The sequence below is a fragment of the Dermacentor variabilis genome, chromosome 5 (assembly GCF_050947875.1).
Source record: "Dermacentor variabilis isolate Ectoservices chromosome 5, ASM5094787v1, whole genome shotgun sequence".
NCBI classification, from domain to species: domain Eukaryota; kingdom Metazoa; phylum Arthropoda; class Arachnida; order Ixodida; family Ixodidae; genus Dermacentor; species Dermacentor variabilis.
This window is the reverse complement of record NC_134572.1, coordinates 170,834,769-170,978,947: the sequence shown is the minus strand read 5'-3', so window position 1 is coordinate 170,978,947 and position 144,179 is coordinate 170,834,769.

Below are 144,179 nucleotides of genomic sequence, written 5' to 3'. Positions count from 1 at the left end.
AGCGGCCACCTTTATTTCAGAGGCGCGACGACGACCGCGTCCAATCACGTGACCGAGGTAGACAACCTCGGCCTGTGCTAACTGGCACTTGGGAGCCTTGACTGTCAAGCCCGCTTGGCGCAGGCGGGTTAGCACTGCCCGCAAGTGTGCCATATGCTCAGACCAGGATGCGGAGAATATCGCTACGTCGTCTAAATACGGTAAAGCGAATTCCTCCTGTCCCCGTAACACTTTGTCCATGAGGCTTGAAAAGCAGTATGGCGCCTTCTTCAAACCAAAACTCAAAACTTTAGGACGGAATGTTCCCATTGGTGAAATAAACGCCGCATACCTACTTAGCCTCTTCTGTAAGTGGAACCTGCCAATAACCCCTGACAAGATCTAGGGTGGAAATAAACTGAGTGCTACTAACTTTCTCAAGGCGCTCCTTGATGTTAGGGATCGGATAAATTTGATCCTTAGTGATGGAATTAAGCCTGCGGTAGTCTACCCAAGGACGAGGTTCCTTGCCCGGTACCTCAACTTATATGAAAGGGGAGGTATAATCACTCTTACCCGCTTCAATAACACCAAGCTGTAGCATTTTCTTTACCTCAGCCTCCATAATATCGCGCTGGCGGGGTGACACCCGGTACGCCTTGGATCGTACTGGCTCGGGGGAGGTAAGTTTTATTTCATGAGTAAGGACAGAAGTCCTACCAGGCCTCTCAGAGCACTGACCTGGAAACTCTTGTAAGAGCTGGTGTAGTTTCGTTTTCTGCTCAGGCGACAGCGGTGCTTTACTGATTAAGTCACTAATGAATTCATCGGTGTCTTCCCTGTTCGTCACTGAGCCTAGTCCCGGAAGCTCGATCGGAAGCTCGTCGGGAACGTTTACCATCATACACACCACTGCTTCCCGTTGTCTATAGGGTTTGAGCAGATTACAGTGGTAAACTTGCTGTGCTTTCCGTTTTCCTGGCAGACACACCACGTACTTAACGTCCCACAGTTTTTGAAAAACCCGTGCTGAGCCCTCCCACTGCCCGTCGAGTTTGTTTTTTAGCGATGTGCGCAATATCATTACCTCATCTCCCACTTCAAAACGACGGGCCCTGGCTGTCCGATCATAATACACCTTGGCGCTCTGCTGGGCCTTTGCCATTGCTTCACCTGACAACTCCTGTGCCCTTCTTAAGCGTTCGAGGAGCCTAAGCACGTACTCCACCACGACTGGGTCGTCGCCCATGCCTACCCACGAGTCTCGAAGCATGCGAAGCGGAGACCACAGCGAACGACCGTACACCAGCTCAGCTGGCGAAAACCTCGTAACCGCATGCGGCGCGGTCCTTAATGCAAACATCACCCTAGGCAGACACAGCTCCCAGTCAGTTTGTTCTTCAAAACACAATGCTCTGAGCACGCGCTTCATGGCGGAATGGAGCTTCTCAACGGAATTCGACTGTGGGTGGCACACTGAGCTGTGTAACAGCTTTACCCCGCACCTTTTGAGAAAGGCTGTCGTCAAAGCGCTAGTAAACACTGTGCCCTGATCTGACTGGATGTCCGCAGGAAAACGAACTAGCGCAAATATGGACAGTAGTGCATTGACTATCTCAACTGAGCTGAGTTCTTTAAGCAGCACTGCTTCAGGGAACTTTGTCGCTGGGCAGATCACAGTCAAAATGTGTCTGTACCCCGTGGTTGTTACCGGCAGAGGTCCCACTGTATCAATAACGGGCCGTCTAAATGACGCCGTAATGATAGGTACCAACTTGAGCGGCGCCTTCGATTTGTCCCCTGGTTTGCCCACCCGCTGACAGGTGTCACATGTCCTCACAAAGTGTTCTGCGTCACGAAAACACCCTGGCCAATAGTACTCTTGCAAGAGACGGTCCTTAGTCTTCTTAACTCCTAGGTGTCCAGACCACGAACCCCCATGCGACAAGCGCAACAGATCCTGACGGTAGCACTGAGGCACGAGCAGCTCATCGAACTCCACTCCCCTGCTGTCTAGATACTTCCGGTACAGGACCCCAATTCTTCCCACAAAACGAGCATTTTTCTTGGCGATACCTTCCTTGACATTGCAGCGCACGTTTTCTAGGCTGCCATCCTCTTTTTGCTCGGCTATCAAAGCCGACCGGCTGACTCTTAGCAACCTCTTAAGTTCATCTGACGCAGGCGCGATGAGCAAATCTGCAGGTAGCTCTTCTAACTTTCCCGTGTCGGGCATTTCCTCTCCAGTATCTGGTGCCTTCAACGCTAGAGGCTCAATTTTATTCAGTTCGGACGTGCTCTGAATATCAGCTTGCTGCGCCTCCGACCCTTTCTCACTGTTCTACAACGTCGGCCCCGCAACTACCGCCTTTGCAGCGAGCTCCCGAACTCTCGATCTGGTTAAGGCCCGAACGCTAGCCTCACCAAACAAAAGCCCATTCTCGCGCAGGAGGTGATCGGACCTGTTCGAAAATAGGTACGGGTACTGGGGGGGCAGCATAGATGACACTGCGGCCTCCGTCTCCAGCGCTCCGAAAGGTCCTTCAATAAGCACTTTTGCTACGGGCAGACACACGCTATGAGCTACCACGGCTTGCTTGATCCATGCGCACTCGCCCTTGATCATATCGGGTTCTACGTAAGAGGAGTGAACTACATCCATTGTAGCGGCGGCATCACGAAGCACTCGGGACTCTTTCCCGTTCACGAGGAGGTCTCGCATGTAAGGCTCGAGAAGCTTCATGTTCTCGTCAGTGCTGCATAATGATAAAAACACTTTTGTTTTTGTTTCTGGACAGTGCGCCGAAAAGTGACCCGGCTTCTCGCACGTATAACACACGCGCGCTTGCCTCGTCTCGAACCGCTTTCTGCGTTCGGCTTCGGCTGCCGCCGTCTCCTAACTTTCGGTCGGACTGCTTTGACTCGCATCCGCACTACGTGTGTCCCCCCTTGCTCTCATGGGTGTGAACTTCGACCTCTCAAACTTGGAGCCAAATTCACCCTTTTGACCGTCCTTAGCTCCGTGAGCCCCACGCGTCACAAACTCTTCTGCTAGATCATCGGCTTTAGCCACCGTACTAACGTCTGGCCTATCCAAGACCCAGTACCACACGTTCTCAGATAACCGACTATAAAACTGTTCCAGCCGGAAACACTGCAGAACTTTCTCGTGGTCTCCAAATGCTCTCTCTTCGTTGAGCCACTCCTGCATGTTTGACATAAGCCTGTAGCCAAACTCTGTATATGACTCACTTCTGCCTTTCTCATTTTCCCGAAACTTCTGACGGAACGCCTCCGCTGACAGCCTGTACTTTTTTAGCAGACTCAATTTCACTTGGTCGAAATCCTCTGCCTCCTCTCTCTTCAAGCGAGCGACTACGTCGGCCGCCTCGCCGGGTAACAAAGTGAGCAAGGGCTGTGGCCACGTTTCCCGAGAGAACCCCAGCTTCTCGCACGTTCGCTGAAAGTTAACCAGGAACAAACCAATGTCCTCTGCAAGCTTAAACGGCCACATCAGATGAGTCATTTTGAACGATACTCGTTCTCCTGCACCGTGTGCCTCACTTCCATTACAAGCGCGTTCCATCTCTATCTCGAGACGCTTCATTTCCAAAGCGTGTTGACGGTCGCGCTCCTTTTTCTCCTTTTGCTCTTTACGTCCGCGCTCGTCTTTCTCTTCTTGCTCTTTACGTTCGCGCTCGTCTTTCTCTTTTTGCTCTTTACGTTCGCGCTCCTGTCTTTTTGCCGTCTCCCTCTTCCTCAATGGGCTCAAGGCATTCCGACAGCTCATCATCCTCAGCTTCTAACTCAATAGCCCTTAGCAGTTCTGGTTTTCTGAGTTTGTCTGAGACATCCAGACCCAACTGTCTTGTAAGCTCCAGCAATTTCGGTTTGCGCAACGACTTCCAATCCATGGCTGCTCTGAATGCTGCTTTCTCTACTGCCTACTGTCTTGCCGCAAACTAATCCCGGAGCAACGACCACCTCAATTACCAGCTCTGTTTCTGACACTAACAAAAGCCTGGCAAAACTCAGAAGAAAAAAGTCGCGCACTCACCAAACCTCGCAGCCAAGAATCAGCGCAGTCGTTCCGCTGCAGGCAACCAGTCATCACACAGGGCTCGTTGCACTGCTCCCGGATGTTCGTTGTGCTGCTCAGCATACAGTCGACCGCATATCTTCTGCGCTGGGCTCCGTTGTCACGATCCCACCGCTGCCACCAATTGTTGCATCTGGGTGGCAAGCCCCAAGGGTAGCGCTGGCCCGGTGGCCTGGGGCACAGCTGGAAGCATCCGAAGGTCCTGGCAACGAATGAGTCGACTGCTAACAGAACAACTTGTTTATTATAGCATCGCAAAAGAGCGGCCGGTCAGGTCTACCGAAGTGGAGAGACGGGAGACCGCGTTACTCGACGGAACAAATCGAAGCCTCTGTCTTGGCGTCCCGGGGCAGCTGTTTTTATACTCTCGGAGGCGAGGGCAAGAAGGAACGGCTCGGGAGAGGCGCCCTTGACGGCGGCGCACGGACATGTTGAGACAAGAAGTGACGCATCCGCCGGGCCGGCGTCGGTCAGGCCTCCTCGCTTCACAGTTGGGGAGCTCCTCTCCCCTGCTTCCGCGCTTTGACAAGCGTGGGCACCAACATGCACACACACTCACGCACACACACAGAAGACACGTGGCATTAAAACATGCCTGGACGCGCTTGGCAGGAAGCGTTGCGGCAGCGCTGAACTGGCCAAAATGTCCGCCGCTGTGAGCGATGCCCCGGCATTCGTTGCATCCGCGCCGCTTATATTGCACGTCGGAGGCGAAACGTAACAATAATCTCTCATTCGTGTACAGTGCTAGAGCACCTTATTTACAAGCACATTATGGAATACCTTGAGTCTCATAAGTTAATAACTAATGTCCAGCACGGCTTCAGACGCGGGTTCAGCGCATTAACACAGCTAAGTCAATTTACACATGACATTTGTATTAACCTCGACACGTGCAACCAAAGTGACGCAATCTTCATTGACTTTTCAAAGGCATCTGATACAGTGATTCATTCGAAATTGGTGTATAAACTTGACGCCATCCTTTACTCCCCGCCTTCTCAGCTGGATCTCTAGTTTGCTTTCCGATCGATCTCAATTTGTGTCCATTACCATAGCTAATTCTACGTTGACCGAGGTGCCCCTCAGGAGTTCCACAAGGTTCCAGGCTGGGTCCCTTCCTTTTCTTGATCTTTATAAATGATTTGCCTCGTCACATCACCTCAAATATACGTTTGTATGCTGATGAATGTGTACTATACCATAAAATTTCCTGCTTTCATGATCATTTACAGCTTCAAAAATCATCTTCTAATTTTAGCTCTTGGTGCGCTACTTGGCAAATGACAAGTAACATCCGTCAAACAATTGTTATGACTTTCACTAATAAAATTACGCCTTCCACTTTTACTTACAAAGTTAATAACATTCCAATTCAAAGCGTTAGTGAATAGAAATACCTCGGTCTTGTTTTCACACCCAATATGTCTTGGTCGAAGCACATAGATATAATAACCTCAAACGCATTGAAGAAGTTAGGCTATCTGAACCGCAGATTGCCCACAGCCTCAAGGAATTTCATGATGTATAAATCGCTAATCCGGCCTATACTAGATTACGTTTCCCCTCTCTGGAATCCGCACAAACAGTGTGACATTAATCAGATTGAGGCCATCCAAAAGAAAGCGATCCGCTTTATATGCCGTAGGTACGATAGGGATTTCTCACCTTACACAGCGCTTTCATCCCTAGGCTTACAACCGCTCTCAGACCGCCGACGCACCGAATCACTGAAGTTTTTGCATTGCGTTATGACCTCCTCTTGCCGTATATCTTCAGATAACTACGTGACTCCAGCAAAACCATCCAATGCTAGAAGTCACCATCACCTAAACATCGCACCTTATTTTGCCCGCACGGACACTTTTAAATACAGTTTATTTCCCTGTGTAATCGAATACTAAAATTATTTGCCTGGTCCTACTCGTTCTCTTCCTTTAAACTTATGATTGGCGGCCATTGAATAGTTTCGGTTTCTATTGGTTTTTTTTTGTTCGTATTGCCTGTATTATTTATTATTTGTCATTGCTCTGCCTTTCAGACCCACTCCTGCAACAGCCCGATCGGGCTGCAGTATGCACAAATAAATGAATAAATAAAAGGTCTGGAATACAATGAATAGAATAAAAGATTGACCGCATTACACGTTACCCTTAGCAAATACTCAAAGAGACAGTATGGAAGACCAGGCGAAATTTCTTGTCGTACATTTTGAACACATATGCCGCTCATCGCACTACTCCGACATATTACGTGGATACAAAAAACGAAGTATAAAGACAATCATTAGAAAGAAAAAGTACAAAAGGCGAGGCCCACAATCGATCACTTTGCATAGGAGAGTTTCAGGCAGCTCTACACAACGGCAACAAATCTGCCCCAGGCTCTGAGCGCATTATCTGTGAAATGTTGAAATACTTGCCATCTGAAACACAAAAACAAACCTTCTTTTTCTCTACAATGTCATGTGGCCTTCGGGCCAGCTTTCCTCTGTTTGGGAAGAGGCCATTATAATTCCCATTTTGAAACACTGTGAGGACCCTTCTTTGGCAAACAGCTATAGGCCTATAGCGTTGACGAGTTGCCTCAGCAAACTTTTTGAGACGATAGTAAACACGCACCTGCTCCACTAACTTGAAACTAAGAACATATTAAACCCATGCCAATGTGGTTTCAAGGAAGGCATATCGACAACAGACCAGCTTGGAAACGTGCATCCGCGATGCCTTTATTCACAAGCAGCTCATCTAATTAGTATTCCTTGATATGGAGAAAACGCTTGATACTACGTCGCGCTTTGGGATTCTTGGAGATCTTTCTGCAATTGGTATTCGCGGCAACTTGCTGAGCATTATTCGCAATTACCTGTCTGGCAGTGCGTTTCGTCTTACAGTTGGTAAGTCTCAGTCTCGACCCCACACACATGAGACAGGTGTACGGCAGGGTGGTATGCTGAGCTGTACGCTTCTTATTGTAAAAATGAATTCCTTACATAGTGTCATACCTCGCACACTCTTTTACTCGGTCTATGTGGATGATGTACAGATAGGTTTCAAGTCTTGCAATCCCAGCATCTTCGAGAGACAGCTACCAGCTTGGCCTCAATAAAATCTCAAAGTGAACAGATTAAAACAGTTTTGAATAAGCTCTCAAAAAAGTACACTTGTTCTCTTCTCAAACAAGAAAGGTTTATCACCACAATCCGTTATCGACCTTAATAGGGATAGGCTATCAGTCACACTTGAACAAATTTTTTATGTATTATCTTGGACACAAAACTTAATTTCATTCCTCACTTGGAATATCTCATAGCGAAGTGCCTGAAGACTATGAACCTGCTTAATCTGCTGTCTCGAACAACATGGTGCAGGGCATGTCTGCTCATAAGTATAAGACTCTAGTACGCTCACGCCTCGACTATGGAGCCGTGGTGTACCGTTCTGCAACGAAGAGTACCCGAAAAATCCTTGAACCAGTCCACAAACTAGGCACACGCCTGGTAACGGGCGCTTTCAGGACAAGCCCTTTGGAAAACCTGTACGCCTAAGCCGACGAATGGTCCTTACACCTACCCAGAACATGCCTTAGCTTCTCGTGTTTTCTCGAGTGAAAATCAAATAACACACATCCGCGTCACTCAACTTTGCTCGAGTGCTCTTCAGCCACAGATCGCCCTAAACACCCTTCCATTCGCGCTCCTCTGTCTGTGCGCGTAGAAGAACTGCCTAATGAAACTGGCATTCCCCATTAAGAAACAGTCCTAATGACTCCCACTTCTTTTGAACTACCTTGGGAATGGCAGAAAGTCCAGTTTGATATGTCTTTTATTGCAATATCAAAACATGCGCCGGAAGCGCATATACGTTCACGCTTTTTTGAAATCTAGCCAAAGTACTGCTGCGCATAATTTTACACAGACGCTTCGAAGTCTGCCTATGGTGTAGCTTATGCAGCTCTCGAACCGTCAGTGTCAAAGTGTGGTGCATTAAGTCCGAAAACGAGCACCTTCAAAGCGGAGGCATATGCGATCCTCTCTGCTTTAAACATATAGGAAAACTGGTATAGTTAGGGCTCTCATATTCAGACTCATTTGGTGGTGTTAGTGGCATATTGAGTCTACGAAAAGACAAAAACTCTATCCTTGATGAAGTATATGACTTTCGGTGCTTAGCGTACAGGTTCAACCAAATCATTCTTCTTTGTTCGATGCTTGGCCATGGGCCCAGAGAGCAACGTCGCCGCTGACGAAAGCTTTTTGTAATGCAGACATTAGCATACGTGCAGCGTACGCAGAACTTAAGCCATTTTTACCACATGAGCTACGGAAATGTGGGCAGAGGCAGTGGGACACACTGGTATTCAACAAACTACACTTTATCAAAACAAAAATAGGGAACTTGATCTTTGAGAAAAGAACAGGACGCTAGGAAGTACTGCTTTCAATATTTAGAATTGGGCATACCTATAATGCTCACTCGTATCTTCTAAACAGAAATAACCCTCGGACATGCAGTAGGTGTGGCAATTGGCTTACAGTCCTTCGTGTTCTCGTTTGGTGCCTATTAGTAGAACAGCAGAGAAAAAAGTACTTCCCTTCCTTATACCGTCATAATATACCTCTACACCGGGCGTTCTTCTTAAGCAATGTCGGTCTATTTAATTTTTAAGCAGTAATAAAATTCTTAACAGAAACTAACACGACATAGACATGATTTGACCAAGCTTTTTAGTAGCACAGCCTATCTCCTTGGAGGCTGCAGCTGAAATGTAGTCACTTACGGAGCACATGCCTCTCTGCCTGTGCGTTGAAGGGACCTGCTGGGGCACTAGTGCTGCTATAGCTAACAAGCATTAGTAACTAATCCTTCATAACGTACTTTTGTAGCCATAGGACTAACTCGTCATTGACACTATTTTACTAGATATATATCGACACAACTGACGACACCTTGGACGACTGATAAAGGGCGTTTCTTGGCGGTGCTGCTACGCATACTCGTCGATCCCACGTGGTTACACTGGTGGAGGTGCGGGGTATTCTTCATGCTTGGCACCCCTTCGGGGAGCCGACGATCGAGCCCGGAATCACCATCGCGCATCGAAACACCGGTCCACCACTCCAGTCGTTGCCTGCTAGGCTTAGCGCCTGAGTCCAGTCCCCTGCAAGAAACTTCGAGAAATCGTTTGCCTCCTACAAATAACATGGCCACCGCAGCTCCATCGCAAGTAACACTACAGAATCCTATGGTCCCGGAGAGCTTTCATGGTGATGCCTTTGAAGACGTCCAAGATTGGCTAGACCAGTTCGAGCGCGTCGTCCAGTATAACCATAAGACCAGCTCGGCGGACAAACTCTCGAGTGTCTATTTCTATTTGAAGGACAATGCTCGTACGTGGTACGTAAACCGGGAGAGAAGCTTTGCCACGTGGGATGACTTCCGCGCACAGCTGCTGGATACCTTTTCAAGCATCGACAGGAGGGAAAATGCGCAGCGTCTCCTTGAAATCCGCGTTCAAAAGCCCAATGAGAGTGTTGCTATGTTCTCGAAAGACATGGCCCGTCTTTTCCGTAGGGCAGACCCAGGCATGCCAGAGGAAAGAAAGCTGCGATATCTCCGGCGAGGAGTGAAGGAGCAACTGTTTTCCGGCCTTTTGAGAAATCCACCGACAACAGTGGCACAGTTCACAAAAGAGGCTACAGCCATTGAACGGGCCCTGCATCAACGATACCGCCAGCATGACATGGGCAACTCGACGGCGAACACTTCCGTACTGGCTGCAAGTAACGACATGTCTCTGCGTGAAGTTGTCCGATAAGTGGTGCGAGAAGAGCTTCGGCAGCTCGGCTTTGTGGTTGCGCCTACGGAACCGACGCCAGCGTTATCTTTTGTTGCTGATGTAGTCCGGGAGGAAGTCCGGCAAGCTTTTTCAGCGCCAGACTGTGGCAACGTTCCGCGGCGCCTCACTTATGCGGAAGCTGTTCGCCGTCCACTCAACGCAACTTCAACGCCGTTGACACCCATAACTACAACACCACCTACGCCACAAATAGAGCCGACATCGTCACCCTCGTCGACTCTACCGACCCCGCCGATCATGCCAGCACAAACAACGCCGTATTTTCGACATGCGCACGCCACCCCTTGGCTCCATGGAGAGTTACCGCCGAACTACCAGCGTCGGAAAACCGATTTGTGACGCACCGTCGACCGTCGACCAGTGTGCTACCATTGTGGTGAAGCTGGACACGTCTATAGAGTTTGCCGCAAATTGAACAACTATCGCGCCATCAACCACCAAGCTTTCCTGCCAACTATGCTTATTCTCCGTACGACGGTCGACGCGCTTACAACGACGCTCCTGTGAACAGTCAGCCACCAAATACGATGACGCCCCGACCACGTTCTTCTTCTCCATCTCCGGCGCGCTACAATGCGCCGACTCGTCGCAGCTTTACCGACGTCACTAGGGGCAGATCGCCTAGCCCTCGACGGGGAAACTAGCTGCAGCGACCTCCGGGGGTGAGGTTGCCAATACTCTAACTGCTCCACATCCCCCGTTATCGACGAACGACGACGTGAAGACTACATTGACGAAAAAGACGCCCAGCACAACGACGAATACGACGAATAGAAGTACGAAAGACGTAACTGACATCGTCAGCGCCGAGCTCATCGTTTGCATTGACGGCCACGAAATAGCCGCTCTGGTTGACACTGGCTCCCATTTTTCAATCCTTAGCTTACAGGTCGCTGACAAACTGAGCAAGGTGAGGACACCATGGCACGGGCCCAACATAAGAACCGCCGGAGGTCAGTTGATGACACCTGTCGGGAAATGCACGGCCCGACTCTTAATCGCCGGTTCAACCTTCGTCGTCCCCCTCGTCATCCTTACTGAGTGTTGTAAAGAACTTATACTGGGCATCGATTTCCTACGGGAGTACGGCGCCGTGATTAACATCCGTGACAGAAGCGTCACATTTGCCACGAGTTCGGATAATGTCACCCATGAGAAGCCACAACAACCTCGCTTACGTATTGCCGCGGACGACGTCATACTTTTGCCGCGGAGTTGCTCCCTCGTACAGGTGTGCTGTGACAGCCTGCAAAGTGGGACTGGAGTGGCTGAACACATCAGTGCGCTAGCACTGAATTGCAGTGTGTCCATTGCCAGAGCACTTATCAATGTAATCGACGCAAGCGCCGAACTCTTGCTGACAAATTTTAGTAGGGAGCGCCGACACATTGTTAGAGGCACTGCTGTCGCCTATTTCGACGAAGTGACAGAAATACAAGACTGCCACTTAGCGCAGGAGTCGGCCTCTACAATCCACACAGCTGTACCTATTGTAGACGTTAATCCGACGTTAACGGCCGTTGAGCGGAACCGTCTGCTTGAGCTCATCAAGCAGTACCAGGGCTGTTTCTCCTCTGCTTCAAGAGTTGGTCAAATGCCACTTACGAAACACCGCATCATTACTGATGTCGACGCCAGACCCATCCGACGAAACCCTTATCGTGTGGCCCCAAAGGAACGCGAAGCAATACAAAAACAAGTGAAGACGATGCTAGAAGATGGAGTTATTCGACCATCTAATAGTCCGTGGGCATCACCTGTAGTTTTAGTGAAGAAGAAGGACGGTAGCCTGCGCTTCTGCGTCGACTATCGTAAGCTCAATCAGGTCACAAAGAAGGACGTTTATCCACTGCCGCGTATTGATGATTCCTTGGATAGGTTGCGAAACTCGTGCTACTTTTCCTCAATGGACTTGAAAAGCGCTTATTGGCAGATCGAAGTGGATGAGAGAGACCGTGAGAAAGCAGCCTTTGCGACGCCTGACGGACTTTATGAATTTCATGTACTTCCTTTCGGTTTGTGTTCGGCGCCAGCAACATTTCAGCGTCTAATGGACACTGTGCTCTCCGGACTCAAATGGCAAACATGCCTGGTGTACTTGGATGACGTGATTGTCTTTTCGGCAACGTTCGACGAACACTTACGAAGGCTGAAAACTGTTTTTGAAGCGATACGCTCTGCCGGTCTTACTTTGAAGCCTGAGAAGTGCCATTTTGGTTTTCATGAGCTCCAGTTCCTCGGTCACGTCGTCAGTAGCCAAGGAGCCCTACCTGATCCGGATAAAATTGCCGCCGTCGCTAATTTCCCGATTCCATCAGACAAAAATGCCGTGCGACGTTTTCTGGGACTCTGTGCATATTACCGGCGATTTATTGCGAATTTCTCGCGTATCGCATGGCCGTTAACACAGCTCACTCGAGAAGATATGCCTTTTACTTGGGGCGAAGACCAGCAGCGGGCATTGCACGAGCTCCGGCAACGCATGCAATCGCCTCCCGTATTAGCACACTTCGATGAGGAAGCCCCGACGATATTGCATACCGACGCTAGTAATGTCGGTCTAGGGGCGGTGCTAGTACAATGGCAGGGCGACAGCGCAAAGGTGATTGCTTACGCCAGTAGGACTCTATCCCGAGCCGAAGCTAACTACTCCACCACTGAAAAAGAATGCCTCGCAATGGTATGGGCAGTTCTGAAATTTCGTCCGTATTTGTATGGTCGGTCTTTCACCGTCGTTAGTGACCACCATTCCCTCTGCTGGCTCATTAATTTGAAAGATCCTTCCGGCCGGCTTGCACGCTGGAGTCTTCGACTCCAAGAGTTCGACTTTTGTTACATACAAGTCGGGAAAACGGCACGCAGACGCCGACTGCATTTCTCGGTCTCCTGTTGAGCCGGCAGCACAAGACGATGACGACACGGTTTTTCTGGGGCTCGTGGATACTGCCGATCTTTCACGCCAGCAACGGGATGACATTGAATTGCTGCCGCTTATTGATTACCTCGAAGGATGAACCAACCGCGTGCTGAGGCTCTTTGCAAGAGGGGTGGCATCATACTGCTTGCGTCGCAACGTCCTCTACAAGAAGAACTTCTCGCCTAGCGGCAGCAACTACTTACTTGTTGTTCCATCACCGCTTCGACGTGAAATCTTACACGCCTGCCACAACGAGCCGACTGCTGGGCACTTGGGCTACACTCGCACATTGGCACGGATTCGGCAGAATGACTACTGGCCGAGACTTACTGCGGTCGTTAAACGTTACGTTCAGACATGTCTGGATTGCAACGTCATAAACCGCCATCCGTCAAACCAGCCGGCTTACTGCACCCTGTTGACGTACCGGCCACACCATTTGCACAAGTAGGCATGGACTTTCTGGGCCCCTTCCCAACGTCTACTACTGGTAATAGGTGGATAATCGTTGCCACGGATTATCTCACTAGGTATGCCGAGACAAGTGCCCTGCAACGGGCAACAGCAGATGAAGTGGCACGATTTTTTCTGGAATCCATCGTTTTAGGGCATGGCGCTCCCGCAGTAGTCGTCACGGACAGAGGTACTGCGTTCATGGCCCAGTTTTTAGATATCGTTCTACGTCTAAGTGGTACCGCCCACCGGAAGACAACAGCGTATCACCCTCAAAGGAACAGACTGACAGAACGACTCAATAGGACATTGGCTGATATGATAAGCATGTACGCAGATGTAGAACATAGGAAATGGGATGAGGTTTTACCTTATGTCACCTTCGCGTACAATACGGCTCGTCAAGAGACCACTCGCAAGACGCCCTTCAGTCTCGTATACGGCCGTGAGGTTACAACAACATTAGACGCAATGCTCCCTCATGAATTTGACGACAACGAGACGGGTGCTGAAGAGATAACACACCGAGCAGAGGCAGCTAGGCAGCTTGCGCGTCTGCGAATCCACGAACAGCAGGACATTGACCCCAGACGCTACAATCTTCGGCACAAAGCCGTAACATACAACATCGGCGACAAAGTGCGGGTCTGGACACCTATTCGACAGCGTGGGCTCTCTGAAAAGCTCCTACGTAAATACTTCGGGCCCTACATAGTTCTCCGACGCATCAGTGACGTCAACTACGAAGTCGTTCCAGACAGCTCGCACTGTTCAAAGCGCCGACGGCATTTCCCCGAGGTCGTTCACGTGCTGCGTATGAAGCCGTACTATGAGGACTGCCAAGACTGCGCAGTTCTTTACCGCTGCTTTCCAAGCCTCTATCATCGGGACGATGATCTTTTCTACAGGGGGAGCAAATGACGCAACTATATTTGCCAGAACCATAATTCAGCGGGTATGCGCCAGTGGGGACGACGCTGAAGTAGCGCGGGTTTTTAGGTGAAGCGGGGGAAACGAAGAAGACGTTGTTGTTGTTCCCTTGGACGACTGATAAAGTGCGTTTCTTGGCGGTGCTGCTACGCATACTCGTCCATCCCACGTCGTTACAATATTTTGCGCCATTTAGAGCATATAGCTGAACACGTACATATATATATATATATATATATATATATACTGATGGATCGGCAACTCTCCAGTGTTCCTCTGGAGCCGTGGTCTTCCCAGCGAAAGCCACCACTATCCGTTTCAAGACATGTCACCCAACGACACCGATGGCTGCGCAACTTGCAGCGCTCCGCGCTGCACTTCGTCTAGTCAGCCAAGAACAACCTCGAAAGTGGTCAATATTCAGTGACTCGAAGGCAATACTGCAATCTTTGCTATCAGCCCTGCGGCGCGGACCACACGTACAACTGGTATTTGAGACTAGAGAAATGATCCATACCTTGACTGAGAAAGGACACCACGTGACATTTCAGTGGCTTCCAAGTCACTGCCGAGTCATAGGGAACGAACACGCCGATAACGCTGCTCGGTCGGCTCTTCAAGGGGACAAAGAGGAGCCGATACCGTTATAAAGGACAGATGCCGTTAGAAAACTTCGAATGCTCAGCCGTGACATCATGTTCTCCTTGTGGAACGCAGGAAGTTTTCAAAACAACCGACTTAACAATCTTGACTCCTCTCTACGCCTTTGCATTCCAGCAGGACTCTGCCGTCGCGAAGCTACCCTGCTTTGTCGAATATGGCTAGGGATGGCTTTCACCAAGTATTTTGCTTTCCGAATTGGATGGGCCGACGCCGCCTCCTGTGAGGACTGTGACAACGAGGACACTCCTCAACACCTTCTTTGTGTCTGTCCTCGCTATAATTTGCATAGACGATCACTCGCAATCGCGATAGCGCGCTTTCCCCGAAGACCTCTCACGGAGGAACTTATTTTAATATGCCGCCACACAAGCCATCGCAGCAAAGGGCGACGAGGGCACTGTTGCGGTTTTTGAGGGCGACAGACTTGGACAAGTGGCTGTAGCCTGAACAGATGTTTATAGTGCTGCAAGTGCTACTCTGCTGTGCGGTGGCAGTATGCGGCGACTGTGACCTACCGTGATTGTATGTCTACGCTCCTTTGTTTATCTCTACTTTGTTACCACTTTACGTCCCCATTCGCCCTCTCCCCAGCGTAGGCTAGCAAACCAGACCTACCCCTCTGGTTAAACTTCCTGCCTTTCCCCTTTCCTCTGTCTCACTCACTTTACAGCATATACTTTTAGGTCGATCTATAGCCATCTCGCATCCACCATTCGCAACTGATCTTCTCATTTCCATTCATCACCAAATGTCATGGCGCTCTTTGGCCATTTCTGGCTCTTGCACAAAAAGAAACAACATCTATCAATAACTGGCTCATACCCAAGTAAGCAAGCGAAAAATGCAATGACTCATACCTATGTTCCGTAAGTATATACATTCCGTAAGTATATGTTCGGTAAACATATACATACAGTATATGCATTCATTGAACTCATCCATACAACAAAACAATCCTCGAATGAGAGGATGCAACCTAAAGTCGACGAGAAACATCGTTGGTGCGAGTATCACCTCGCTATACGAGCGCTCGAATCCGCAGCAAAATGGTGAAAGTGATCCGAACAAGACCAATCGTGAATGCAGCGACGGGACGATTCGAGAGTGCGGATTGCCAAGTTCGCAGCAGGTATTCGTCTTCGCGTGTTGCAGGAGTGTAACTTGCTGCCGAATCATTTTTATTTGTTTATTGACTCTCGACAACTTTTGTAAAAGCTTGACGTTTTAAACAACAATTCTCCAAAGAACAAAATCCTTTTCAAGTTCAACAAATTGCATCCGAATAGATTGAACACTTATCAGATGACTGCACTTCTACGTCCACGCATATTCGAACAGGGAAATCAAAGTTGGCGCGCGGTTAAGCTTTTCTTTTTCTAGAAGGAGCACTACACACCCACACTGCAAACCTCAACACGTATAGACACCGTAGCATGTTCCTTCCGTGCAATCTTTGTCAAAGATTGGAGGTAAGGAATAAAAACAACCAGGCGTGACGAGCCACGGCGACGAGGTTTCTGATGTTCCCGTTTTCCGCGACAAGGGAGCGAGCGACGTATTTCTGTTGCTCCTTTCCCGATCCGTAAGTCACGAAGAAACCATGACAAAACTGGCGGCCAGCTTTTCCCATCGACGCCACTACCACGTTCAATCATCTGGAGCCCACCGACAGAGCCAGACGACGCCAAGGAACTGCAGCTCAAAGCCAAATGGTCAAAATAAACACAATGCTCCATTTTCATATCCACTCCCTTTCTCTGTTCGACCAGTCCTTTCATTTGTTGTTCTTTCTTTCTTTCTTTCTTTCTTTCTTTCTTCCTTTCTTCCTTTCTTTCTTTGTCTGTTTCTCTCTATATTTCGTTATTTGAGCTATTGTTGTGATAGACGCGTGTGTCTACTGCGCACGGCTATCCATTGCAATGTCTCGCAGTGGTCGAACTAGCCTTACTTCTGAGGCACTGGGCACTGAGCACTGAGTCGTAAGACAAAGTTCCACTGTCGCGGTGTTTCCATTTTGTTCTTTCACACAGTGCCTAAAACAATCTTTTCGATCTTGAGAAACGAAAGTGCGGACCTTCTTCGATGGAAGAACTGAAAGCAACCATAAACGTAAAGCTCGCAAAAACAAGATGTACACTAGAAAAACAGCGACAAGATGCATTGGTTGTATCAATAGAAATCCGAGCGTACCTTCGACGCAAGCCATCACGCCCAGAGAGGTGTCATCAAACAAAATAAAGGAATATCCTCTAACGCTCTGCTGAACCTGTCTTCAACGGGGATTTAGCCTGCCAGCTCAGAAATCCTCCGTTGATTCGGGGCCGGAGTTTTCCAGCGGCTTTAGCAGTTCGACAAGTAAAAAATTTTCAGTCGGTAGTCTGTCAGTCTTGTGGAAAGAAAGGTGCTATTATGCTAAAATTGCATATTCAATAGAGATAGTGCAAGACCGTGCAAAAGTTGCTGTATGTAGGCCAATACAAAGTTTCTTACGCAGATAAAATGACATTCTTGTAGTCAAACCACGAAATGATACAGTATATCTGAGCCCTCTTCAATCGGGCTCCCTGTTCTTAGTTGAAAATAAATTGCGGAGATTTCGTGTCCACTTCTTTTTATTTCCACTAGGCGCCAGCATAAAACCAATACAAATGCATTGCAGATACATATGCCCCGTACAATAGACCTAATGGTGCAGTGGGTTTAGATGGCAACGTGCGGGTATTCATACAGAATCCATATGATCACATAAGATATCGGGGATGTCAACCGTACGCGTTCTTTTTGTTAGTTTTTTTTTTGGGGGGGGGGGGTAATTGAAATAAGCATCCCTTTTTTCAAGGAGTTAGTTGCTTCAAAACTGTCATCTCTTCTAAAGAACGGTGCCTTTTACGTCGACTCTCATTTTTGCCAGGTTTCTAAGCTCTGGTCATTTGAATGACATTGGAAAGTAGCTATAGCGGAGATCATGGGTCGCAGACACCACAGTGAAAAGAAACTCCGAATAGCCTTGTTTCATTGGGGATTTATTGTGCTTTCTTTCTTGTCTTTCTTAAATTTTTCTTCTCTCCGTAAGCGTTTCGCACGCACCAGCGAGAAATTAGCAGCGTGCCGACCCACTTTCACCGCGTAAGCGACCTCTAATGCGGCTGGTGCTGTAACAGATATAAAGAGTGCTTTTCTCTGAAGAGACGTGCTTTTTTGTTTCGTTGCTCTTTCTAACTCATTATCTTTGCTATAGGAAGAGAACTACTTCAAGCGTCAGAAAGTAGAGAAGTGTGTTTACACCCGCGCCTTATCTGCGCCGTCCACACTCCTCATAATCACAGCTCTGCGTAGGTAATCGTCGCCATTACCAACACAGCCTCCAGGCACGAACTGTGATTCCACACAAGTGGTATGTTATGAGCACAGAGTGTGCTATGGTTCTTTGGAAAATGTTTTTGTACATCATGCTTTGTATTAACTCGTCACTGCGTTCTGCCTGATTTCGCAAATAGTCCTCCATCTAATCTTGTTACATGCAAATACACTTGCTCGCTTCGGGTACCGGCTTTGCCACTCACTGGAAAGGGAAATCTAGAGTACACGCGCGGGTAAACGAAAAACTGCCATCCAACGCGCCGCTTCCCTACGCAATACGTTAGAGGGAGCGCGTCTTTGTAACTCGGGAACTTGGGCTACCGCACTGTCTTTCACATTTCATCCGGTCCATTCTCTTTTGGCAATCACGCCGCGGTACGTGTGCCTACCACGCGTAGCGAAAGCTCCCGAGCGCATAAAGACAGCTTTTTTTTTTCCAAAAGTAGAAACCGCCATTTTACTGCCTCCCAAAGCACTCGCTCTACGAAGAAGCGCTGCACAAAAATTTGATGGCTCGAAGCTCGCTTCCCTTAGCTTGCTCTCTGAAACGGCGTGCCTAAAACCGATTGAATAAAATGGCACGAAGATGTCCGCCGGACTCCTATCAGCGCCAACGGAAGACCAAAATACGAGACGGGAGCCTTGCCAAATGGCCCGCCGTCAAATGGCTCTAGCCTTCCTTGATTACGTCCGTCGTGCCACAAATAGGATGGGCCACGCCGATTCGGAGAACGGAAGCTTTGCTTTGCTTATGTTCTTGCTTGATAATAGTTTTTATTAGCACCCAACAGTACTTGCTTATGTGGTGTCTATGAGTCGTACAAGGTTAAAAAGAGCGTGGGCAGAAATGGTAGGATATTTGATGTAATTGCAGCATCAACAGTGACAGTGGCAAGAACTTTAATATGGAATGTCCTTAGGAACTTGATTGGGACGAACCGAAGGCTCCCCAATCAAGTTGGTGGCTCCGCCCACGACGGGACAGGGATCAATAGTTAGGATTATTTTCTCTCGGCGTGCAATGCGTTTGAACGAACGAGTTCTCACCAATATATACTCATAATAATTGCCATTAAAGTCAATGCCCTACCCTTATTTAACCACCTTGTAACTTATCTTCGAAGAGCTTCTTTGTTTCTTTAGTATTATATTTTCGCCGAAATATGAATCGGCATGCACATATAGACATCTTCGTTCAAATATTCATATGGTCTTTAAATATATACCGGTATGAATATATACGGACACTTGGCATCAACGACATGCACTTATTTGTTTCATTTCGCATGTCCTTCCGAATGATCTGCCAGACACGTAGCCGTGACAACACGTTGACGCCAACATTACGATTGATTGCTTTGCACTATGGTTTCTTGCCACTAAGAATATTTGAATCTAACTGTGGTTTTAATAATTTCTGCGGCTTAATGTGCAACTCACGCTAACTGTGCGTATGGCCAAGCGTTTTTCTCATTACGTGCCGTCTAGCGCACACGCAATGCGACGTAGCTAACAAGCGCCTCGCAAAGGAAATAGAGAGGGGTCACTATAACTTCCATGTCTGAAAAAATTGTGCATACAGAAACTGAAAGGCAGCTACGACGCGAAAACTGAGCAAAATATAAAACAATACCTCACCTATAAGCTCAATACCAAGAAAATGCTGCGATATGAAATATAACGCTAAGGAAATGCAGTTATGCACCTTTATGTTCCTGATTTTGGGTATTTTAATGGCGTCAGTGATGTTAAAAGCAATTACGGACGCTTAGTGCGGCCAAAACTATGCAGACCATGACGAGGAGACATTGAAACAGCACAAAGTGATTACGCACATTGACGAGACAAGTTATAGTGCTTGTCTCTCGTAGCTAAAGGGCTTGTATGAATGCGTGAACATAAAGTTGCTCAAAGACGATATCCAATCAGTTCATTATCTTTTGCGCAGATCTTCAGTAAGCCTTTGGTTAAGCTTTTTGGCAAGGTGTGTATCCCGATGCTCCTTTGTGCGAAAGCTAACGGAGTTTGTAAAAGCGAAACGTGAAATAACAGCTCGGAGTTACGGACCGATATCAGCCTTGGTGAGATGGCATTTCTCCGCCGTTCACAAAAGGCCTAGACGTAAAATATACTGCTATGCTTTCGAGGTAAGGTATTGAGATCAGAGTAGCGGAGTGGCCACTCCGTAGTTGGGACGGTTTAGGAATCATTCCCCATTTTCAGACACTTGGAATGTAATGCGAATGTCAAACGTGGCTCCTGTCAGGCCCATGGAATGGGAATGGAACGGGAGTACAAGATCCACGAACGAAATTTGAATGGAACGGGCACGTAGTCCTCCAGCGCTAATAGTTGATCTTATACAACACTGGAAAGCAGGCAAACTCGTCGATTTGACTAAACTGGACCTGGTCAATATATTACATTTCTTAATATTTTCTATGTATGTCTCTTTCAGCATCTACCTATAAGTAACTACATATGCCGCGATAATTATAAATACCATGATGTTCTACATTTTACACTTCTGATGAACCGAAGACTATTATGCCTTACGCTCGTGAAGTGCATTTCAAGGAAACAACCTTTGTTTATAGCTCGCTTATACACGTTTTAATAATGAAGTAAATTAGGTAACACTTAGATTTAGCGAGCTCCTTAACATTTAGTTAAGGTGTTAAAGTGTCAAGAAATTATTCGATACAAAAGAGCGCACGTGATCCGCAACAAAGAGGCACAGGCCAAAAGGGCGACTCCGCAAACAGCTGCAGCCTGCTCGAGCGAACGTTGATTTGGAAGATGTACCAGGTTTATTTATTTATTTTTTGGCCATCCCCTGTCCAGTATGCAGAAGGTGCGATAACAGGCGGTCTAAGATGGCGTGCTCGAAAGTTATGCCCGTTAATGTGGCTGTAAATGTGAAACAACAAAATGCTGTGTATTTTAGCGATTCCGTCGGCTCGGAAGTCGTTTACTGCGACAGCAGAATTGCGTTCATGACCACCACGTCAATATCACTCACCGGCTTTTTCTTCAGAACCTTGCGCTCGCCCAGGCACGGCGAAACGGTGTAAGAATACTATTCACTTTGTTTAAGTTGAATGATTAATATTTATTTGCATGCCACCAGGCCCAGCAGAGATAAGAGGCCACGAGGCGATGTTTCTCCTTACGCGAATAGTTAGTGCGTATAATTAATTGTTATGTCCAAAAATACTTCAAAAAACGTCTTGTTTTTGTCGCTAGGCATACAAACGCAAGCGCAAGTAGCAAATTGTTATAAAGACAGCGTTTCATTTTACTGGAATCGAAAGAATGGAATGGAGCAGCCGAATCACTCCAGGAGGGAGACTGTTCCAGCTCTCAAAATGCGGAGAAGTTAATAGAAGTGGAATTACGCGGATCTTCACTATTTCGAATGAAGTGGAAATGGAATGGAGGGCTGCATTCGCAACTCTACGATACGCATTATTTTCATTTACACTCAACAATGAGACAAACATTATTGTTATTTTAATTAGTAATCAGTAGAGACTGGTACTTAGGCAAATGCCAGTTTTGTTCCTCACTTCAAAATGAACTCTTATAAATATATGAACATGAATTGAGTTTTAAAGAGACATTTAGAACTGTTTCTCTAATGCCTATACATGCCTATTTCTTTCGTTTGGGCTTATAAATGCTTATTTACGCATCGGCGCATACATGAAGATTATCTAGCCTTCACTTTCATTTTCGAGCGAAGTTTCTGATGCTCACGTTACCTAGTAATATTGACTGTTCTGCGCTCTGTAGGGTTCAACCGCAGTGCGCTGGCTTAATGTACGTTAGTTTTTTGCGGTCATTTAGCAGTCTGGCAACCTGGCCTGAGCTTCACAGCCATGCCGAGAAAAAAAGTACCCAAAAGGGAGTTGATTCATCAATGGACACTTCACTCACCATGCTACAGATTAGGCAGAGAGACCGCATTGTGCGAAGCATGCGATAAAAAGGTGAGCCGACGTTCTTAATATGGCGTGCGTGTTTCATTGCTGGCACCTGAAATAGTGATGTTATCCATCGCACCGCATTGGCTCACGTCTGGCGGCTTGGTAACGAACCGCTGTCATGGGATTCACTGCTGTTGTTTTTCGTTTATATTGTTCCAAGTGGTAAGAAAAGGGAGATGAGAAAAATGCAGACGACACTTCTGAGGTTGCTTACAATTGTTTTAACGTTTCTCATTCTGTTTGCTAGATTTTATAGAGTTCTCGCTTTTAATTAACCTTGAGGATATTAGGAAGGTGCGTTAGCAACATTGCAGTAGCAAGTCACAGTTCTATGTGTTGTCTCTGTTTTCTGCGTAAAGTGAAAATCCAGCGATTGTTCATCGAATGAACGATTCGACGGTTGATACTGGCAGGTGATGTTTGAAAAAAAAGCTAATGCACTGGGCCTGTTTATATGTTATGCACTAAACCTTCATTTAAACAAGGCTCGTTTCGTAGCTGCATGGTTAGATACATGGCGATGATGGCAAGAATGACCGAGGTAAGCCACGAAAAGCCTGAATAAATGCTGTTACCTGCTTAAACATTGCTTTAATGCTTACCCCCGTGGGATTTCCCGCATGGGCGCCACACGCTGTGCGGGTGAAGCGTCGAATTAGTGTTATATGCGCGGAAGCTGGCCTACTCCTGGGATTGCAGTACGTCGTCGTTGCATGACGCATGCGACAGCCAATTGCCATCAAAGAGGGAAACGACAGAGAGGTTCAAGCACTTAGATGCCAATGTTAGGATCAAACTTAGCCTGTTTATTGATGCTGGGATATTGAATATGTCCACTTTTTATTTATGAAAGCCTTCTGCATTTGCGCACATTCTTGGTGAAAGCAAGTAATGTCTGACACAGCACGAGAAGACGGAAGGTCACCTCGCAAATGTTAAGCGTGAGAAGTCCTCAAAATCCAAACAGTCGTTTTGAACCACAGCCTTCAAGCAGGATAGCCAGAACACCTCTCACACCGATTTGTGCGACGCCCTAGTCGTTGTGAACATACCGGGAGTAAAAATCGAAAATCCTTGTTGAAACGATTGCTTTGGATATATTGCGACCGCAGCTTGCCGTCTGAGTCATCATTGCGGAATAACTACATCCGGCCTATATATGTACGGAGAAACAGTAGGGAAGATTAAAGAGGTTGGCGACTTCTGTATGTGGTTTACTGTGGACAAGACAAGAGACATGAGGGTGCTTTGTCGCTCACTTTCTGTCTCAGAAGCATGTCGTAGACGAGAAGGCAAGGGCCTTCCTATCGTGCTCGAAGCCGTTGGAGAAAACAAATGGGAAGTATGTAGCATACCTTGTAAACCGCCGATCCGGATCACGAGACGCAAATAATCAGAATAAGAATGGGCTGGGGTGCGTTTGGCAGGCATTCTCAGATCGTGAACATCAGGTTGCCGTTATCCCTCAAGAGAAAAGTGTATAACAGCTGTGTCCTTGCAGTACTCAACTACGAGGTAGAAATCTGGAGGCTTACAAAAAGGGTTCTACTTAAATTGAGGACGACGCAACGAGCTATGGAAAGAAGAATGATGGGTGTAACGTTAAGGGGGATAAGAAGGGAGCAGATAGGGTGAGATAACAAACGCGACTTAATGACATCTTAGTTGAAATCAAGAAAATAAATGGGCATGGGCAGGGCACCTAATAAGGAGGGAAGGTAACCGATGGTCATTAAGTGTTACGGACTGGATTTTAAGAGAATGGAAGCGTAGCAGGTGACGCCAGCAACTTAGGTGGGCGGATGAGTTTAAGAAGTTTGCAGGGACGACATAGCCACTATTAGCACATGGCCGGGGTAGTTGGAGAAGTATGGGCGAGGCCTTTGCCGTGCAGTGGGCGTAGCCACGATGATTGTGATGATGATGACCTGGAAATTCTACACCCTCCAGCAGTCGAAGACGCCAAAGTTCTGTTGCTCTACATGGAAGCAGCAGCCTACGTGCACAAGGTGACTCATCTGCTGAAAACCTTCTACGCGCAGATGGTGCATGTCCCAGGCTAGCGCATACGCTTCACCGTGTTTGCGAAAAACTGACGAAGCACTCTGCTGAGGATAACAAGTGTGGGCCGAATTACGCCTCTCGACGCATGCTTTCAATCTCTCCCTCTCTGTTCGTTCTTTCCCTTCTTTTACGTACATTCCCTAGCTGGAAATAATCGGCGTTCATTTTCTGCCTGCGATATCGGTCTTAGGTTCATCTTGCTGCGGCCGTTTTAGGCCGGTTGGACGTAACAGTGGCGACGAGGGTTCTGCTGTCGGAGACTAGCATATGCCCACACAGGACGGCCCGGCATAAATTTAACCTACCACAGCCATGGCCCGCAGGTTACCTGTATTCGAAGACGAAACAAGATTAGTGGCAGGCGTACATAGGTAAGATGGAAGCTTACATTGAAGCTAATGATGTGAAGGATGATGTAAAAAAGAAAAGAGCCATGCTGGTAGCTGCGCTTCGAACAAAGCAAACCAATTTCGAACGAGAAAGTAGCGCCAGAGAACCTTAATGCCCCGACCTACGAAGAAGTTGTACAGGCTTTAAACAGCTACTAGGACCCCGTGCCGAATTAAATTTCTGAAAGGTTCAAGTTCTTTCATCGGTGTCAGCAACAAAGAGAATCGGTATATGCATTCACAGTGACATACGGCAGATGGCACAGAATGCTGGACAGAATGATTAGACCACATTGCGTGCGGTGTCACGTGCAAGAATGTGCAGAAGCAGCTCCTAGCACGGAACGATCTTAACTGCAAGACGCCGAGGCTCTTCCAGTTGCCGCGGAGAGCCATAAAGGCGAATCCCAAGGAATTTCTACCGACATGGAAAAGGCGGGACTACCTTGGTAGACTTACCAACATCCGTTGCTCACGAAGTCGCCGGGCGTGCGCCAGTTCAAATGTTGTGGGAAGCATGGCCACGCGACGAAGGCGTGACGACTAATCAAGATAGATGCTTGAAATGGTGCACGGCCGGGGCATTTAGCCAGAATGCTTGTGGTAAACAAACAAACAAACAAACAGGATGCTTGCAGTAACGGCACAAGTGGCAGAAACTGAAGATAGTAATAGTAGCTCATCACAATCTGGCCAGTGAGAACTAAGCGCAGCCTCATAATAACCAAATAAAAATAATTCTAGTCAGATGGCGTCAAAACGATGATGCACGTCGATACTGGCTCCCCGTTTGCGCCATTCCTAAGAGCATTTACGAGACATACTGTCATCAATGGCCGCAGCTACAAAGGTAGGAGCTCTAGCTTTCATGCTTTCTTTAAAGGCTTCTGCTCCTTGGTGTACTGACAAGGTATGATTCACATAAAGGTACAACAGTGCGATGCAGTCCGACTGTTTTAAACTGCAATGACTCCGGTGTTTGCGGTCGGGACCTGCTGAAAAAAATTAGCAGACGAACATACTCAGGTGATGAACGTGCAGCTGCAGCCTTCAGTGTCAAGACAAGTCTTGAGGGGCGTGTCCAAGCTACTTTAACAAAACGCTGACATTTTCACTGAGGGTAGTAGTCTCATCAAAGGCCCGCAAGTCCCACTGCACATCAGTTCCCATCAGTTCCCAAGTTCTTCAAAGCAAACGAAGTTCATTTGCACTTTGCGATAAAGTAGCAAAGGAGCTTGGCAGATTTGTCCTGGCAAGCATAATATCTACGGTGTCTCATTCGGAATGGGCCACGCCCAGTTTTCCGATCTTGAAAAAGGACTGAAGGGTGAGCATTTGAGGTGACTTCACGTTGTCACTAGACCCAGTGGGCCATCTCGAACAGAACCCTTTGCCTGTCATAGGAATTTTCGGAAATTTATGCGGAACAAAGAAATTCAGTATTTTAGACCTTCGCGACTCTATCAAACAGGTCCAACTCGCAGAAATTAGCCGTGATAAACGCGCAAAAATGGTTGTTCTGCGGCAATCGATTTCAGTTTGGCATCGCGTCTGCTCCGGCGATATTTCACCGGGACGTATTCCAGCGGGACCTTTTGGGACGTGAATTCATGCTCGTAACGGATCACCATTCGGTTGTTGCGCCTTCTCAGACCGGACTTCTGTCATGGCTACCACCCGAATTTAGCGATGGGCGCTTTTGCTCGAGGTGTACAAATGAAAGCTTACGTGTAAGCCTGGCCAACGGATGTTAATCTCAGATGCTCTAAGCTGCTTGCCCCAATCGTTGCAGCAGCCGGATGCAAAACATGAGATGTGACGGAAATAGTGCTTCTGATAAACCAGCCAGCGGTTTCCTGCAAAGAACTTCAAACACTCGGAGCAGCTGACAGTATTTTGCCAGTTATATGCAGTTACGTGACCAAAGTATGGCCCTCCGTCGTTCAAAGGGACAGCAGAGAAATGGCAGAATCCTGGAAAAGGCGAAATGACTTGTCCGCACAGATGTTTTCGTCCTGGTGCCATCGTGTAGGGATACCAAATGCGGCGTGTGGGAAAATGTTGGAACATGCCACACGAGTCTCACCAGGTGCGTCTACAATGAAAACAGTGGCTTGGGCTAGTTTTTGGTAGCCTGGTTTGAATCAAGACATTCGTAAGATCGCTTCAGACTGTCCAAACTGTGTGCAAGCTTTGCCCATACCCCCTGCAAGAAACCCCGTCAGTTGGCCGATTTTGCGGGAGAAGTGGTCACGGTTGCACGCAGATTACGCAGGGCCTATAGGAAAGAAGGTGCTGTTAGTAATTATCGATGCATAGAAGCCATTCCAGTATCTCGCACAACTCCTAATGCCAGTGTAGAATATATGCCAACCTTGTTCAGCCGGTTTGAATTACCCCGAACCATCGTTACGGACACTGGGATGCCATTTACACGGTCATACTTTGATCAATTTGTCCAGAAAAAAATGGAATCAAGAGTGTTCGTACCCCGCCTTACCACCCTGAAAGCAATGGGCTGGCATTACGCATCGTGAGAACTATCAAGGATGGATGGAAGAGAATGCCTGAAGTAGAGCTAGCAACTGCGCTCGCCAGAATTCTTTGTAACTACAAAAATTAATCACAGGCTTCGAGGTTTTCACCGTCCGAACTACTTCTAGGCTACCGGCTGCCTACTAGACTGTATATGCGTTGTCCTCCTAAGAGCCAGAAAATGCCGACCAATCCAGCTGCTGATTCCGCCAGTTGGCACTTTGCCCCTAGAGAGGCTGTCTACGTGCGCAACTACGGCTTAGGGGGAAAATGGACACCAGGCAACGTGAAATCAATGAGTGGAGCCTATATCGTGACTGTGGAAGCTGAGGATGGCGTCATTCGACGCCGTGTCGACCAGATGCGCAAACATTGACCGAACAAAGACCCAAGCAGAGAAGCACCGATCACAGAAGAACCATGTCGTACGACTGGAGAGGCACCGAAATACGAGGCTCACGACCTTTCTGAAAGCCCTGTTGCTGAGCTACGCAAGTCCACAAGAATCAGAATGCCAGTGGAACGATAGAGCTGCTAGGGAAAAGGAATGCTGCAGATAAGTCTGGGCCAAATGAAGCCTCTCAGCGCATGCGTTCATTTTCTCTCTCTCTTCTTTCTTTCTTCTCTCCCTTCTTTTACATATATGCCGAGCCTGAAATAAACGACGTTCTTTTGCTGCTATCTGCTACCTGCTATCGTTTCCACAATATTCGCCGTGATCTCTGCGCGTGCTTTCGAAGCAGGTGTCTGCATATACGTGCACTTGCATCCTCTTTTCATGAAGCGTACTTACATCCACCTCTATTTTCATCGGAATATTTGACCTTCCGACATGCCTCTGTTAGGGAATCACCACGGTTTTGCAGAACTAACAGTAAAACACCACTGTGCAGCTCCATTTCTTCACGCCTTAAACTAGCGATCCCGATGGGTCTTAAAATGTTTTTGATCAAGTACCTCTTTGGCTGCAAAAGCTGTAAAACACCTTTGGAAACATGCTCTTCAAATGTGTTAGAGTGTATTAAGCACGGTAGGAAGGTCTTCCACTTGGAATCCGGATAACATTTTTATGTGAGAAAATTGTCAGTGTCGCAATTAACCACCGCCATGTCACATATTCACATTTTATGAAACCAGCGCCTCGCTTGCGCTTATTGTTTGTATCTGCTTTTGTTGACAGACTGAACTGAACTGAACTGAAACTGAAACTGAAACTGAAACTGAAACTGAAACTGAAACTGAAACTGAAACTGAAACTGAAACTGAACTGACTGCAAGCGACAATGGCATTGTGCTATCGGCCAAAAAAGTTAACGGACCACGGCTTAGGTGGCCGGAGCCGCTGCGTAGCAACACCGGTGCGCTGCTATCTCGCTTCGCATAAAGTCCCTTGATCAGCTTCGCACGCGGACTACGAGTGTGCCCCGAGGGACGCCAGACTTCGCCCTTACTCTCACGTGGGGCCTCATCACACTTGATAAATTTCTAGTGCACAGTTCGGTTGCTCTGCTGCGGGCGTTTGCGACGAAGGGGACCGTGCATCGCCGGTAGTCCAGCACATGGAGCTGTCGTGCAGTAGCGGGCGGCGCCAGGACATCCAACCACGGCACTGAGATGAAACGAAGACCCGCTCTGATTCTTGATTTCCTTATATTCACCTTATATTTCATGTTAGCGCATGTCGACGGTGTCGACCACTGCTCTATTTTAGGCAACATCGCGCAAGTAGGCGCAACGGCGGCTAGGGTGACGCGCGCTCTTTCACGTCGGCGCGATATGTTAGAGAGTGGGAAGCGCGGCGCGGATGTTCGAAGCTATAGCGGCGGCGCTCTCGATGCCAAGGCAAGTAATCCAAGTCATCGCGGTCGATGCCAACTTTTTGTCCCACTGAGGACCTCTTCAAGCCATGGAATGCTTCTGTGCATAAACTTTAATGACTGACTAGTTATTCCGATTCGTCTTCCTAATTATCTCTTCCTGGGCGTACTGTTGTAAAGCTTCATAACGGTGCACCTATTGTAGTAGCTAATTAAAACATTTTTCAGAGATGTTTCTGATGTAAATATTGCCGGACAATGCCGGAAAAGCAACCTCGACAGAAAAGCCGTGCCCTCTGTAAAGCTTGGCGCTTGTAACTTTAGCGTCAGCGTGAAAGAGCGCGCGTCACCGTAGCTGCCGTGGCGACTACTTGCGTTATATTGTCTAAAATCGAGCAGCGGTGGATGCCGGCGACATGCACTTATATGAAAGATAAGGTGAATATAAACAACACAACAATCAGAACGGGTCTTCGTTCCTTCTGAGTGCCGCGCTATGATGCCCCGCTGCCGTCCGCTACTGTGCGACAGCACCAAACGCTAGACCACCACCTGCAATGCACGGTCCCCCACGTCGCAACCGTGAGCACCAGAGCAACCGAATGGCGCACTAGAAATTTATCAAGCGTGACGAGGCCCCGCGCGAGAGTAAGAGTGAAGTCTGGCGTCACTCGAGGCACTCTCGCTGTCAGCGCGCAAAGCGAGATAGCAGCGCCCTGGTGTGGCCCCGCTGCCACTCCAGCCACCTGAGCCGTGGTCCGTTTACTTTTTTGGCCGACAGTACCTGAATGTGAGCCGCGCGCTGGTTGAAGCAAGCCAGTTGGTTGTCAATATTTCTGCTCTTTTATCAGCTGTTTTTTTCGACGGCTCAGTTCAATCGTTGGGGCCTTTGTATCATTCCAAATCACTGAATTTTCCCCTTTCCTGTTGCAGATAATGGTCGCGCGTGTTCTTGTATAAAATTACTCGCTTTCTTAAGATTTATGGTGCCTATATCTACGAAGTTGAATGCCTAACGTGGGCTTTTGCCTGCATGCTTTAGCGCCTAAAATGCACATTTTGAATGTCTAACACCTCCGGCCTACAGTAATCAGTCAATCGAGCATCAACCAACATCAGTTATAGTAAACGCTATTGTAATAATTATGTACATCGAAACATTCAATCTAACTCAAAGCGATTCTGCACCCTGCACAGGCCAAGAAAGAGCCTGTAAATCGGCATGGCCTACCCAGATGCAAGCATGTGAACACACACCGCGCGTGCCCAGTTTGCAAAGACAAAGGGAGCCGCACGATCAATAATTTCCATTCGCGCGGGCACATAGCGTCGTTCCTGTTTCCAGGGCTGCGAGCGCACACGGCCTCGATACCGGCCATGCAGCACGCCTAAACTAGCGTCCCCTCGACAATAAAAACTCGCGTGCCCTCTTTGCTCGCACGACATCCTCCAGCCGCCGATCCGCGTCCCGGCCACGACCACCTGCCCTCTGTTAATCCTGCTGCCGCGGTTACCGCAACGGTATCTGCACGCGCCAATGGCGCTCGTACAAACACACACAAACGCACGATCCCGCACGCTGGTCTCCTTGATGTCACGGCCCCAGGGATTTGCCTCGAATACATATTGCTCTTGGGCATATTATTAGGCAATTATTTATGCAACTGAGTTTAAGAGCCCAGATCCCACGGCCTAGCTTCCTAAATTATTAATAATGCTTGCCGGTCTTCGGTATAGGATATGTGAATAACGCGCAGGCGGCATTGAAACTTTGCATTACCGCTGCTTCGTGGAGGCGCTTCATTATTTACCAATGTCATGCGCTCCTACCGCACGGTTACCAACTATTCACCGCAAAATATACCTAGAGTTAGCAGCAGCGTCACTGCATTACTGTGGATACGCCGTTGACTGTGGCGCACGGCAATGTACTTGGTGTTGCGTCATTAAGATCAATTCGGCGAGCAATTTCCTGTCTTATCTCTGTCTCCTAGCGCAATAGCGTTAGACGCACCATGTCGCAGCACATCCGGTGTCGGCGGCGTTGTACGTCAGAAGGAAGTACTCCCGAACCACAACCACGCAGGAGCTCGTGATGTAATTGAATTTCTCAAGAAATGGAATGCGTTGTGACCTGATGCGCGTTCAGGTTTTCTGTGTGTGTGTGTGTGTGTGTGTGTGTGTGTGTGCGTGCGCGTGTCTGTGTGTGTGTGTGTGTGTGTGTGTGTGTGCGCGTGTCTGTGTGTGTGTGTGTGCGTGCGCGTGTCTGTGTGTGTGTGTGTGTGTGTGTGTGTGTGTGTGTGTGTGCGCGTGTCTGTGTGTGTGCGTTTGTGCGTGCGCGTGTGTGTGCGTTTGTGCGTGCGCGTGTGTGTGCGCGTGCGCGTGTGTGTGCGCGCGCGTGTGTGTGCGCGCGCGTGTGTGCGTGCGCGTGCGCGTGCGCGTGTGTGTGTGTGTGTGTGTGTGTTTTGAAGGCCGCAGTGTGCAAATTGCACCTCCAAACTGTCTTACGCCGGGGTCTCTCTCGATCGTTGAGGCTCAGAGACCAGTTAGGGAGTAATACGCTAAGATTAAGCAACGACACAGAACTGCGTGACAGCCATTGCCCTTACGAAGGGTCTTCTCTTCTGTAGAACCTGTAAGCGAGTTCCAACGGCGCACCCATGCAGGTTCTGTTATTTCAAATAACTGAAAGTTGGACGCTGTCGTAAACTTGCTATAAATGCTCGACCTGACGCACCTCGCACACTATGCGCTTCTTCGTAATATGGTAGTTTTCCCTATACCTAATGCAGATCAAGCACCTTATTGCCATGCGGCGCTACACCGAAAAAGCAGCTGTCGAGAGTATGCTAATTAGGGAAGTTGATCGGTAATTAAGAGGTGGATACAGGAGGATAAAAACTGCGAGAAGGTTAATTTAGGTACGCTTTGTATAGTATACTTAACAGTTTAATGTTGATGCCATACGCTCCTGATGACAGTAAGAGCTTTAGCTTTTCAATTATTACCGTTATACCATATTCAGTGAATTGGCAGATTTACAACTTGGCAGATTGCACAGGAAAATGTGGTATAGGTAACGGAGCATCTGGTTGAGTGGTGAATACCGATGAAAACGCAGGGATAAATGCACCAGCACACTCTTATTTGGGGATCGCTATATTGACACGTGCCTGCTGCCTGGTGCCTGGTGGTGGTCTCGTGCTGACGATGCCCTCTCGGTGAGCGCATATTTCCCGCCTCATCTTTTAAGAGATTCAATAAATACAAGCATTTGTCTCGCAAACCAGATTTATTTCAAGGGAACTTTTCACGTCTCAATAATTTCTCTCGTCGTATTCGAGTGCTGATTGCCGTGTTATAGTTTGTTAACGAAGCTTCCCCTCAAGTCTAAATATTGTAAGGCAGTTTGTCGTGTGCGTATCATGGACACGCATGCTTATATCGCCTTTCCGTTTCTCTACCACGGTTGCGCTTTAAAACCACGGCGCTGCAAGTTTGCTTCAGAGACTTTCCTTTCCTTCCCTCTTCTCCGCCCTTAAACTGGCTCTCTTAACTACTTCACGCAGAGACAAAGAAACAGCGCGCGCTTTAGATCCTATAGATGAGATGAATATTTACAATTATTATTAGGATTATAATTATATTCGAGTGCTGATTGCCGTGTTATAGTTTGTTAACGAAGCTTCCCCTCAAGTCTAAATATTGTAAGGCAGTTTGTCGTGTGCATATCATGGACACGCATGCTTATATCGCCTTTCCGTTTCTCTACCACGGTTGCGCTTTAAAACCACGGCGCTGCAAGTTTGCTTCAGAGACTTTCCTTTCCTTCCCTCTTCTCCGCCCTTAAACTGGCTCTCTTAACTACTATACGCAGAGACAAAGAAACAGCGCGCGCTTTAGATCCTATAGATGAGATGAATATTTACAATTATTATTAGGGTTATAATTATATTCGAGTGCTGATTGCCGTGTTATAGTTGGTGGTTGATAGTTGAGTTATAGTTGCCGTGTTATAGTGTGATGAGATGAATACATATATATAGAAAAGCATCAGTCATAGCTCTCGAAGTATAGCCTTCTGAGCCGTTTCCTTTCTTTTTCTTTTTTTTTCTTTGAAAGGATCATATTAGGGTTATTATAATTACACCAAGGTATTTCGCCCTCGCCAGCAGTAGTACTTGAGATAGCTATTCCGGCGGCTAGCTTCCCACACTACGCGTGCCGCCCTCGCACCTGTTTAAGCTTCATATTTAAACTTTTTGTGCGCAAACAAACAGGGACGAAGAATAGGGGCAACACAAGGACGAGCGCTTTCTAACAACTGGTTTCATTTTTGAAGAACTACTTACTTAAATACCCACAGAACTGCGCGATCTAGAGAACAGAGCACGCCTACAGCGCATATGATACCCGCTGATCTGCGCGATCAAGTCAAAAGAGCAACGTCAAATATTACATATAACACTTGTGATAAAAAAAGAAGGCGTGGACAAAAGCCACCCAGTCATACTAAAAACAGCAAAGTGCATAAAAACAACCACTTTCAATAACATGCGTTAAAGATGTGATGATAGAAGCGAATTTTCTTTATCTAACAATGAAACAGAAGGATGGCTGATGCATTTTTCTTTTTGTTTTTCAATCCAGTATGCTTCCACGATTTCCCTAGCGGTTTGATTCCTATGCCTGTACAAAATGTCTGTGCTAGTAACACAAGGGGAGCAACCATGTTCTTGGCAATGCATTGCCAAATGCGTACTAGGGCGACCTTTCAGGCTAGACAAGTGCTCCCTTAACCTAGTGTTAATGCATCTCTCAGTCTGCCCTACGTACACATGACCACACGTCATAGGAATCTGGTAAACAACGTTCTTCGCGCAAGCAACAAATTGGTTCTTCCGCGGATGTTTAACAGTGCATTCTTTCTGTACATCATCCTTACTTTCGAACTTTTTTAACCTTGGAACACACACTGCCTATTTTGTTTTTTGCCGAAAATACCACTTTTACTTCATAACTACCAGCCACCTTCTTAAGTCTGTGTGAAAGGTCGTGCACATACGGAATCACTGAAACATTGGAATCTCCATCCTTCTGCCTTTGATTCTTTGTGCATTGTCCTTTATCCTTGTTAAGTTCTTTCATTAGTCTAGCACACGTCGCCAGCATCACAGCGAGCGGGTACCCAGCCTTTCTCAACCTGTCAACTTGCTCAAAAAATGCAATCCTTACAGTGTGGTGACATGACTTCAACAACGCTGACCGGAAACACGAAATGACTATTCCATTTTTCACAAGCCTGGAATGGTTTGATGCGTAGTTCATTAGCGGTTTTCCAGCTCGGGGTGAGAAAGACCAACACACATGTTCCGGTAGGAATGTTAACTTGACATCAAGAAACTGTAGCTTATTCTCTACCGGTACTTCCGAAGTAAATGTTAAGCCCTTTACCAGAGAATTGAAGGCTTCTACCACCCTATTTCTGAAAGCACCCTTGTCTAGAGGACAACCTAAAATCAAGTAGTCATCGACATATCTGTATACCTTACTTACTACACCTTCTAAATCTTTGGCCAACTCTCTGTCTATGCTTCCCAAAAAAATGCTACTTAGGATGGGAGCTACCTTTGACCCGATGCAGACACCCCTTGCCTGTATATACGTTTCACCACAGAACCCTACATGTGTATTCGCTAAATAAAAATGCAGAAGTTCAAGAAAGGATTCAACTGCCATGCCGCACGTATTGCGGAATGACACCTCGTCATTCTCATTTGTTATGCAATCTTTAACACTGCACATCAGGGGCGCTTGCGGTAAGGAATAGTAAAGATCTTGAACATCTATGCTGAATCCCCAGCTGCAGCTTGTACTATCTAATGCCAAACAATTCACAAGGCCTTCAGAGTTTTTCAATATGTACGGATCCTGCACTTCTAGGGAATTCAACATTTTTTGCAAGAACTCCGCGACCAGAACTTGCCAACACCCTCTCTCGGACACAATTGGCCTAAACGGAATTGCTTGCTTGTGGGTTTTTGCCGTAAAAAATATCTCCAATTTCATTCCTTTCGAGTTCTTTACACGTGACGCAAGCTTATCTTGGTCACATTTGTTCAATAGCTCCACCGCTTTCTTTTTAACGTTTTCTACATTCACATCACATTTCTTAAAGCACTTGTTCACCGCTAGGAAAGCTTTTTCTAAGTAACAATCATTTGGCACAACAACCAGAAAGCCTTCCTTGTCTGCTTGAATAACACGCAGATTATTCTCAACCAAATACTTAGCAGTCCTATCAACATTGGGCCTGGATCTATCGCTTACCGAAGCTTTAGCTACCACGTCCACACATTCCACCACACATCGATCTTTTTCTTTCTCTGGTACACTCCTGGCAATGTCCCTTGTAAGTGCCAACCTGTCGACGATGTCGATCCTTGGTTCCACGCAGAACTTTGGCCCCAACTTGAGAACCTGCTGATGCCGTTCTTCCACCGTTGCACCCCCTAGTATTAGAAGGCGTCCCTCTGGCACTTCCCTTTTCTTCTTCTTCGGCAATTTTCGACGAACATCGTTCCATATAGCCTCAGTCACAATATTTGCCTGTCTGCACCAGTCCCGAAAAGCCTTCACGTTAAAAAGGCCACCGGAAGCAGACGAACAGGCCACATTTAGACATTCTTTGAAATGTCTCACCTGTCTCCGGCTCTCTGATCGCAGGATCTTGATCATTCTTCTCCCGTGTCCTGCAGACGGGGGCAACCATCCGGTCACTAACAACACCTCATCAGGGCATTCCCCAAGCTTCAGGAACCAGCTTAATACCCGTGCTCTGCACTCACAGACCGCGATAATAGGCACAAGAACTGCTGGGTTGTTTAAGCTATAGTTCGGACAAGTAGAAAGAGGGCCGGAAGAACTAGAAATGAACTGAAGCATAACTGCGAGTCGGCCTAGTTGGAACATATTCATATTTAAACTTTTTGTGCGCAAACAAACAGGGACGAAGAATAGGGGCAACACAAGGACGAGCGCTTTCTAACAACTGGTTTCATTTTTGAAGAACTACTTACTTAAATACCCACAGAACTGCGCGATCTAGAGAACAGAGCACGCCTACAGCGCATATGATACCCGCTGATCTGCGCGATCAAGTCAAAAGAGCAACGTCAAATATTACATATAACACTTGTGATAAAAAAAAGAAGGCGTGGACAAAAGCCACCCAGTCATACTAAAAACAGCAAAGTGCATAAAAACAACCACTTACAATAACATGCGTTAAAGATGTGATGATAGAAGCGAATTTTCTTTATCTAACAATGAAACAGAAGGATGGCTGATGCATTTTTCTTTTTGTTTTTCAATCCAGTATGCTTCCACGATTTCCCTAGCGGTTTGATTCCTATGCCTGTACAAAATGTCTGTGCTAGTAACACAAGGGGAGCAACCATGTTCTTGGCAATGCATTGCCAAATGCGTACTAGGGCGACCTTTCAGGCTAGACAAGTGCTCCCTTAACCTAGTGTTAATGCATCTCCCAGTCTGCCCTACGTACACATGACCACACGTCATAGGAATCTGGTAAACAACGTTCTTCGCGCAAGCAACAAATTGGTTCTTCCGCGGATGTTTAACAGTGCATTCTTTCTGTACATCATCCTTACTTTCGAACTTCTTTTTAACCTTGGAACACACACTGCCTATTTTGTTTTTTGCCGAAAATACCACTTTTACTTCATAACTACCAGCCACCTTCTTAAGTCTGTGTGAAAGGTCGTGCACATACGGAATCACTGAAACATTGGAATCTCCATCCTTCTGCCTTTGATTCTTTGTGCATTGTCCTTTATCCTTGTTAAGTTCTTTCATTAGTCTAGCACACGTCGCCAGCATCATTGGCCAAACAAAGCGCTAATATTGCTCTAACCAAGTGTAAAACATTTTAAACATTTATAAAAACAACGTGTTCATGATTACACTCCTGCGAAAAATACACACCAGCAGCAAAGAAGAATACACTTCGTTGCTGCTACTGTGTATGGTTGAGCTCTGTGCCACCAGGTGGCTGCACCGTGCAGACCATTCGCATTTGCCCTTCTGCTCATCTCATGGCTCATCCCGTTACGGCAAAGTCAAGCGGCCAGACTCTGTCCCCTTGCGCTTGCGTTTTCCCTAATACCGGACTCGGGAAACGCTATTGCGTTAGTAATGTTCCGGTGCAAAGTGACACCTGAACATCGCCCCCGAGTGCTCCGTGATCGCTGCGCATGCGTGAGCTGAGAGAAGGTGAGAAAGGAGAACAACTCATTTTCGCAGGATGTGACGTCACTTTGTTGCATGTTTTTACTTTTTTGAAAGAGCGACTCTCGAGCGTAGATTAGCCATTGCCGTCGTGTCGGCTGCAAGACGTTCTGCGCGCGCTTGGCGCGCTTTTGTGCGTGTCGAAAGCGTATAACGTGCGCGATATTAGTGCGAGCGCAGTTCGACTTGAGCAATCGTGGGCTTGGACTCCGTGACATTTGCTTTGGTCATATGCGAGTTAGGGGCTCGCCGACAGGTAAACCGCCGCTGCACTTAGGTGAATACCTTGTTTTTCGTCGTCCTGAAATAAATAGCGCGTCGCTGTGATGGTGACTTCAATCGAGTGCGGCAATTGCTGCGCATTACGGGCGATTTAATTGCACAATACGTGCTGCATTATCGGTGCAGATAGAGAAAACTTATCCTGTGAACCTTACTTCCGTCAGACAGTCGGTTAGATGTTTCGCTCTTATCCAGTGCACATTTCTTGATATCCACTAGCGAACTGCTTCAAATACGAAGTGTCTATTGACCGTGCAGATGTTTTTTTTTTATTCACACAACTGGCGATGGGCAGCAGCGTTACGGCCGTGAGTTTTCCTTTCGAGCAAACCTTTTGAAATTCATCGATGTTTTCGCTCATGTTCGCGAGATAGCAAATTTTAATGTTACACGGCCGCTGCTGTATTTTTCGATTCCATGTGACCTAGATTTAAGCTGCCTCAGGTTGTATTAACGCGCGCACAGGCTTTTAGAAAAATAGTTTTCACCTGAGAAATCAATGCAGTGTGCCAGTTCTTTTGGAATGGTGCTATTTGTGAAATTGATCATATTTCCCCTAGTCATGCTCAACTACTTACTGGTCAGATGCTTGAACTTCCGAAGAAGTATTTGTAAAGTTTCCCTTCCAACTCAGCATTGTAACCAACGCTTCTCGGAAGTATGAGTGGTATTTGCCCCTGCAACACTGCCATGAGTTCAAGTTCAAATTCTGCCCGCCGACTGTCTATCCATGTGTCACTAGAAAGCAAAGAACTCATTTCTCAATTGTCGCAACATTTCTTTTTCATTCCATGTTCACGAAATTTGTTTACTTCTTTTCCTGCAGTCATTGTGGACTTGCACACATTGAAGTTTTGGATAGTTTGGCAAAAGCATTGCATAGTGGGCCTGTAGGGTTTTTTTTTTGTATTTAGCGCATTGCCCTTCTGACTGGACAAATTAAGTAACTGCATTACAAATATTTCACTTCCTTGGAATGTCTGTTCCATGTGCCTCATAACAGTACACGGTTGAATTTGGCACATGCGCCTTCATATGACCAAGTGTAGGTTTGTATTGGAATGGAAATAAGAACATGAGTGCTTCAATTGTCTTCATCACATTGCTGATGCCTTCAATGTGTGAAAATGGCTTGTAACAATATTGCTGTGTTTCATGTGAGGATATGGAATAGAATAACTTTCTTCTTTTATGCTGAAGGTATTCACCCCTTTTGCCTGTTGGGCTTCAAATCTTGTAGAATATGTGAGCAGCCTGGGGTGTGCCTGAAGAGCAATGCTAGTTTGTGCATGACCATATTGTTGCTGCTGGGAAGATGACATCTTAGGCACATTTTTTTTCATACAGTTAACATATATGTTTCCATCTTTCCCCTTGTGGCTCAATCGTAGTAGACCTGTTCGTTTTTCAGTTACTTTGTTGTTTATTTTTGTTACATATCAGTATTATGTACTATCAAGTTAGTGCGAATATAAAGCTATTTGATATTGTATTCATGGGGAATCCTAGCCGATCCCTCGTCATGGGTATGTGCCATATATCACAGGCAACAGTCATTCTAGTCTCTCTTCTTGTGGTAAAAGTATCCCAAAGCCTATTTTGTATGCTTGCAGATGAGTTGAGATTTACACATCAATGCCAGCTCACAAAGCATCTTATACGGCAGTCAGCCAGCCACTTCCGCAGATGGAGAATTCTGCAGTTTCCGAACTTACTGTTTCTGTTGTCCTTGGCAGAGATGTTGGTACACAGAGGGAATATATTGTTGGACAATAAAAATAACTTGTCATGACAAGGGCAATATATGGTATAAATTATAGTAGATTATGATCAGCATTAGCACAAGCCCTGTGGTATCTATAAAATGAGTAAAGTGCTGGTTTTCATATGCTATGGCTACTGTGTGCACTCCCTTCTTGGCAACATCACCCAGGAATGCCCACTCCAAACACTCTGTCACATGCACTTGACAGCATCTGCTTTGATCTACCTAATTGCATATCAGTAAAGATGGGTCTAGTTCACTAAAGACTGACAATGCTGCATTTGAATGGAACGAAACTGTTCTCGAAAAGTTCTTGAAACCAGTCAAGCAGGTTTTTGAGAACTTTTGATCTGGCAAAATGACAAAATGAAAGTTATTTGAAATAAGTGATGCAATGCTGATGAGGTTTGGGCATGCATTTCAAGGTGCTTGGCCTTCATTATCTCTAACCATAGTGACCCTGCCAAATTGGCAAGGATCTTGAATGAATTCTTCACTAGGCCCAACTATTTTGTTGCTGCCCTATATTGTCTCTATAGGAAGAGTGCACAACAAAAATCTTGTGGCTTCCTGTTATCATAGCACCCTATAACTTCCTTAGATGTAGGGCCCATTTGATATTCACCAATAAATACTTCCACAGGATCTAGATGATGCCTTTAAAGATGTGTCCCTCATGCTTACATGTAAAGGTGCACTGACATTAAACTCTTGGACTGAATTTTTTTATATTAATCTGGTTCCAAATGGCAGCTTTTATGACCACACCATGCCACTGAAAGCTGCGTGTGCTTTGAGCGATTCTTAGTGTGTGCTAAGACTTGCTTCACTAAATAAATTTTCTTATGACTCTTCTCAAACATCTAAATTAAAATTAATTTAATTCTAGTGTTCTATAAGTCACAACCACGATACGATTACGAGGCATGCCATAGTTGCGGACTCCGGCTCAACTTTAATCGCCTGAGGTTTTTAACATGCACCCACTCCACAGTGTGCACCAAGACAGAAAGACCAATATTGTGCTGCATAGTGGTCCTAACATGTTCAGTTTTCAATGACCTAATAATGGCATGGCTTACTCATGAACAACTGCAGCATGCATCATTTGTTTGTGACCTACCATGCAATGTTGTCACCAGATTATGGGGCCACACTGCCTTTGGCACATGTTTAAATGTTGGCGTTAAGGATATATTTGTTGCGCATAGAAGGAATTTGAAGTTTTGTAGTGTAGTTAACTGAATGACAGCTACACACGCATAAGAAAAAAATTGTGCCAGGACTACTTAAACTCTGCAGTGTTTGAGTTTCACCAATTCTTGTGATTTTGCACATTTCGGATGACTGCAGGTCATTCATTACAGCTATACCAGCTTTTGTACTTTTAGACATGCAGTTTGCCCCGGTTTTATACAGTGATCATAGATAGCCACACCAGACCATGTTGGTTGAAGAATTCAGAATTTTAGTAAAATGGGGTTGCTCCGTGTTGAGGTGCACCAGCATGTCATAGTAAATAGAAGCCAGAAGCATCAGCATTTTAAGGTATTGTGCCACACCATGTAAAGTCAAATTATTGTGCCCCCCCTTCACTCTCGCTGGCAAAACCTGCTGGTGAAGCATTGTGAGCAAGCTTTTGAGGTACGCTGCGTTCTTTCCAAAACAGCGTCCAAGGCGGCCATTTATTTTGCCTACAAGACGAAAAGTCCCTGGCCAGGAGTGCATCGAACATACGGAAATAGCTGTCAATTGTGCTGCTGAACTTCTAGAGATTTATAGTTTTGACCTCAGGTTGCAGAACACAGCAATGCTATAGCAAGCAGTGTGGTGAAAGCTGTTTCAGGGCTCTACCACGGCATAGCCAGCACTGCATGCATATACTATACACAAGCACGAGGTTTTAGCAGCAATACTTAACAGTAAATTGTATTTGTAGAACTTCACTCTGTCTTTAACACTGCCAGGCTTTAAAATACATGAAAAGAGGTCACTGTCTTTCATTTGATGTGTTTATACAGAAAAAGTGTGGGCATGGAAGGGGTTAAGGCTCCTTTGTCAAGCCAAAATGCTTCCTGGCATGATAAAGTGAAGCCTTGTGCATTTCAGTCTGCATTTGCTCACTGCACTTTCAAAAGCACAGAGAGCACAGGAAAACACACAAGCAATGGTACAGCAATTTATTTTAAACAAATGCAACTTTGTTTTACAGAAAGACCACATTCCAAAAAAGCAACCACATGCTATGCAGACAATACAGCCAACTTATGTTAATTGTACAGATGTTAACATGCCCTGCCTTTATATGTGGAAATGTTTCAAGTCTCAAAGTGTGCCCCTACTTTGTAGCTTGTCCTTGGAACAATGGATGATTCAAACAAATGCTAAATTTAGCACCATTGCCACACTGATAGAAGAAAACTACATATTAAAATGGCAACTTCTTGGAGAACAGAAAAGGGTGTATAGTAAACTTCCAATAATGTGACTCCGGTTAATTTAATTTTTTTAGTTAATTCGAACCTGGCCGACGCCCATGCATTTCTATGGGATTAAACATTCATCATTTCGATCCTAAAACTGGCATTCGCCGGATAATGCGAACTTGACCAGACCCCAATAACGACCCCTTTTAGTGGCAGCGTATGTCTCAGTAGAGCTTAGGGGACAGTGAATGCGTTAAACAAATGCCATCTCCTCTCTGAAATGCCTATTTTTGACCCACCCAAGAAAGATTTTCAAGCAGTAACAGTAGCTGACAATGTCCGATTGTGGTACTTATCTGATTCTAACGAACACGTTTTGTTTTCGAAGGACATTCAGACGAAAATTGCCTAGCTGTGCAATCGATTGCGAAACTAAAACCGTGGTTGTAACATTCATATGCTTTACCACATATCATGGCTGTAATACGGCGAAGCTTGCTTTAGAAAATCAGCTGCCATTCTAAAAAATAAGGCACGCATAGGTATCTACTTTGGTTCGGAGTTAAGTCACTTCTACTTTAGTTTTATACTATGGACAAATAGGAATTTGATGCATGTTCGTTTCAGAGGCGTGTTACTCAAGCACATGTTGCCAAATGAATCAACGGTGCTTCAGCAGGTTTTTGCATCTTAATTCGACCCGTCAGTCTCGTGAGGGTAGTATTAATGGAAGTTGATTGTATAAATTGCGTGATGAAGCACCAAGAAAGTTACCTTGCTCAGTTAGTGAAAAAGCATGGAAAAAGTGCTTCACACAACATCCACCGATGTTCTGTTGCAGATGCAAAAGCTGCCTCCCTTGTCTGGAACAGAATAAATTCCTTTCGAAGGCAAAATAAAAAACAGAAAGAGAAGTCATCAAGGCATTCCACATCCATCTTATTCAGTCTTTACAGTGTTGCTACATCACCATTTGCTTAGCCTCCTATGCGAAAAAAATTGTCGAAATTAAAATGACCTGATTCTTATGTTTTTCAACATCCAAGCAGTGTTTACTGTCAATTATTACTGCTTTCTGTAACCTCACTTGTAAATACTGTATGTTAACACTGAGCTATACAATAAGCTTAGTGAAAGTTAAAAGAGAATACTGGATGTTTATTTCTGCTTTTTTAGACATAAGAAAGGGTGCTTAAAAGCGAGCCACATTTGCAAAATGCTTGAATAAACAGCAACTACCCCGGTCATGCGCTAATTGTGGCCATGCTGTCCCTGCAAACTTCTTAATCTCATCCGCCCACCTAACTTTCTGCCGCCCCCTGCTACGCTTCCCCTCTCTTGGAATCCAGTCCATAACCCTTAATGACCATCCGTTATCTTCCCTCCTCATTACATGCCCTACCCATGCCCATTTTTCTTGATTTCAAGTAAGATATCAGTAACTCGCGTTTGTTCCCTCACCCAATCTGCTCTCATCTTATCCCCTTAACGTTACACCCATCATTCTTCTTTCCATAGCTCGATATGTCGTCCTCAGTTTAAGTAGAACCCTTTTTGTAAGCCTCCAGGTTTCTGCCACGTAGGTGAGTACTGGTAAGACACACAAGTTATACACTTTTCTCTTCAGGGATAATGGCAACCTGCTGTTCATGATCTGAGAATGCCTGCCAAACGCACCCCCAGCCCATTCTTATCCTGCTGATTATTTCGGTCTCATGATCCGGACTCGCGGTCACTGCCTGCCCTAAGTAGATGTATTCCCTTACCACTTCCAGTGCCTCGCTACCTATCGTAAACTGCTGTTCTCTTCCGAGACTGTTAAAAATTACTTTAGTTTTCTGCAGATTAATTTTCAGACCTACCATTCTGCTTTGCCTCTCTGGGCAAGTGAGCATGCATTGCAATTGGTCCCCTGAGTTACTAAGCAAGGCAATATCATCAGCGAATCGCAAGTAACTAAGGTATTCTCCATTAACTCTTATCCCCAATTCTTCCCAATCCAGGTCTCTGAATACCTCCTGTAAACAGGCTGTGAACAGCATTGGAGAGATCGTATCTTCCTGTCTGACACCCTTCTTTATTGGGATTTTGTTGCTTTCTTTATGAACGACTACGGTGGCTGTGGAGCCGCTGTAGATATCTTTCAGTATTTTTACATACAGCTCATCTACACCCGGATTCCGTAATGCCTGTATGACTGCTGAGGTTTTGACTGAATCAAACACTTTCTTGTAATCAATGAAAGCTATGTATAAGGGGTGGTATTAAAATTAGATCTTTCATCTCCTGCGATACCTTACTGGTATCCTGTCTAACGAAGTTACAACCGACTTCTATTGCACACTCCTTAATGATGCCCATAAGATTTTCGTTCATTGCTTCAACACTGAGGTTCTCTTCCTGAGTTAAAGCCCTATACCTCTTCTGTAGCTTGATCCGAAATTCCTCTATTTTCCCTCTTACCGCTAACTCATTGATCGGCTTCTTATGTACCAGTTTTTCCCTTTCCCTCCTCAAGTCTAGGCTAATTCGAGATCTTACCATCCTATGGTCACTGCAGCGCACCTTGCCGAGCACGTACACATCTTGTATGATGCCAGGGTTAGCACAGGGTATGAGGTCTATTTCATTTTTAGTCTCGCCATTAGGGCTCTTTACGTCCACTTTCGGTTATCCCGCTTGCTGAAGAAGGTATTCATTGTCCGCAAATTATTCCGTTCTGCAAACTCTACTAATCACTCTCCCCTACTATTCCTAGAACCTTTGCCATATTCCCCCACTGACTTTTCTCCAGCCTGCTTCTTGCCTACCCTGGCATTGAAGTCGCCCATCAGTATAGTGTATTTTGTTTTGACTTTACCTATCGCCAATTCAATGTCTTCATAGAAGCTTTCGACTTCCTGGTTATCATGACTAGATGTAGGGGCGTAGACCTGTATGACCTTCAATTTGTACCTCTTATTAAGTTTCACAGCAAGACCTGCCACCCTCTCGTCAATGCTACACAATTCCTGTATGTTACCAGCTATATCCTTATTAAACAGGAATCCGACTCCTAGTTCTCGTCTCTCCGCTAAGCCCTGGTGGCACAGCATGTGCCCGCTTTTTAGCACTGTATATGCTTCATTTGTCCTCCCAACCTCACTGAGCTCTATTATAACCCATTTAATGCCCACTAATTCCTCCAATAGCACTGTTAGACACTCCTCACTAGAAAACGTTCTAGCGTTAAACATTGCCAGGTTCAGATTCCAATGGTGGCCTGTCCAGATTCAGAGATTCGTAGCACGCTCTGCTGCATCACAGGTCTGACCGCCGCAATGGTCAGTTGCTTTGTAGCTGCTGGGGACTGAGGGCCGGGGTTTGATTGTTCTATTCATATAGAAGGTTGTGGCCAAGTACTGCACCAAGGTGACCAATCCTGCTCTGGTGAAGGAGTGCATTACCGGTTCTGGTCACAGGGGTCAGGCCACCAGGCCTGTTTATACAGCTGTATCAACATGTGGATTTTTTTATCCAGTGGAAAATTGCGCGGCACCGGGATTTGAACCACAGTCCTTTTCATGTGGATTTTTTTATCCAGTGGAAAATTGCGTGGCACCGGGATTTGAACCACAGTCCTTTTACACATGAGGCAGATGCTCTACCTCTACGCTATCGCATCGGGGCACAAGTAGTAAGTAATTATACAGAAAGCGTTTCATTTACTGTAATTGGAGGATTGGAGTAGATTAGTTCGACCACTCAAGGAGTGGGAATGGTTCAACTGTCAGAACTCCGACAAAAGGACTGAAATCACATAAACCACAACTCTGAAGGAATAAAGTGGGAATAGAATGGAGCGCCCCCACTCTGCAATTCTGCACAACATATTATATATATATATATATATATATATATATATATATATATATATATATATATATATATATATATATATATATATATATATATATATATATATACACGCAGTGCACAGACTGGTACCCTAGGTAGGGGCTAGGACTCGCACAAACTATAGTGTTCTCCACAAATGTGACGAGTACCAGGCCACCGAACTCCTTGCCCTGTGCACGTTGCTGTCTATTTTCATGAGCCTAGATCCTGATGCAACCACTGGTGCCACGCTGCTATTTTTAAAGGCCACCACTAGGTGAAGCGCCAGGGACCGCCCAGGCCAGGGGACATCGGCTTGGTCCGATACACAAACGACAGTAAACTTCGAATTGACACGACTACGAATTGTATTAGTAAATTCTTATCTAACTGGTACCAATTTGTAACTACTAATTAACTTTCTTCTCCGCGTTCGCTAGTAAGATCTGGTGTGCCACAAAGCTCTGTATTGGGACCAATTTTATTCCACCACAAACATGGCTCCACACAATAGTTTTGTTTGAAAACATATGTGAGTGCATATGCTTGTATTGGACAGCGAGAATAATTAAGAGTCAGGAAGCAATGTGAAATAGTACATGCAATCAAGCGTACAAAACAAAAGGAACCGGTCACTATTTAGTAATAGTTTTCCTTTGTGTGGAACAACTTCACCCTTGAAAAGTTCCTCATTCTACAAAGGTTTATATAGTGAAATATAGAAATATTTGGATGTATTTGAGTTATCACCTGGCCCAAGGAACTTCTAGTGGCAGCCTCTCTCGATCTCGCAATTCCTGGCACTGCCCAATATACAGCATACCTGACTGCTGCAGTGGTCAAGTGCTCTGCAGCTGTAGGAAACCGAGGGATAAGGGTTGATTGCACAATTTATGGCATTTCCAAATTTTTAACTTAGTACCATCTCTATACTATGTCGACACTATATGCCACTAGACCATTGCTGTGATCCAGTCATCATAATATTAATTCGTAAACACAAGCTATACAACTGCTTGAGCAAAATTTTAAACTGCGCGAGGAAGACAGGACGTCAACTGAAACATAGACGCAGACAAAGCACAGGCTTCCAACTGGTTTTATTTTGTGAAATCAAAGAATATATAAGGTACTTCAATATAGCAAAACAAGGAGCAATTGCAAATAATTCGTGCACGAGGTATTGATGAAAAATATCAAGGCCATGTATGCCTTAAGAGTGCAGGAGAGTCTTAATGTGCCCATCTAAGACTTTAATTCTTTCCTTGAGAATCTCCTCTTGCAGTGCAGGAGCTGCGACAGCAAAAGCTGCCTGCCTTATGAGGAACCGAATAAATTCCTTTCGAAGGCAAACTCAAGAACAGAAAGAGAAGTCATCAAGGCATTCCACATCGCTAAAAGGTGTGAAAACTAAGTTAGCTCACCTTCTTGATCCCTATCAGGGAAAAAAATAGAATTCTTAGATGGGCACATTGGGACTCTACTGCGCTCTTAATGCACAGGTGGCCTTGCTATTTTTTGTCACTGCCTCGTGCACAACTTCTTTGCGAATGTTCTTTGTTTTGCCATTTTGAAGAACTTTATAAACTGTTTGCCTTCACCAAATAAAGCCAGTCGGAAGTCTACACTTTGTGCATGCATCTATGTTTTTGTTCATGTCCTGTCTTCCTCGCAGAGTTTAAAATTTTGCTGAAGCTACGAGCTGACTAGCCCGAAACATGCCTTACTTCAGTGTACAGCTGGGCTTGTTGGTAAAGCTACACAATGCAGCTCAAGTGTGTGTCTGCTCTTCTGTGTTCTCATGATGTGGCTCAGCCTTGAGTGCATGTGCAGTTTCAATACTGGCTACTATGTTTTAACGACTAATATAATTTCTATCTTCAACTTCCAGCCAGACAGAGTACCTCATACTACATTCTGAACATTGCTGCAGTGTAGCAGAATTTCTGTCTAATGCATTGGCCTTTACCACCAAATGCCTGAGAAATTAAAAAAAGTTATCTAGATTACAAGCACAGTGGGGATTCATGTTACAGGAGGCATACTGCAGGTAAATGGCTACATAGTGTTAGTTCGGGTTCTTCCAAACATTGCAGTGTTGACCAATGTGTTTGTGTATGGTGAGTGATTGCATATATGACACAAGCATTGTGAGGAGAGTACGATTGCAAAGGCATGGTTTCTTTGCCTCTTTCCTAACACTTTGTGGCGGCTGCTGTTCTGACGAGTGGAAAACTTGGCTTATGCAGTATGCGCAAATGGGTTTGAGACTTTTAAGACCAATTTCCTTGAGGCAAAGTTTAGCATGGAGCCAGTTTTGTCACAAGGAAGTTATTTCTACTCACACATACTTGTTTTGTTCTTTGTTCTTTTTCCCTTTAGTTTCAGGTCCACCTAAATTATTGCCGTCATGACAGCCGTCACATATAATATGGTAGCATCAATCTTTGTATTAATCATTCGAGTATTGAAATCTAAAAGTTTGCAGCAGTGTAAAAGGACAGGAGGACAAGAGGAGAGAGGAGAAGAGAGGTTGCAGTGTAACAGAAATAGGCAAGCACTAATTGAGCGACAAGACCACTGAACACAAGAAAAGCAGATTTAGCTGAAACACAGCAGCCTGTAAGGAAGAGACGGAACATAATTCTTTGTGAAGCTTAGTCTGCATCACAGTTTTATATACCATCGGGGATCACGCACATGCCAGAGGCAAAGCATACTGTTACGGGGATGTTGGGAGTATAGAAAGACTGTATTTACAATATATATTGTCACGTGGTAGTGACGGTTGAGAAGGCAGCAAAACTATGATTAACGAAACGAGCGTTTTATTGGGCGAACTTGTGCCCTCAAAAGAGGCTACACTCAAAGAAGGATGGTAGCGGCGAACATGATCGGCGGTCATCGAAAATCTAATGAGCGGGTCAAGCGCGTCGGCTTTTATACATCTGTCGGCGAATGTTCCAAAGCAATCGCTGGAACCCGCGTGCCTTCCACAAAGTTGCACATTATCCGCGTCGCGCACACATGCAATCAGATAACACAAGTTGCGGTGAAAGACAGTGGACGGGACCATCGATAACATTCCAGAAACTTCTTTTACATGCAGGCGCGTCCTATGCGATAACATTTGTTAGGCGGCGAGAAGTGGTCGCCCGATAAAGATAAAGAAGTACACGTGTCAATATACAAGATGAGGCAAAGTAGTTAAGATGGCTGACCACCAACAGCACGCAGCAGCCAGCGTGCTGCGGTCTTCTTCCTCTCTTTTTTCATCCTTCCATAACAGGACCCCCGGGTGGTGAAGCGCCGTCTCGGCTCATGGTAGGCAAAGAATCGCGAGCGAAGTATGGCTTCAGCTGCGAAACATGCAAGACGTCAACAGGCGTCAGACTTGAGGATGCATCAAACTGAAGTGGCGAAATCTCGTAATTTACATTGTTAACTTGACTCAGGACTTCATAAGGCCCTGTGTAGTGAGAGAGCTGGGGTGAGGACCTTCTTTAAACGACTAAGCAGGCTAGCACTCATCACAGGTATGCGGGCTCCACTGTCGATGAGTGCTTGGGCAGCTATGCTGTCTATTTGAACGCCAATTACACTTCTCCTTGTGTGCATAGACAGAGGATTTGCTGCAGCATTAGGCAATGCACCTCCTCCGAGGGCTGCATTTCTTAGTTTTACGAACGGGTGCGGCCAAACACCACAGGGGACGAAAGGCGACGTGGCTGTGGCGAACGCGAAGATGGGCGACGTGTTTGCGGTGAACGAGACTGGTGTCCATGCGGCGATGGTGAGCGACTGTACCACATGTTCCTAGCAGAGTTGGCGCTGTTAGATTCGGCGGTGGGCATAACATTGCGGGCATTTTCATCAAAACGGCTCAGGCTGGTTGGCATGCGAAGTGTTAAGGGCCACGAGTTGTGAAAGTATTGGCGACATGACCAATGTGCCAGCAGGTGAAACATATCGGCTGGTCGTCCGCAGTTCTCTACTCAGTCGGGTTGCGATAACACGGAGAGAAGCGTCGGGGTGGAACAAAAATAGTAGAAGGGCGTTTGTTAGCTCTGGGATTGGCAACAGCACAGACAGAACGTAAGCCAATGTTTTCAAGTTCCTGGTGAATTATGGCTTGTAAGAAGGGGACTGAAAATGTTGTAGCATCAGGGATAGGCGAACAGAAATGCAGGCGCCATCGCATCCAGTTCACGTCAACGATTCGCACCACATCCTCCGATGGCGACGCAGGCTGCTGTGTGGGTTGATCTTCACACGTTGGCGTTGCAGCAGTAGTGGGAAGTCTGGCGAATGGTTACAAGACGCATCGGCTTTTGGCGTGCTGGAATTGTCGGCACTCTTTAATGATAACATCAACTGTAGAGAAGCTTTTGCACATGAGCAGATTAAAGGCGTCGTCAGCAACCCTTAAGCACATGCCCGACCTTCTCAGCTTCTGTCATGTCGCGATCGGGTTTGCTTTACGACAAAGTGCCAGCATGTCTTGGATGTACAAGAGATCGGACTCCGTGGGGGATTGGGCACAGGAGGCCTGTTCCTGTTTTGCATCAATTTTACGGCCGGCTGGTTTGCCAAACAACTCTGTCAACTTCTCTTTGCATTGGTCCCAGCTGGTTAGCTCCTCTTCGTGGTTTTCATACCACACATTTGCCGTGCCTCTTAGGTAGAACAACAGGTTAACTAGCACACGCGTAGGGTCCCATCTGTTGATTCCACTCCCACGTTCGTACATAGCCACCCACTTTTCAACATCGGTGCCATTGGTCCCACAGAAAGTTCCAGGATCCTTGGGTTGCGCAACCACAACCTTGGCTATGCCCAATGACAAGGTACAGCAAGATGCTACTTTACCCCCAGATGACACCTCTTATGACATTTCAAGGCAGCGAGACTGAGACTGCACTGTATTCAGTGGCACTGACAACCATGATGTAGAGGATTGACTTTCCCCCTATGTACAACACATCAGCAGAATAAGAACAAGGAAGTGCACCAAACAGGTGCATGGCACTAAACTGGACCCACTACCTGCTGTATGCAAGAGAGAGTGAGGAAGAATGAGCTTCCCGTTACTCCTGAGCACCTACCTACAACTGCTTTTATGGGCACAGCATTGAAGCTGCAATTGAGGTAATGCCTAACACCACATTAAATACAAAGCACACTACGTCAACACAGAGAAACCAAAACAATTGCACACACTTCTCACCAAAATAGACACAACACCTGCTTTGTTGCATCTGCGCTGAAACGGGTGAATCCAAACTCTGTGCCACATAACATCTGAAAAAATTAGCTGCTACGAGAGAACCTATGAGATTAATCTGGCGCGCTATGCATGCATCTTTAGCCTAATGGGTAAATAATTGGGCTGCTGCACTAAGGACCCAGATTAACAACCCACCATCAGGCACATTACTAACTATTATTGAGCCTATCTGACTGGATGTATGAAGAAGCCAGGAGACAGCTCATGATAATGCTTTGCATAAGAGACAACGAAGCTGAACCCACGTTTTCTGCCTTGTGCTTGCAATGCTCTACCAGGTGAGCTTCAACGGCAGTTGTCCCAATGTCAATTTTCTTGGATAGCTGCGCATATGTACTAAGCATAGCCGTGGGAGTGCTAGGCAGCAGTACTCACAGTTATGATGGCAGACGTGTAGTATCCTTTAAAACACCCACATACCAAAGCACATGATCTTAGAAGCTGACAACTGGCTAATAAACACTCGTTTTCTACCATGAGGCCCCTAGGCACCCGAAATCAAAACATTTGTATCTTATGAGCGAGAAAAATCAGGAGAATCATGCAGCTCAATTTTTTGTTTATAACAAGCATGTGATGGCAACAGACAATGAAGCAACAGTGACTACATAGAAAAATGGGTTAGAGCTGACGACAATCATTGGCAGCTCACACTATAGTGCTTTCTCTACAATTTATTGTCTCAAGACATCTGGCAGCAAATCCTCTGGATTCTTCTTCTACTATGTCTCTTGCAACTGAAATTTTAAATGTGTGTAACACTTAATGGCAACTTAGAACACTTAAATGGTTAACTCCATATCTTAAATTTGTGGACTAGCTTTGTCTCCTTTCTAGAACAATAACTCTCTGGTGTCATACATCACTCACACCAACTAATTCTCACTCAAACCACTACTTATTAAATCTACCTTTATATGAGCAGTACCTGCATTAGACGCAGCTGCATACCCTTTTAGCAAATGGATATACATACCACGCTCAGACTGAGCAAACCAAACAAACCAACAGCAACCAGTGCTTGTGTCCATTTGTCTTCAACAAGGCAGAGACAGGCCAGGTCTCGATAAACACAACAAATATAAGGTGCAGGCAGAGTAAATAAGCAGAAGCTGTAAAGACAGCGGTAAAGTGAAACAAATTAGACAAGCTTGCATACAGTCAGCGATCTGGGCCGAGGACAATGCACAACGTTACTGCCACAATTAGAAGCAAATGCTCCTCATGTAACAAGAAAAAACACGTTTTAGCCGTAAACAGCACGACTGCGCGGAGTTGGTTGATATTCTATAAACGGCACATACAACAATTAAAGCAGACACATTACTTGTGTCATCTGTCTTCTTGCTGTTTTTACAATATCGGGCACGGTTGCAAAGCTACGCACATGATCATTGAACGAAAACAACGGACGTGCATATAAAGCTTGGTGAGCCGATTCATACTAATATATATATGCTTAATTTTGAAAGTTCCCGTAAAAGTGATAGTAGCAGCAGCAGTAAAGTGGTTTCGTTTACCAGCTCGCTCACAACGTACGCATTGTATGATTTAACTCCACGGCTCGCAAAGGAGCTACTAAGCTTTAAGTGAGGGAAATGCGCTTTTATTATCTCACTGCAACGAATGAATGCCTCTGACGCCCATACAACGGTCAGCAGTGAGAAAGGTAATTAAATGCAGCAATGCGCTGCATGGGTAAATAAGAAGGGCACAGCGTAGTCATCCTATAGAGATGGAGAAAAATAGACTTAAGAACGCGATAAATATCATAGGACGACATCCACACTAGTTGAGTGCATGCATTTCTGGCGCGTGGAAGATGTCGCTGTTTCTTTCATTTTTTACATCGGTGCAACGCGTAGGAACTGCATTGTTGAAGGCACGAACGAATAAATTATACTGCGATCACTGCGGGACCTGCGACAACCGTTTCGTGTTCCTTTGAATTTCGACATCACATCGACCACAGCTCGAATGCGCAACCGGTTTTTTAAGTGTCACCAAGAGAACGGGTAATCGCACAACACTTACCGTTGCTCCAAGTACGTCGCGGTAGCACCAGCAGCTGGGCAACAAATGTCATCAAATCCTGGCCCACCGCAGCGTCCGCAACTTGAAGCTTCTAAGAATTCGCTAAAAACTAAAAGCGGACCACATCCATACGTAATCGCGCGAACGAGACGCAAGCCATGCCGTCTGAGTTCGAGAGTAGTTATTTCATAAAAGCAAAAACAAACAACAATGTGACGTCAAATCCGGTAAAGTCAACTTGTCCTCCTTTCTCGCCTTCTCTCAGCTAACGCATGCGCAGCGACCACGGAGCCCTCGGGGGCGATGTTCAGGTCAAAGTGACGGCCACAAACGCGCAAATCCTGGCGCCGATCGGATAGCGGCAGTCCGATGCGCAGCAGCCAGTTCGCTCGTACGCTGCCTTGCAGAGGCACACGATGTCGCAGCTTGACATATTGCCAGTCGCTACGTTTGGAGTCCACAAGGCAACAAAGTTGAATCATAGTGCTCGCGAAAAGACTGAGACCGACTCTGACCGCGGAGCTCTCTACAAAATGGAGTACGTTGTAACACAAGCAGACGACACATGCTGTGTGCCGGAAGTGCTTAAGTGTACTGAAAAATTATTCTTGTGTATCCTCTTTATGTTACTTTCTTTTCATAAGAACAAATTAACTAACATTCGAACTATTACGAAGATCATTTGTTTACCATAAAGTTGGAAAAATTGTCGATCACGTGCCCTTGTCAGCCAATCGGATAACTCGCCCCACTGACGTCGCATGGGTGATTTCGGTCATATGGGTAGGGGCGGCTTAAAATTCCGCCGAGCAGCGCGCTGCGATCGGCAGCGATGTGCATATTTAAAACCTTATAATAAATTACACGCTTTACGCGGAGCACTTAGACGTGCCAATTAATGATCAGAAGGACCTACTCTAACGACTCAATACGTTTGTAGAAAATCGTCGAAAGCGTTTCAGGGTCCCTTTAACGAAACTACCCCTCAAGTCTCAATATTCTAAGGCAGTTTGTCGTGTGCGTATCATGGCCACGCATGCTTATATCGCCTTTCCGTTTCTCTACCACGGTTGCGCTTTAAAACCACGGCGCTGCAAGTTTGCTTCAGAGACTTTCCTTTCCTTCCCTCTTCTCCACCCTTAAACTGGCTCTCTTAACTACTACACGCAGAGACAAAGAAACAGCGCGCGCTTTGGATCCTATAGATGAGATGAATATTTACTGTTATTATTAGGCTTATAATTATATTCGAGTGCTGATTGCCGTGTTATAGTTTGTTAACGAAGCTTCCCCTCAAGTCTAAATATTGTAATGCAGTTTGTCGTGTGCGTATCATGGACACGCATGCTTATATCGCCTTTCCGTTTCTCTACCACGGTTGCGCTTTAAAACCACGGCGCTGCAAGTTTGCTTCAGAGACTTTCCTTTCCTTCCCTCTTCTCCGCCCTTAAACTGGCTCTCTTAACTACTACACGCAGAGACAAAGAAACAGCGCGCGCTTTAGATCCTATAGATGAGATGAATATTTACAAGTATTATTAGGGTTATAATTATATTCGAGTGCTGATTGCCGTGTTATAGTTTGTTAACGAAGCTTCCCCTCAAGTCTAAATATTGTAAGGCAGTTTGTCGTGTGGGTATCATGGACATGCATGCTTATATCGCCTTTCCGTTTCTCTACCACGGTTCCGCTTTAAAACCACGGCACTGCAAGTTTGCTTCAGAGACTTTCCTTTCCTTCCCTCTTCTCCGCCCTTAAACTGGCTCTCTTAACTACTACACGCAGAGACAAAGAAACAGCGCGCGCTTTAGATCCTATAGATGAGATGAATATTTACAATTATTATTAGGGTTATAATTATATTCGAGTGCTGATTGCCGTGTTATAGTTGATGGTTGATAGTTGAGTTATAGTTGCCGTGTTATAGTGTGATGAGATGAATACATATATATATAGAGCGAGAGATAAAACTTTGTTATGTCCTTGATGGGGTTCAGGGGTGGCGGGGGTCGGGAGACTAACCCCCAATCCCCCCTTCCTCAGACGGCGGCCAGTCCTTGCTTTCTGGCGGCGTCTTCGGCCATCCGGACGGCCCAGAGCTACTCCTCTGGGTCCAAGCTGAGCAGCAATGTCTCCCACTGCTCGGCCGTAGTTATGCGTGTGTTAGTGTGGGAGGTGTTGGTGGGTGAGGCTTTGGGGCATTGCCAGATAATATGATCGAGGTCAGCGCGGGCCTCGCACGCTTTGCAGAGTGGAGAGTATGCATCGGGGTACATGCCGTTGTAAAGCACGGGGTTCGGAAAGGTTCGTGTCTGAAGGAGTCGCCAAGTGGTAGATTGAGACTTATTCAGTGTTTTGTGTGCTGGGGGGTAGCGCAACTGCTCCCTGCGGTAGTGCAGGAGAATTTCTCTCAACGTGACCATTCGGTCCCGCGCGTGACCGCGATGCAGAACTGAGGGCTGGTCGGGATCGGAAGACGCAGAAGAAGGATGATGCGCCCGGTGTGCGAGAGCTCGGGCGGCATCGTGGGCGGCTTTGTTTCCAGCCAGACCCGAGTGACCAGGGGCCCAGATGATCTGCACGCGGCGTTGCCTTGAGGGAGGAGTGCCAGAGAGAATCTTCTGTGCTTGGGGTGCTATCAGTCCTCTTGTGTAGTTACGAATGGCCGTTTTTGAATCGCTTATGATGCAGTGTGCATTGGTAGCCGCGTAAGCCAAGGCGATGGCCGTTTCTTCTCCTACTTCGGGTTGCGTGGTGAATATAGATGCGGCCGCGGCGAGGCGGTACTGCGAACCCGTGACTGCGACGACCGCCATGGCATTTTGGTTGGGGTATTCTGCTGCGTCGACGTAGGTTACGTCAGCGGCTTGGTCGTAGCGCTTTTGTAGTCGTTTAGCTCGTTCTGCACGTCGCTCCGGATTGTGTTCAGGGTGCATATTGCGAGGTATGGGTGGGATAACTAGTTGAGCACGAATGTTTGGAGGGATGGGTACTTTTGGTCCGAATTGGGTGGTGTAGGTTATGCCTAGGGTGCCTAGAATGTGCCTGCCCGTGGTGGAATTGGCGAGTCGTTCGTACTGGCTAATACGCTGCGCTTCAATAAGCTCGTCTATGGTGTTAGGGATGCCGAGGGCGTCCAGTTTCTCGTTAGAGGTGGTGATGGGAAGATGTAGGGCTTGTTTATAGGCCCTCTTGATCATGGTGTTGAGTTTGAGCTTGTCAGTTGCATTGAGGCTAAGGTACGGGGCGACATAGGTGATCCTGCTCAGGGCGTAGGCGGTTACCAGGCGCATAAGGTTGCTTTAAAGCATCAGTCATAGCTCTCGAAGTATAGCCTTCTGAGCCGTTTCCTTTCTTTTTCTTTTTTTTTCTTTGAAAGAAGTCCTATTCGGGTTATTATAATTACACGAAGGTATTTCGCCCTCGCCAGAAGCAGTACTTGAAATAGCTATTCCGGGGGCTAGCTTCCCACGCTATGCGTGCCGCCCTCGCACCTGTTTAAGCTTTTCCTAGACGCAAGAGCTATACTATGCCTGCGAAACCTTGAGCGATCGGAAAGCGCGTTTTCCACGCTTGGCCGGCGGAGAGGGGAGGCTTCGTTCCGGCCGCGAAGCTCTCCACATCTCAGTAAGGTGCCTGGTGGTGGTCTCGTGCTGAGATGCCCTCTCGGTGAGCGCATAATTCCCCCATCATCTTTTAAGAGATTCAATACATACAAGCATTTGTCTCGCAAACCAGATTTATTTCAAGGGAATTTTCCACGTCTCAATAATTTCTCTCGTCGTATGAGAGTGCTGATTGCCGTGCTATAGTTTGTTAACGAAGCTTCCCCTCAAGTCTAAATATTGTAAGGCAGTTTGTCGTGTGCGTATCATGGACACGCATGCTTATATCGCCTTTCCGTTTCTCTACCACGGTTGCGCTTTAAAACCACGGCGCTGCAAGTTTGCTTCAGAGACTTTCCTTTCCTTCCCTCTTCACCGCCCTTAAACTGGCTCTCTTAACTACTACACGCAGAGACAGAGAAATAGCGCGCGCTTTAGATCCTATAGATGAGATGAATATTTAAAATTATTATTAGGGTTATAATGATATTCGAGTGCTGATTGCCGTGTTATAGTTTGTTAACGAAACTACCCCTCAAGTCTAAATATTGTAAGGCAGTTTGTCGTGTGCGTATCATGGACACGCATGCTTATATCGCCTTTCCGTTTCTCTACCACGGTTGCGCTTTAAAACCACGGCGCTGCAAGTTTGCTTCAGAGACTTTCCTTTCCTTCCCTCTTCACCGCCCTTAAACTGGCTCTCTTAACTACTACACGCAGAGACAGAGAAATAGCGCGCGCTTTAGATCCTATAGATGAGATGAATATTTAAAATTATTATTAGGGTTATAATGATATTCGAGTGCTGATTGCCGTGTTATAGTTTGTTAACGAAACTACCCCTCAAGTCTAAATATTGTAAGGCAGTTTGTCGTGTGCGTGTCATGGCCACGCATGCTTATATCACCTTTACATTTCTCTACCACGATTGCGCTTTAAAGCCACGGCGCTGAAAGTTTGCTTCAGAGACTTTCCTTTCCTTCCCTCTTCTCCGCCCTTAAACTGGCTCTCTTAACTACTACACGCAGAGACAAAGAAACAGCGCGCGCTTTAGATCCTATAGATGAGATGAATATTTACAATTATTATTAGGGTTATAATTATATTCGGTTGCTGATTGCCTTGTTATAGTTGATGGTTGATAGTTGAGTTATAGTTGCCGTGTTATAGTGTGATGAGATGAATACATACATATAGAAAAGCATCAGTCATAGCTCTCGAAGTATAGCCTTCTGAGCCGTTTCCTTTCTTTTTCTTTTCTTTGAAAGAAGTCCTGTTAGGGTTATTATAATTACACGAAGGTATTTCGCCCTCGTCAGCAGCAGTATTTGAGATAGCTATTCCGGCGGCTAGCTACCCACGCTATGCGTGCCGCCCTCGCACCTGTTTAAGCTTTTCCTAGACGCTAGAGCTATACTATGCCTGCGAAACCTTGAGCGATCGGAAAGCGCGTTTTCCACGCTTGGCCGGCGGAGAGGGGAGGCTTCGTTCCGGCCGCGAAGCTCTCCCCATCTCAGTAAGGCGCCTGGTGGTGGTCTCGTGCTGACGATGCCCTCTCGGTGAGCGCATATTTCCCCCGTCATCTTTTAAAAGATTCAATACATACAAGCGTTTGTCTCGCAAACCAGATTTATTTGAAGGGAATTTTCCACGTCTCAATAATTTCTCTCGTCATATTCGAGTGCTGATTGCTGTGTTATAGTTTGTTAACGAAGCTTCCCCTCAAGTCTAAATATTGTAAGGCAGTTTGTCGTGTGCGTATCATGGACACGCATGCTTATATCGCCTTTCCGTTTCTCGACCACGGTTGCGCTTTAAAACCACGGCGCTGCAAGTTTGCTTCAGAGACTTTCCTTTCCTTCCCTCTTCTCCGCCCTTAAACTGGCTCTCTTAACTACTACACGCAGAGACAAAGAAACAGCGCGCGCTTTAGATCCTATAGATGAGATGAATATTTAAAATTATTATTAGGGTTATAATGATATTCGAGTGCTGATTGCCGTGTTATAGTTTGTTAACGAAACTACCCCTCAAGTCTAAATATTGTAAGGCAGTTTGTCGTGTGCGTATCATGGACACGCATGCTTATATCGCCTTTCCGTTTCTCTACCACGGTTGCGCTTTAAAACCACGGCGCAGTAAGTTTGCTTCAGAGACTTTCCTTAACTTCCCTCTTCTCCACCCTTAAACTGGCTCTCTTAACTACTACACGCAGAGACAAAGAAACAGCGCGCGCTTTAGATCCTATAGATGAGATGAATATTTACAATTATTATTAGAGTTATAATTATATTTGAGTGCTGATTGCCGTGTTATAGTTTGTTAACGAAGCTTCCCCTCAAGTCTAAATATTGTAAGGCAGTTTGTCGTGTGCGTATCATGGACACGCATGCTTATATCGCCTTTCCGTTTCTCTACCACGGTTGCGCTTTAAAACCACGGCGCTGCAAGTTTGCTTCAGAGACTTTCCTTTCCTTCCCTCTTCTCCACCCTTAAACTGGCTCTCTTAACTACTACACGCAGAGACAAAGAAACAGCGCGCGCTTTAGATCCTATAGATGAGGCGAATATTTACAATTATTATTAGGGTTATAATTATATTCGAGTGCTGATTGCCATGTTATAGTTTGTTAACGAAGCTTCCCCTCAAGTCTAAATATTGTAAGGCAGTTTGTCGTGTGCGTATCATGGACACGCATGCTTCTATCGCCTTTCCGTTTCTCTACCACGGTTGCGCTTTAAAACCACGGCGCTGTAAGTTTGCTTCAGAGACTTTCCTTTCCTTCCCTCTTCTCCGCCCTTAAACTGGCTCTGTTAATTACTACAGGCAGAGTCAAAGAAACAGCGCGCGCTTTAGATCCTATAGATGAGATGAATATTTACAATTATTATTAGGGTTATAATTATATTCGAGTGCTGATTGCCGTGTTATAGTTGATGGTTGATAGTTGAGTTATAGTTGCCGTGTTATAGTGTGATGAGATGAATACATATATATATAGAGCGAGAGATAAAACTTTGTTATGTCCTTGATGGGGTTCAGGGGTGGCGGGGGTCGGGAGACTAACCCCCAATCCCCCCTTCCTCAGACGGCGGCCAGTCCTTGCTTTCTGGCGGCGTCTTCGGCCATCCGGACGGCCCAGAGCTACTCCTCTGGGTCCAAGCTGAGCAGCAATGTCTCCCACTGCTCGGCCGTAGTTATGCGTCTGTTAGTGTGGGAGGTGTTGGTGGGTGAGGCTTTGGGGCATTGCCAGATAATATGATCGAGGTCAGCGCGGGCCTCGCACGCTTTGCAGAGTGGAGAGTATGCATCGGGGTACATGCCGTTGTAAAGCACGGGGTTCGGAAAGGTTCGTGTCTGAAGGAGTCGCCAAGTGGTAGATTGAGACTTATTCAGTGTTTTGTGTGCTGGGGGGTAGCGCAACTGCTCCCTGCGGTAGTGCAGGAGAATTTCTCTCAACGTGACCATTCGGTCCCGCGCGTGACCGCGATGCAGAACAGAGGGCTGGTCGGGATCGGAAGACGCAGAAGAAGGATGATGCGCCCGGTGTGCGAGAGCTCGGGCGGCATCGTGGGCGGCTTTGTTTCCAGCCAGACCCGAGTGACCAGGGGCCCAGATGATCTGCACGCGGCGTTGCCTTGAGGGAGGAGTGCCAGAGAGAATCTTCTGTGCTTGGGGTGCTATCAGTCCTCTTGTGTAGTTACGAATGGCCGTTTTTGAATCGCTTATGATGCAGTGTGCATTGGTAGCCGCGTAAGCCAAGGCGATGGCCGTTTCTTCTCCTACTTCGGGTTGCGTGGTGAATATAGATGCGGCCGCGGCGAGGCGGTACTGCGAACCCGTGACTGCGACGACCGCCATGGCATTTTGGTTGGGGTATTCTGCTGCGTCGACGTAGGTTACGTCAGCGGCTTGGTCGTAGCGCTTTTGTAGTCGTTTAGCTCGTTCTGCACGTCGCTCCGGATTGTGTTCAGGGTGCATATTGCGAGGTATGGGTGGGATAACTAGTTGAGCACGAATGTTTGGAGGGATAGGTACTTTTGGTCCGAATTGGGTGGTGTAGGTTATGCCTAGGGTGCCTAGAATGTGCCTGCCCGTGGTGGAATTGGCGAGTCGTTCGTACTGGCTAATACGCTGCGCTTCAATAAGCTCGTCTATGGTGTTAGGGATGCCGAGGGCGTCCAGTTTCTCGTTAGAGGTGGTGATGGGAAGATGTAGGGCTTGTTTATAGGCCCTCTTGATCATGGTGTTGAGTTTGAGCTTGTCAGTTGCATTGAGGCTAAGGTACGGGGCGACATAGGTGATCCTGCTCAGGGCGTAGGCGGTTACCAGGCGCATAAGGTTGCTTTAAAGCATCAGTCATAGCTCTCGAAGTATAGCCTTCTGAGCCGTTTCCTTTCTTTTTCTTTTTTTTTCTTTGAAAGAAGTCCTATTCGGGTTATTATAATTACACGAAGGTATTTCGCCCTCGCCAGAAGCAGTACTTGAAATAGCTATTCCGGGGGCTAGCTTCCCACGCTATGCGTGCCGCCCTCGCACCTGTTTAAGCTTTTCCTAGACGCAAGAGCTATACTATGCCTGCGAAACCTTGAGCGATCGGAAAGCGCGTTTTCCACGCTTGGCCGGCGGAGAGGGGAGGCTTCGTTCCGGCCGCGAAGCTCTCCACATCTCAGTAAGGTGCCTGGTGGTGGTCTCGTGCTGAGATGCCCTCTCGGTGAGCGCATAATTCCCCCATCATCTTTTAAGAGATTCAATACATACAAGCATTTGTCTCGCAAACCAGATTTATTTCAAGGGAATTTTCCACGTCTCAATAATTTCTCTCGTCGTATGAGAGTGCTGATTGCCGTGCTATAGTTTGTTAACGAAGCTTCCCCTCAAGTCTAAATATTGTAAGGCAGTTTGTCGTGTGCGTATCATGGACACGCATGCTTATATCGCCTTTCCGTTTCTCTACCACGGTTGCGCTTTAAAACCACGGCGCTGCAAGTTTGCTTCAGAGACTTTCCTTTCCTTCCCTCTTCACCGCCCTTAAACTGGCTCTCTTAACTACTACACGCAGAGACAGAGAAATAGCGCGCGCTTTAGATCCTATAGATGAGATGAATATTTAAAATTATTATTAGGGTTATAATGATATTCGAGTGCTGATTGCCGTGTTATAGTTTGTTAACGAAACTACCCCTCAAGTCTAAATATTGTAAGGCAGTTTGTCGTGTGCGTGTCATGGCCACGCATGCTTATATCACCTTTACATTTCTCTACCACGATTGCGCTTTAAAGCCACGGCGCTGAAAGTTTGCTTCAGAGACTTTCCTTTCCTTCCCTCTTCTCCGCCCTTAAACTGGCTCTCTTAACTACTACACGCAGAGACAAAGAAACAGCGCGCGCTTTAGATCCTATAGATGAGATGAATATTTACAATTATTATTAGGGTTATAATTATATTCGGTTGCTGATTGCCTTGTTATAGTTGATGGTTGATAGTTGAGTTATAGTTGCCGTGTTATAGTGTGATGAGATGAATACATACATATAGAAAAGCATCAGTCATAGCTCTCGAAGTATAGCCTTCTGAGCCGTTTCCTTTCTTTTTCTTTTCTTTGAAAGAAGTCCTGTTAGGGTTATTATAATTACACGAAGGTATTTCGCCCTCGTCAGCAGCAGTATTTGAGATAGCTATTCCGGCGGCTAGCTACCCACGCTATGCGTGCCGCCCTCGCACCTGTTTAAGCTTTTCCTAGACGCTAGAGCTATACTATGCCTGCGAAACCTTGAGCGATCGGAAAGCGCGTTTTCCACGCTTGGCCGGCGGAGAGGGGAGGCTTCGTTCCGGCCGCGAAGCTCTCCCCATCTCAGTAAGGCGCCTGGTGGTGGTCTCGTGCTGACGATGCCCTCTCGGTGAGCGCATATTTCCCCCGTCATCTTTTAAGAGATTCAATACATACAAGCGTTTGTCTCGCAAACCAGATTTATTTGAAGGGAATTTTCCACGTCTCAATAATTTCTCTCGTCATATTCGAGTGCTGATTGCTGTGTTATAGTTTGTTAACGAAGCTTCCCCTCAAGTCTAAATATTGTAAGGCAGTTTGTCGTGTGCGTATCATGGACACGCATGCTTATATCGCCTTTCCGTTTCTCGACCACGGTTGCGCTTTAAAACCACGGCGCTGCAAGTTTGCTTCAGAGACTTTCCTTTCCTTCCCTCTTCTCCGCCCTTAAACTGGCTCTCTTAACTACTACACGCAGAGACAAAGAAACAGCGCGCGCTTTAGATCCTATAGATGAGATGAATATTTAAAATTATTATTAGGGTTATAATGATATTCGAGTGCTGATTGCCGTGTTATAGTTTGTTAACGAAACTACCCCTCAAGTCTAAATATTGTAAGGCAGTTTGTCGTGTGCGTATCATGGACACGCATGCTTATATCGCCTTTCCGTTTCTCTACCACGGTTGCGCTTTAAAACCACGGCGCTGTAAGTTTGCTTCAGAGACTTTCCTTTCCTTCCCTCTTCTCCACCCTTAAACTGGCTCTCTTAACTACTACACGCAGAGACAAAGAAACAGCGCGCGCTTTAGATGCTATAGATGAGATGAATATTTACAATTATTATTAGAGTTATAATTATATTTGAGTGCTGATTGCCGTGTTATAGTTTGTTAACGAAGCTTCCCCTCAAGTCTAAATATTGTAAGGCAGTTTGTCGTGTGCGTATCATGGACACGCATGCTTATATCGCCTTTCCGTTTCTCTACCACGGTTGCGCTTTAAAACCACGGCGCTGCAAGTTTGCTTCAGAGACTTTCCTTTCCTTCCCTCTTCTCCACCCTTAAACTGGCTCTCTTAACTACTACACGCAGAGACAAAGAAACAGCGCGCGCTTTAGATCCTATAGATGAGACGAATATTTACAATTATTATTAGGGTTATAATTATATTCGAGTGCTGATTGCCATGTTATAGTTTGTTAACGAAGCTTCCCCTCAAGTCTAAATATTGTAAGGCAGTTTGTCGTGTGCGTATCATGGACACGCATGCTTCTATCGCCTTTCCGTTTCTCTACCACGGTTGCGCTTTAAAACCACGGCGCTGCAAGTTTGCTTCAGAGGCTTTCCTTTCCTTCCCTCTTCTCCGCCCTTAAACTGGCTCTCTTAACTACTACACGCAGAGACAAAGAAACAGCGCGCGCTTTAGATCCTATTGATGAGATGAATATTTACAATTATTATTAGGGTTATAATTATATTCGAGTGCTGATTGCCGTGTTATAGTTTGTTAACGAAGCTTCCCCTCAAGTCTAAATATTGTAAGGCAGTTTGTCGCGTGCGTATCATGGACACGCGTGCTTATATCGCCTTTCCGTTTCTCTACTACGGTTGCGCTTTAAAACCACGGCGCTGCAAGTTTGCTTCAGAGGCTTTCCTTTCCTTCCCTCTTCTCCGCCCTTAAACTGGCTCTCTTAACTACTACACGCAGAGACAAAGAAACAGCGCGCGCTTTAGATCCTATTGATGAGATGAATATTTACAATTATTATTAGGGTTATAATTATATTCGAGTGCTGATTGCCGTGTTATAGTTTGTTAACGAAGCTTCCCCTCAAGTCTAAATATTGTAAGGCAGTTTGTCGCGTGCGTATCATGGACACGCGTGCTTATATCGCCTTTCCGTTTCTCTACTACGGTTGCGCTTTAAAACCACGGCGCTGCAAGTTTGCTTCAGAGGCTTTCCTTTCCTTCCCTCTTCTCCGCCCTTAAACTGGCTCCCTTAACTACTACACGCACAGACAAAGAAACAGCGCGCGCTTTAGATCCTATTGATGAGATGAATATTTACAATTATTATTACGGTTATAATTATATTCGAGTGCTGACTGCCGTGTTATAGTTGATGGTTGATAGTTGAGTTATAGTTGCCGTGTTAAAGTGTGACGACATGAATACATATATATAGAAAAGCATCAGTCATAGCTATCGAAGTATAGCCTTCTGAGCCGTTTCCTTTCTTTTTCTTTTTTTTTCTTTGAAAGAAGTCCCATTAGGGTTATTATAATTACACGAAAGTATTTCGCCCTCGCCAGCAGCAGTACTTGATATAGCTATTCCGGCGGCTAGCTTCCCACGCAATGCGTGCCGCCCTCGCACCTATTTAGGCTTTTCCTAGACGCTAGAGCTTTACTATGGCTGCGAAACCTTGAGCGATCGGAAAGCGCGTTTTCCACGCTTGGCCGGCGGAGAGGGGAGGCTTCGTTCCGGCCGCGAAGCTCTCCACATCTCAGTAAGTTGCCTGGTGGTGGTCTCGTGCTGACGATGCCCTCTCGGTGAGCGCATATTTCCCCCCTCATCTTTTAAGAGATTCAATACATACAAGCATTTGTCTCGCAAACCAGATTTATTTCAAGGGAATTTTCCACGTCTCAATAATTTCTCTCGTCGTATTCGAGTGCTATTTGCCGAGTTATAGTTTGTTAACGAAGCGTCCCCTCAAGTCTAAATATTTTAAGGCAGTTTTCCTAGTCTCTAAAGCCGCTCGAGTTCACGCTGCTCCTCTGGCGGCCATTTTTCCAAGAAATTATGCCTTGAACATCAACATCAGTCCCTTTCCACATAAGTATGAGGCTCGGAGCAGGAGCTATGGTGCTTGAAAGTAACCGCTGGCTTGACGAACCAACCGACTGAGCTACCTTTCCGGGCAACAATGAAGGATCACGAGTTCAAATCACAAGTTATGTTCCTTTTTTCCGCTTTTTTTTCTTTCTTTTTAATGCCTTTTCCTTCATTTTATCACTGTCCGGAAACCCTCCTACAAAAAATTATATATCCTCAATTATGTGTTGCCACACATGTGCAGGTCATAAATACCAGGTTCTCTAGCCGAGTGCCATCCATGCGGTATAACCGAGCTCAGATTGGTCCACCTTGACTGATCAAATAGGGCACAACTGTAGGTTAAATGAGGCGTACAACTCCTGCGGGACCCGCCGTGGTTGCTTAGTGGTGATGGTGTTAGACTGCTGCGCACGAGGTCACAGGACCGGACCCCGGCCACGGCGGCCGCATTCCGATGTGGGCGAAATGCGAAAACACCAGTGTACTTAAAATTTGGCGCACGTTAAAGAACCCCAGGTGGTCGAAATTTTCGGAGTCCTCCACTACGGCGTGCATAATCAGAAAGTGGTTTTGTCGCGCAAAACCCCATAATCCAATTTTTAATTTAACTCCTGCGGGGACGGTAGAGTATCCGTCTCCAGTGCAAGAGGACCGTGATTCAAATCCCGGTGCCGCGCAATTCTCCACCGGAAAATACAAAAAAAACGTGTGTTGAGAAAATTGCACAAACAGGCCTGGAGTGCGGCCTGATCCCGGTGACCAGAACCGGTAACGCACTCTCTCACCAGAGCAGGATTGGCCACCCTGGTGCAGTACTTGGCCACAACCTCCTATATGAATACAACAATCAAACCCCGGCCCTCAGTCCCCAGCAGCAGCGAAGCAACTGACAACAGCGGCGGTCAGATCTGTGACGCTGCAGAGGGTGCTAAGAATACCTGGCTCCGGACAGGCCGCCATTGGAATCTGAACCTGGCAACGTTTAACGTTAGAACGCTATCTAGTTAGGCGAGTCTAGCAGTGTTATTGGAGGAATTAGAGGGTAGTAAAGGGATATAATTGGGCTCAGTGAGGTTTGGAGGACAAAAGAAGCATATACAGTGCTAAAAAGCGGGCATGTACTGTGTTACCGGGGCTTAGCAGAGAGACTAGAACTAGGAGTCGGATTCCTGATTAATAAGGAAATATCTGGTAACATACAGTAATTCTATAGCATTAACGAGAGGGTGGCAGGTCTTGTTGTGAAACTTAATAAGAGGTACAAATTAAAGGTGGTACAACTCTATGCCCCTACATGCAGTCATGATGACCAGGAAGTCGAAAGCTTTTATGAAGACGTGGAATCGGCGATGGGTAAAGTCCAAACAAAATACACTATACTGATGGGCGACTTCAATGCCAGGGTAGGCAAGAAGCAGGCTGGAGACAAGTCAGTTGGGGAATATGGCATAGGCTCTAGGAATAGCAGAGGAGAATTATTAGTAGAGTTTGCAGAACAGAATAATATGCGGATAATGAACACCTTTTTCCGCAAGCGGGTTAGTCGAAAGTGGACGTGGAGGAGCCCGAATTGTGAAACTAGAAATGAAATCGACTTCGTACTCTGCGCGAACCCTGGCATCATACAAGATGTAGACGTGCTCGGCAAGGTACGCTGCAGTGACCATAGGATGGTAAGAACTCGAATTAGCCTAGACTTGAGGAGGGAACGGAAGAAACTGGTACACAAGAAGCCAATCAAAGAGTTAGCGGTAAGAGGGAAACTAGAGGAATTCCGTATCAAGCTACAGAACAGGTACTCGGCTTTAACTCAGGAAGAGGACCTTAGTGTTGCAGCAATGAACGACAATCTCATGGGCATCATTAAGGAGTGCGCAATAGAAGTCGGTGGTAACGCCGTTATACAGGAAACCAGTAAGCTATCGCAGGAGACGAAAGATCTGATCAAGAAACGCCAATGTATGAAAGCCTCTAACCCTACAGCTAGAATAGAACTGGCAGAACTTTCGAAGTTAATCAACAAGCGTAAGACTGCGGACATCAGAAACTATAATATGGGTAGAATTGAACAGGCTCTCAGGAACGGAGGAAGCCTAAAAACAGTGAAGAAGAAACTAGGAATAGGCAAGAATCAGATGTGTGCGTTAAGAGACAAAGCCGGCAATATCGTTACTAATATGGACGAGATAGTTCAAGTGGCCGAGGAGTTCTATAGAGATTTATACAGTACCTGTGGCACCCACGACGATAATGGAAGAGAAATTAGTCCAGTGGAATTCGAAATCCCAAAGGTAACGCCGGAAGAAGTAAAGAAAGCCTTGGGAGATATGCAAAGGGAGAAGGCAGCTGGGGACGATCAGGTAAAAACAGATTTGTTGAAGGATGGTGGACAGATTGTTCTAGAGAAACTGGCCACCCTATATACGCAATGCCTCATGACCTCGAGCGTACCGGAATCTTGGAAGAACGCCAACATAATCCTAATCCATAAGAAAGGGGACGCCAAAGACTTGAAAAATTATAGACCGATCAGCTTACTGTCCGTTGCCTACAAAGTATTTACTAAGGTAATTGCAAATAGAATCAGGAACACCTTAGACTTCTGTCAACCAAAGGACCAGGCAGGATTCCGTAAAGGCTACTCAACAATAGACCATATTCACACTGTCAATCAAGTGATAGAGAAATGTGCAGAATATAACAAACCCTTATATATAGCTTTCATTGATTACGAGAAAGCGTTTGATTCAGTCGAAACCTCAGCAGTCATGGAGGCATTACGGAATCAGGGTGTAGATGAGCCATATTTAAAAATACTGGAAGATATCTATAGCGGCTCCACAGCCACCGTATTCCTCCACAAACAAAGCAACAAAATCCCTATAAAGAAAGGCGTCAGACAGGGAGATACGATATCTCCAATGCTATTCACAGCATGTTTACAGGAGGTATTCAGAGGCCTGGAGTGGAAAGAATTGGGGATAAAAGTTGATGGAGAATACCTTAGCAACTTGTGATTCGCTGATGATATTGCCTTGCTTAGTAACTCAGGAGACCAATTGCAATGCATGCTCACTCACCTGGAGAGGCAAAGCAGAAGGGTGGGTCTGAAAATTACTCTGCAGAAAACTAAAGTATTGTTTAACAGTCTCGGAAGAGAACAGCAGTTTACGATAGGTAGCGAAGCACTGGAAGTGGTAAGGGAATACATCTACTTACGGCAGGTAGTGACCACGGATCCGGATCATGAGACTGAAATAACCAGAAGAATAAGAATGGGCTGGGGTGCGTTTGGTAGGCATTCTCAAATCATGAACAGCAGGTTGCCACTATCCCTCAGAAGGAAAGTGTATAACAGCTGTGTGTTACCAGTACTCACATATGGGGCAGAAACCTGGAGGCTTACGAAAAGGGTTCTTATGAAATTGAGGACGACGCAGTGAGCTATGGAAAGAAGAATGATGGGTGTAGCGTTAAGGGATAAGAAAAGAGCAGATTGGGTGAGGCAACAAACGCGGGTAAACGACATCTTAGTTGAAATCAAGAAAAAGAAATGGGCATGGGCAGGACATGTAATGAGGAGGGAAGATAACCGATGGTCATTAAGGGTTACGGACTGGTTTCCAAGGGAAGGGAAGCGTAGCAAGGGGCGGCAGAAAGTTAGGTGGGCGGATGAAATTAAGACGTTTGCAGGGACAACATGGCCACAATTAGTACATGACCGGGGTAGTTGGAGAAGTATGGGAGAGGCCTTTGCCCTGCAGTGGGCGTAACTAGGCTGCTGCTGCTGCTGCTGATGATGATGATATTGACACGTGCACTTATCTTTAACGGGGTTCCGTCCTCTCGCAACTTGTGTAATCTGATTGCATGTATGCGCGACGCGAATAGTGTAGAACTTTGTGGAAGACACGCGGGTCCGAGCGGTTAATCTGGAACATTCGACGACTGATCTATAAAAGCCGACGCGCGTGACCCGTTGATCAGATTTTGGTCGATTGCCGACCGCGTTCACCGCTATCGTTGTGCTATAAATGTAGCCTGTCTTGTGGGCACAGGTTCGCCCAGTAAAAGTTAGCTTTGTCATTCACAGTATTTCTACTGTGTTCTTCAACGTCACCACCAGGTGACAATATCGTTATGGTCTGGTATAACGATAACATCCGGTGGCTTCGTGTTTAGAAATTGCCAGAATTTCAGCTGGTTACTGTTAGTACACGAGGCAACGTATCATGAAAAAAAGAAGTGCTTTCTGCGACGTATAGCTGCGAGACAAGCTCTCTCTGCCTGGTAATATTTGCCCCAGGCCACATAATAATTATATTGCCTTGCGGGACGAAAAAAATAGTTTTTTTATTATTTTCCAGAGTTAATTTAATTTGTGAACGAAACTTTCTTGCCGTCAATCCGTACCGGAATAAGTGGAATGTGGTTAGTAGCAAGCTAAGCGATATTTTCGGTTGCAAGATTGACCAATTCGCTTGAAGTGTGCGGTTATGGAATTCAGTCTGGAAAGTAGGATGGAAAGATATAAGTTCGTTGTTAATCGCATCGCAGTTACCTTTATTGTATGCGCGCATTATTTTATTCCATGATTCTCGTTTTAGAAAGGCAAAGTTAACAACCTTTTGAAATAATTCACATTCGCTAATTTCCCGGGGGTAAAACATAGAAGATAGGTTAGACGGATTGTTAGTTAACATAAAATATAAAATGCTGGCGTAGTGCTGCACTACGCGCGTTCGTTCTAAAACTAGCTGGTTTAAGCTGGAAAATTAAAGCAGACTTCGAGGAATTTCCACTATGTGGCAAAGGTGCATAGCGTTCCTAATTAATATGAGGGAAATTAACGTCCCCGAAGAGCAAAATGTGAGTATTAGTGTATTTTTTCATAACTACATTTAGGGCGTATTTGAGCTTATCAGTAAAGCCTGTGTCTTCTCCAGAGGAAGATAGTTTGCGGCGTTGCACAAAAGAGTAGCCATACTGTTTCAAGGTCACTTGGGATGTGAGCAGCGGATCAGGGTACCGTATTACTAACGACAATGAGCCCCTCGCCACCTCTAGTGCTGGTGATCTTTACGGAAAACATGGAAACCCGGTAAGTCATTGATGCCTGACGTCCGCTTCGGATACGTCAGTGAATAGCCAGATTTCGTTGAATATGAACAAGTTAGGACTACGTGATGGTACTAGACTAGATGCGACGTCACGCTTGGGAAGGAAAGTGCTTATCTAAGAATAAATTGCCGAAGTAGTAGCGTTAGGGTGACTTGTCTTTGTGAATGACTGTGATGAAGTTATTAGTGTCGGACTGCTTTCAAACATGCCATGCTTTCGTCGTATATGTACTTAGCAGATCCTATGAACAGAGTTTTGTAGCCTAGTCAAAGCAGGACTAATATGGTCGCCGCAAAATCCAAAACATGTTTCCGGAAATTTTGTACAGTACAAAATAAGTCTTCGCCAATTCGATAGTTAGACCCTACAACTTTAGTCCATTAGACACGGTTTTCTTTTTCTTTCTAAGAGCGCTCATTTTACAATTATAGCGCGGTTGCGGTTATTTTAACGGCGGTCAAGACGATGCACACGTTCAATTTCCTCAGGATTCACGCTCATGTGTAGTTGATTCACGCAATGCCGAATGATTTTTTTCCTCTGCCTGAGTAGGCGGGTTCGTAGCACTCGTGTCGGGGACACCAAAGAAGATCAAATGTCATCGTGAGATGGGTTCTACCACCACTTTTAGGCGAGTAGTATGGCTTGGGAACTTTCTTTGCAACTTTCTCGACGTTATGTTCTACTTTTTCACCTGTCGCAGCGTAGGGTGGCCAGGTAGACGCTTTCTTGATTGCCACCCCTGCCTATCATTCTCTCTAATTTCTCTCTCTAGACATTCACCCAGTTAGCGGCAAGTTTTCTGCAAGCCCCTGACTAGCCTCTTTCGCGCCACTTGGATCACTAGATAGTCTTTTGCCTGATGGGTAGAGCGACGGACAGTTGCACCTAGCTAACAGGGTTCCAAACCAACCGTCGGGCGAACTTGGGTGTATGAGAATATGCCACTTTGTATGGGCCGCTTTCCAATGAATCTTTGTGACGCGAACTTTAGTTTTTGGAACGTGAGACTTAGTAGGTGCTGCTGTGCAATGACAGAAAAAAAACAATTCAGAATTTCTGTTTTTCTGAGTGTTAACGATCTCGCGTCGTGTGTTCTCATAAAATTCCGTTGTACTTTATATTCAGACACGCGCCACGCACTAACTTCGCAGCGGCGCCAATAGGTGGCGCAGTATGTCCAGAGAGAACCGCAGGAAAAGGCGCTGCTGCATATACGTCTTACGCCTGAACCGTTTCGGCGGTGGCAATACAGTGTCGCTGCATTACTTCAATGTTTACAACATTATCGTCGACATTCACCGTAAGATTGGTTCTCCCGGAATGTTTTTGTTGCCTTCATTGTTCATTTAGGGCTGACTTATTTCACCTAGCTTGATCCAAAATTAGGTAACCCTCCATTTTCGTAGGGCCGCCGACATTCAATGCGTGCCTACAAGCCCTATTTGGACAATGACTGCCCTGTCATTAACGAAGCAAGGCACACCGGCCAAGCCGGACAGTTTCTGTGCAATGGCCTAATGAACCGGTGACATGGACTTCTCTGAAAGGGCAGCCGTTGTTTCATTCGTGCCTGCATTGCAAAGAATGCATATGGAAATGGTTGCTGAATGATACTAAGGTTTTGTCGAGGCACAAAGATAAGACTGCGCGGAAGTTCGCTGAAGCGCTATTTATTCGCAAATCTGGTGACATATGCCGTTGCAAGGCCGTCTGTGAGGCTACATATGTTAGAAATTGATTATTTAGCCGCTAGTCTTTAAGCTTTCCACACGTGTTAGTGCTATGTTACATATTTGTTTTTCTGACAACAAACTACAGTTCCTAGTCTACGCTCGTGCCGTGTTTCCTTGTCGTCTCTTGTATTTCATGCTATTCTTAGTCACTACGGAATACGAACTTGCAACAGCCAGAGGCCGTGGCCTTGATAGATAGATAGATAGATAAACTTTATTAAAGGAATAATCAGAAAAATCGCTAATGGTCGATGCCCCTATTCCAGGGCCCCGCTGGCTCTTGCCATCATCTCAGCTCTCTCTATCAGCTTGAGCTGGTCGTCGAGGGCCGAGTTGGACAGCAGTGCCTCCCATTGCTCCCTCGTGGTGTTCGTGTCGGAGTGCTCTAGGTCGTGCCGTGTGCACTCCCGCGTAATGTAGGGTTGGTGTGGCCCCACACCAAGGGCATCCGTCCCCGTAGGCTGTGGGTGTATGCGATGTAATGTATTTAGGTTCGTGTAAGTGCCTGTCTGGAGCCTCTAAAGATAGTAGGATGCCGCTGCCGTGACCTTGAAGTAACGTAACAGTATCAAAGGCGTTAGATGCTGGTATTCGTACTGAGAAACTGTTGTGAGCATCCTTTATTCATTGCGAAAGCAACTATGTGAGCACTGCCGCTGTGTTTGCCATGACCGCCGACGTCGCCGTGGTTCTCCATACAATGTCCAAGTGCTAAGGAAATAGGCAGCCCACGCGCCCCATTCTGCGAGGGCGAAATGAAGCTTGCGAGGGGGAGCCGAGAAAGATGGTGCATTGGGCATACGCCGTCAGCCCGCGCGCATACCGCACTGTAGGGAAGCAGAGTGCACCTATCCTTTGGACAGGTATGATAGCCCGCCCATGGTTGCTCATGGTTGTCCACACACCGTCTGTTAGAGGTCACCTGCGGTGGGTGCGGCTGGTAGGGGCTACCTGAGAAGGCTCATTGCTTTGTGCGCGCTGTCTTCCAACGTGATAGGCCAGGTAATACGACTTTCACAGCGGTGGCACTGTTGAAATGATCGAGCGAGCGGCAGCACAAAGCTTTGATCCCCTCTGCTGGCGCTCCTCGCGCCAGTGCTGTGACAGTGTGTTCTCGCAGTCATCAAGCGAGATGTGTTGATGTTTCCCTCTGTGAGCGTGATACCATGCATGTGTTGCTCGTTTAGTTTGCAAGCGAAGAGACAGAGTCGTTAAAAGAAAGATTAAGCCCATATTCACCCTACCCCAGTGCAAGGCAGCCGAACGGGAAACACGCATCTGGTTAGCCCCCTTCCTTTCCTCTCTCTTCCTCTCTCTAGTTAGGAAGCGAATGTTTACTTCAATTTATGCGCTTTGTAAAACAACCAGCCTTGCTTTCTGTAATTATTTCATGATGGGCTAGTGTTTTGACTGCTTCGACTTTTGGGCAAAACGGGGACTTTCTTTACTGTGCCTTTAGCTGAAAGATGAACCACGGCTGCTCTTGTTCGTAAGCCTGTCCATTAAATCCGTTACTCCGCAGGCTGCGGTGTCGTGTCGTCTGGCCGGCGTTGCATTCATTTGTGGGAGTTTGCATAGGACTGTAGTTTGGTAAAAGGTTCAGGGCGTTGTGAGAAATCAGTGCAACAGCTGCACAGGGATGCCGAGAGTTGGACTAGATGCTGGGTGTGCACTTTTGGCGTGATGGCACCACAAAAAATACACGACATGGTAAAAGGAGGGAGAAAAAAACACACCAGCTGCTCCTATACTGAAAATCCGAGACTTATTTCGCTTCAATTTAGGAGTGCTTTGTATGATGATATAGGAGTATTGCGAACAAACCATGACAACTGTCTCCATTAAGAACTCCAGGCGACAAACCGTGCTGGTAAGTCTCGGGGATTTCTAAGAATTGCGTAATTACACTGCCACGTAGCAGACAATTTTGATAAAAAAACGCCCTCTTTACTTGAGAGCTTAGGAAGATGCCAACGTAGTGCTGTCGTATCTTGATCTTGTTCACGTTCTAAAGCACTTCTTTAATCACACTCATCGTTTTATATTTCGTTCGGGCAAATTTCATTTCTGAGGATATCAAAAAAAATAGCTCAGAGAACAAAGCGCTTTTTGGTTGGCTACAAAAGTGTGCCGTGCGGGTGTGGTGTGGTGTGAACAAGCTAGCGGTCTTCCTCGATCTTTATTTTTCAGCACCCTCTTGTGTATTTGTTTTCTTTCTCATTATTTATTGCCCTTCTCATTTCATATTTGATGTGCTGTTTGTGCCCTCAAGCGATATTGCAAAATGGAATTTAAATGCTGCAACAGCTTTCGCATCTGCCACTTTCGTCCCAGTTCTCAGCTTCTTGGTGTTCGGGTCAACAAATACTGCGTAGTTTGCTCGATTATTTGATGGCGAATAAAAAAAAAACGTGCCAATAACAACACACTTATGTTCACACGCCATTTGCTCATTCGTTCACTTTCTAATAGAGCTGTCTTGCTTTTGTTCTTCGCTTCCTTCCTTGAACATTGTTTTATGACTGTGTTCATTTTCCGATACTGTTAGATCGTGCTGTCCCTTAAAGAAACGACACAAACAGAAGCGAGCTGATCACATTGCGAAGTTTCCGCAGATGTGTCTGGTCGTGTTCCGAGAAAAAAAAATATTCCTACTAAATAAAAGACGGACCGAGCATGCTTCACGTATGGAGGATTCCATCATTCTTCCTCCTTTTTTTTTTGTTTTGTGTCCTCGTATCATTTTAAAGCATCCTAAGGGTTTACTGAAGAATGAAGTACGAGCGTAAAGTATCGAGTTTTTCAGAAAATATGTCTCATAGCATGTTCAGCAATTCCGTAATAAAAGTGATATCTGTTCACGGCACTGTCGGAAAATGGAGAATTTTAGATATTGCAAGCCGAACATTAGGTTACGCGAACCGCCGCGTGCACAGAAAAACGCGAAGATGAACGCAACAGAGCCTGAAAGCTGTACAAACGAACGCAAGAAGGTTGCGGTGCTTTGGTCAATGTCCTGTATTCCGCTGCCAATGCCAAGGAGAACGTTGGCCAAAACGTTGCGGTCGCCTCCCAGGGAGCCGGAGTCATTCCACCTCGGGTTCTCGCCCTTTAGCCACGGCACGCGGCGGCTGGGGGCAGTCTTTTGTCTGACGCGTAAATTGTCGGGGAGGGGGACGATGCCATTAGTGGGGTGCGAATGGCCGCCTCGGCACAGCCTAAGCGCTTGCGTACCGTGTGGTGTCACGGATGAATAATGCGTCCTCTATTAATGAGGCCGCGTCGTCTTCTGCTGAGGTGGTAGTAATTTATGAACGCCGGGAACACATGTAGTCGCCGGCCTCTTTCAGGCACGTGCTCTCCGATGGGCGGGAGATGGTCAGCATAGCACAAAGCGCTCGGGAAACTTGTTCTCTCTTTTCTTTTTCAGTCCTTTCGGGGCTCATTGAAAGGGAACTACTGGCCATGACAAGGTGCGCGAGGCTGAGAAACGTTAATAAAGTGTGTTTCGAATTGCGAGATAATGACGCACTATGTATGACTGGACATTAAGGTGTTCGCCGTATGCTGATGCAACTATTCTATAGAAGTAGGCCTTCGTCAGGCTAGGAGCTTCCTCGAAAAGTGCTTTGCAACATAGGTGAAAAAAACAAGGGTCTAACTGACAAAGTTTTTGATTCGTGCTTTAACCTTGTCATATACCAGGGTATTGATACTTGCGTCACCATCTGTCCGAGATGACCGAGGCTTGTCTTAAACGCTATCCTCGCTTTGTGAATACAGAACCGCAGGCACTACGGGAGAAGCAGTGTACATTGTGTTCCTTGGCGGAAGCATGAACCTCTCTATAACCTTGCTTAAGCAAGCCCCAGCGATCTCTGCAGCCATTGGCGGACTCATTTAAAATTTTAGTTTAAGAAACCTGAGATGTGTTTCGGCTAGTACCCTTGAATAATTGCTTCCACTGCTTCTGCCACATTCCTTAGAAAAGTGTGTTTGCATTCGGTGCCAAAATTGAAGGAAGCGTCAATTCCTTTTATAAGAAGCCACTACTTTATGCGTTGACAAGCAAAAGTACTGCAAGACAAATGCATTTCGACGGACAGTTTGTAAATTAATATCTCGAAACTGGTGCTGTCCAGAGAATTCGCTCGTAGTAGATACGCCGTGCGAACGCAGCGGCTCTAATTCGTGGATTGAAATATCTGGTGCAAGGTAATAATTTAAAAAAGCTAATTAGCGAAATTTACGTAGACATTCGATTGAACATTTTGATTTCTCGTAGAACTAATGGCCGCCTCATCAAGTAATCTAGATCAAGCGTTAGAATTGTGCTATCTGCCATAGTCAATATTTTAAAAAAATATGGTGCAGTTGACAAAGAAACACCCTGTATCTGCAATTTGCGCGCAACAGCTGCTAGCATTTGGATAATTGCTTGGTCATACATCTTTGCGGTTCAACCATTCCACAGTCTTAGATGAGAGTAAGTTGTTCAACGAAGGCGCAAAGTTTATGGCTGATCCCATTTTTTCCCGTATTTCGCAAACTGGTGCCCGTCGTTCTCTGCAGCAGCATTGAAAACGCAGCCATGTACTAAATAACTCCTCCCATGCATGCCCGCACATTCTTATTAGACGTTGACAGGAGCTGCACTGATCGGCATCGCAAAACCGCGTAAAGGACGGCGTGTGCGAAGAAGTGATATCGTGCGCGTCAAGGCAGAATTCTTTCACGCTGCATGTGCGCTGCACGTGAGTGAAACCTCTCGGTGCCACTCTTATGGCTAATTCCATTGGGAGAACAGGAGAACTCAAAAGCACGCTGAAAGTGCTCTTTCCAGGCGCGGCGTGTTTCATTGGTCGAACAGGAGTGGGAGCGCCGTCATCCAGTGGTAGAACAAGAGCAGTTTCGCTGCGCCGAGAGCAGCCGGGAGCAGTCCGCACTGCTCTCGCCTGAAAAGCGGAGTACCGAGGAAGTCACGTGATCCAAACGTCATATCCTCCTCATTTTGCTTCAGCCGGCGAGCGCGGCGGCAATGGCGGCAACCAAGCGTAGGCACTGTTTTGGCCCCAGTGACTTTGACGTCGTTAATATGAACGGGCTTAACGATTCAGCGAGAGATACCAACATTTCTAGTACACCTTGCTTCTCTTCGGATGCGCGGGAAACAGTGGCAGCAAAGCATCTTCGCCTTGCTGAAGTGCTCGAGGCGCTCGACGGTGACAGCAGCGACAGCATCTGGAGCTCAACTTCGGATTCGAGTTGTAGTTCTACGGACGACACTAGTAGCGATGACGACTACGAAATGCACGCGGCGATCTCTCAAGAGCTATTTTCGTTGCCGGAGGAAAGACCAAAAGTGGACTCGTACATTGGAAAGACTGTCTCTTCATACTTCGACGAGGAGGTGCGTTGTTCAGCTTCCGAGGGAAGTCAGATCGTTAAAGTGCCCGTTTTTCTTTCTAGTTCAAAAGAAATTTCCGCATCACGCGGCGACTTCCCCTGAATAATAAAAAGCAGGATGCGCTGAGCTTCAGAATCCATTTCGGATAATCATGCAGGCGGAAACGTTGCGGGATGCGTCGGCGTTGCACAAATGCACGTTGTACGCTGCGGCGAAACGGTGAACGTCCGACGACCACAACACGGTTACACGTGTTTTGCCGCTCTCCCGCAGAGAATGCTGGGACGTCGATTGCTTGTGTCACATGGTACATTTCTCCTCACACGTCCCCCTCCCACCTGCTCTCCGGATCAACGCCGCATTCCAGTGGCGGGTCGAGTGTTCCTGCTCTCACTGCGCTGCCACCCGACTCCGCACTGCTCGGCTCTCTACTCCTGTTCTCCCAATGGAATTCACCATTAGGCCTCTACAATAGTGATTGATTCGACGCGCTCTCACGTTCAAGCTCCAAAGCATCCAGCTTTTACGTCCGCCTGTGTGGGAGCGAGCTTCGGTGCAATAATTCTTGGCTTGTGTGTTCAAACATCGGCGGTCGGAAAAAATCGCGGTGTTGCCCGAAAGGCGAAGCATTGCTGTAGCAAATTAGTAGACGGCTATGCGGGATACGAGTCGTAGCTTTCGCGGGCGTGTAAACGCGTAAACTTGCTCTCACTATCTAAATTAACAAGCATGGTGCCACGCACGCACCGGAAACATAAAACGGATCACACTCCATGAGCGCGGACTCTCGCTATCAAAACGCTGCGTGAAGAAGAGCGCCAGCAGCAGCGAACGAATTGACCTTCATGCTGCCTCTAGCATCAACACGAACTAAGCGACTAGAACACAGCGCGCACGAAGCTATTAACCCTCATCGAAACTATACTTTGTACCGATCGCGAATCGCTTTCAAAATAGGGACCGCGCAGCCCCTGTCAGCCGCGGTATACGCGGCTGCCGCCTGCTCAGAATGTCCCCCTTCCCCCCCCTGGTGCCATTCGCGTGGTGGAAGACTGCGCGCTTCCTCCCCACTATCCTCCCTTGTATCCTCCCTTGGCCTCGCGAGATCAAGCCACCATCTCGACTCACCTTCGCGCGCGTTCACTCGCAGCTACCGCAGACGGCACGCGGGCACAGTGTTATCGCACTTGGACTTTACACGCAACATCACGGCGGCGAAAACCGCAGAAATGCGCCTAGAATGTCCATATAATTGCTGTCGCAATAAAAAACAATTAAACACGTCGTTTATAGCTGGTAGCAAATGGTGCTAAATAGCTTACCTCCTCTTCATACCAAGACCCCTGAAAGGTTTTCTCTTGGCAAATGTTGCCAAAGCGGTGTCCAGATAAGCGACAAAAGCAAAATTGTAGAAGGAATTGTGAATGCTGCTGGCATCACCCTGCAAGAAAATTTTGCCAAGATTTCTCACTCTTTCTAGCTTTTGCATCCAAATGTAGAGAAGGCCTAAGCTACAAATACGAACAACCAAGCTGGGTTGCTTTAGACGGAGCTAAAGCTAACGAGAGTGTATCTGAGGGGGACTGATAATTCGGTTACAAACTTCAATTTTGCTGCTTTCTTCACAATGCCTTATAATGGTGGAAGGCATGCCTCGAACGCAGTTTACATAGAATTTTTGAACATACAACTCTGTGATCTCGATATGCAAGTACCAAAAGAGTATAGAACTGAGAATATTCCCTAGGAGCAACGAAAATAACCACCGTCTAAATTGTATACCCTTCATGCGACAAGCGTAATTTGTAACAATGATATGCAGCAAAATGCGTATCGGGCACAACTGTTACGATGAATCGAATTACAAGAAAGTGCACGCTCCAAACACCGAAATGAAGATTCATCAAAATGATGTGGAGGAACATAAAATAAACGATATTCTTTTTAAAAAATGAGTCACTCTCCCGGCCCTGCGAATGCGGACAGCAAAGCAGTTGAAAACCACTACTACAACAGCTGAGGGTGGGGAGGGGGGGGGGGTATATGCAATGCTATATGGCTTTTGAGTAATGGTAGTAATGATAACTTAGAGTAATAGTAATTTTGGCAGCAGGCTGCCATGCATGGTGGTACTCCCGTTTCTTTTCCCTTTTCCGCTCCTGGTAATCACGTTGCTCCTCGGGAGTCCTCGTTGCTCCCTCCCCCCGTCGGTGCAGCAACAACAATGAAATCGGTTGCTAGACCAAGTGGTAGGCTGGTTCATTTATTTATGAAACGTTAGTGACGTCAATGCCCAGGTCGCAAGATGCCGTCACCGCGGTGGCTTGCGCAAAAGTATTTTTTACCGGGAAACCTATACAGGGAGCGCTAGGTGCTTCGCATTTTTATCTGGAGTGTTATCTTCAATCATGTGGTTTTGATGCTTGTTTTGTGCTTGTTATTTTACGAAACAAATGCTGTGCTGTAGGTTGTGTGCGTGATACCAAAGAATGTATGCATTTCTCGCTTCAATCGCTCAAGCTATCTTCTTTCTGTGAGGACGCCCCGCGAAAAATCTCGGTCAACTAGTTGCTAGCAGCTTCGTTGCACAAGTGCATTGCTCTGCAACATTTCTGTGGAATGCTTTGTCAGTTGCGTAATGTAAAACGTTCATGTACGCTTACCAAAATTAGTTTTCATAGACAACTGATATTTTTAATTGTTAAATTACCCAATTGAGTGTGACTCGGATAGCGCAAGCTTTTCAATTTGTATTCCGAATTGGTAATGCTCACACACCCCTAATGAAAACGTGTGTCGACTCACCATAGTCTATGCATTTTTGTCTAGGTTGTGTTCCTGGTTAACATCGCTGCCTTCTTCCTTTCTTTTCTTCTTGTCTTATCCCCCTTACACTGAATTCTATCGAATTAAAGGCTGATTTCTATTGATGCCAAATTCTGTAAGATTTCTTCTGCATTGCACTAAGATAAACACGAGGGTGAAAAGAAAAAAAAGCTTGATTACGGCTATGTGAAGGCTTGGCGGAAAGGCTAGCGCAAGTCTATACAACAAACGACTAAGCCAAAAGAGCAAACATTTTCATAGTACGACGTGCTTACTGTGCGACGTGATCCCGGCCACGGCGGCCGCATTTCGATGGGGGCGAAATGCGAAAACACCCGCGTGCTTAGATTTAGGCGCACGTTAAAGAACCCCAGGTGGTCAAAATTTCCGGAGTCCTCCACTACGGCGTGCCTCATAATCAGAAAGTGGTTTTGGCACGTAAACCCCTAATATTATTATTATATTATATTACTGTGCGGAGCGTTGTTTATTTAATACATGACACACTGAGACACTTTCACCCTGGTCGCGTCGTGATTCCATTGAGTTCCTTAAGCGTCACGCCCACGGTGACTGACTTCCAAGCGTCAGCTGGGCCTCTGAAGCGAACGCAATCGCGCTTTTTCCGCTTAAGCAAGCTGCCTGGATCTACTCACGCTTCCTGTCCCTTTTCATATCAGCAACTATTGCCGAACAACAACAAAATTGAGAAGGAAATCTCTGCTCACTAAATCTTTCTTTCGAGGGTCTCGTGCAGGCTGGTTGGCGAGTTCGCCTCGCTGCACGGCTTCCTTGGACAATATTTGCTTCTTCCTCGCTTTTGGGTCGCAACCCTGTGACGCCACGCAGTGATCGATTGAAGCAATCGCATGGCTCCCGCGTTCAGCAGCGTGAAAAGGTGTTTTCTACTCGGCGTCGTTCTCTCTCGCGCGGGTGTCAGCGCTGATCAATCCCCTTCATACTCTCCCCGATCCTTTCGTAAGATCGTTACTAAAGATGCCTGCAGTTCTGTTGACAATGATCTTTACAGAGGAAACGGACAAAATTTCCACACTGTGTTCAAAGCGGGAAAACTAGCTTCGGTATTCTTTGAGCATCCGCACGTCCAATATCGATTCTCGCAGTATTTCTACCACCGTCGATTGGAATATGTCGCGATCGCTCATCGTTTGCTAGCAAGTCAGACAAATACTAAAGCGGAGTGAGTTCTCGTGTTTCGTCCCCAGTGAAAAAGTGTCCCCAGTGGCCTGTTTTTCTTACTTTCAAACCCGCGTCTCGGCGTTACTGTGGCGCGCGATCGAGCGCAAATCACGTCTTCCAACGCGGGCTCCCATGCGACATAGAGTAGCTCGTTTGCGGGCATCACCGAAAGCCATCACGATGACATCGTTCAGCGTCAAGTAGTCAGGCGTATAACTTACTCGTTGCGCCAAGTGTGAAGCGGCTGAGAGCGCTGCATGGACGCGAACACGAGCCGATGATGCGCTGTTTACTGCGCGGAAAGTAATCTAAGCTTTGACGCAGTGCGATCGGCTGTCTGCAGCTGTTATTATGTACGAAAAGACGACGTTGTTTTTACCGCGTTTCGCCGTCGTAGTAGATGAAAACATCACTTCACTGTTCTGCAAACTGCCTACAGAAACGTCTATACGTCCTAAATAAAGCGTTTAGGCACACTTCCTCGCTCAAATTTACCACGAGTAAATTCAAGGTACGATGAAGAGGAGCATTCGTTCAGCTTGTGTTGAGAAAGCACTCCTTCCAAAGATAATTTGTTCTAACTGTAGCTCTTAGAACTTAATTAGCATACGATATACGCACCAATACCCCAGCGTTGACACATCAGTGGGAGGTCACTGGTTACAAAATATGAGCCGTTGTGGCGCAAAGCAAGTTCTTAAGATTTCGCTGGTTTAATCTTTAAATTGTTACGAATGCAATGCACTACACAATTTACCACATCGGTTGTAGCAGGGGCGCTATGCCGCAAGGCCCGAGTTTGGCAAAGTTCGGGTTTTCCGCGACCTCTGACCACGCCCTCAGATGAATAATTTAATTTTATCGTGACGTAAACATGATTAAGCGGCACTCCTACGGTTTCACTGACTTATCTATATTAACTCAAGGGTTATTATCGCTTAGGCATTGCGTATTGGGCGGCCGAAAAAAAAAATCACCTAGTCAAACCATTGGTGCCGCCTTTCATTTGTTAATCGTTCCACTCAATGCATTACATGTGCAAGTAAGTTACAGAAAAATAGTTATCTTTTGACGTATTCGAAATAAAGGAAAAGGTTGGCGTGAGAAAGGGACATGTCTGCAATGTTCGCATTTGACGGTTAAGGCTTTCTTTGCTTTTCTTGCCCCGTGTAATTCTCGAAAGCCAACAAATCAGGATCCTTGGAATGTGGGTGCAATCCAACCAGCGCTGCACCCACACGCTGGTTGGACACGCGGGTGTCACAAAAGAGATATGGGATGAAAGAAGGAGACACACTTAAGCTGGTTGGCAACCTGGTGGTCAGCAGGGTCGCATACTCACTCCCGTACTTCAACTGCACCAAACAGGAAATACAAGAAGCGGACACAATTTTACGCAAAGCGTACAAAACAGCACTTCACCTGCCGAACAATACATCGACAGAGAAACTAATGGCACTTGGTTTAAGCGACACCTTCGAAGAATTAAAAGAAGCCCAAAGTATCGCACAGCTCATGAGACTACAGCAGACCAAAACGGGAAGGGAACTGCTAATAAGGCTAGGCTTCGCGGAATCAATCAAAGAAACCCAAAGAACGGAGGGGATTCCTGATGAATATCGGAAAACATACACTGTTAGCCCCCTACCCAAAAACATGGACCCAAACCTCCACACGGCGCGAAGGGACGCAAGGACGAAATACGTCGAAAAGTACCTGGCCACAAAAAACACAACAGTATACACAGATGCTGCAGTATACGCCAAGCAAAGAGGCACAAACATAGTAAAGACAGCTGCGATAGTAATAAGCCAGGACTACAAAGAGATCAGCAGCGCGTCAATGAAGGACTGCTCGGTAACGGAAGCTGAGGAAATAGCCGTAGCTCTAGCGGCAGTGGAGGGCTACCGATCCGAAAGGTCTTTAACAATACTCACCGACTCGCAAACTACGTGTCGGAATTACATGAACGGCAGAACAGGACGCAGAGCGCTTCACATCCTCCGCTCCTGCAGGGCTAACAACAAAGTCAGGCATACAATTTTCTGGGTACCGGGACACGCTGGAATAGAAGGGAACCTAAGGGCGGACAAGGCAGCTCGAGAGCACACAAACCGAGCGGCCACAAGCACCGACCCTGAGGAACCCATACCAGTCAACCCAAGCTACTCAGACATTTTGAATTACTATAAGGGGGTCCGAATCAAATACCCTCCACCCCACAACAGCCTAAATCAGCATGAAGCAACCTCTTGGAGGAGGCTGCAGACAGGAACATATCCAAACCTAAACACACTAAACAAGATGTTTCGCACCCAGTATAGAGACATTTGCCCCTGGTGCGGCGCCAAGCCAACCTTATATCACATTACATGGGAATGCGTTCAGAATCAACAATTCCTTCAAATAAAAGACCCGAGTGCGGAGCAGTGGGAGAGGGTGCTCTCCAGCAGCGACCCGAAAGTTCAGCATGGACTAGTAAGGCACGCTCGCCGAGTAGCCACCCTCAGTGGTGCCCTGGAATAGGGGCGTCGACCCTGCGCAGATGGGGAAGAAGACGGTGAAGACGGCCGACCGCATCTGCCACCGCTAATTTCTAACCAATTAGAGCAAATAAAGTTTTTCCTCCTCCTCCTCCTCCTCGCATTTGACGGTAGACAGACTTCCCAGCCTTGTCTGGCAGTTCTACCGACGCTGCCGAGCGGTGCCGCCCGCGAGAGCTTATGAAGAAGTCGCCAGGCAGCGTGGTCGTGCAGGCGTGTTGCGTACGTGCTGGAAGATTGTGTCTCCCATGTATTATTTGTTCGCACATGCCAGCCATTCAGTGCCACAACAGCCTCGAAAACACGAAGTGTCGACAATCGCCCGTGAAATTCTACGTGTTTCCCGGCAGACAGACAAAAAAACAACAGAGGGGAGAAAATCTTTCACCACTGCTGTTGGCACAGTCAACTAAGTCGAGCTTGTTCGCTTTCGCATGCCACTTAATTTAACGTTTTTTTTGCGACATTTTTATTCGCATTGCGAATTCAGTTGACGGAGCTCTCGCGTCTAACTGTGTTCCATTATTAAAGGCACAGTGGGAGTCGTAGCCTCTGCTCGCTGTCACCATTGAGAGTTGGCAAGAGCGGAGAGATGCGGCTGGGTATAGCGTGTGATGTGATGCGATGTCACTGCACGTTAAAAACGAAAACAAAGAAAGCGGCAAAAGATTCGTGAAAGATTAAAAAAAGTGGCGAGAAACGTTCGCGGAAATCCACGTCGCAAGTACGAGCAGAGACAATTTCATCATCGCGTCCCCCGGCAGACCGACTGTGATCTACCGGAGGTGCCTAAATACATGATTAATTTGTGCCCATCACTCAGACACTTCGATGCGCTGGTGTAGTCCAAAAAGGATCAGGTACTTCTACATAGCCACTTCTGACGACAATTCTATACGATTCTTATCCAGTAAGTCATGATGGTAGGCTGTGGTCTGTACCATAATGCTGAGCCAGCCAAACGAACTAGCTCCGGATTGTCGGACCGTGCAGCACCTACCATTCTTGAACACGACCAAAAAGTTTCACTCTTATTGCGATATATCGCAATCAAAACTGCTTGCAACTTGCTATCACAGAAATGTTACCCACCATGTGCGCGCTGTCAAACACGAGGAAGCCCAATGTACGTCGCACGCCCAAATCAGCCGACGCTCGTTGTGTCACTCAAAGCACCTCGAAGTAAAGCATCGGTGATATTCTCGTCCATCACGACCAAACTACTATAATATATCGACAAGGCGAAGCACTAACGTGGCCGTGACTAAAGGAAAGCATTAAATTAAATTGAATTATGTGTGGGGCATTACATGCCACAACCACGATTTGATTATGAGGCACCCCGTAGTGGGGGACTCCGGAATCAACTGGAGCATTAGGAGTTCTATAACGTGCACCTGCACCTAGGCACACGGGTGTTTTCCGCTTTATGCCCCCATCGAAATGCGGCCGCCGTGCCCGGGATTCGATCCCGCGACGAAACATCACAGCCACAAAACAGCCACGGAGGGTAAAGGCAGGCATTATGGTAGACGGCGAACTTTCGTATTTCAACTTGCTAATGCTGCAGAAGGCGGTAATGTGCTTGCTTGCCTTTCTTTTCATACCGTTTGCATTGGAAACTGCAGAACTTTACAGGTGGCCGCAGGCCCAGGATGTTCTTGTCACTGTTGCAGCACTTTCGGCAGCGGCGGTTGCGGTCGCGAGCAAGTCGCTAATCTACTCCTACTTTTACTACAGGACAGCGTATGCGGAACAATCTACGAGCTGAAGCAAGGGAAGTCTATTACCTTTGCCCGTGCGGTGCCCAGCTCACCCCCTCGTCACGACAGTGACTGGTGGTCAGCTGAATCTTGCGCTGAAGAAGCTTATCAGTTGTTCTTGGCTGAAGTTACACGCTGCATTCATGAATGCACTACTACGTGTATCATAACTCGTTTTTGCAGTTCCCCTCGAAAACCTTGGGTCACGATCTTGAAGAAAAATTGCCTCCACAAAAGGGTAATTTGTGAGCCGTTTAACTGTGAACTTAAATCTCGTTTCAAAAAATATTCTAACACACGTTCAGCCGCACTTAAATGTGGCAATCGAGACTACTTTCAGAACAGGATTTTGAATAATGGCAATAATACGAGACGCAACTGGCAGGTCATCAGAAAATTCTTGAATAATAAATCTCGTGAACATTTAACAAAAATAAAAACTCAGACACAAGCATACTGCCACCCAGCTGATATCGCGAATGCCTTCAGTGAATATTGTAGTACTACTTGCGATTCTCAAACAGACCCCCCACTACCGACATTGCCCCGTCATCTTCATTATTTCTACTTGCGACCTAATAATGCAAAAGAAGATCTTCATGCTATATCTTCGTTTGCGTCTACTGGACCTGGCCTAGACTCTGTTCACCCATATCGTATCAAGTTAGTTTCTAATGAACCGTCTCCTATCATAGCAGATATTGTTAACAAAATGCTTAAAGCAGGCATATTTCTCAGTTCTCTGAAAGTTGGTAAAATAACACCTGCTTACAAAAAAGGCAATCGTGAACTTCTGAATAACTACAGGCCTATTTGTATTCTTCCTTTTTTTCAGTAAAATAATTGAACGACTAGCTAATACACGTTTACCATCCTACCTAGCAAAATTTAATCTACCGTCACCTAAACAGCATGGCTTTCGGCCGGGTTGCTTAACTGAGCATGCGCTTCTAACCTTCACCGATAAAGTCAAGGAGGCAATCCACCAAGGTTTGCTAGTTGGAAGTGTATTTATAAATTTAAAAACACCTTTTCAGACCATTAATCAGAAAATTCTAATACATAAACTTGAATTTTACGGCATAACTGGCCCGCCACTTCAGTTTATTTCTATCTACCTAACCAATCGTACTCAAATTGTTCAGATTGACGGCAAACTCTCATCTGCTAAGAACATATATCAAGGCGTTCTTCAGGAGTCGATCCTTGGCCCGCTGCTGTTTCCACTATTTATTAAGGACCTACCTAATGTTCTGACTGTTACCGACTGTATACTATATGCAGACGACACGACTATTTTCCACGACTATGTATCCACGTGCAGCAGATACGCTGCACGTGGATACATCGTACGGCGCAGCTAGTTCGAGCACGTAGGCGTCAACTGGACACCACGTGACAGTCTGGCTCGCAGCTATAAAGGACGGATTTGGCTCGTCGCTTTTCAGTGGACACGCAACATCGCCGTGGCTATGTCGCCTGACACTCCGCTTTTTCTGCAGGTGCTTTTTGGGATCCTTTCTCTTGCTGCGGCCTGTGGGAGCAATGCTTACCATCGTTACGGGCCTGCGTACAACGTGCCTACGGTAGTGGCTTCTGCAGACGTTTGCGATGGCTCAGCACGGACCAAGACTGCGTATCCGCTGCACGCGGATACATCGTACGGCGCAGCTAGTTCGAGCACGTTGACGTCAACTGGAGACCACGTGACAGTCTGGCTGGCAGCTATAAAGGACGGATTTGGCTCGCCACTCTTCAGCGGACACGGCAACATCGCCGTGGCTATGGCGCCTGACATTCTGCTTTTTCTGCAGGTTGGTGACAGAAAATACGGCTTTCATAATAATTATCCGCGCATAGTTGTGTTGCCGTGTCCACAAACGCTTGTGAATTGCGCGAGTGAATGTTTCTTAGTCACATGCCTACTCCTAAGGCTATCAGGAGATGTTTAAGAGAATCTTGGGCCTCTTGAGGATATGGTGGAAGAGATGCTGAACACGAAGAAAGAAATCCTTGCTAAAATTTCTGGAATTCAGGTAAAGCAGTTAACCTCAGAGAGAGCCATTTCGGTTGTCCAGAAAATACTGGAAACAATAGAATCTAAACTACAGTGCGCAGTCGACTCCAACACCCGACTTGTTACTTTTGAAGGTTGTGTGTGAAATCTTCATCAATGCCTTCAAATGTCATATCGAATCGACAATCTCGAAAATCGTTCAAAAGCGCGATAACATTATTGTTAGAGTAATAGAAAAGGCCACACTTGCAACTGAGTAAATACTCCTACGAAAAGTTAATGACGATTTAAACAAAACAATTTAAAACAAACTTAAATCTATCAAAGGAATTCATCGGTTGGGCAAAAAGGCCCCAGGAACAAGTCGACCAGTGATTTTCCGAGTAGAGGACTTCAGGGAAAAAATTTAAAAGATTTAAAAACTGCCCCAAATTAATAGGAACCCCGTTCAGTGAGCAAGTAGATTTTTCCAGAAGAGTTGCTACTGCTCAGAAAAACTTGAAGTCGACAGGTGAGGAGAGGAAAACCGGAGCGAAGGTGACATGGGCTTTTGACAAGATAAAAGTTAACAATGTGCTCTAGGCCTGGGATGATGGTAACAGTCACCAATACGCGTACCCGGCTCCTGCGGCCGCTCTTCGTTCGGCTTCAGGTACCGACTGACTCGAACAAAATAAATCTACATGCTCTAAGATCATTTACCTGAATGCAAGTAGCGTACTTAACAAACAAGATTGCCTAGAAAGTATTGTAATAGAGCACAATCCAGATGCAATGGCAATAACAGAAACATGGATGCATCCGGATGTGACTGAGGTCGAAGTAACGCTCCTCTGATATTTTGAGGATCGAGAAAGGATTGGCGAACTAGAGGGGTGGGGTAGCTGTACTTGTGAAAGGCGACAACACATTTACCGTACCTAATGATCCAATCCATATCGAAACAGTCTGGATTAAAACTGCATTGAATGACCGTAATTTGCTAATCGGTGGTTTGTACCGGCCTCCCAACTCCCCTGTAGAAGTAGTAGAAAACTTTGAAACCTTTATGAACTTGCAAGTACATCCAGATGACAACATATGGCTTGCGGGCGATATTAATTTGGCTGGAATCGATTGGGCGTCGAATTCTTCAGGAGGAATTGAAGTACGGAGATGTGATCAGTTATTAATATTGCATATAATTATAACCTAACTCAAATTGTGTCCGGTTTCACAAGAGTGGGCGCGGAAACTTCAACGCTTTTAGATCTTGTTTTCGTTTCAAATCGCCTATGTTCGTTTATTATGAGCTGTGATATCGAGGATGGTATTTCGGACCATAAAATTGGAGTGACGTCCTTAAATTGGTCTGTGCGCAAACTCTTCATGCATCAAAAATACCGGTCTTGATTTTTACATTATCCCGATGATATATATATTTTAGATTGTCTCGAAGTCTCGTTAGATAAGTTCCTAGGCCTTCTTCACTCAGGCGCAGACGTGGACGACCTATGGAAGTTCTTTTCAAACATGGTCGAGCACTGTGTGGAAAACTTTGTCCAAAAATGCTTGAAAACAACTAAACGAGAAAATCCCTGGATAACCAGAGAGATAATTCATGCAAAAAGAAAGCTAAAGCGAAAGGCGTCTTCAAAGACTTCCCGGCCAATCGACAAAAGCTGCATTTCTAGTACGAGTCAAGAGTTAAAAGGGCTAATCAAAGAATCTAAAAATAGGTTCTATAATGTGACATTACAATCTTTTCTGAAAAACGCCCCCGGAGACTTTTGGCGATCCATTAACCCCCCAGCTAGGACTCGTTCTCATGAAATTGGAGATAGCGCTCTGAAGAAGGCCCAGGAGTTCAACTCTTTCTTCTTGTCACTCTTCACACGCGATAACGGCTTCCTGCCCGATTTTGCGGATGAATCTGGAAGGCCGCCTTTTCAAGATATAAAAATTGACGCACAGGGTCTACTTAACCTCATACTCAATATGAAGACTAAAAAGAAGTACTGGGCTTGACGGAATTCCTAATAAATTTTTACAAAGGTACGCATAGTGGGCTTATAAATTGCTAAGTGTAATTTTTCAGGCATCTATTGACCAATGTTCCTTTCACAGTGCATAGAAGCGTGCTAAAGTTATCCCAATTCATAAAAGTGGCAGCAAATCAGACGTTAAAAATTATAGGCCGATCTCCCTCACCAGCACTTGTTCGAAACTAATTGAACATAACATTGTTACGTAGGAAGTCGCAGACGAAAAGCTATATAGAAGTATATTTACAAGGGAATACGCCGCACTTGGCCAACAGGAAACAGCCCGCACTAGCCTCCAATCGTCCTTGTCGTCTTCACACTGCTCGCCTCTATGTCATCGACAATACTGTTCCGTAGCACTACCCCCGGCGCCAAAAGCGCCGTCCCGGAGCGACTAAAGGCCGGACTCGGAAGCAGTGTAGTAGGCCTTGAGCCTACTGACGTGCACAACATCACTAGATACCAGAGTAGAGGACGAGGTTGAACTAACAGGAGCAACTTCGTACGTCACAGGCGTCACCTGGCGCAGCATGCGGTAGGGCCCTGTATATCTCGAAAGGACCTTTTCTGAAAGTCCGACGTGACGACAGGGTGACCACAGGAGCACGAGAGCACCAGGCGAAAACTGTACGTCATGGCTGCGGGCGTTGTACTGACTCTGCTGAGGGGTTTGCAAGCTGGCGTGCATGGTTGGCGAGGGCGATGGCGTCGCGCGCATACTCGCTTGTTGAGATCGCAGCAGGAAGAAGTGCCGTGCCAAGAGGCAAGGTAGGTTCGCGACCATACAGGAGATAAAATGGAGAAAATCCGGCGGTGTCGTGCCGGGAACAACTTATAGGCAAATGTGACGTAAGGAAGGGATGTCGCAGTCGTGGCGGTCCTTCGTAACGTACTTGGACAGCATATTGGTAAGAGTACGGTTTGACCGCTCTGTCGGGCCATTGGTTTGAGGATGGTATGAGGTAGTCAGCTTGTGTTGAGTGGAGCAGGAAAGCACAATGTCGGCGATAGCTTTCGAGAGGAAGTTACGACCGCGGTCAGTAAGCAGCTGTCGTGGGGCGCCATGAAGTAAGATAATGTCACGCAAGAGAAAGTCCGCTACGTCAGTGGCGCAACTGGAAGGGAGAGCCCTCGTGATAGCGTATCGGGTGGCGTAATTTTATTTTATTTTATTTATTTATACATACTGCAGCCCCTTTATGGGGCTATCGCAGGAGTGGGTTAGACGAAAAGAAGTCATACAAGAAACATGTAAACAATAACATTAAAATTCACAAGAAATAAGGCAGATGACACAAATGAAACTCAAAATAACAGCAACACTTAGAGCCAGTACAAAATGAGAATGAGTCAATACACTGTAACAACAAGAAAATACATAAAATCAGGTGCAGTTAACTTTTAACGTAACATCGTTTAGTGGCAGTGACCTAATTGTTCCGGGAATTAAGTTCGAGAATTCAATAGCACGTGGGAAAAAGTTGTATTTAAATTTATTAGTTCGAGCAAAGTAGGGCCTAATATTAAGGCTATGGTGACTCCTACTGGACCGAGGAATGTCTGAAGGAATATGTATGGGATGCGAGACACGATAAGAAAAATTGACGATACCATGCAGGAACTTCAATTACTCTATGTGACGGTGTATGGATAAAGGGGTTAGGTTCAAAGAAGATAAGGCACGAGAGGCTGAAAAATACTGATCACAGCGACAATATATGAACCTAATAGATTTTCGTTGTATGCTCTCAATGGAGTTAATGTCGCACTGCTTATGAGGGTTCCAGACAGGAGAAGCATAATGCAGGATTGGGCGAATTAAAATTTTATACATTAGTAACTTAGTTTCCTCTGCAGAATTGTTGAAATTGCGCCTAAAATACCCGAGCTCCCGGATTGCTTTAGTGCAAATGAAATTATTGTGTTTTGACCAGGACATGTTAGTGGTAAATATGATGCCAAGTTACTTGTATTCCGAGACCCTGTGCAAGGATAAGTCGTTGAAAGTGCAATTGATCAATGAAGGAGAGGCATTATTAGAAGATGACATTATCACAGTTTTAGTAAAATTTATTTTCATTTGCCAAGTGTTGCACCAGGTGCAGAAGCTGACAAATGAGGAATTTAGTTCAAGATGATCTTCTGGTGTGTGAATCACGCGATACAAAACACAGTCGTCCGCATAAAGGCGTATGTGTGAGGTCACGTTTCCGGGTATGTCATTAATGTATAGTTGAAGTAGTAAAGGGCCAAGAAACGAGCCTTGGGGTACACCAGATGACACGTCCACAGAAGAAGAATTAGTTGAATTATAACATACGAATATTGACCGATGAGAAAGGAAACTGGCAATCCAGCTAACCAAGTGAGAATTTTTCAAAATCATATTAAGCTTTATTAAGAGATTAGAATGCAGTACAGTAACGAAAGCCCTGGAAAAATCTATAAATATAGCGTCGACCTGTTTGCCGATATCAATAGCGCAGAGAATGTCGTGTGAGAATTCAACTAGTTGTGTTAAGGTGCTGAAACCTTCCCTAAAACCGGGCTGAAAGTTAGAAAGCATGTGATTAGATTCCAGAAACTCCATTACATGTTAGTGAGTTATGTGCTCCAGCATCTTACACGAATATGACGTTAATGAAATAGGTCTATAATTAGATAACAGCTCTTTATTACCAGATTTGAATAATGGATGCACTTTGGCCAGCTTCCAGGAGGATGGAACAATCCCGGCATTGAGGGACTTTTGAAAGATGATGGTTAGGTAGCGAGCAGACCATAATGAATAACGAACGAGAAAAGAATTGAGTATACCGTCAGGACCCGTGCATTTCTTATTGTCTAACTGTAGTGTTAGGTTCAGTACACCATGCTCATTAATCATGATATCAGTAATCGGGGTTGCCACTTTAGGAGGGTCAAAGGATGGAACTTTGTGGGTATCTGATGAAAACACAGTTTAAAGTAGGCATTAAAAGCATCAGCTATTATAACGGAATCGTTAGTTGTTCCATCATTGACGATTATAAATGCCGATGTAGGCTCTGTTAGCAAGTGAGAGCGCCAAAATTTGCGAGGATTAGTTTTTAGAAGATTACCTAACTGGACATTGAAAAAACGATATTTTGCCGATTTCGTACTTACTCGCACTTCTTCCTTTGCCCTACGAAACTTGATAGGACTATCAGGGTCTGATTAACGCTTCACACGCCTGAGTGTCCGACGCGGCGTTATACGTGAAGTATATCACATGTCATCCAGGGTACTTTGAGGTTCTTTCTCTTTGTTTTTAGCGGAACAAAACGTTGCATGCAGTCACTGACAATAGTTTCAAAGTTGCTGACTAGTTCGTTGATGTCACCTATGTGACTAATCGTGTGAAATGCACCGAAAGAAGCAAGAAAATTGTTGATAGCAATATTGTCAGCGCGAGCGAAATCAGGAAACGTGGTGAAAGTCGACAGTGGCGCGAAAACAGGCCAGTTAATAGTTTAACTTCCACAGCCTTGTGGTCCGAAATTGCATCAACAATATCACATTCAAAACCACACTGATAAATATTTGAACCGAGAAAGACCAAGTCAAGCAGCGAGTCACCTCTCATTGCTTCGTTAACAATTTGCTTTAGATCGAACAACAAGGAAATATTCAGCGATTCTTGACAGATGGATGTATCCCGACCAGAAAACGTAAATGATGGTCAATTGATACCTGGAGCATTGAAATCTCCCATAAAAATAAGATTAGACAGTGTGAATGTTTGTATGTTCAAATAATCATTAAGGATGCGCAATACATCGACAGATGAACCTGGTGGTCGATAAAGAATGCCGATTATAATGGACCGTTCATCAAGTAATAATTTACACCAGACACACTCAATTTCTGCTGGCGCCTTCATAACGGAGAACTTAATGTCAGATCGAACGATGAGGGCGACCCCTCCGCCTTTGCTATCCTGTCGATCCGCTCGTATCGCCACGTAGCCTAGGGGAGTGAATTCTGAATCATGGACGCCATTGTGAAGCCACGTTTCCGTAATGCCCACAATATGTGGGGAGTGCGAACACACAAGCGACAACAAGTCAGGAAATTTGTTTATAATGCTTCTAGCGTTAATATTCATAATCGAGAGCTTTTCATGCCTGTGCTTAAGACGTCAAACAGTAGACATAGTAAAATGTCGGGCTGTGCGTTTAGGGGACTGCCTGTGGTCTTTCTCGAGGGCATCCTTATCAGCGTTCTAGACGTACCGAGATTTATCAATAAGAATGTAATTGAAGCGAAGCTTCACCTGAGAGCCATTGTTGCGATATACCTCGGACGCTTCCCAAAGTTTTTTTTCGGAGTGCATGAATTTTAAAGGAGAAGTCTTCGGTTTCGTGGTAGTCAGTGTGTTTAAATTTGTGTACGTTTTCTAGTATGGTTATTTTCTCGGAGTAGTCCAGAATTCTCAGAACAGGACATGGACGGTCCTCGCATACCTTACCAAGCCTATGACAGTGTTCGATTCTTGGACATTGGATCGACAATTTCTCTGAGATGACGTTTGACACCTTGTTTAATAGGTCCTCCCCATCTTCATTTGGGTCTTCTGGGATGCCATATAAAATTAAGGTATTGCGACGAGATCTATTTTCCAGGTCATCATTGTTCTTACTCAGCTGCGCCACAGCAACAGTCAAGGAATCAAGTTGAGCACGTAAGATGTCGTACTTTTCCGGTGGTGAAGACTCAAGTGCCGTCACACGAGAACCGGGGCGCTCGAAGCGCTCGTCGATAGTTTAATGGAATGACTTTATGTCGGCTATGTCCCGGGCTAATCGCTTCTGTCCATCTAATAGTTCAGATTGCATTTTGGCAATCATAGTGTCACTAGCGTCAACGACCGTAGCGTCTGCGCGTGACGTGGAAGCAGCGGCTGCCGTGATTCTCGTAAGGCTACTCGAAGCCATTTGATTTTTGGGGGAAGGGTGAAGGCCAGGATTTTTCTTTGGAGGGCGGGGGTTCACTTCCACGTCAGCGCTCAACAGACGGCGCCTCAAGCAGTACATAATTTGTGAAGAACAGGAAACATCATGTGGGCATAGGAACAGCAGAAGAAACCTATCGTCGGATCTAATACAATGAGCGCCTTTGCGGTAACATACCTTCACGAAGAAAAATAGTCGGGTGAGCATCTTGCAGGCACTGCTGTCACCTAGCCCACTGAAGAAGGGCGCTGGGGGCAACGCTTTTATCTCCTCGGTAGATGACGTATTGCAGCGCGTAGACCGCTGATAGCCGACTGATCGAATGAGGCGTAGGCAAAGGCGTGCAGGGGGTCGCCAGATACGCCGATGAACGGGGCAGGGCTATCGGACAGGGTGATAGGGCAGTTCAGACGCGCATCGTCAGTGCACTGCACGTACCAACCTTGTGAGCAAAGGCCAGCTGGACACGAAGAAATGTTGGAGCTAGAGGGAGAAGCACAGCACTTAACGGGAACAACCAGGCAATCGAGAAGCTGCACGAAGAAAAATATTCGGCTGAGCATCTTGCCGGCACTGCTGTCATCTAGCCCACTCATCTAGCCACCTAACCGCCTAATCCACTAATCAGTTGCGACGGCTACCGATTTGTTCCCAGAGGATGACGTGGGAAAGGGACCGAGGAGGTCTAATCCAACACGGAAGAACGGTTCCACAGGGACGGTGATCGGCTGGAGATGACCGGCAGGTAGCACCTGAGGTATTTTTCGACGGTGGCAGGGATCACAAGCAGCAACATAGCGTCGGACGGAGCGAGCGAGACCAGGCCAATAGAAGCGGTGGCGGACGCGGTCGTGCGTGCGGGTTACCCCAAGATGTCCTGAATGTACGTGACGTAGGGCTCAGTTGACGTCGGCACACGGCTGGATAACGCCTTCTGCGCGGCAAGTTGGTGACCGTATGGGTTGCCGAACAAGTCTCGCAGCTTTTGCTTAAGCGAATTCCAACTGGTGAGCTCATCTTCGTGCGTCCGAAACCAAACTCGAGGTGTGCCACCGAGGTAAAAGAGTACGTCAGCGAGCAAGATAGTAGTGTCCCACCGGTTATTGTGGCTGACGTGTTCGTACAGGCTGATCCAGTCCTCGACGTCTTCCCCATTTTTGCCCGAGAATACGCCAGGATCACGGGGAGCGGCGAGAGTGATGTCGGTCGTCGAAGTGGCAACAGGTGTCGGAGGCGGCCGAGTCGAGTTGTCATCGCCGGGAGCCATGAAGGAAGGCTCGACCTGGATAACTACCATATCCTAAACAAATGCCAACACGGGTTCCGTCAGGGACTCTCTACAGTGGCCCAACTAATAGAGGCTCTTTAAGATCTCGCATATACAATAAATAACTGAGGCCAAACAGACGTAATATTCTTGGATGTGGCCAAGGCTTTCGGTAAGGTGTCGCACCCAAAGTTGCTATTACAAATGAAAACTATATTCAAAAACCCTCGCTTATCCGAATGGTTTTCGTCTTACCAAAACCATAGAGTCCAGTCTGTTTCATGTGAGGGATACCGGTCTTACTTTTCGCCTGTGGAGTCTGGAGTACCCCAGGGGCCCCCTGTTATTCTTATTATTTATCAATAACATGTCGCAAGATATTACAGTTCCCATCAGACTCTTCGCAGATGATTGCGTACTGTATGCTCGTATCGAATCGCCAGCCGATAAAACCGATTTAAATTCAAATTTCCAAAGGGTGAAAAATTGGTGTGAGACCTGGCAAATGGTTTTGAACTCTGAAAAAATGGATTATATGTCTATCACTAGAAAACGAAGTATTATTGATTATGCTTATTCCATTGAAGGTGTCGCGGTAAAAAGAGTATCAGCGTTTAAATACTTCGGTTTAAAGCTTACCTCGGATTTGTGTTGGAATGAACACGTTGATTACGTATCTACTAAGGCCCAGAAAGCATTATGGTCGCTTAGAAGAAATCTGCATAATGCCACCCCTGAAGTAAAATGCCTGACATATAAAACGTTGATTCGACCGGCTATGGAGTACGCAAAAATTGTGTGGGACCCATACACTTCATCTAATCAGTCTAAGCTGGATAAAATTTCGAGGCTTGCTGCACGATTTAATTTTAACAAATATTGTCGTCCTCACTCCTCTACCCAGTTATGTGAACTTGCTGAACTTCCCTCTCTGGAGTCTAGAACTGAGTATGGCCGTTTGAAGTTTCTTTTTCTTATTATTCATGACCTTGTTAAAATTGCTAAAGATGACTATTTTCAGTTCTCTCCTGGTAACTATTTTCGTCACTGCCACAGCATCTATATCTCTCCTCCTACTACTCGCAATGATTGTTTTAAATATAGATTCTTTCACAAAGCAATAAAACAATGGAATCTATTATCAGGCTCAATAGTAAGGACGTCATCTATACGCGACTTTCTTGAACATGTCAAAGCACATGTGTACGTATACCGTAACTTGGCGAGATGTTAATACTGTCGACACCTCGGCATTGTATTACATGCTGTATTTGCCATGATTATACTATCAGTGCATTCCCAAAATGTACTTTTATTTTCTTTATCATACATATATATTGTTGCTTGTATTGTCACCTAACGCTCCTGTAATAGCTCAAAGATGGGCAGACAGTATCAATAAATGAACTAGCGCTAATAATGTCGATCAGCTACAGCGAAATGTTAACGTTGATCTGCATAGCATAACTTCCTGGTGTCGAAAGAACATGTGCGTCAATCCGCTAAAAACGGTTTTTATGGTTTTTCATTCTTCCCCGACACTAATTTCGAAATCTATATCTGTGCGTCTTGACAACAACTTAATACGAATATCTGATAGCACAAAGTTTCTTGGCGTAGGTTTAAACAGGCATCTGAAATTCAATCGCTATGCGCAGTCACTTGTCCGAAAGATTTCTTTTGCAATGCGCGCCATAATCAAATGCCGCGAATACTTTCAGCCGCGCATCATCCATTCCCTTTCTCATGCACTCATTCACAGCCATTTATCTTACTGCGTATCCGCCTGGGCTGCCACGTACCTCACTCACCTCAGCCAACTTCAACGCCTGCAGAATCAGGCGCTTTGTCTCGTGACTTTCAGCCATTTCCTTTCCAATGCAACGCCACTTTATTGCAGTTTAAACATTCATCCTCTTCATCAGCTCTTTCGTTTAAAGTTAACAATCGAGATATAAAAGGTATTTCGTAATATTGCACATATAGATGGCGTTGTTATTGAAACTTTTATAAATACTAACAATACCAGGTTCTCTGAACTCGATAGTCGTGCTTTACCTAAAGTGCGTACAAACTATGGTAAGTTCGCTACCAGATTTGTGGGAATAAAACTGTGGAATTCTTTCTATTCCACATACCATTAAATCATCCCCCACCGAGCATATATTCAAGAACCAACTTAAGAAATATTTATGCAGCAACTCTCTTCATCCTAAGAACTGACTTTTGTGATTGTAATATTAATTGACATAGCTATTATACAACATGTTATATTACTCGTATCTTTATTTTATTTAAAATTTGCATTGCTTGTTCACTAGAGAAGTTTTCTTTGCAATTTTTGTCTTAATAAACACCTTTATATTGTCGTGTTTTCTCGCACTGTTCCTTATTTTTGTCAAATTGTCTGTAAAGTCACCGTAACCAATGCTTGATCTGTATCTCGTTTATTTATATTTTTTTTGTTCATGTATGGGAGCCCACTGACAGTTTCTAACTTTGGGGCTGGCTGTGTAGTGTTAATTCTGTATATAATTCTTTGTAAAGCTGTCACCATTGATGAATGAAGCTTGAACTTGAAGTTCACCGCGCCACAGTACCAGGCACCTGGGCTACCTGACTGCCGAACGATCTCGAAGCAACGGCGGCGCGAGAAACAATATTGCAAAGATTGCGGGTCACGCGGGCGCCTCACAGTGCCTGCGACCTTACACATGGTGACGCCGGTCTCCGCGAGGCGAAAGAGTGGCGCTGGTGTCTGTCGGAAAACTTGAGGTCGGTAAACTTAATCCGGTGGGTTTATCTGCAGGTGCTTAGTGCAGCTCGCCTATGGACAAACGGAACACAGGGCATCCTCCTCCGAGTCACTAGGCGTCGTGCCCAGATTTGTATTTCGCAATTAAACGTTGCGCACAAGGGTCAGGAAAACACAGCCTTGCTGTCTCTTTTCTGCGCTCTTGGCAAAACGGAAAGGTGCAGCAGCGTCATCCCTCGACAGAAGTGGTCACTCTGCTTCATGTACACTCCACCGCAATTGTTGAGGAGCGTAAACCATTCTTCCTTTCATGGGTGAGGCTTCCCTCAAGTAACCCGGAGGGTGCCTCGATGTAGCGCGCCGCCGTACAGGGTGCAGACACTGCCTTCCTGACCGCCATATTGGGGTGAGCGCAGATACAGCGGGCAATGGAGCGTCGGCCTATATTCTCCTTTAGCATGCGCTTCCGCAGAAAATTCAGCTGTATAAAGGTCTCGCACATTTTCTCGCAATCCTAAGCATGTCTTCCTCACAAAAAATAAAATAGCGTATGCTTGCACGTGTAGATCTCCGAGTAAATGACCACTGTGCAGATAGTTCCGCGTTGGCGAACTGGGATGCTCAAACCGATGAATTACTTGATCACATTGACTGCTTTATAAAGTAAGGCCTTTCGGTGTTGTCGAGCATGAGAGCTTATAAGGTGAGCAACATGCAGTAGGCTTCAATTGTGTCTCTTGCTATAAATCAGCAACCAGTTGACGTTGAATTGAGACTCCTAAAAGAAACACTTCATTAGGCTGATTTGCGCATAATAAGAACTGCACAACTTCACGGCGGCGATAGCAGCAAAGGTGCTCGGAGACGAACAGGATGCCCGCCGCTCTCTGCCGAGCTCAATTTAGAGCCGGTAAGGAAACTTCGAGATATGATAAAGACAATGACAAAATTCTGGAACCCAACATCGTCGCGCATGGCTCGGATCAATCGAGATATAAATCTGGTCGCATCTCGCGTCACAGAAAAGCTGATAATGCCACGTGCCGGACGTTTTAGGAATGATCAAACATACAAAACCACACAATGCTCGTACCTAAGAGCGGACAGATGCAATACTCTTATACGAAGCAGCATGGGTGTTATGGCTTACCTCGCAAATCTCGCATATATCGCAGCTTCGCAAACTTCCCAAGAATGCTGCTTTAGCAACGCTGCAAGGAACGGGCATAGCAAGCAACTCGCTTCAGTATGGCGACTGCGGAGCAAAACGGTGGCGTGGCGCATGCCGAAAGGTGCCACAACCCTGTACGACGTCGCGCTACATCGAGGCACCCTACTAGCCCGTCCCTCTCTCGAGTGACGCCTAAGGAAAGGGTAGTGCAGTCCCATCAGTGCGCATTCTCGGCCTAACAGAAGCGGTGCGCAAAACCGATGAACCTTTTCCTTATTTCTTTGACATTTGGTGCCTTAAATATATAGGTTAAACAATCTGTCTAGATTATTTTTTCACGCTTTTGTGTTTTTTGAGCCCTTCTGTTAGGTACAAATGAGGAACGACATTTTTTCAAGTAGGGCTATTTTTCGCAAATGTGTTAATAAATGATAATGTCGGTTGCTCTGACGAGCCCTATCATTTGTTGTACAGAGTGCACTGGCCTCTTCCCTTTGAATGAAACGCGGTTTCCCTCGCTAGGTGAGGCAAAGGGGAAGGATTTGTGTGCGTGTGCGTGCGTGTGCGTGTGCGTGTGCGTGCGTGTGCGTGCGCGTGCGTGCGCGTGCGTGCGCGTGCGTGCGCGTGCGTGCGTGTGCGTGCGTGTGCGCGTGTGCGTGTGCGCGTGTGCGCGTGTGCGCGTGTGCGTGTGCGCGTGTGCGTGTGCGCGTGTGCGTGCGCGTGTGCGCGTGTGCGCGTGCGCGTGTGCGTGTGTGCGTGTGCGCGTGTTTCAAGACTAGGTCGCTTTGAGCAGGACACAGTTAAGTTAGGGAAGCTTGTAAAGAAGCTACAAGGCGAGCTCAAGAAGGAGCAGAAACAAAGGAAGCTCTGGAAGACAAGCTAGCAAAAGTAGACGAAGATTCAGGGCCGCCAATCCGTAAACAGTGCCAGAACCACGAAGAGGGCTCGTTTCGAAGCGGCAAATGGGCAGCAAGCCGACACCACCAAACCGCAAACTACTGACGGACATGTTAGGGATGGCCTCAACCAGGTTACCACTGATGGCGGAAGCAGAAACCAACAAAGAAGCGAATGGTGGAGCCAGGGTCGAATTACCGTTGTTGGGGATTAGAATATGCGTAGGGCAGAAACGATGATAAAAGCGAAAGTAGGTACAGACGAGCGAGTATAGTTTAGCGCGCTTCGGTGGATACCAGTCAGGGAAATCATGGCTACAACTAATCAACATGTGCAGAACACAGTGAAGGATCAGCACTTTGTAGTCACAATGGGGTGAGTAATTGACCTACTGCAAAGATGGGGAGGGGATCACGAAGCTTATAGCAAAAGAGGTCAGCGAACTCGGAAAATTTATGAGGATGCGCAGATTTCAGTGTATATGGTACCGGAGGTGGAGATGAAGAGGTGTTAAATTGAAGGGATAGTGCTTGCAGTAAACGGGAAGATTTTGATGCTAGCTCAGACAGACAGACAGACAGGAAACTTTAATTGGTCCTAAGGGACTACGTTGTCGTAGTCGCGGGCCGCACCCGCGCCGGGGGCAGAAGACCGTGATTTTCAGCCCTGGCGCAGGCCCTTTGGACAGCGCGAAGTTGGACTTGAAGGTTGTCGCTCTTGACGGCTTCATCCCAATCTTCTTGCCTGTTGAAAGGCGAGTGGCGCAACATAGAACATTGCCACAGCATGTGGTTCAAAGTGGATCGTTCCTCGCCGCACTCTGGGCAGCGGGGATCCACACCCGGAGTGTAGTGGCTCAGCCTTGAGCGAGACGGAAAAAAGCCCGTCTGCAGCATTCTCAGCACCGAGGTCTGGGGTCTGCCTAGCTTCGGGTGAGGAGCCGGAAACTGCCTGAGGAGCCGGAAAGTTAGCAGCGGGTCTGTGGTTCGGTCGATCCCCTGCGAAGCCGGGCCCCTCGGACCGCCGCGGTTGATGAGGCCTCGCGCCTGGCCGTGGGCCAGCTCATTCGGGTTGATAGAGCCGGGGGAGACGTTCCGGCCCATGTGAGCCGGGAACTAAGTGATGACGTGACGGGCCGTGCCTGCCTTGCGGGTCCTCAGCTCTGCCGCAGCCTCGGTCGGCCGAGACAGAGCCGGCGAGAAAGGCCATCGCCGCCGACCTGGAGTCCGTGAAGATATGCGTGCGCCCGGGTTCGCACAGAGCCAGCGCCACTGCGACTTGCTCTGCGACGGACGCCGTCGAGCGTTGGATAGACGCGGCATTCAGGATCTTGCCCTGGGGGTCAACCACCGTGGCCACGTAGGAGTTTGATCCGCGATACCGCGCCAATCATTTTACAGTCCTTGAAATCAACATGAAGGCGCACCGAATGGTCTCCGATGGTGCTTTTGTGCGTTAGGGGATACATTTTAGCGAGCAGGTAGCTGCACCAGTGGGGCGTGGGTTCGCAGCACCCGCCGTAGCTTCTTTATGCGGCCCGCAGGCGCACAGGAAGGTAGATTAGGTAGTGAATGTAGCAACACACCAACAAGGTGCAGAATAAAAGTACAAGGAGTTAGGAAACCCGCTAGATGTGTTACGGAAACATGCAGAGTGGTCGCAAGCAGGATAAACGGCAGGAAATTCAAACATTCAAACACAGCTCAATGACGAAACTCTTAGGGTGTACGCCTTGGCCGAAACACATCTACGAAATTTGAAGTGGCTTCCTGTTATTGACCAGTTTGTATGGAGTTGGTGCAACAGAATGACTGGTTAATTCAAAGGCGCAGGGTATGCTAATTAGGCCATGTATGAAGTCAACAAGCGTCAAAGAGACACATAAGGAGTATTTATGGATTGGCTGCACATGGGACGCAAAAGATGTGGCTGTGAGTCACTTAACTGTACTTTCCCCTATGTTTTCCAAGTAATTTCCCGTATGTACTTAACAAATAATTTCCCCTATGTTTTCCTTGGTGTCAGTGTTTGTCGGCTTCTCATGATATGACTAATAAAACTCGGGCCCCTCCGTAACCCCCTCTCTTCTCGTTTATTACATAACGAGGGTCTCGAATCCGGCAACATTGATGCCTTCAGGTAGCATATGTGCGTTTATTGACCAGTTGCCTTCACCCAAAAAGATCAGGTTCTCGTGACGCCTGCGGCAAAAAGGACGTCCCACGTCCGCCGCCAAGGTCTGTAAGTGGTGGCGCTGGCTAACACGCCCAGGGTTCTTCTAGGACACATAAGTACCGAAGAAAAGTGGAAGGGGAAACAGCGCCGTGGTAGCTCAATTGGTAGAGCATCGCACGCGAAATGCGAAGCTTGTGGGTTCGATTCCCACCTGCGGCAAGTTGTTTTTCATCCACTTTAATTTACATTATTTATCGTTTCTTTATTTCATTTATTAACCACAAGTAATTTCCCCTATGTTGTCCTTGGTGTCAGTGTTTGTTGGCTTCTTATGATATGACTAATAAAAATCGGGCCCCTCGGTAACCCCCTCTATTCTCCTTTAACTGTGGAAAGGGATTCATAGTAGAGGTCAAAATAGACAATTTATTCAATCTAGTACAAACTATATGAGTTCAGGATATTAAGCCCTGTGATATTATAACAGATATGACAGTGCATATCAAAGTGGCACCTAGACAGATATACTGATTGCAATGGATATTAAATGCGGCATAACGGCGAAGAATTGTACTTGTGAACAGAAAAATTATGCGTCGCTGTGCCATCGCAAACAAGAGACCAGCGGAGCAGGGGGAAGCCCAGCAAAAATTAGACTATATGTGTGGTTTGGACTATACTCTCCTTCTCCCAGCTCCCCAGGTTCTGGTGTTTGCGATAGCAGGGCTACGCATGTTTTTTATCCCTTGCTTTGACTATCTCTCGGCTCTTTAGTCCCCAGCTTGGTGAATTTTTTTTTTCCACTGCGAGAAAAAGGACCGCCAAAGCGAGCGCACGGTTTTTTTTTTATCGGAGAGTAATGATGTCACACCATGGACGGACGGACGGACGGACGCACGTATGTTATGAGCGTCCTCTTTGGAACGGGGCGGTGGGTTGCGCCATCAAACTCTTGCTGTTATACTGCCTAATGTCCTACCTAGGTGTAAAAAAGAAAAAGAAAAAGAAACACGATCAACTCCCACAACCAAACTTTCTGACCCCCTATTGTGAACTGTGCTTTTGTACGTCTCCGTTTTTTGTAGTTTCCCTACTTTTCTTCCACCAATCGTCCAATCCCCTCTTACTAATCTCTATTACGGACATGCTTACTTTCCTCCTGCTCTCGCTGAACACAAAGGCTTCAAGAAAGCCAGTGGTGCTTAAATTGACCGCTGGGGAGATGTCTCCACATTCTAATAAAACATGCTCCATTGTTTCCCAAGCTTTACCGCAGCTAGGGAGCTATTGTTTCCCTAGCCTAAACTAAAACCTAAACTCTCGCCATCCTGTCCACAGATATTAGCCAGACGTTGCAAATCACTTTGTTTCACAATCACATCAACACAATCTCGTCCGCATAAAATAAGCCTGGAAGCTGCTGCTCTACTGCTGTAGCCACCTGTACGTATGAGAGATTAAACCCAATATTACTTCCTTCCAGCGCCCTCTCCATCCTCTCCATGTACATCATTAACAGATATGGGGATAAAGCGCACCCCTGCCTCAGTCCCTTGTTGATATTAACTTTCTCCTCGCTCCTCATCCCTTCCCATTCAACGCAAACGGTATTTCCTAGGTAAATCTCTCTCAAATGCTGTATACAATCGTCACCTAAGCCTTTTCCTTCCAGAATGTCCCACAAAATGTTGCGGTATACGTTATCATAGGTACCTTTAATGTCTAAAATGGCCACACATAATGATCTGCTTTCTACTTTTGATCTTCCAAGACACTGAGTAAGAACAAATAAGTTATCTAAACGCCTACCTATTCTGAAGCCATTCTGAAGTTCTCCCAAAATGCCATTATTCTCTGCCCCTGCTTGCATCTTTAATTTGCATGCCTGCATTGCTAGCCTGTATATTACCGATGTCATGGTCAACGGTCTATACGAGTGAATTCCATTTTTTTTTATAATTCTATTAAATTCGTTTTACTTTGTCAACTGTCTTGTATTCGTCTACCTTTTGATGTTTTCTCCACAGCTTTCCCCAGAGCTTCCCTAGATCTCGTCCTAGTTCATTACTCAGCCTAAAGGGAACCTGATCTATCCCTGTGGCTCCGTGCTCAGGAATTTTCTCTTCGACTTTCTTCCAGTTGAAATTTGTCAGCACCAGCTCCTTTTCCATCTGGTTTTCTATCGTGCTCTTTTTTTTTGTTCAAATATAACCTCGCCATTGCCTTGGAAAGATTCAGCTGTTATTTTTCGGGTGTAATTTAATGCCGCTTCACCTTCCAGTTTGTTTCCATCTTCGTCTAGGATATGTTGTTTGATTGTTGTTGACTTCCTGCCTAATAATTTTACGTAGTTACAAAATATTCTAGGTGCGGCCTTGTTTTTCTCACGTATTTCTGACAACGAACGCTCACTTTCACCTTTTATCTGTGCTTGCACGAGTATTTGAACCATATACTTTTTCTCCTGGTATATTTCCCCCTTACTGGTTCCTTCATGCTGCAGCAACTGCGCCTTCTTTTCCTGCCTGTGCTCTTGAGATGCTTTCTGTCGTTTGCCGATCGTTTCTCGTATGTCCCTGTTTCACCAGCTTTTCGGTTTCTTTTTTTTTTCTTTCCAACGAACACGTTGTTCGTCTTCCCGTATTTCTGTCGTTATTACACTTGGAAGCTTACTATATTCACACTCTTGGCCATTTTCCAAGTTCTTCCTCGACTTTAGTGACTATATTTGTTATTTTTTTCAGCTTTAAATTTTGACTGTCCATATTACACTCGTTCCTCTTTTCCCCAACTACATATCCCGTTTGCAAAATGCTGCGTTTATGGCCACTCCCGATGATGCTGTGTCCTCTCTCGTCAATAATCATTTCTCTCAACTTGTCATGAACTCCTGTCATCAGACAGTAATCAATGGTCGATTGCCGGTTTCCCACTTCCCACGTGATCCGCCCTTCACACTTAGGCCCATTATTCATGGTCACGAGGTTATGTTGCTCACAAAGGTCTAGCATTCACTTCGCGTTGTTGTCGGTATAGCCATATAAATCCTGTATGCGGACATTCAGGTCACCTAAAAGGATAATTTCGGCATCATTCCCGAAACCTTTAATATCAGCACCTATGCCTCCCACAAACTTTTGTTTTTCTCTGGGCAATTATTTCCGGTCCAGAAAGGCATAACGCCTAGCTAACTTTTTTTTTCAACTGGTTGTACCTGGTAACCAAAGATGCTCTTGACATTTGGAATTTACACTTCTTCATTTGGGTCCCTGATGGATAAGGATTCCAATTCCCCATCCTTTCTTTCCGACTTAGTTATCTTGCACCCTTCCCAAACATAATTCTCAACAACTGGCGGCTATTCTGAGTCTCCAAGGTGCGTTTCTTTAACCGCATACACCCCTATTTGTTCTCTATTTAATTGCTGCTCAATCTCTGCCCACTTTTCCTTTCTTCTGCCGCCCTGCACGTTTATGTAGCCTCTTGCATGGCAAGTTCTCTTTGCTGCTTTCCTATTTTTTCTGTTTTTGATGGCGATGGTATTCTGAGGTTCTCTTAGGGATTTTCTTCATTACTACCTTCTCTCGCCGCCTAAACACTAGTGGGCCCCCTAAAAAAGCAGCGGAGAGACCAGCAACTCGCCAGCCCACTTCTCGTGCAAGCCTGTAATTGAAGTGGAACCCGTCTCGTTCGAAACCACCACACCTTCTTACTTCCTTCTTTACTTGGACAACCTCGAAACCTTTCTCTCGACCAATTTTCCTCATCGCCTCATTATCAGCCACTAGGGCTCTTTTTATGTGACTGTCACGTACAGGCGCCTCCGGCACCATGCACACATGATCTGCACCTGAGGGGATTGTTCGCGTAAGTCATCCACCCCCTTCGCTACGCGCTGGACTAGACCTGTCCATTTCGTGTTTAGGACGTCATTTAGCCCACCCGCTACTATGACAACGTTGCGCACTTGGGCGTTTTCCGCGAGCTTTGCTTTTGCTCGCTCCATGACAGAACTCAGTGTCCACCCTGGAAATGTTCCTACCGCAACTCTTTTACCACCTTTCACAATTGTTTCTGTGCACTTACCCAGGTTTGAGTCGCCAGCGATAATCATCATTTCCCTCTCTCCTACCTCTCCGTGCTTCTCTTTGTCATCTTCCACGTGATTCAGACTCGACAAGGGGCACTGACCCCTGCGTTCCTGCTTTTTGTGTGTGGCGGCTACAAAGTAGGAGCCGCCTTTCCTGCTACCTCATCCACACGTGGCGCGCATTCCACATCCTTTGCTGGCAGTCCCTCTCCTGTCACGTCGGCAGACTGCGTTCCGTTGTCACGACCATTCTCGTTAACATTGGCGGCCCTGTTCAGCTTTTCCTCGGGTGCTTGAAGTCTTTCTTCCGCTACCTTCCGTGCATCACGTGCCATCGTTAGCTCACTTTTCTGCTCTGTGTCCCTTTTGAACTCTCTGTCACCTGTGTGTGTCCCCAGCACGCCACTCCCCCGCTATGTTACACACACTCCTCGCCGCATCGCTATGTTGCACGACGCTGTTTTTATACTCTGCTTTCACTCTAAGCCCTCTCTCTCCCACCTGGTCAAAGCTGCGAACGTCAAAAGAAACACAGCGAGCTTCTAATAGCTTCACTGTAAAAATACATGTCATAGACAAGTATCTTCATAACGCGGAAATACGCAGTCATGCATCGACTACACCTTAGTTTCAGAACTGGATTAAGAACAACTACACTAAAAGACGATAGATGAACAAGGAACGGGTAGCCTTGGTACCGACCATAACCGTATAACCTTAACTCTTGGAAGTGACACTGATGGAACAGAAGAAGCGACAGCAGTGGAAGACTTAGTACTAAATGTAACGCAAATAGCAGAAATAGCAAAATCAAGAAAAAAACTAGCAGCCCTTCCTTCAGTGACTCGAATTACAAGGGTCTTGTATACGTCATGATGCAGGAGATAAAAGAAACACATGTGAAATTTGTTGCAGTGGAAATAGGAAATCACGCAAATGGTGGAACAAGGAAATCGTCATCATCATCGGCGTAACTTATGTACACTGCAGGATGAAGGCCTCTTCCTGCGACCTGCAATTATCCCTGTCCTGCGCCAACCGATTCCAACTGTTTGGTGTACCTCCCTCCAGACGCGACAAGTGAATTCGCAGTAAGCGCTGAAAGTTTTTCATTTTCTAATTTTCTCTTTTTTCCACACTTTTCAGTGCTGCTCAATTCCCCTGAAAATATATCATGTATCTAGTCGCGTTCGTTCATAGCCGCTTGCGTACGAGAGATTCCAAAAGCATGATGTTAATACCCTTGAGAAACACTTTGCCGTGACACCCGCCGCGATCATCCAAACCCGTGAACCACGGATAATAGAAGCATGTTTTCAGACATTTGAAATATACTAATTGGAGTTCAACTAACTATACCGAGATGCCTCGCGCCGACTTTCTAACAAGCGCCCCCCCCCCACACACACACCAAAAAAATACTTCTGCAAGTCCAAAAAGTTGCAGCGCTAAAGGAAGAGAAAAAGTGATGAGAAGGTTCGCAGAAGCACACATACAATAGGAAATAAATAACGTACCGTCAACAGAAAAGTCGTATTTTGCCTTCAGTTATTTCTTCTACATTTCACTTGTATTCGTTTTCGTGGGTTTTTGTTTGTACTCCTGTAGATCACGAGCATGTGTTCGGAACTGTGCATGGTCGTCAGTACGCCTCTAGGGTTTGCCTAGCCGAGATCATGGCCGTCTGCGCACATGCGATTCCGGAACTACGGGGCCAGAACAGTTTAGAAATCGTTCTATATGGAGTTACCAATCGCGTTCAGAAAACCCCTTATATCGCGGATAAATCAAAGAAGCTTTTAGGCACGCAAGGTTTACGGAATCGGTTGCAAAAATCTCCGATACGCGTTGCCGGTATGTGCCTACTGAGATGCCCCAATTTTTGTGGACTCTGTATATCACAAGCATATATCCGCAACAGCTATCTATCGCGGATAAATCGAAGTTTTTAGGCATGTAGAGTCCTCTGGGTTGTGCTTGTCGGCGATAAGGTAGCCCCGCCGCCTATGGGATAATTTGACTGTAGTATGTCAAATGCTCTGTTTTCATAGTCGGAAGTTCGAATCCCTCTATAAGGTGTTTTTTTTACGATGGTGAGCTTGAAATTCATCTCCTCCGGCGCACTACATCTGCAGACTCCGAGTGACACCTATCACCGGCAAAATATGTCGAGAGCGTGTGGGGCTATGCTAATCCAGGTACAACCAAATTAGGAAGGCCCCCTAAGCTTCAACAAGACACTCTCTCACCAGCACAGGAATTGGCCTCCCTGGTGGAGTATTCGGCCACTCGCTCACCATACGACACGCTCAATTACCCAATGGCCCTCAGTCCCCAGCAGTTGTGGAGCACCTGACCAAGGCGGCGGTCAGACCTGTAACGCAGCAGAGGGTGCTAAGAATTTCTGAGTCCGGATTGGGCGCCAATGGAAATTGACCCTTGTAAAGTTTAACACCCGACCCCTGTAGAGCGTGGCTAGCTTAGCAGGACTCTTTGAGGAACTATCACACATTGTTTGGGATATCATCGGCCTTAGCTAGATTAGAAGAATTGGTCAGGCCTATGCGTTGCAGAATAACGAACATGTCCTCTGCTATATAGGTCTTCTGGATAAGAACTAATACAGGGTAGGATTCCTAAATATATAAGGTCATAGCGGGCAACATTGACGAATTCTACAGCATTATGGAGAGGGTAGCTGCAGTCGTAATCAAGCATAATAAGAGGTACACATTAAAGGTAACACAACCCTACTCTCCAACACCCTGTCACAATGATAAGGAAGCAGATCAGTTTCATCAAGACGTTGAATTAGCGATGATAAAAGTCAAACTCAGTATACTGCAGTAATGGGCGACTTCAATGCAAAAGTGGGGAAAAAGCCGGCTGGTGAACAAGCAATTGGCAACTACGGCGTCGATTGTAGGAACGCTAGAAGAGATGCTCGTAAAATTTGGAGAAAGGAATCAGCTACGAATAATAAACACCATTTTCAGGAAGCGTAGCAACAGAAAGTGGACTTTCAAAAGCCCGAATGGTGAAACAAGAAATTACATTGACTTCATACTTTCGGCTGATCCCAGCATAAGGTAGGATGTGGCAGTGATGCGTAAGGTAAAGTGCTGTGATCATAGGTTAGTGAGGGCTAAGATTTACCTCAATTTGAAGAGGAAAAGAGCAAAACTTGTCAAGAAGAAACAGATTCAGGCTGGCACTTCCAAACAAAAATGCAGCCTTACAACAGAGAGATGACGATGACATAGACATATGGTGACATATCTCAGCAACCTTCGGCTTGCCGATGACATTGTTCTTTTCAGCAAAAATGCAGACGAGTTTCAACAAATGATTGAGGACCTTAGCAGAGAGAGTGTAAGAGTCGGATTGAACATTAATATGCAGAAGACAACGATAATGATGAATAGCCGGGCAAAGGAACAAGAGTTCACGATCGCTAGAAAGCCTCTAGAGTCTGTGAAGGAGTACGTTTACTAGGTCAATTAATCATAGGGAACCCTGATCATGAGAAGGAAATTCACAGAATAAAAATTGGTTGGATCGCATACGGCAGACATTGTCAGCTCCTGACGGGAAGCTTACCATTATCATTGAAAAGGAAGGTGTACAATCTGTGCATTTTACCAGTGCTGACATATCAGGCAGAAACTTGAAGTCTGACAAAGAAGCTTGAGAACAAGTTAAGGACCACGCAATGAGCCATGGAACGAAGATTGAGGCATAGCGTTAATAGACAGAAAGAGAGCGGTTCGAATCAGAGAGCAAACGGGTATAGACGGTATTCTAATTGACATCAAGAGACAAAAATGGAGCTGGGCAGGTCATGCAATGCGCCAGTTATATAATCGTTGGACCATCAGGGTTACAGAATGGGTGCCAAGAGAAGGGGAACGCAGTGGAGGATTGGCAGAAGACTAGGTGGAACGATTAAGTTAGGAAATTCGCGGGCTATAGCTGGAATAGGTTGGCGCAGGACAGGGGTAGTTGGAAATCGCAGGGAGAGGCCTTCGTCCTGCAGTGGATATAACATAGGCTGTTGATGATGATGATGATAACCTCAAAGTTTTTTATGCAGTCTGAGATTTTGTTGCCATTGGCCGTTAATTCAGGCTCGATTATGTATGCTTGAAACTACACCGTACTTAGCAGCCAACTTTAGAGCAATTTCGCATCGCACTATCGTGTAATAATGGGCAACTGAATTTTTTGCAAGCTTTACTTGTTGACATTTCAGTTCTTGCAGGTGCTCCTTACAATGTATCTGAGCCTTAAAGAAGATTGATTGGCTGATGGATTCATTTATAATATTTTGAGTGCCACTTTTACAATGAAAGGTTTGAATTTCTTGCGTTTGTGGCGGTATTTTTTTTCTCTAAGTACAAATAAAACGTCCAAATTATTCGTACAACTTTATCGAGGGAGTAATGCAAACATGACTGAGCATGATACCAGACTATACAAACGCTACCCTGTGGTGAAATGGCAGTTGAAATTCGCTTTTTAGAGAAAAACAACCGCAATACTCATGGAGACAAAGTGAACAAACGGCAAAAGGCAATGCCCTGTCCCCGAACGAGACTTCCTGAGTCTCGAACTGCAAGTCTTACTTTACTCAGCTGAGTAAATTTGTTTATTTCATTCTCTGTATGAGCGAGTGGGAAAAAGTCAAGCGTAAAAAAGATATGTTTACACAGCCATGAAAAATACAAAGACACTCAAGTGTCATTCTCACAGGTATGGCTGCATACAAATACAAGTTAAACGAATAGCTGAGAACATCAGAGAAGTTCAATAGCATTGAAGCTCTTAGATGTTCGTTGCCATCCTGCTACCTTTCTCCTAGTCTCGTTAATATGACTCTGCAGCAAGAAGGCCTGAACTTGATAGGCTGCCACAGTGCCTTTATTTCATTAGGCGAGCGCTATAACTTATCTCCGTTTGCTTTGGTGCCGTCAGGTACCCAGGAAGGAATGCGTGTGCAATACAGCCGTGAGGCGGCCAAAAAAGCATCCGCAGCGTCAGCCCGCTATTTTACATTCCAGCCGCTGTTACCAGGCGGTGTCTGTGTGTGTTCTTTATTTTTTTTATATCTGTTGATAACATAATATAATGATAGGTTGCGGCCGAAATACTGTTTTCTACGACCTGTTTACAAACGCGAAGACGACGTCGTGTTCCAACACATTTGCTCCAGGTGGAGCACCGAAGTGCATCGATAAGTGTGACGACAAGCTCGACACACGCCTGCGTTCTATTGAACCGATCGGTAGGAGCAGGCAAAGGGAAGCCCAGAAGCGATGGATGAACGCGAGTGGAGAGTGCAAGAACCGCCCACACACCGCAGTGTTTACGACAAGGCGACTGCGACATTGATTGCTCCCGTCTAGATGGCCACGAATCTTTCTCGTATAGCGAACCTCGACAGAATGTCGTCGCCCAGGCGCATGCATCGGAGGTTCGTGGCCCTCCGACGAAAACTAATCGTAGCTTCGTGTAGACGTGATCGATGCCTGTGTTTGGGCCATTTCCCGGTGCCTCTCCACCTATCTTTCGGCCACTGATCTTGTGCAAAACGAGGTTGCGCTCCTCAGCCACCGCAGTGCTGACGAAAGGAGGAAGGACCGTACTTGGTCACTAAGTCTTAGAAAATAATTATATACCGCTGACACCACAACTGTCCGCCTAATGGCGGACATCGAAAGTATTCCAAAATAAGGAAAGGAAGCGCAGGTCAAGTAGCTCAACTTGGTGACGATGGCATACAGCGTGTTGGTGGGAAAAAACGACAAAACGCGTGCAATAGAAAGAGGCGGGGAAAATCTTCAGAACAGATTTTATTGCGACAGCAATTACATGAGCCCTTCAAATGGATTTTGTCGTCGTCATCGCCGTCGGGGTCGCCGTGAGGTTACGTATATATTTAGGTATATCATGCTAATGCCATGCCTAATTGACATACTCAATTTCACGCCATGGCGTATATCACGTGCAGTATATACGGCTTATGTTGCCACACCAATTCTATCGCTAAAGTGGCTCATCCCAGGCCTTTAATTCGCGACAAAATTATTCCTGATAATTTGAAGAATGGTTCCGCACAATGAAATGACATGAAACAAAACACCGACAGCGCATGTATTTTATCTCAAATCTTGTAAACTTAAATATTACAAGTGCGAAACAATTACAAAGCTCAGACCTGCAAATGATGTTATTGACGCGGCTGTGCCCGACCTCCGGGATTGGCCCAGAAAAGAGGTTTGACACATACCCGATGAAATAAAGTGGTGGTTAAGTCGCTAAAAAGAGGTTGGCTTTATTTAATAATCATATGTGAAATTTTTCGATGGCCAGTTCCAAACAGACGACCCCAGCACAACAGTTCCTTTTTACTATAGTGAGCTTACGTTTAGTTCAATTCGCACTGCCACTACAACTACGAATTTTACACTTGGTGTAATATTCAAACGTGTTGTTATCGCTTTTACTACTCCGCCATTATGGCGGAGCTGGGATATTTTCCTAAACCCAGGAAGAAACAATAACGAAGTCGCTGCAGTTGGCGAAAGTGGAGAGCTTGTAGATGTGTTTTTCTTGTTTTACAGCAAAGCGGTAAGCCTCTACCACCCAATGCATTTGTATTGCCCGTGGGCAGAAATGTGGGTTGAACCCGGAGGTTCTGCAGCACCGGGCCTACCCGCGGCGGAGGTGAAGCAAACTTTAAGCGCTCCTCCAAAATAATAATAATAATAATAATAATATTAATAATAATAATATAACAATAATAAAGGCGAAGAAGAAGAATACTAAGGAAATAAATAAATCAATATGCATTGTTTCAAGTCGATGGGTGTACTGTAATTCTTCGTGAACGGCCCATGCACTCGCGAGAGGAGAATCCCACCGACTTTGAGGATGTCTGTGCCGTACAAAGGAATCAAGCAATTGTGATACGCACTCTGTATATATCTACAGGAACACCCAAATCTGATATGGAGAAGTTCACGACCACAACCCTCGTGACACTACATCCGTGATCATATAGAAACCTTAATCACAAACCTATCGTCACTACCAATACGAAATCATTAAAATAAATACGTGTACGCTTGTCTAACTCTGTGTTATAGTCTACATCTTCGCTGGTCATCCGCCTTCGTAGAGTGGAAGAGCCCTTCGAATCTTTTTCTCCAAAAAGAAATGGATGAAGATGCTTGACGTCACAGACTAGGCATATTCGAGAGCTGGCAATCTGGCAATAGAATTGTCGCGGGTATCGCAACAAGAAATCGGTCTTGCAACAACACATCAGACACACTACAGACAAGCCGGACATCATACTCATTCAAGAGACCAACACCGACACACCCACACTTCCGGGATATGAAACATTTGCCATTCCACCCACAAAAGCCTGCAGCGGCGTAGCGACGTTTATCAGTAACAGGCTCACGTGGGTCGAAATTGACAGAAGTAACCCGGACAGCAAGTGCGAGCACTTGTTCATCGAAGTCTTTCACAAAGGCAAAAAGGCCAAGAGCATACTAGCACTCAACACGTACAGCAGCCCGACCCACAGAACGCGAAGTTTCAGAAGACTGTTGAAGAAGGCCAGGGACAAAGCCGGGGACAACCCGCTGATTATTGCCGGAGATTTCAACGCCCCAAACGTAGAATGGAGCTACGGCGTCACCAGCGCCAAAGGCAGAAATCTTGCCACCGATGCGGAAAAGATGGGGCTCAACTTGATCACGTCCGCGCTCTAGCCCACCAGGATGGGCAACTCGGTCTCGTGGGACACCACCCCACACCTAACGTTCGTCCTCAACACCGAGGGGGTCACCTGGCATAACACCGGTGACGACCTCGGCAGCGACCATTACATTGTGGAAACGTCAATAGCAATCGCCTTGAAACCACTACGAAAATGGAGATACACGGATTGGGATGCGTTTAGACAGGTAAGAAAGGAACGTACCGACAAGCCTGTTACACTAGAACAATGGGCGCAAGAACTCATGGAGGACGCCCGCAACGCGACCAAAGAAATAGAAACAGATATCCAGACAATCGGAATGGACGCTAAGCTCGCTCACATGATGGAAGCGAAAAGATCCATATTGCAGAGATGGCGTACCCAGAGACTCAATAGAAGACTTAGGGAAAAGGTGGCACTACTGAACAAGGACACAGAGCACCACTGTGTGGTACTCTCCAACCAACAATGGGACGAAGTATGCGCAAGGGCCGATGGCAGCATGACATCGGGAAAAACCTGCAACCTGCTCACCTTCTAAACAAAGGTCACACTAGGAGCGCCCAGACCAAGGCGGCTGAGAAGATTTATGCCAAGATTTGCCGAGAGATACATGCCACTCTCGAGCAGCCACGAAAACGAGGTCGAAACACCCAGTTCCCCGTACACGGGCGCGGACAACCCCGATCTCGACGAACCCTTCACGCTGGAAGAAATCAGGACCGTCCTTCAAAACCTGAATGGCACATTGGCTCCAGGTCCAGACGGTATTGGTAACAAGGCTCTTCGTAACTTGGACGAAGACTCCGTCCAGTTCCCAGCGGAACGAATCAATCAGGTCTGGGCTTCTGGTAGGGTCCTGCCGGAATGGAAGAGCGCCACCACGGTTCTCATCCCAAAGCCGAACAAGCCCTCGGGTGTCGAGAACCTCAGACCCATATCACTCACGTCCTGCGTGGGTAAGGCTGTGGAACACGCCATTCAGAACAGTCTCCAGATTCCTCGAAAACAAGGGACTGTTACTACCCACCTTGATCGGATTTAGACCCGGTCTATCAACTCAAGACACCATGATTTTAATCAAGCACCAAATCATTGGTTACCACATTAGAAACGGCAAGGTCATTCCCGGGTTGGATCTCGAGAAAGCACTCGATAGCCTCTCTCACCAATACATTATAGACACCATTTCCGACCTCAACCTCGGAGCTAGATTCCACGCGTACGTGAACTCATTCTTGGATAACAAGACGGCTACGCTCCCATTTGCCGACCTCTTCCCGGAGACACTCTCGCTGGGGATCAGGGGCACGCCCCAAGGCTCGGTCATCTCCCCTATGCTTTTCAACCTTACCATGGCTGGACTTGCTGAGAAACTCGGATAGATCCATGGGCTCGAGCACACCATATACGCAGATGATATCACCATGTGGGTCTCCAAAGAAACCCCGGGCATGGTCCAGGACATCTTGCAAGAAGCAGTGAATACCGTAGAAGAATTTCTAATTTCCACAGGACTCAGATGCCCGCCTACCAAGTCGGAGCTTCTCGTACGCAGACCCACGCAGAAGGGCCGCAGGCCATACTCGTCAGACTTCGATTATAATCAAGAAATTACCGTACGAACCAATCCGGGACACGCCATACCGTGCGTCGACAAAATCAGAGTCCTGGGTATGATCGTAGAGACTAAAGACGTCAATGCCTCTACGGTTCAGAAGCTCATCACCAAGACCAACAACGCTATCGGGCCCATCAGAAGAATTGCAAGTAAACACAGGGACCTCAAGGAAAATAATCTCATCAAACTCATACACGCGTTCGTCACCTGTCACTTCGCATACGTAGCGGCAATGCTCGATTGATCACGATCCGAAAGCGACAGACTTAATGCCCAAACCAGAAAGGACACCAAGCAAGCCCTCGGCATTCCGACCAGCACCAGCAACGAGAAGCTGGAGCAGCTGGGCATGCACAACACCCTGGAAGAAATTGCCGAAGCCGAGCAGCGCGCCCAGCTTGCTAGGCTTTCGACGACGCCTCCGGGGCGCACGATCCTAGGGAAGCTAGGCTTTGCTCAAGGAAACATAGAAAAAGACTTTCTGGACCTCCCACTGGACATCCGTGCCAAGATTACGGTACGACCTGTGCCCAGAAACGTACACCCCGAAAACAACAAGGGCAGACGACAAGCGAGAAGACAATTCCTCCTTAACCAAGCCTCGGCGAACCGCGAATGCTCAGCTTTTGTGGACGCGGCTGCATACGCGCGAAACAAAGCTTTAGCAGTAGCGGTTTTGGACGGCCGCGGATCCACAAGACATGCAGCCAGGTAATCGCAAGGAAGTCTGAACAGGCCGAACAGGTTGCGATCGCTGTTGCGCTCACCGACAACAATCTTTGCCATATCTACAGCTACTCCATAGCCGCTATCAGAGCTTTCCAAAAGGGCACGGTCTGCGCACAGGCTCTCAGAATTGTTACAAAGGAAGAGATTAAGAAACGCGTCATATACTGGTTCCCGGCACACTTAGGACCAAAGATCGGCGACGTCCCCAACCTTAACGAGGCGGCACACGAGGCTGCGCGCGCTTACAGACCGTGCTGCTTCACCCGACCACTCGGAGAACAAAAACGCCCCCACTACATACAATGAAATCCCTAAACACTACTACCTACAACGTAGAGAGTATAGCACGCCACACCGCACGCTCACTCGAGCTCAAGCGGTTACATTTAGAATGTTACAAACAGAGACATACCCCACGCAAGACAGACTACACCATTACATGCCTGAGCTCTACGACAAGTCTTATTGCACCAATTGCAATAGATCCCTTAACGTATATCATTTACTCTGGCCGTGCTCGCAAGCTCACATAAATACGAACAGGACAAGCGCAAGTTTGAAGAAGCAATCTGGAGCGACGAACTCGCTCCCCAACTTTGGGCCGTCCAGCAGGTCCACGACGCCGCCAGGAAACTCAAACTCCCGGTTCCGTCGTGGGAGACGCCCACTCCATGAGAGCCCAAAGCTCTCGTGGCCTGCAGGACCTCGAATAAAGTTGATTTCCTTCCTTCCTTCCTTCGAGAGCTCTTGATTTTGTTATGTCCCCGCGAACACTTTTACCATGCCGCATAATATGTATATGATCATTTTGGTATTACGCGAGCATCGGAACGCTCCCACAGCGACCTGTAATCAAATGCGCACCAGTAGCCTCCAGAGTTTCCTTTTGCGCGCGTGTGTCACGGTAGTGTCAGTGCTCAGTCAAGCCTCCCGAACACTTCCTCAATCGAGAGTTTGAACGCAGCGTGACTAATCTGGCTCACATCTCGCTAGGCATTGATCGTAATTCAATGCCGAATGTGGTGCGAGACAGATTTGCCACGAGCAAGAGCAACTAGTTTTGAGCGGTGGCATGTAGGCTATAATAGTTTCTCTATCGTGGATGCGAAGGTGAGCTGAATAAAGCTCGAAGAAGCACATGAAGAACGTGGTCACACGCATAGTATAGTCGTAACTTCGCATTTATACAGACGGCAAGTCTCTACCTAAAAACGCGGGCTCAAAACACTCTGAATGCCTTACAGCATAAGCACGGAAGCACGTCTCTAAGTCGGCGGCATGAAATGGGAGATTACATTCTACAATACTAGTACTGATAGCACTGCGCCCATAATCGAAAATATCGATGGCCATTGCATGACATCTCGCCAGCGCGCTACGCTCTTCCAGCGGCTAAAGCGCCACCTATATTTACAGGAAACCGCAAGACACGTGTCGCGCTTGAATTGAATTTTGGGGTTTTGGATGCCAAACAACACTTTGATTATGAGGCACGCCGTAGTGGGGCACTCAGGATTAATTTTGACCACCGGGGGATCTTTGACGTATCCCCAATGCATGGGACACGGGGGCTTTTGCGCTTCGCCCCGTTGAAACGCGGTCGCCGCGGCCGGGATTTGATACCACGACGTCGTGCTTAGCAGCGCCACACCATATCCGCTAAGCCACCGCGACGGGTATATCGTGCTTACAAGCCTTTTGTTACATTTACTCGACTGTACATCGAATGAAGCAGTTGTCCAAGGCGGCAGCTGACAATAAAACTGCAGCCAAAAAGGTCGAAGTCCGCTGCAAACAAGGTGGCCTCTGACGTGGCGTGAGCTCTAGTTTTGAACCACTCCGCTTCAGGGTCGCCTGCACTTTCTTCACCACCACCGCCCAGCTCTAAGCCCCGTTTAAACGACCTTGATCGTGTCAGCGCTCCCTTAAGAAGAAGCGAGAGGCACCCTACGAGACACTGTACCTCCAAAATGACACGCATTGCCTCCTGGTGTTTCTTTTGCGGCAGTAGTTTTACTTTGTTCTCATCTCAGACATGCTAGAAAAGTGGTAGCCGCCCCATATTTCCAAAGGCGATACGTGCATGCATCCGCTGCATGCATCTCGCGCTTCCCACCGCACACGATGCGCCATCTAGCGGCGGTGCCACGATGTCTCCGTGCGGCGCGGGTTCAATAAAAAAAGCGAACCAGAACGGACCCCTTCAATTTTTTGGGTGTTCGGGTAAACTGTAAGCGATATCTTTCTTGTCATTGAAGAGTGGCATCTACATCACAGTGGCACATACTCAGTTGCCCAAGTTGGCATTGTTGAGCTACGGACATACACCTACGGAAATCTGCCCAGTGACCAAAGTTGTGTCAGGTACATTGAAATGCGGCAAAGACCAATTGGGCCATACCCATTGCGCCAAGGTGGCATGAAAGAGCATCATTGAACAGCGACACCTACGTAGTACTATATCCCCAGGTCCACATACTCGGTTACTAACGTTGGTCCGACAGTTGGTTTCGAGGACTTTTTCCTCAACAGAATAGCCTGGCGCGCTAGCCGTTAGATCATGAAATACCCTTTTCCACTGGCCTGAGTCCAGGCCAGGCAACTGTGTTGACGAGATCGAGCCCGGATCTTTGGCCTCTAGACCAGGACGGATCGACGGACAAACGGGTCGGTCGGTGGCCGATAGGCCTTGAAAAGTGGTTCAAGTACTCTAGGAAAGCTAATCCCACTGAACATCGCGTCATCGTAAGATCCATTCAAGCTTAAGAAACAGTCTGAGCACTTATACGCAGCGAGCTACCCGAAGACTTTGCAAGTATCATTAGCATAGAATTACCATAACAAGTCCCACATGGAAAACAACGATAAAATAAATAGCTAATGAAGAGGTATTACTCAAGCAAAAGACTACGATTGTGCCCTATCTACACAGAAGATTGCTAGTCGGGTGAAATCAATTGTACATATAATGCGTTGGCACTCTTTGGGCCTTTCACGCACTTTCCGTGGGTTGCCTATCTCTCCATTTATCTCTCCGTCGTTCGTTGTACCTAACCGTTTTCCCAGCTATCTGGAACTGTGGTCGTATGCTTAGCGCGTCGATTGTTGGGATGAGGCAAGACGGTTCGAAACCAACCGTCGGATAACCTTGCCTCACTTAGTATTTGCAAATGTCTACATATGTGACGTTCTTCAACGAACCTCTTTCGCGCCGACATCGGCTATACTAGACGAGTAACTGGGTATGCACCGCTTTTCGAAGAAGCTCTTCCAAACCGACTTGGAGGAATAGGTATGTGCCATTCGGTGTACTGGTCATATATGCACCTCTTTGATTCCGACTTGGGTAACTGGGTATGTGCCAGTAGATGTGTAGCTCTCTTCAATGAACGTCTTCGACGCAAACTTTGGTAACCAGGCATGTGACACTGGGAATGTGCCACCCTACAATGACGAAAAAGATCCCTTAAAGTTATTTGACGCTGAGCGGAAATGAACCCTTGTCACAATGTTTCCTCAAGGACTGCAACTCGGCGCCCTTGTAAGCTACGCCGCGAATGCACTGTGCATGTGCCGTTAGCGGCAGACGCCTTTCACGTCAATGCTTTAGTGAGCTGCGCCATGAATGCGCATGGTGTGGGCCGCTGTCCATTGCACGGCTCGCCAATTTGGGTCACTGAGTATGTGCCATTGCGATGCCGCAAGCGATGGAAGAATTCTGAGTCCTTGCGGGCACCGGTGCGCCAGGATTCTCGTCTCGGAGGCACGCGCGGTCTTCCCGGCCGCGTCACTAGATGACGCAGCTTTTCGAGAAAGGAGCGCTTCAGATGAGCCCAGTTGTTGCATGACGCGTTTCTGGGCCTTCGCACGCACCTTCGCGCCATGCATTTCGGAAGTTACGCGCACGCTTCGCGCTTGCGGCGCTAGATGGAGCCGAGTGTTTATAGGGAAGCACGAAGGAGGAGAGCGGCTGCAGTACAAGCATCTCACGTAATTCGTTCGACAGTGCCAATGCCTTGTGCCGCTATATTGCTTCAACGCTTGCGCATTACCGTCGATGGTCATCGTGAGATGGATTCTGCAGCAATATTTATTGCGATCACAATCATATGGACACTCCAGGTGCATTTCTGCCGTTGGCGTAGCCGTGAGGTTCTGTATAAAATTCCAGGGCGATACAATTGTCGCCGCGCACTGTACGCTACATGTGCGACTGAAAGTGGGTGAGGCAGAGCCCACAAACTCGCCTAAATCTCGTGAGCGCGATTGACGAAGGCGAGGTGAAAGCGCGCCCTCTTCTCTGCTGCGCGACGCACGGGGGTGAGGCGACGGAGGGGGGTGTTCTCCGGCGGCTGCTGCTTTGGGCGTGGTCGTGCGGGCACCGTATTGGGGGCGAGGACTTACGGAATCGCCATTTGTCGGAAGCGCCTCCCTTGCGTAGCATGAGGTACCATGCGCTGCGCTCCTCATAGGTTTGGCTTACGGCGCATGATAAAAACACCACGCGACAGCCCTCCTATACATTTCTGTGTGTACTCTCAAAGCGAGGGAACTTTATTACTGTCGAAATAATAAGCTTGGGTAAAGTGAAAGCACAGAATCGTTCACAGACATTATCTCTTTACCGAATCGTACAGTGAAAGCCACTGCGGGTGCTTGCCGCGATGGAGTTTCCCGAACGGGCTTGCGTGAAAGATCAGCAATCACTGAGCGCAAACTATGTGAAATATGTTCTTAAAGTGTGTGGTCTGTATAACCAAATGACGCATAACAGAACGAGCCTCAATGCTTGCAGCGATCACACGGGTTCGCGACGACCAACTGCGCCTCTGCATGCATGTCCGCATACAATATTTCGCTTTCACTGGGAGCGTTTTCGCACCGTTTTGTGACCTTTGGGCTGCAGAATATGAACATTTGACAGTCCACAAGCAACCATTGTTGCGTGGACGCTATCAGAGCTGTTCAAAAACAATTTCGTTTTAATAAGGGACTTCGATGCTTACGGTGACTGTGATGTGCCGTTGCGATGATCCAATATTCTTTTCTTCTAAATTCTTGGACGTTTCAATGTTATTTCTAACGTTTCGTCGCACTGTATGCACTAAGCGGGCGATTTCGCGCTGCTTCTTTTTTGTAATCCAGTTCATTAATTCATAACACTAACATGAACATACGCCATGCCTTTGTTTAATTTACTTCTTACCACTCCCTTTCCATACCAGTAAACTTGCCAATGTCTAGCATCAACAAGTTCATAGACCAAACTGTGGTGACATTAGCCGGACAGCAAGCGCGAGCGAACGTCTCAGTGTGCGCTTTCTGCTACTCACCGAACATCTCAGTCACGGCGCTGTAGCAAAATATTCCTCGCGTCAGTGCTTGCTGCGTACCCAAGTTGTCACCGATGGCTGTTTGCCGGTCCTAAGTTTCGCGAGCCAAGCTTCACAGAGCTTCTTGTCTTAGGGCTACGTGGGAATAAGGCTGACACCTGGCTCTGTTGCGTACGTCTGGCACTGCGGCACCGAGCACTAGCCTACAATGGTGCACGCCTCCAAAAGCAGCCACTACCTATTATAGTGACTTCAAATGTTGTCAAGCAGACACCCAAGGCGGGAAAGCCTCACCACTTAATCAGAACCGCAGTGCAGGTGACACTTTAAACTTTCGGTTTCAGCTCGCTTCGGCGCTTTCGAAGCAGCCGACGTGGCCGCTGTGTCCACGTGATCCCTCGTGTCACGTCACGCCGATGGTGGCGCCAGTTTTTCCAATGGTGGAGCTCGCCCCCAATATTGAAAGCGATCTGCAATGTTTGCAGAGTGCGCGTCGTGTAGGTATCTTTGCATGCGTTGTGCTTTCGAAGTTTCGTTTGCGCTGAAGCGTACGATGCGAGAAGTTCAAATCGGTCGTTGTTGCTACCGCCATTACACACTCCAGCGTTTTCAGACAGAGTTCCCGCAGTCATCGAGCATGATGTGTTCATGTTTACCTGTGCGTGCTTGATATCGTGCTTGTTAATTTAGTTCGTAAGCGAATGTTTACAAGTTTATACCGCCGATGAAAGTACTATCCTTGCTTCATGTAGTTATCTACTAATTTGCTATCCCAATCGATGCTTCGCCTTTTGGGCGAAATTGCGACTTTTCTATATTTTACGCACTGGATCAAACGAACAAACTTTATCAGTTGAGAAACCCTTGTCGCAAAACTGTGCTTCGTTGCTCGAAGAGCCATATAAACCAATTCGTTGATTGTGTAGAGACTGTAGTGTGTGACTTACCATTGTAATGAGGTAGGAAATAAATAAGACAAGTGCGATGATGCCTTAATCATCGCTGAAGAGAGCAGTTTAAACGTAAGGTGTTGCCGCGACGGTCATCTCTCTATTTAAATAATTTTTAGAAGTGCGGCTGTGTGCCCTTGTTTGTTTATTGCGTTATTCTTGCCCTACAAAGAGGCAAGGACCTGCGTGAAATTATAGAAACGCAATCTATCTGGTCGAATGCTGAAATATGATTAAGTGCTGGTGGTGTCGAGCAGCTATATACAAAGACAGGCCTTCTTGGAAGCAGCACTCTGACAATTTGACCGGCAGGGGCACTGCATAGCATAGTGAACAAACGCTGATTTTTTTTTCAATTATCAATAACTGTTGAAGTTAGCGAGTCATGCTGACTACGTCTTCCTTATCCTTATCTGTTTTCCAAAATGTTTTCCAAACTCTGCTTGGGGCAAAGTCTCGCACGTGCCGACTGCGTCCTTGTGCGCGGCGAAATTCATCTGAAGGTCACGCAGATGGATGGCGCGTCCACGTTGCCCGATGACATACTACGGACCACCTGACTGAGTGACCTGATTCTTCCCGTAAACAAACATCAGAAAATTATTAGCTACACAAATTATTATTGTTTGCTGAGAATATTTAGAAGAAATCATCCTAGGATGATTGTCCAAGTCATTGGGTAGCTTCCTGGTATATTTAGCACGATATGCTGCTGGGGACACTTATTCGTTAACGGTATCAGTTATTGCGAATGAGGATTGGGTGCAGTGGCACTGTGCTGCCTCTATGATCTGCCTGCGTTAAAAACCACATTATAACGCCAGCGTTGATGCAGATTGTGAACTGCTATCAAGATGGGTCTCTATATTCATGACTTCTGATCCCAATCTCTGTTATGAACCCAGATTGATAACAATATCTCCGCGATCGGTCCCATTTACACGGTCAAACAGCATTACAAATAAAATGCGAAAGCGGTCAATTAAAACTTAGCTTTAAAAAGTTTTGGCCGAAAAGGTGCTGTCGTTATAACGCGCTCAAGCTTGAAGAAATCAACATGAGCTCATGAAGATATCTGGTTTTCCTTGGCGGAAGACGACAAGACCTAAATGAATGTTGAAAAATCACGGAACAATAAGTGGTTTTGAAGACTACCAAGGGGTTTTAGTATCATTTTAGTGTTTATAATTATAACGTGCCTAGAGATTATGCGCAGTTTTAAACAGTGGTGTGTGACTATTTAAAACGTTCGAATAACGAGTCGAATAGTGTCATATTCGTTTCGGACTTCGAATGGAATTGTCACTATTAGTAGGTGGGAATATATTAGGAATACTTTTTTGAATATTTCAAAGCGTCAACTGCAGCCAATGAAACATCAAGTTGCAGCAAAAGTACGGTAATCTTTCCCCGACGTGGTAATAAAAATTTGTCATAAAAACTTGTCTAGTGGAGGAGGATATGCATCGCTTAAGCAGCCATACTTAGCAGACGATACAGAAATCATTCACACTCTCTGAAGGGTTTTGTGCATGCGAAGGAATGTATGCGAATGACTTTGCTCCTAATGCTCAATTTTGATTTTAATAAACAATGTTTGATAACATACTGTGTAATGATAGCAACGTATTAACTTTAACAATAGTAGGATGTAACCATAGTTCTGTAATAATCGTGACTACGGCTTTTCATTATTTGACGACTATTCCACATTCGATTTGATTTCATTCACCCCTGGTACTATTCTATTCGTATTTGATTCGGTCTCTAAAACGACTATTCACTCAATCCTAGTTTTAAGCAGCCTCTGCTGTAAATCACGGAGAAACTCTTTGCACAGATATCTCTGCGGCTGTTCTGATCACCCTTGAACGAGCCGTTCTACAAAAGTCATCATAAAATCGATAGCCGTAAAGTGGCCAATTGGTTTCATGTTGCAACGGTGCTTGGTGAAATACACATAAAGCGAGGCAGGATACCGTAGGTTGACGCCGAAGGCCGGAATGGAACATGTATTTTGCTCATAATCGTGGGGATCCCAATATTATGTCGCAATGCGCGAACCGCCCGAGACAAGTCCCTCGAGTAAGTTTCTGAGAGCCGACAAGATCTATACGAGAGTGCGGTTCTTGTTTATCTGGTAGAACATCTGGAGCAACCTCCAGATGTTGAGCTCCTCTAATACATTTTGTTTATCCACGTTATGCAGCTTGAGCCCTTGATTCCGTCCTTACCCGTGTCACTCCGTTCAATGATCGAGTCGAAGGCCAGGGTCAGGCGTTGCGTAATGAAAAAGGCACCGCTTTCGATGTCTATTGTTTCTGCTTTATGAATGCTGGCGTCCTGAGCCTTGCAAACGCTTTCTCCAAGTGCAACGGCATTTGATCGTGCTGAGAGCATTCGCCGTGCCCATTATTACCGTGGTGAATACCCTTTTGCTAAGGAAGATTAAGACAGCGGTAATACAACAACCACGACTGAACTCGCTGTTTAGCACAGAGTTCCTGCGAAGCCATATTAGATAGTTGGAAGATCTCTAACTACCAACGCCTACTTGAAGCGCTTTCTAGAGTTTGGACATGCTCCCCAGGACTTTATAGCCTGCTTTTTTATGACTTCGTGACACATAATTTGGGTCATACTGATGCTATGGGGTAGCTTCTGTGTCATGACAATTTTTTTAAAGACTTTGATCATTCTGGTTGCTTTTATTTAAGAAAGAAAACATAGGCCTCGTAAAATTAAAAAAAATTATATTTTGACATGTCCACTTAATACACATCATATTTATTTTTCATTATTACGTACTACACACTCGAGGTCCAAGAACGTCGGCTTCTAAACACAGAACAGAATAACAAAAATTAATTTGTAACATGTTAGAAGTACCACGAAAGCGGCATGTTATAATGCGCCGTCTAAGCGATTGCAAGCATTAATAGTATGCGGGAAATACGAGGGGGAATCAGGAAGTCTTGGCCGCTATTTTTTTATTTTACCCAATATAAGGTACATACAACTCATTACAAAAGTAAGTGGTATTTTACTTTGCTTACACTATTTATTCGCCTATTCCCCACAGCGGCTCAGACATTTGTTCCATCGCAGCAATAAATTTGAGATGCCCCTGTGGTAAAAATTCTCAGTCATGCACGCAGCTTTCCCGAACGCTCATAGTCATGCAAGTTTTCACAGCCTTTTGCGAACTCACCACACCACCACCTCACACTTCTCATAGTGAGGCACCCTTCCCGATACGTGGGTTGCATTTCTCTGTCGATGTCGATGGGCGTTCGTCCCTTGTTCCGTAGGAAACGAATCACCCTTCGTTGCTGATTCGCCGTGGACGTGTGAAGCACAATCGCCATCTAGAACACCTGATAGCGGAAGCGTGCCGCGGAGCGCGGCAGATAAGGCCGGACCGGTGAAAGAAAGGTCCACCGGATGGGAATGGATATGTTGACTTATCGTTTACAGCCGCGATTTGGCTGAACAAATGGGGCAAATACTTTCTGATTCGCCCTCGTAAAAAGACTATTTATTTGGGTTCATTTACGCAAAATATGGATTATGGTATACTGGTGGTGGTGTCCAGTATGCCTGGTTAAACGTGAATTACATACGATGAAGGCTAGAGGAGTATCTTTTTAATAATTATGGGGTAGAGCATTTCAAGGCGCAAATTTTCTGCGTGCTTCGAGTGAAGGGTTGGTATCCCACGACGTTTCTTCGACTGTCGCTCAGGACACTTAAACGCAAGCATCATAGCTGTACGATTTATAATCGAAAAGCCGATTCTTCACCATTGAACATAAATAGTAAGGTCAATTCTTGTGCATTTCCAGTTTTTCTCTGTACGATCAGCTGCATGACATTGTTCATTTTTGCATCATGTCAATCATACTTTTTAGGCCTGAGCAGGCCACCTCCGGATGCTTGGAGGTTGAAACTGCTGACAGCGACAATGCCATCGATTGTTCACTCAGTAACCAATACATCAAACAAACAAGGAATTTTACTTCACAAGTACCATTGTTACAGACAGCATCCAATTGATCGGCTTAAACACAACGTGCTTGTCGGCCAATCAGGTAGCAGAGGCAACGTCTAGAGTTCCATAACAAAGCTTCTAACACAGGGCTGATGTAACAAAATCGTTTGCTACAAGTTATTTGACAGCTTCAACATCATCATCTGCGTGAAAATTAAGAATTAAGTAATGTTTAAGTTTAGATTACAGTTCATTACTGGAACAAATTTATACCTACTAATTCGTTTTCATTAGTATTGATGTATTTGATGTCAACGTATTTGGATACGTGCGAGTACCGCTACATTCTCATTCACATGTTACTACCACTACTTGCTGCGGTGGTTACACACCGGCTCGTGGAATGCACCAAAGAAAAGTGTGCTGCGTAACTTTTTCTGCTGTAAATGAATCACGAGGCTACGTTTAAAAGGGAAGGGAGCTAGAAGGAAAAATCTTTTTGTTTTTACCTATTCCATTTCTCATATTTCTTGTTCAATCATGATTGTCGCGGCTGTCCGAATCCACTCGCAAAGTAAATTCGACTTCTTCCCGTGATTGCCATTCCCTCATTGGGAGGCCGTCAGTTCAGTGGTTCGTATCCACCTACGTAAGGCATCACACCTAGGTCCTACATACGCGTAATGTACAGAGATTGTCAGTCTCCTCCTCGTCTACGAAGCAAGCAAAACATTTTATAAAAAAGGACGCAAGCAAACCCCGTCATCCTACGAAATGTTTTAATCAGATCACAAAACGGTATAAAACTCCAAACAACTGCAAGATCTTACCATAGAGCAAAAAATATATACAAGGTGATCATTTTTAGGTTTTCTTCAAATTTTATACATCGCCTGCTGCAGATAGCGTAAATGTAGTCCTGGAGCTGCATTATCAGAGAGGCGGGCATTACTTGAACGAGAAATCGAAACAGATCCTCAAATAAATTACAAAAAGTCGCCAGTTCGTTTCGTAATTTGTTACTTAATAGCACATATTGCAATTTACGAGTTGTAGCCGGTGAAATCGTGAAGTGCATCTATAGAGAATAATATTCCAGAATGAAACCGGTTTGAATATTTGCTCCATCAGAGGCGCCGTAAAAACGCACAGCTGTTGCACTTAATTTTTAGCAAAACGCTCTTCCACGCATTGAAGCACGATCCTAACTAGAACGCGCATGTATATTCCGTCCCACACCTTGGAACATAGTATCTCAAAACTGCTGTCATCCTGGAGATTCATTCGAAGTGGATACGTCTTGAAAACTCACCAGATACAATTCTTAAATGACAATATGTGCCGTAAGTTAATAAATTATGAAGTTAATTAGTACATATCATTAAAAACTTGAACAACATGTGTTTCGATTTCTCTTGCTAGTAATGTTGGCGCCTTCGAATAATCCAGTTCAACGACAAGAATTATGCTAGCTGACACAGACACTCCTTAAAATATCGTAAAAATGAAAACTGTTCAGCCTATATACTAAAAATAGAAAATGCATCTGAAGAAGCAACTCACACGAGTGAACGTTTCTATTGAAAATGAAATTGTAGCTTTACAGCGGCAGTCATCGCAGAACGTTTTCATGCATAACGCTTCGGCAACCTTACGTGCGCGCAACTAGCAGTCCTTCAGCGGATTCTAAGTCACAAATTAGCAGTTAGACCAATCACCGCAATCAGTGGCCGTTAGGCGGTTAGAAACAAGACTATGTCAGCATAAATGCGCATGGAATGTGCCAGAACAGGCACGCTCTGGCCAGTGTAAAGTACTGCACTCAGTATTCTTCTCGCAAACTGCCACGTCATAGAGAAACCACGCGAGAACATGTTCGGCTAACGCCACCGTACATCTCTAACGGACGCAGTACGCTGTGTCCAGGAACGTCCCGTGTCTCCCTTGTGCGTCGCCATCGCACAGGAGCTCCCATAGGGGCGTTGGCTCTGCTGCGTGCTGAGCGCCACCCTTGCATCGAAAAGAAGCAGCTGCTTTTATCGGCCGGAGATCAGGCGCGAGCGATCGATGACGTCCCAAGAATAGACCTCCATGCTCCTCACGGACATATACTCGAAAAAGGGGGCCTTCCGGCCGTGTTCCTCGCCCAAGTCGATTCGATAAGCGGAAACACCCATCGAAAAAGCGAGATCACATCTTTTATTCGACTGCTTCACTGTTCTAAAAAAAAACAAGAAACAAAGGACGAAGTACTCGGTCGCCGAACGCTTGCGATTGAGGGCTACGTCGAGGGTGCTTATGTGTTTGGATGAGAGGGACATGCTCGGTTTGGTTCTTCTACATTTCTCATCTTTCTTCATTTTCCCCGCAGAAGTCTTATTTAAAAGTCAAACTGTGTCTAAGTCGCGGCGCTGCGGCTGCATATTTTCTTGGCGACATCTCCGCCGATACTAATGCACAGAGGACGGCGAGGCGATTGCAATCTCCGTGGAAACCTAATCTCGTATACGCAGCGTTAGAAAGACAGGGAGACAGGCGTGCTTTACTTTCACTTTCTCTCTGCACAGTCGTATTGATCTTGCGAAAATGCACGATATAACATTGACGGCGAATAATGCATGTTGGTTATACCTGCAAACAAATACAGACAAATAGTTTGGGAGTGATACATGTCAACTGTCTCCCTGCCGATGGCCCGACACGTTAACAGCAGAAATATTCAAAATACAAAAATATTTTTAAAGGAATAACAAACAAGAATGTTTAGTGACGCTCCTTTCATAACCTACACTTCTATAATGCAGGAGGTATCGGTACTACCATGAACAGAGGCTTCGCTAAAGATTTTAAAAATGGGCTTAAAGCTCCTGCTCTAATTACTTGTGTCGCCATCAGATTGAGACCCATCTGTTCAGGACGAAGCAGTACCCTATTGACAAACAAAGGTGTCACGATCCGTCCGGGTTCGTGAACGAGGGAGAGCTCGAGGCGCCCTCCCTTAGAGAGACGCTCCGCAGTGGGGTGGTGACCAACCATGACTGACAGCCGAGCAGCTGTGCTCGTCGGTGTTTATTTGGTGCGGTGACCAATGTTGTCCACCGAGCCCGTCGGGCCAACAAAGATTATGTCCGAAGGCGCGTCACATGCTTGTTACAAAAGGTAACATTACTTTTTGAACGTTTCGATGGTTAAAAAAATACATAGATATCCCTATTGTCATATTGACGCACTAGCCCGCCTGTTTTACGCTGAAGTAAAAAAAAACGTGGGACTTGATTTTCACTTCACGTATTTTTTTGTGCAAATAAATGCAAATTAACTAGTGAAAGAACTGCTTTACTAGATTAAGCTTACAAACTTGCTCTCTTTAGGGCCCTCTTGAGCGCGGTATTAGCTTTCCAGGAAGAGAATAAGGTGGCACAGCTGAATCCTTTTATGAGAGAAATGTAACTAATGGAAGTTATAGACAGTTTCCATTGGTAATAATCCTACTCAAACTAATGCATTTTTTTCTTTCTTGCAGCAAGCATTGTTTCTCTCGATGCGCAACAGAAAAGTCCCTACACCATCCGTGTATCTTCGGCTTCGTATAAGGGGTGTAAGAGGGCGAGGTACCTGCATGACTCTGCCACAATGAAAATTAGACGCAGAGTTGCTCAAGTGAGACGCAAAGTACAACTTTGGACCGTGGTTACATATGCACAACTTCAGAAGATCCTCTTGGAGCTATTAAAATAAATACGTCACTGTTTGGGGCAAGTAATCAATAAAGCTAAAGTAACAAAAAATATAGCAAGCCAGATCAGCAAGTTTGAATACTTGGGAAAGTCGTCGCGTTAATCTAAGTATTGGCAGAAAGACTACAGTTTTGTAAAGGTTAGGTTTTAGTTCGCCTAGGTTAAGGTCGGTGGCAGCTATTTGAAGCGAACTGAAATCAGACAACACGTACCCCACCTCTTTCACATATGAGGATAGCATTGGATAGTGTTAAGCCTCCCCATATCTTTAGTATTACTGTTTACGCAGTACAGAAACGACGGAGCCATGAAGGACAGCGCCAGCCCTTGCAGCTACATATTGAGACGCTTCCGTCTCCCACAACCCCAGAGCGTTTTTTTTTCTTCATTCTTCTCTCTTTTTTTGGCACGAACGTTTGGGATGAACCCACATTTTCCAAGAAAAAAAAAACATATTACAGGCGTACAGCAATAATCATGTTTGCCGACGCGTTCATATCTCTGATAGAGTAAGAGAGAGTCGGTGGGAATTCGGATCGAACTGATGGCAAGGTGTCTTTTCTTCAACTTTCCCTCCCCTTTCTCTTGCTATTTGGAATTTCACTTATATGCATTTTGCAGGCGCAAGTTGGAATCGGCTAGTGCAAGCCACGGGTAATTAGATATATATGCAGTACTAGAGATCGCCCTGGCAGTTGACATAAAGATATGCTGTTCATGATGATGGTGATGATGATGACGATGCAATTTTTTTCCATGTTTGATTCGGTTTCGCTATTCGGTTAGATTCGTGTGGGTGTAATAGAAGATTAAGCCCATCTGTTCTCATTCTTCTCATTGTATAACGAGGGCCTCAAATTTTTAGCGGTCTCGTTGCCATGCAGGCAGCGTATGAGGGTTTTCTGTTCACGTACCTTGGCACGTAGGGTCACCTCCAAACGGCCGTTAAAAAAAATGTGACATATGCGCGGCCACCACATGACCATGAGTAATGCAGTCTAACAGCCCAAGGGCCACGTTTGGTATACAAATACCCAAGATTTATACTGGGAATGTCCGCAACCATAGCTCAATTGAAAGAAAAACGTACGCGTCATGCGGAGGTAGTGTGCTCGGTGCCACCGTAGATACCTTGCGTTTTTCCAGCTTATTCTTTGCGTTTTATTTTTTCTTTAGTTTTACCATTCTATAAACCCATACGTATTTACCTATGCTTTCCTTGCTCCGGCCAGGACACACCCGGCATTAAAAAAAAAAGAAAACCCGCTACCCCTTTCCCATTCCCTACGCACGTCCCTCCCCCCTGAACACTAAAACAGCCATTTCTTCAAAGCGTTAAGACGTGGTTATTAAAATCAGCCAACAATCGGCTACACTTCGGTAAAACGTATGCACGAACGTAAAATGCCACGGAAACCCGGGTGAGCATGACGCTTTCGATACTCTAGGGGCAACGACTCAAACCATCGGCATTGCCGTTAAGCTTATCCTTCTTGTAACGAATATCGAAGCTGTAATGTTGAAGAGCCAAGCTCCAGCGCAAAAGACGACCGTTTTTTGTAGACATGGACTGCAGCCATGTGAGGGTACAGTGGTCAGTCTCTCTGGGGAACCTTGAACGAGCGATATAGTAAGCTAGCTTCTGCACCGCCCATACTACGCAGGCGCATTCCTTTTCTGATGCACTGTATGCTTGCTCACGAACTGAACGCTATCTACTGACCTACAGTACAGGTTGTTCGTTCTCGTCATCTCTCTTTTGACAGATGACCACCGTCATACCCTTGTCGCTGGCATCACACTGAAGAATGAATGGCTTAGAGTGGTCGGGCGCATTCGACACATGCTGACTCGTTAATGCATTCTTCAGCATACTAAAAGCCTTTTCTTTTGCGTCATTCCACTTTACCGTTTGTCATTCTGTTTTTCTGAGAGCATCCGTTAAAGGACTCGCAACCTCGGACTACCGCGGGATATATCCTTGGTAATAACCCACCAAGCCAAGGAACGATCTGATGTCCTACTTGGTGCGTGGTTGCGGGAAGTTGTCTATTGCAGTCAGTTTAACCTTGGAAGGCCGACGATGGCCTTGCCCTATAACATAACACAGATAAGCTACCTCCGCGCGCACTAATTGGCATTAGGGAGCCTTAAGAGTTAAGTTGGCCTCTCGTAGAGGACACAGCACGGTTTGCAGGTGTTCAATATGGTCCGCCCATGATCAACAAAAGATTGCTATATGATCGAAATACGGAACTGCAAAGTCCTCCATTCCTCGTAGCGCCTGGTCCATAAGGCTGGAGACGCAATATGGCACAATCTTCAATCCCAAGCTCAGGACTTTTGGACGAAAGGTTCCCATTGAGGAAATAAACGCCGCAAGCCTGCTTGCCATCTCGGTCAACGCAACCTGCCAATACCATCTGATTAAATCGAGCGTAGAGATGAAATTAGCCCTGCTCACTTTCTCAAGCCTTTCCTCGATATGGGGTATTGGATAAGTCTGGATCTTCGTGATTAAATTGACCCTGCGGTAGTCGATACACGGTCGCCGCTCCTTTCCGGGGACCGGAAACCAAGATGAGAGGCGAAGTATAATCACTCTCGCCTGGCTCGATTACACCTAGCTCTAACATCTTGTTTATTTCAGCGGTCATGAATTCACGTTGACGAGGCGAAACGCGATAAGCTTTCAAACGAACTGGGTCCGACGAGGTTAACTTGATATCGTGAACGATCGCAGTGATCCTGCCCGGCGTGTCTGAAAATACGTCTTTAAATTGAAGCACGAGTTCCCTCTGTTCGGCCCTTTGATTGCGATTCAACTCCGCCTGTTCTAATAACATGTCAATGGTCTCGTGAACGTCTTTTGCCTCCGTCACTGCTGTTAACTCTGGATAGTCGACAGGCATCTCTTCAGCTTGGTTAAGGGACATGTTCACAACCGCTTCCTTCTGCCGGTAGGGTTTAAGTAGATTGCTATGGTACACTTGTGTTGTCCTTCGTTGTCCCGGTACCGTGATAACGTAGTTTATTTCAGATAATTTCTGAATTATGTCCACCGTTCCTCCCCATTGAGCCTCTAGTTTGTTTTTCAACGAGGATTTCAGGATCATTACATTTTCGCGAACTTCAAAATGTCGCGCGCGTGCCGTCCTGTCATAGTAATGCTTAGCATTTCTTTGTACCTTATGCATTTCCTACACAGCAATCCTTGTGGCCCGGCTTACGTTCAATAACTTTCTCGTGCATCCTGCCGCTCGAGATATTTCAGGCTCCGGCGCTTGCCTGACCTCTTCCTTAGTCGGTGCACTTTCCGCATTATCCCCTATAGGGCTGTCCTGTCTGGTGCTGGCTGACGAATCCTCCGTCAAACCTGTTTCCTTCACCACTGAACATTCGTACGCTGCCTGGGCCACGAGCTCCCGTGCCTTGGAACCAGTTGAGGCTTGCACTATCCCTGCACTAAACCCGATTCCCCTGCTTCGTAGCAAATCCTCAGATTTGTTAGAAAACAAATACGGATACTGCGGTGGCAGATGTGCCGAGACGGCGGCGTTAGTGTCCAGTACTCCAAAAGGGCCTCCGATACAAATCTGGGCCACCGGGAAACAAACACTGGAGGCCTCTACGACTTCCCTTATCGAAGCACATTCCCCCGTGAACTGGCCTGCCTCTACGTACGACGGATGCACTACGTCCATTGTGGCTGCTGAGTCGCGAAGCACTCTACACGGTTTGCCGTTTACCACGAGGTCTCGAATGTACGGTTCTAGCAAGCTCAGATTTTCTGCGTTACTACTTAGTGACATCAGCACTAGTTTGGGATTTCTGCACCCAACGGAGATATGCCCCGTTTGCTGGCAGTTCTAGCAAACGACTGCTTTCTTTGCCTCGAAAAATTTTTCATTCTGCCTTTCTGGACTCCGTTCGGGTGGTTCCTTCTCTCCCTCGCTGTCCTCGTCTCTAGTTTTCACCCAATCTGACCTTTCCATTGTTTTATACCGACTCAACTTAGACCATCGCTTTGGCTTGTGGGGTCTGCATTTATTCATCTCCTTTTTAGGAGCTTCGTTGCCTTCGTCAGCACGGCGAGTTACGTACTCCTCAGCGAGATCGGCCCTTCTCGTAACAGTGTCTACGCTTTGCCTATCCTGAAGCCAATACTTGATGTTTACTGGCAGCCGGCGGTAGAACTGTTCTAAAGCAATGCACTGCATTGTCCTTTCGGCGTCGCCGAGTGCACCCTCTTCTCTGAACCACTCCTTCAGGTTTACCTCCAAGGTATATGCAAAATCTGAGTATGACTCACTTGTGGTCTTCTCGACTTCCCTGAATTTTTGCCTAAATACTTCCGCTGACAATCTGTACTTTTCTAAGCAGCTTCGGTTTGACTTCAGCGAAGTCCTCTGCTTCTTCTTTCCCCATGCGGGCAATGATATCAGCTACCTCACGTGGCAGTAACGTAAGCAGGTGTTGCGGCCACGTGTTTCTCGCGATTTTTGCGTTCTCACAAGTGCGCTCAATCTGTACCAGAAAAAGACCTATGTCCTCTCCTACTGCATAGGGTGCCACCAAGTCTGTCATTCTGCGCTCGTTTTCACGTGCCTCTGTGCTAGGTCTTTCAGTATATTGAGCTTTCAGCAACTCAACCTCTAGGCGCTTCATTTCTAGTACATCGCGCGCAACACGGTCGCGCTCTTCCTTTTCGTCTAGGCGCTTTCGCTTTTCATTTTCCTCTTGGCGTTTACGCTTTTCCTCTTTATCTTCGATGCTCTCTAGGCATTCCTTCAGTCCATCGTCGTCTTCCCCGATCGCTTCGATCGCCGCAATGATATCCGGCTTTCTCTTTGATTCGGCAATTTGGAGGCCCAACTCTTTGGCCAAGCTCAACAGTTCCGGCTTCTTTAGTGCCTTCCAGTCCATGGCTGCCCTTAGTGCTGCTAACTTTACAGTCTATAACAAACTTGAGGCACTCAAAACTTCCGTCAACGGTTAAAGAAAAATCACTGCACTGTACTTCTTTAAAAATACGTAAATGCCAACTGATATCTCAGTGACGAAAAGCCGCGCACTCATCCATATGCAATCATGAATACAGCCACCTTGATTCCGAACGCTGTCACCAGGACGAAGTGGCTATGATCTCGTAGTTGTCGTCCAAGTTGGGGTCTCCGGGTTCCGTATCCCAATCGCTGCCTGTCAGTTTGTTGCGTACTCCAGGGTAGCGTATCGTACTGCTGCCGAGTTGTAGCGGTGCCTGCCTATCGAAGCTCGACCGACGTTACTTATTGGGTAGCGTGGCGTTATCGGTGGGCTGCAGTCATCCGGTAGACCATGGCGACCAAGCAAGGGCGAAGCGATTTCTAGTGCCAAATTTACACGATTTATTAAAAGGTAGATGAAAGAAAATGAGAAGAGCATGAAGTGAGCAAAAGTACATTTTGGAGCCCCTTAAATAGGCTCTCTACAATCGTGGGCGGGATCTTGCTTCCATGGATGTCACGTGACCGGCACAAAAAGAGGGCCCCTCCTCCTCTTCTTATACCGAGCCTGCTGTAAGGAAGAAGTCGTCCCGCCTCCTGGAATTGTAGACGCCTGTCCATCTCTTCTGCGCTTTGCGGGTTCGTGGAAGTTCTCTTCTAAGTCCAATTCGAGGACAGGGCCTCTCTAAACTCCCACAAACACACACACAAAAGAGGCTGTACACTGCGGGGCTTCCGGCAGACAGGTAGACACTCGAAACCGTCATGGCGAAATGGGAAGTGACGCTTCATTTCGACGAGGCGCGGTGGAAGAAGGTCGGGTGAGAGAAAGTTCTTTGTGCACGATGTGCGGGACGCCAACCATCGCGGGAGAAGTGACGCCTCATTTCGACGGAGATAGTCGCATGAAATTCCTTTCGCCACGTGGTGACAGACGCTAACCCTAACAGGCTTTTCGGCGGGGGAGGAAGATCCCGACGTGTAGGGGCCAGCAGCCGCAGTACGAAGGATCGGCGTTTCGGTAGCAGAATTCCCCTTAGAGGTGGAGAACCCTTAGTTCGTAGCAAGTAGATTCCTGGGAGTGGTCATAAGTGCTCGTGACGCTCTTGTGACTTTTCTCCCTGGTCCAGTCTGGTGAAATTGGTATTGCAAGCAGGTCTCGCAACATTTCGTCTCCTGCGTGGGCAAGAAATCACCCTACAACAATGCCGGACCCACAACCACAAAGCAGCGAGCACAAGGCCACCCTCCCCCAAGACACACCCGGCTAAAAAAAGAAAACCCGCTACACCTTTCCCATTCCCTACGCACGTCCCTCCCCACTGAACACTAAAAACAGCCATTTCTTGGAACTGTTAGGACGTGGTTAATAAAATCAGCTAACGATCTGCAACACTTCGGCAAAACGTATGAACTAACGTAAACTGCCACGGAAACCCGGGTGAGCATGACGCTTTCGATACTCTAGGGGCAACGACTCAAACCGTGGGCATTGCCGTTAAGCTCATCCTTCTTGTAGCGAATATTGAAGCTGTGATTTGAAGAGGCAAGCTCCAGCGCAAAAGACGACCGTTTTTCGTAGACATGGACTGCAGCCATGTGAGGGCACAGTGGTCAGTGTCTATGGTGAACCTTGAACCAGCGATATAGCAAGCTAGCTTCTCCACCGCTCATACTGCACAGGCACTTTCCCTTTCTGATGCACTGTATGCTTGCTCACGAACTGAACGCTATCTACTGACCTACAGTACAGGTTGTTCGTTCTCGTCATCTCTCTTTTGACAGAGGACCGCCGCCATACGCCTGTCGCTGGCATCACACTGAAGAATGAATGGCTTAGAGTGGTCGGGCGCATTCGACACATGCTGACTCGTTAATGCATTCTGCAGCATACATAAAGCCTTTTATTTTGCGTCATTCCACTTTACCGTTTGTCATTCTGTTTTTCTGAGAGCATCCTTAAAGGACTCGCAATCTCGGAATACCGCGGGATATATCTTTGGTAATAACCTGCCAAGCCAAGGAACTATCTGATGTCCTGCTTGGTGCGTGGTTGCGGGAAGTTGTCTATTGCGGTCAGTTTAACCTCGGAAGGCCGACGATGGCCTTGGCCTATTACATGACCTAGATAAGCTAACCCTGCGAGCCTTAATTGGCATTTGGGAGCCTTAACAGTTATGTTGGCCTCTCGTAGATGACGCAGCACGGTTCGCAGGTGTTGCATATGGTCCGCCCATGATGAAGAAAAGATTGCTATCTGATCGAAATACGGAAGTGTAAAGTCCTACATTCCTCGTCGCACCTGGTCCATAAGGCTGGAGAAGCAATATGGCGCATTCTTCAATCCCAAGCTCATGACTTTCGGACGAAAGGTTCCCTTCGGTGAAATAAACGCCGCAAGCCTGCTTGCCCTCTCGTTTAACGGAACCTGCCAAACCCCTCTGACTTAATCAAGCGTAGAGATGAAATTAGCCCTGTTCACTTTCTCAAGCCTTTCTTCGATATGGGGTATTGGATAAGTCTGGTCTTTCGTGATTAAATTGAGCCTGCGGTAAACGATACACGGTCGCCGCTCCTTTCCTGGGACCTCAGCTAAAATGACAGGCGAGGTATAATCACTCTCTCCTGGCTCGATTACACCTAGCTCTAACATCTTGTTTATTGCAGCGGTCATGACTTCACGTTGACGAAGCGAAATGCGATAAGCTTTCGAACGAATTGGGTCCGACGAGGTTAACTCGATATCGTAAACGATCGCAGTGACCCTGCCCGGCATGTCTTAAAATACGTCTTTAAATTCCAACACGAGCTTCCTCAGTTCGACCCTTTGATTGGCATTCAACTCCGCCTGTTCTACGAACATGTCGATGGTCTCGGGAATGTCTTCTGCCTCCGTCACTGCTGTTAACTCTGGAAAGTGGACAAGCATCTCCTCATGTTGGTCAAGGGGCATGCTCGCAATGGCTTCCCTCTGCCGGTAGGATTTAAGTAGATTGCTATGGTACACTTGTGGTGTCCTTCGCTTTCCCGGTACCGTGATTACGTAATTTGTTTCAGATAATTTCTGATTTATGTCCACCGTTCCTCCCAGTTGAGCCTCTAGTTTGTTTTTCAACGAGGGTTTCAGGATCATTACCTTTTCGGCAACTTCAAAACGTCGCGCGCGAGCCGTCCTGTCATAGTAATGCTTAGCATTGCTCTGTGCCTTATGCATTTCCTACACAGCAATCATCGTGGCACGGCTTACGTTCAATAACTTTCTCCTGCACCCTGCCTGTCAAGACATTTCTGGCTCCGGCGCTTGCCTGACCTCTTCCTTAGTCGGTGCACTTTCCGCATTATCCCCTATAGGGCTGTCCTGTCTGGTGCTGGCTGACGAATCCTCCGTCAAACCTGTTTCCTTCACCACTGAACATTCGTACGTTGCCTTGGCCGCGAGCTCCCGCGCCTTGGAACGAGTTGAGCCTTGCACTATCCCTGCACTAAACCCGATTCCCCTGCGTCGTAGCAAATCCTCAGATTTGTTAGAAAACAAATACGGATACTGCGGCGGCAGATGTGCCGAGGCGGCGGCTTCAGTGTCCAGTACTCCAAAAGGGCCTTCGATAAGAATTTTGGCCACGGGGGGACAAACACTGGAGGCCCCTACGGCTTGCCTTATGGAAGCACATTCACCCGTGAACTGGCCTTCCTCTACGTACGACGGATGCACCACGTCGATTGTGGCAGCCGAGTCGCGAAGCACTCTACACGGTTTCCCGTTTACACGAGGTCTCGAATGTATGGTTCTAGCAAGTTCAGATTTTCTACGTTACTACTTAGTGACATCAATACTGGTTTGGGATTTCTGCTCCCCACGGAGATATGCCCCGTTTGCTGGCAGATCTAGCAAACGACTGGTGTCTTTGCCTCGAAAGATGTTTCCTTCTGCCTTTCTGCACTTCGTTGGGGTGGCTCCTTCTCTCCGTCGCAGTCCTCGTCCCTAGTTTTCACCGAATCTGACATTTCCATTGTTTAATACCGACTCGACTTAGACCATCGCTTCGCCTTGTCGGGTCTGCATTTATTCATCTCCTTTTTAGCATCTTCCTTGCCTTCGTCAGCACGGCGAGTTACGTACTCCTCAGCGAGATTGGCCGCTCTCGTAGCAGTGTCTCATCATCATCATCATCAGCCTGGTTACGCCAACTGCAGGGCAAATGCCTCTCCCATACTTCTCCAACAACCCCGGTCATGTACTAATTGTGGCAATGCCGTGCCAGCAAACTTCTTAATCTCTTCCGCGCACCTAACTTTCTGCCGCCCCCAGCTACGCTTCCCTTCCCTTGGGATCCAGTCCGTAACCCTTAATGACCATCGGTTATCTTCCCTCCTCATTACATGTCCTGCCCATGCCCATTTCTTTTTCTTGATTTCAACTAAGATGTCATTACCTCGTGTTTGTTTCCTCACCCAATCTGCTCTTTTCTTATCCCTTAACGTTACACCTATCATTCTTCTTTCCATAGCTCGTTGCGTCGTCCTCAATTTGAGTAGAACCTTTTTCGTAAGCCTCCAGGTTTCTGCCCCGTAGGTGAGTACTGGTAAGACACAGCTATTATATACTTTTCTCTTGAGGGATAATGGCAACCTGCTGTTCATGATCTGAGAATGCCTGCCAAACGCACCCCAGCCCATTCTTATTCTTCTGATTATTTCCGTCTCATGATCCGGATCCGCCGTCACTACCTGCCCTAAGTAGATGTATTCCCTTACGACTTCCAGTGCCTCGCTGCCTATTGTAAATTGCTGTTCTCTTCCGAGACTGTTAAGCATTACTTTAGTTTTCTGCAGATTAATTTTTAGACCCACTCTTCTGCTTTGCCTCTCCAGGTCAGTGAGCATGCATTGCAATTGGTTCCCTGAGTTACTAAGCAAGGCAATATCATCAGCGAATCTCAAGTTACTAAGGTATTCTCCATTAACTTTTATCCCGAATTCTTCCCAATCCGGGTCTCTGAATACCTCCTGTAAACACGCTGTGAATAGCATTGGAGATATCGTATCTCCCTGCCTGCCTGCTTTATGGAGGACTACGGTGGCTGTGGAGCCGCTATAGATATCTTTCAGTGTTTTTACATACGCCTCGTCTACACCCTGATTCCCTAATGCCTCTATGACTGCTGAGGTATCGACAGAATCAAACGCTTTCTCGTAATCAATGAAAGCTCTATATAAGGGTTGGTTGTATTCCGCACATTTCTCTATCACCTGATTGATAGTGTGAATATAATCTATTGTTGAGTAGCCTTTACAGAATCCTGCCTGGTCCTTTGCTTGACAGAAGTCTAAGGTGTTCCTGATTCTATTTGCGATTACCTTAGTAAATAGTTTGTAGGCAACGGACAGTAAGCTGATCGGTCTATAATTTTTCAAGTCTTTGGCGTCCCCTTTCTTATGGATTAGGATTATGTTAGCGTTCTTCCAAGATTCCGGTACGCTCGAGGTCATGAGGCATTGCGTATACAGGGTGGACAGTTTCTCTAGAACAATCTGTCCACCATCCTTCAATAAATCTGTTGTTACCTGATCCTCCCCAGCTGCCTTCCCCCTTTGCATATCTCCCAAGGCTTTCTTTACTTCTTCCGGTGTTACCTTTGGGATTTCGAATTCCTCTGGACTAATTTCTCTTCCATTATCGTCAAGGGTGCCACTGGTACTGTAAAAATCTCTATAGAAATCCTCAGCAACTTGAACTATCTCATCCATATTAGTAATGATATTGCCTGCTTTGTCTCTTAACGCATACATCTGATTCTTGCCAATTCCTAGTATCTTCTTCACTGTTTTTAGGTTGCCTCCGTTCCTGAGAGCATGTTCAATTCTATCCATATTATACTTCCGTATGTCAGCTGTATTACGCTTGTTGATTAACTTCGAAAGTTCTGCTAATTCTATTCTAGCTGTAGGGTTAGATGCTTTCATACATTGGCGTTTCTTGATCAGATCTTTCGTCTCATGCGATAGTTTGCTGGTATCCTGCCTAACGGAGTTACCACCGACTTCCATTGCACACTCCTTAATGATGCCCACAAGATTGTCGTTCATTGCTTCAACACTAAGGTCCTCTTCCGGAGTTAAAGCCGAGTACCTGTTCTGTAGCTTGATCTGGAATTCCTCTATTTTGCCTCTTACCGCTTACTCATTAATCGGCTTCTTATGTACCAGTTTCCTCCTTTCCCTCCTCAGGTCTAGGCTAATTCGAGTTTTTACCATCCTGTGGTCACTGCAGCGCACCTTGCCGAGCACGTCCACATCTTGTATGATGCCAGGGTTAGCGCAGAGTATGAAGTCTATTTCATTTCTAGTCTCGCCGTTCGGGCTCCTCCAGGTCCACTTTCGGCTGTCCCGCTTGCGGAAGAAGGTATTCATTATCCTAATATTATTCTGTTCCGCAAACTCTACTAATAACTCTCCCCTGCTATTCCTAGTGCCTATGCCATATTCGCCCACTGCCTTGTCTCCAGCCTGCTTCTTGCCTACCTTGGCATTAAAGTCGCCCATTAGTATAGTGTATTTAGTTTTCACTCTACCCATCACCGATTCCACGTCTTCATAGAAGCTTTCGACTTCCTGGTCATCATGACTGGATGTAGGGGCGTAGACCTGTACAATCTTCATTTTGTACCTCTTATTAAGTTTCACAACAAGACCTGCCACCCTCTCGTTAATGCTATAGAATTCCTGTATGTTACCAGCTATATTCTTATTAATCAGGAATCCGACTCCAAGTTGTCTACTCTCCGCTAAGCCCCGGTAGCACAGGACGTGCCCGCTTTTTAGCACTGTATAGGTTTCTTTCGGCCTCCTAACTTCACTGAGCCCTATTATATCCGATTTACTGCCCTCTAATTCCTCCAATAGCACTGCTAGACTCGCCTCACTAGATAACGTTCTAGCGTTAAACGTTGCCAGGTTCATATTCCAATGGCGGCCTGTCCGGAGCCAGTGATTCTTAGCACCCTCTGCTGCGTCGCAGGTCTGACCGCCGCCGTGGTCAGTTGCTTCGCAGCTGCTGGGGACTGAGGGCCGGGGTTTGATTGTTGTGTTCATATAGGAGGTTGTGGCCAAGTACTGCACCAGGGTGGCCAATCCTGCTCTGGTGAGGGAGTGCGTTACTGGTTTTGGTCACCGGGATCAGGCCACACTCCAGGCCAGTTTCTGCAATTTTATCAACACGCGGATTTTTTTTTAAATCCGGTGGAAAATTGCCGGCACCGGGATTCGAACCACGGACCTCTTGCACGCGAGGCGGGTGTTCTACCTCTACGCCACCGCTGCGGCAGTGTCTACGCTTTGCCTATCCTGAACCCAATACTTGATGTTTAGTGGCAGCCAGCGGTAGAACTATTCTAAAGCAACGCGCTGCATTGTCCTTTCGGCGTCGCTGAGTGCACCCTCTTCTCTGAGCCATTCCTTCAGGTTTACCTCCAAGGTGTATGCAAAATCCTTGTATGACTCACTTTTGGTCTTCTCGACTTCCCCGAATTTTCGCCTTAATGCTTCCGCTGACAATCTGTACTTTTCAAAGCAGCTTCGGTTTGACTTCAGCGAAGTCCTCTGCTTCTTCTTTTCCCATGCGGGCAATGATATCAGCTACCTCACGTGGCAGTAACGTAAGCAGGTGTTGCGGCCACGTGTTTCTCGCGAACTTTGCCTTCTCACACGTGCGCTCAAGCTGTGCCAGAAAAAGACCTATGTCCCCTCCTACTGCGTAGAGTGCCATCAAGTCTGTCATACTGCGCTCGCTTTCACATGCCTCTGTGCTAGGTCTTTCAGTATTTTGAGCTTTCCGCA